The sequence below is a fragment of the Fringilla coelebs genome, assembly GCF_963513975.1.
Source record: "Fringilla coelebs genome assembly, chromosome: 1".
NCBI classification, from domain to species: Eukaryota; Metazoa; Chordata; class Aves; order Passeriformes; family Fringillidae; genus Fringilla; species Fringilla coelebs.
The window spans coordinates 28,287,739-28,408,772 of record NC_140028.1 but is presented as its reverse complement, the minus strand read 5'-3'; the positions used below and the strand labels follow the sequence as shown (position 1 = coordinate 28,408,772).

General features: G+C 39.3%; 6 protein-coding genes across 6 annotated transcripts; 3 read left to right on the top strand and 3 right to left on the bottom strand.

Moving 5' to 3' along the window:
• Positions 1–12,274: 12,274 nt before the first annotated feature.
• LOC311151843 (ATPase family AAA domain-containing protein 2-like) lies at positions 12,275–29,466 on the bottom strand (the record flags this gene model as incomplete). Its single annotated transcript, XM_084202541.1, has 16 exons — positions 12,275–12,313; positions 13,579–13,707; positions 15,688–15,806; positions 16,054–16,189; positions 18,971–19,154; positions 20,238–20,328; positions 22,050–22,355; positions 22,801–22,891; positions 24,060–24,219; positions 24,535–24,623; positions 25,217–25,391; positions 26,584–26,699; positions 26,915–27,083; positions 27,859–27,937; positions 29,018–29,116; positions 29,430–29,466. 16 exons carry the CDS (start codon positions 29,464–29,466, stop codon positions 12,275–12,277), a joined length of 2,019 nt encoding a protein of 672 aa, XP_084058667.1.
• Positions 29,467–37,361: 7,895 nt separating this feature from the next.
• On the bottom strand, positions 37,362–43,807 carry SLC7A13 (solute carrier family 7 member 13; the record flags this gene model as incomplete). The annotated part of the gene is made up of 4 exons (XM_084222010.1): positions 42,990–43,807; positions 40,356–40,487; positions 38,342–38,706; positions 37,362–37,607 (listed from the first exon to the last, which is right to left on the bottom strand). The coding sequence occupies exons 1-4, from the start codon at positions 43,720–43,722 to the stop codon at positions 37,362–37,364; spliced, it is 1,476 nt and encodes a 491-aa protein (XP_084078136.1). The 5' UTR covers positions 43,723–43,807.
• A 2,319-nt stretch (positions 43,808–46,126) lies between these two features.
• On the top strand, positions 46,127–64,819 carry LRRCC1 (leucine rich repeat and coiled-coil centrosomal protein 1). The gene is made up of 19 exons (XM_084208775.1): positions 46,127–46,284; positions 46,367–46,572; positions 46,934–46,999; positions 47,747–47,914; positions 49,780–49,949; positions 50,050–50,259; positions 51,064–51,263; positions 51,968–52,127; positions 52,445–52,593; positions 53,614–53,818; positions 56,137–56,276; positions 57,552–57,753; positions 58,816–59,001; positions 60,179–60,353; positions 61,076–61,239; positions 62,089–62,297; positions 62,473–62,610; positions 63,926–64,061; positions 64,653–64,819. Exons 1-19 carry the CDS (start codon positions 46,208–46,210, stop codon positions 64,782–64,784), a joined length of 3,093 nt encoding a protein of 1,030 aa, XP_084064901.1. The 5' UTR covers positions 46,127–46,207; the 3' UTR covers positions 64,785–64,819.
• A 3,739-nt stretch (positions 64,820–68,558) lies between these two features.
• Positions 68,559–82,580, top strand: E2F5 (E2F transcription factor 5). Its single transcript, XM_084212016.1, has 9 exons — positions 68,559–68,758; positions 74,759–74,868; positions 75,540–75,703; positions 76,876–76,917; positions 78,761–78,825; positions 79,724–79,991; positions 80,708–80,908; positions 81,332–81,376; positions 82,441–82,580. The coding sequence occupies exons 1-9, from the start codon at positions 68,633–68,635 to the stop codon at positions 82,548–82,550; spliced, it is 1,131 nt and encodes a 376-aa protein (XP_084068142.1). The 5' UTR covers positions 68,559–68,632; the 3' UTR covers positions 82,551–82,580.
• A 537-nt stretch (positions 82,581–83,117) lies between these two features.
• RBIS (ribosomal biogenesis factor) lies at positions 83,118–88,485 on the bottom strand. Its single transcript, XM_084212038.1, has 3 exons — positions 88,347–88,485; positions 84,750–84,866; positions 83,118–83,298 (listed from the first exon to the last, which is right to left on the bottom strand). Exons 1-3 carry the CDS (start codon positions 88,464–88,466, stop codon positions 83,230–83,232), a joined length of 306 nt encoding a protein of 101 aa, XP_084068164.1. The 5' UTR covers positions 88,467–88,485; the 3' UTR covers positions 83,118–83,229.
• Positions 88,486–89,402: 917 nt separating this feature from the next.
• LOC311151768 (carbonic anhydrase 13-like) lies at positions 89,403–110,013 on the top strand (the record flags this gene model as incomplete). Its single annotated transcript, XM_084202416.1, has 10 exons — positions 89,403–89,535; positions 89,708–89,818; positions 96,287–96,484; positions 96,839–96,887; positions 97,576–97,601; positions 100,211–100,329; positions 103,606–103,701; positions 104,857–104,919; positions 105,778–105,933; positions 108,075–110,013. 10 exons carry the CDS (start codon positions 89,403–89,405, stop codon positions 108,186–108,188), a joined length of 1,065 nt encoding a protein of 354 aa, XP_084058542.1. The 3' UTR covers positions 108,189–110,013.
• Between the last annotated feature and the right edge of the window lie 11,021 nt (positions 110,014–121,034).

Below are 121,034 nucleotides of genomic sequence, written 5' to 3'. Positions count from 1 at the left end.
ACGTATCCTAAAACAGTGCAGCATATTCATCCTGACGCCCATCCAGTTTGTGAAACCATACAGCACCAGCTGATGCACATGTTGTCTGTGTCCTTGGGACTGAGGCTTCTGTCTCTGGCACAGGACAGCACAAGGACAGGGCCTGATGCTCAGCCAGGGTCTGGCCTTGATTCTGAGCCAGGATTGGGACAGTATGTTCCCTTGCATATAGGCATCCAAATTACTTTACAGCAATATTGGGAGGTTTTCCATTCATTATTGTCAGAAGAGCCAGGGAGACTTCAGGGAATTGGTGCACTTGTGACAAAGCTCTTACTGGACACACTGATGGCTGCACAGCAATAGAATTCATGCCTGGTGCACTGTTTCTGACAGTTCTGACTGTAGATAGAAGCATCTTATCTAAATCAATAACAGGGAGTTCATTAAAGATAAACCATGGGAGGGGAAAATTTGCAATTTCTTCCAGACAGTCTGAAAAATCCCATTATTTTTCTTATGAAGAGTTCTGTTTCCTTTATAAAGCCAAATGTTGCTCTGACTTATTTGAGCACTCTTGAAATAAAAAGTCAGTTATTGGCAAAACGAGTCCTTAAATGGCAAAGATCAAATCAAGTTTCAGAAGAAGAGGAGACAAACAGAAGTACCACAAAGTGGATATGAAGTTTTTATTTTACCGAGGAATAATTGAAGTTAAAATTCTGAAGAGGTCATGGCCAGAAAGCTGAACCTGGCCTGCAAGAATACTGCAGGATTAGCAGCAAAGGCTGCATGAAGCTTTTGCAAACTGAGCTCATGAAAAATATACCAGCACTAAACACAAACCCTGTCAGTGATTGGGAGGTGTGCCATTTATTGCAAAAGCTGATTTCACTTCATTATCTTTTCTTTATCAATTGATGTGGCAAACTTCTCAGCCATTAATGCTTAGCTAAATAGGAGTGAAGCCTGATAACACAAAAACACCATTCTCCCATGCACCAAATTGACAAGATGTAGAGGACCTTTGAAAGCTGTAAAATAGCATTAGTCAGAGATAATAAATAGAAATTTTCATCAGTGTTCATTAATAACATGGGAAAGAGAATAGTGCTAGCCTTTCCAGAGATGGGAATATAAATGAGAGGAAGCAAATGATATTAAAATGCAACATCTCTTGCCAAATTCCAGATTATCTATGGAATCAGAAAAAGGCTCCTGGAAAAAATGTCATGGCATATTTTCATTGCATATTTGCAATCCCACTTCATGCACCTCAGTGAATGTTTCATTAATTAATGGCAAATATTCTAAACAGCTATTTAGATAAGGCAAAACAAGAAGTAATTAATTCACTGGTAAAATTTTTGGCAGACATTTTTTGTAGTTTATAGAGACAAATGAGAATAATGCATTTTCAATTTAAAAGAGCAAGAGGGTGTCATAAAACACAGGATCCTTAATGAAGTTTTCAGGAGACTGGATATGAGTGAAGAACTCTAGTATAAAATGCTAAAATTTAAAAAAAATCATTTAAAAAGTAACACTTTTTAAAAACTCACAAACCCAACTTATTAAGGTTGTTCCTGACACAATTTTCTGCCAACTGTTTCTTATTTGTTGCTCCACTGAGAAATCTGGAAATAATAAAACCAAAGAAACTATTATCTCAGAAGCAAATTTTAGAAAAGAAAATTAATTTCATCCTACCAAAGTAAATTCAACTGTCATGAAAATGCCTTTCAGCAGAAAGGCACAATTCTCCTTCTAAAATATGAAGGTAAAATGTATATCTGAAAAATGGCTCCAATGTCCAAAAGCTTAGTTGCCACTTTATCAGCTTGACAAAAGGAATTACTCCTCATTTCAAATCCTTCCTCATTTACATGCTCAGAATAGCATGGTAACAAAACCTTGATCATGAAGAATATATAACACATTTTGCAGACCACTTTTTCAGTGTAAAATTATAATTCACAGCTGTGACATCTAGTTGTAGAAGAAAACTATATCCTTGGTTACATGCCTGAATTTTCTTTTTAGTGTAGAGCATAGCTTACATGAATTTTTCTATTTGTAAATTATTTCTACTAGAGAAAATCCAATTATTATTTAGTCTCATTTGCCCATAGCCACTACTGTGTTACTACTCTGCTGATGCAAACCATTCCCAGGTCCTTTAAGTCCTGGTCTCAGAGCTAAAACTTCCTGTGGCAAGGTGTGAGTAGTGACATCAAGAGGAGACTTAAAAGATTGTGTGACACTGGTTATAGGAACAACTTAGGCGGAAACTTACGGTTTAAAGTCTTAAAACTGAGACCAAGCTTTGGCAAATTCTCAAGAGCCAAGCCCTAAATGGTTGTCACTATGTGCCTCCAACTCCACATCAAACACAGTCATCTTCAAGGCACATATTTAGTCTAAGCCAAATACCTGGTCTGTCTTTGAGAGGGACCTTGATTTATCCTTTGTGGCACATGGCATTAGTTAGTCTGCCTGAGTCACTCACTGCTCAGAAAATTAAAATACAAAATAACACAAAATAAGACAAACTAAAAAACAAAACTCCTCTCAGAATCCATTAGCAAGAGAAGTTTGATATACACACAGCAAAAACAAAAAAAGTTACAAAGAAAAGTGATGGAAAATGTTAGGTGATCATCTCAAATAGGTGATAAAATGTATTAAATTATTTAAATAATTCAGGCAAAATATTTCAGTCATCTCTACTACCATATAAATTCCATAAATAAGAATGCAAATAACCAGGGACTGTTACATGGCTGTTACATTAGCAGCACTGCTGGATGCAGCATCAAAGTCCTTATAAAGGAGAAGAATTGTTGTTATCCTATGATATGAGACTTAAATAAGAGTTTAAAAGTAGCATTAATTTTCTTGATTAAAGATTACCAAGGTGAAGTGTTTAATTGGTATTTTAACTGGGTAGCAAGGAAATAAATTCTGCATTTTGCAGTTTAATGAATTCTATGGCTCATGAAAACACAGCTCTTTGTCTAATTTAAAATTAAATAGTTATCTCAAAATGCATTTATTTAAGAACATATTGGTTTTGACTTAGGGAAATGAGGGAACCTGATAAAAGTTTATTTTGATTCCTAAGCTTTATTTCTGTATCAACTATTTTTCTGCTTCTTAGATAGTTAATCTGGTGTAACTAATCTATGAAGTTTAATGACTTTTCAAGTTTGGCTCAAAAACTTAATGATGTTGATATAACATGATTTCATCCGTGTACTGGTGTCCTCTTAAGAACCCTAAAAGATCTCTTTACCTGCCGACAAAACCTCTTCTCTCAGTGCAAGAAAATTTTTGTTCACAGGATTTCTAGAATTTCCTTCTCCTACCTGTGATAGAGGTTTATCCTTTTTCACAGTCTTCTGTTCCACCGGCATCTTTTTTTGAAATAAGGTTTTTTTCTCCTTTATCTATAATTTCCTTTTAATTTAGGTGTTTGATTTGGCCTTGTATAAGAAAACCAAGAACAAACCCTTATAAAACCTTGCCCACCTCTGAGCTGGATGCCTCACTTCTCCTGGCTTCACTGTTCGACTCTGCTAATTTTGTCCTGTTCCACAGCTCAGCTTCATTCAGAAAGTGTCTCAAAGGCTTGTTCATTGTCCTACGCTGTTTCTGTCAGAAAACTTGGCTCATTACATTCACATGACACATCAAAGAATTTCTGGCTACATGATTGGAAAATACAGTGCCAAACTGATTACTGAGGAACAGTTTTTATAACAGCAACGTAATAATTTCCCTAATGTCAACAATAATTCATACTTTGGATGGATTTGTAAATTGTATGAATTATTCCAGATATCTGTTCATACTGTAATTCATGTCATCCAAGTAAGCTTAGATGAACACTGCTGTATTTTGCTGACTTAAAAATTTGTGACTATTTGAACCTGTGAAATGTCCTAATACTTTGTGTCTGTCAAGAGGCTGTTTAAAGAAAGTTTTATTGGTTGGTAACGTTACTGTTTAGAGAAGTTGCTTGCCTTTCAAACTTTATTGTATAGTAAGATTGATTTGAAAGATGAAGATATGCAACACACGTCACAGTGTCTGGAAATGGATAAAATCAAGTGTTGGATTAAATACCAGCCAAATAAAACTTACAAACAAAAAAACCAGCATTCTGCTTTCAGCATCTGCAGTAGCAGATATTGATCAAACACCATGTCTTAATAACATGATCATGAAATGTTGTTAGATATGAATCAGATTCTCTTTCCCAAATTTGTTTAAGGCAGATTCTGCTTGGTGAGCTCAAAGCTCACTGTTGGTAATAAGTGGAGCAGAGGGCCACGCTCCTTGGAAGATGTGAATCCACGTTCTGTTCCCATGCTCTTTTTTTGTGTTCAGAAATACCCAGCCCAACTCAGACCTTTTCCAGAGAAGTAAGGTAAGGAGAATCAAGGTATTTTCCTTTTTGAATAATGTATCTCCTTCTGAAAGTTGTTCTGAAGTCCTTAGATTTGTAGAAGTAGTACCATCAGCTCCTCTTTGAAATTAAAAAAAAAAAAAACTGTGAGAGGGGAAATGGAGCAGAATTGTTGGGCTTAGTTTTTGATACTGCGGTCGTACTCAAATGAGTAAACCTCAGAAAAATCACCTATAACAACACAGAGTAATGGATGTACAGAGCAGTGGGAACTGTGCTGACATGCATCAGAGCTGAAACCTCCTTGGCCCATCTGTGTTTTGAAACCATGCACCAGAGGGTAGCAGATGTCCTTCTACAAAGGGAAATGTGCTACTCCACATGATGTGCATGAGGCATTGCTGTCACATGCAAAACTGTCATGCAGATTGCTATGCACAGGGTATAGACACACAATTTACCATAATTAAATCTTATTCAACTTCAATAAAATTGGATGGCAGCAGCTACAAGCACAAAGAGTAAAAGGACTGCTGGCTCCAAGTGAAAGAATTATTCAGCTACAAGAAACTGTAGGTACTACTATGCAAACTTCATAGGCAATGACTGGGATTAACATTATGTTATATATGAAATGCAGATATATATATATCTATATATATATATACACACACACATATAAATAACATATATATACGTTATTTTGTAATAATTTTCTTAGGACTTACCAAGAAACAACATCTGATGCAAGTAATAAACATACAAAAATAGTTGTAAATTAATACTCTTTGCAGAGACTCTAAAATCATCACAATCTAAGTTTAGTTTTGGTAAAATATGTTCACTATGGAGCTCTCCAACTAGTTCTGACACTAAACCAAAATAAAAATTTAAAAAAACAGAAAATAACAAGAGCACTGACCTGTACCTGTCTTGCTGCACTTCCTTCTCATTGACCTCTGGTAGCTCAGTTATTTTTTTTGTGTAAATTGTTTGTGGGATTGCCATGTAATGAAATAAAACTTTTCAGTCTCTTTTTCTAGTGGAATAGGACTGCTGCTGGAAAGATGAAATAAAAAAGAAAAATTAAACATTGAAGGAAAATACCCCAAAAGATAGCCATCCTCTCCATAATTTTTATAAACTTCACACAGAACCTCCTGATAGTATTTCAATTTCCTATTTTTAATATACAAAGAAATTTCTTGGCTTTTACATAAACTTAGTTAACTGTTTACACTTGCCATCTCAACTAGACAGAAAAAAAAATTCTTCCTGGATTAGACTGTTATTTCACAGATGTTGAATTCACATGAATTCATATCCAGCTACAAATGTTCAACCTTTTGAATTGAAAAATTCAGCACAGTCATAATTGTGATAAAGGTCACAATATTAAGGGTCCTAATATCATCTGTCACTTTGATACATCCAAAATCATCAGTTCATCTCAAAGTCAATTTTAAAATTCATTTTTCTATCTTACCCAACAGACACAAAATTGTCTGTTCTAAATTCACAAATATTTTCTATAAAAATAGTTTTCAGTGGATATCCTTTTTCTGCAAGACCCAGCTCTACAAACAGATTGATTCATTGCGCACAAGAATTTAATATAAAATAAACTTACAAAAAGCCAGCTACAAAATGTAGTAACATTGCTTCTCCCCAAGAATACACAAAACACAGAAAACAGGTATTTATTCTTTCAATTTGCTTGTTCACAGCTGCTGCTTTCATCAACCAGCATAAATATTGGCTGTTCAACCCATACCAATACTCTGCCTTCCTCCTTGATTTTTTCTCCTGATTTTGCAACATCTCTGAGGTTAGTTTTGGCATGTTTTGGTCCTTTGCACTGCACCTCATGTAATCCCAGTCCATTATCTTGTAGTCATTAAATTTGCCAATTTTCTGGTTTTTATTTCTAAAAATACATTTCCTTTGATGGTATCTCCATTCCAGAGTGTTAGTAAGTCCTTCTTTCCTAATTACAAGATTTCAAAGGGGATCAAATGGGCAAGCTTTGATCCATGTCCCTGCCATTCATGGATTCCCATAGCATATGAGGGCTTTCACTTTGGGGAAGATGTTTTTGGTTTTTTTTTTAAGTATCCATGCCAAGTCCCTGATATCTTCCCCTCAAAGTTGTGCCTTCCTCTGTGATTTTTTCCCCCTGCTTTTGCAGCATCTGTGAGGTAAATTTTGACATATTTTGGTCCTTTGCACTGCATCTCATTTCCTCCCAGACAATTTTCTTTCACTTCTTTTGGAAAGGGAAACGAAATCTTGCGAAACACAAAAGAAAGATTGACAAACACTCTGGAAAGGAGATACCATCAAATGAAATGCAATTGAAAAAAAAAACAAAACTAAAATCCAGAAAATCGGGAGATTTCGTGACTACAAGAAAATGGTCAGGGAGGAAATGACGTGCAGTGCAAAGGACCAAAACATGCCAAAACTAACCACACAGATGTTGCAAAAGCAGGGGGAAAAAAATCAAGGAGGAAGACACAACTTTGAGGGCAAGATACCAGGGACATGGCATGGATAATTAAAAAAAAAAAAAAAGAAAAAAAATTGGGAAATTTAGTGACTACAAGAAAATGTACAGAGATTACAGAAAAGAAAAAAGAAAAATTGGGAAATAACTAACCCAAGCAGAAGCCCTTGGTCAAGCCACAGGCAAACCAACACTTCTGAGACTAAGTAGTGGGCTAGACAGTTAGAAGGCATAAGAGTTCCCTGACATGCAGATTGGTGTCTTTGTTCAGCTGACAAAAATTTATCATGAACATCACGGCTTCTTCTGGGTTGTTAGAGGCCCTCAACATAATTTTCACTGGTTTAAGCTTTACTAGCTGTCCTATCTCAGACAGCAGTGAGATGATGTGAAAGCCCATGCCAGCACACACTGGTGGCCAGCGATACAATTAAGGAGGGGAAATTCATATTGCTAAACACATTGAAAGAGAAGAATTACTCCCTTCTTTGTCTCTTGTCAAGTGGAAAGGCCAAACCTGTGCAGCTATAGCAGACCAGCCATCTTACCCGGTGTCTTGGAGAGGTCATTTCCCCACTTCCACCACTCCCTAAAAAAAGTAATTCCTGTTGGAGGCATCAGTTACGAGCAATACAAAGTCAAGCCTGGCCCCTTTTACAGGACAACATCACATCTTCAAGGGTGACAGTGATGGAGATTAGAACAAAGGCTGGGAAGCAGCCTTTGCAAGTGTTTCTGGAGAAAAGCAGGTGCAGTCGGCAGGCTGAGCCACTGTAAAGGGAGATTGTGTGTCAGGCACCCAGGGAAGATGCTTTAGGATTGACCTACAAGCATGCATAGGGCCATCAGAGCCACACCAGAGCTTCTGTTTCACTCTGTTCTCCAAAATACTCTGTATGCAGACACAGGGAGTGGATGATGCAAAACTAGTGCATTCAGCTTTTTTACCAGAGGCTGTGCCCAGTGTGGCAGAAGTGTCAGCTCCCTTAGCAGCAGACCTCCATATGCTTTACAGCAATAAAGCAGTGTGATGCACCTGAAATGGACACTTAAGGGACTGAAAGGATACCAAATTCTGGGACAAAGGAAAACTCAGATAAGTCTGCTTCTCCAATCCCAACTCAGGCTGCTGACACAGTAAGAGAGGCCATGGGAGAAAAAAAGACTCACTCCCACTTCCTTGCTGTATTGATTGGTGTGTTTTATCACAGACTTTCAGTTCCTCCTGAGACTCCTGTGCTGTCACAGTTGCCTTGTTTTGGGAACACATGCAGGATGCTTGAAAACTCCCATTTTTTATCCAGAAGAGCAGATTACTGCAGCTACTGGTAGCATGAGGATGTGCAAGAGCAGTGGCAGAGTACTGAACACTGCAGCAGTTACTGAGGGTCTTCAGTGCACAAAGAAAGAGACTGGAAAGAAGAGATGCTATGTGCAAATACAATAAGAGGAAAAAAAAACTGCAAAGTCTCAAAAAATACATTAAGGAAAATTTTAAAGGGATCAGTTTTGGTGATTAAATAATGTCATTTGGATCAATACAGTGCAAAGGGACAAGTGTTTCTTTTAAACATGTGAAAATATTCTAAGAGATGCATTTTAATAAATTTAATAAGAATTTTTGGGAAACAAGAAAAACACACTCAAAGGATCTTTAAGGAGTTAAAATGTAGGTGGGGTGTTCTTAAATGCATTGAGGTTTATGTGAAATTAAAGTTCAAACAATCCCTTCAATCTAATATATATGATTCAAGCCAATAGAGAATAAAACCCTTCTATGTTAATGGGAGCCATTGCTTTCACTGGGATTGCTGCAAGCCTCATTACAGTCCTACTTTAATTTAAAGTTGTATCTGTAAACTCAAATTAGGACTTTTTATTTGAGGAAGATTTCTTAAGCTGTATTGAAATTCAGCAGACAAAGACGAATACTGCTTTCCTGCCCATCTTCCACCTTCTCACTTTTCATGTGTTTCAGATCATCTCACAGACAGCTATTCACTGATCAGCATCATTGTGCAGCTACCTGCAGCTGTATTTCTGCCTGTTCCTCTGCCAGATCACTGATCTGTTTTGTACTGCTAGTATGCAGTTCATAATACTGTATATAATTCACCCTACACAGTGTATAATTCACCTTACTCCAGCTTGGGTCTGGAGCATAAAAGCCTTCTGGCTCTGAAGGAATTAACCTTCCATTTGTCAGCCTGTTAGAGCACCTCAGCTGATGTTAGAGCACAAACAGGAAAATTACATTTCTTATAATAAATGCAAGGGGATGGGATCAGCCACAGTGATGGCAGTGATTTACCTGGAGCTGCTGGTTCCTGACCCTTCCACTGGTGTGAGGAAAACACCTCTCACAGGGCTCCACTATCATCTTGGTGCAGATGAACGCTGCCTGGCCTTCAAAGTCCCTGATATGGAAGATGCAAGTACCAGTACCCACCCAGGTTTCAGCTAAAGTGGTGGAAAGGTATGGGGGTGTTGGAGAAGTGGTAACTCTGTCTTTTACCTGTGTATTAAGCGTCTAGAGCACTTAGACTAAAGCACAACTAAATACTGCAAGACTAATACATAAATCAGTGGTCTTTCCTACTAGTGAAGAGAGATATCAGAGAGGAAAGGAGGCTTCTCTGCTCCCAGTGCAGCTTAAAAGTGACTTTCTACCCTCACCTAGTCGTTAAAGGACTTCTTAGATGACAGACTTCCAGCATTTAATCAAAGACCATTTTGTTAACCGTGGGTGAAGGGAGATGCTTCCACTGGACCAGACACTAAAGGAACTGTGATCTGAGACATACCCTGGCTTTTGGGGGCTGCTGCTCACACCCCCTACCCTCAAGTGCTGGTTTGTGTGGCTTTCAGTGGAAGATGGCTAAATGGCACCACTGACCATGCAGAAATCATGGTGACAGGTAATTTAAAACTTTATCAGGCATCTCCACATGATGTTGAGATACCTTTCCAGAAACTCCTGCTCATGTCTGCATTACATGATCAATATCTTTAGAAGAAATACTGTGACATGATCAATGGCTGGATGCAGTTCAGCAAGGTCCCAGTTAAGGTTATGAACATGATACCAGCTGCTACAAGGCACACTGAATAATCTGGACTCAAACAATGAAATAGGAATTTTTGTACCACCCATCCAGAACAAGAAATGCAAGTCATCTCCAGGACTTCCAAGTCTCCTGGGAATTACTGCTTTGGAATAGGTGCTAGCACCCTTGGCAAACAAGTGGCTGAAAATAATCCCTTGGAGTGACACTGTGGCCTAACTTGGAATATAATTTATGCAGTCTGAATGAAAATTCCCCATTTCCATACACAAAATTTGCATTACTTCTTTTGTGTGATTGCATTTCAGATACAAAGTCCAGTTTCAGTGACCTCAGAGAAGGCTGACAGAGGTCACTTAAGAGAAAATGAAGAAAGAATAACATTAAACACACTGTAAAACCCCTTAATTTTAGTGAAGATTTCTCTTGTGACCAGGGCAGGTTTTGAAATGTCTTGGCCAGTCTAATAATATATATATGATGAACAGAAATTCAATAACAGAAAATAAGGGAAAAGGCAAAATCAATCCAGAAAGTGAAAGGAGACGAATTCAGAGAGGAAATACTTTTAGAAATGCATTTTTAGACATCAGAACACATACTAAGACCTGTCTATTAGTGGAACAACAAACTTCATCAAGTAGCAAGTATAAGATAGCAAGCATGGCAAAAACCACCCGGAGGAGATGCCATTTCTGACAGCAAATTTGAAAGCTTCTTATTCTGGAGACAAAACTGAAGACCCTAATTCCATGTCCTGAATGTTTTCACATTTGGGTGACATTTTGATATTTTGCATGTATTTGATGCAGCAATTCTGCTGAACTAGTCCAACCACTGACTGCAGCAAGAATAAACTACAGATGAGGAAAGACTGAAATGATAAAACTCACATTTTGGCATATGTTGTAGTCATGTAAGTTATCTCTTTTTTATTAAGGTAGACCAAGATTATAACAAGTTTGAGTAACATTTTCACCAGCTTTACTGGAGTTTTAATTAAAAGATTATGAGTTTTAATTAAGCACAAATGAGTCCTGATTTCTAAACAAAGTTTTGTTTTTAAAGCATCCAAAGCAGAACATTTAAACACTTGACTAATGAGTATTTCACAGGTACTTCAGGCCAGCTGAAATGCACTCACAGAGGTTATAAATATTTGTGTCAAGTGCTGATCCTGATGTCTTTTTGTCATGAAAATTTAAGCACTCTCTGTGTGACCATTATTAAAATAAAACCAAAGCATGATACCAGCTAGCGCCTAAGTTAATCTTCGTAAGATAACTTTACAGGTAAGAAACTGAATCAAAATAAACAGGAAGAACAAAAAACCATCAAACCAGCACATCCAGATGCATCAGCTACTGAGGCAGGAGGATCCAAGGGGATGAACTTGGAGCTGGAGCCCCGGAGGCGGCCATACCATGGTCGCCTACGAGGCGCTGGTGCTGCCCCAGCCTGCCTGCTCCTGCACCCCTGGGCACTCAGGTGCCTCCTGACACATCCCTGGGAGGGGAAAGGACAGCCAGAGCCACAAGTGGGAATGTGTCCTACTCCTGGCCTCTCAGCTTCTCTTCACTAGAAATAAACTTGAAGCAAAAAAAAAAAAAAAAGCAGTTTCTTTGTCTTCCAGCAATAAAAAATGTTTGGAAGGTTTGAGACAACAGCAGGAATCAGAATCAATACACTTTAGAAGAGTTCCATGCTGTTCTCTTGAAAAGAAAACACTGTTGTCCCAAAACGGGTTCTTTCACCCACTGTGCAAAAGGCTGAGCCATACAAAGTAGAGGTATTGGATTTATTTTCAGTTCTGTGCAGAAAAGGGTGGTAGGCAGCAAATCCACATACTGATTATCAAAACTTTCCAGACACTAATGTTGATTGGCTCCCAATTACACAGTCTTCTTATTCATTGATATTCAATCTTCTATTGGTTGAATGATTCTCTTGCTTCATATGCTAATTTGCCCACATGCTCCATCTTCTTTCAGGCTGGTGCCCACTTTTCTTCAGCTGATGCCTTCCCTTCTTCAGACACATCCTTTCTCAATCCAGTGGGCATGATCTACTTCTGGAATTACCTAATTGAATAAGCTTGCCTTGTGGTTTTCCCTTATAATCTGGCATTATATTGGTCATTTCAGCAAGTGTTGCTGGTTCAGCACTCCATTATGTCTGGTTTCATTTATGTACTTAGCTTCTTTCTTCTGTTCTTTTTTCCTATAGCTGTTCCAATTAGTGAGATATGCTAAATATAACTTATCTATTTGGGAGCCATACATTACACTATATCAAGTACACTGAAGCCAAGTATCACAGCCAACTGAGGGCTGCAATTTCTTTCTTCATTTCCTAATAAGTGGGAAAAAAAAAAAAAAAGGCAAATTAGGAGTCAGTGTGAATACTAGCCTGAAAACCCTGGTAACTTCCTCATCAAAAGAATGAAGAATCTGTACATACATACAAGTGTTAGTAATATTTAGCCAATACATGTGCTACCACCATCACAATTTCTTTCTAGCCATACTAGCTTCAAACAAGTCCTTAGGCACCCAAACCAGAGAGTAGGCCAGAGAAACTGTGGGGATCTATCTCAAGGAACAATGACTCTCTATCAAGGTGCTTTTAACAACAAAAAAGAAGACAGTTCCTGAAGAGCCACTACTGAAAGCTGGAACTAAAGCTAAAAGTAGACATAGAAAACAAACAAAAAAGTCAAGTCCAGCCACAAGAGCCCACAAGCCCTGATGTAATGCAAACAAATCCCTCCTCATGCTAAAACTCATTATTTTGCTAGATGAGAGAAGGGCACATTTTTCAGGAATGGCCTCCTTGGCTAAAGAGAAGAGGCTTCCTCTTTATTTTTTTTTTTAAAGCAGATTTAGAAGCATAAAGAATTTTATTTAATTTCACACATAAACATCTGAAAGAAAAATGGATTCAAGGATCTTAAGGACTGAGTACTTAATCTATCTAAAACACCTTAATACTGAGAATGCCTGCCTGGGACCATGGATGCCTGTGGAAGATCTCTGCTGAGTTCCATAACTCAGAAATCCTCTCTCAGAGGAGGAGATTAGAGAGTTGGACTCATTAAAAGCTCCCCACATATCATATTAAAGATGCTTAAGCCATGCCAAGTTAAAAAGGAAGTCCATTGAGCCTACAGAAAATCCTGAAATTCTTTTAATGTTTCATATTTAATTTCTTTTCAGGAATGGAATGAGTGCTACCCAAGTGTTACCATGTGTGCCTGCCTGCAAAGGAAGAAATAGTAAGTGGCAGACTGAGAAAAGTGCTTTCCTTTCACAACCCCCAATCTTCTCTACAGAACTGGAAAAGTTCTTCAGAAAGACTAGTGGCAGATAGATTAACTGGTTTGAGAGGCCTGTGTAGGTGGACCCATTGCCTTTTTCTGCTGAAATTACCAACAATTATGCCAATTCAATAATGGATTTGCAATATGAGTAGACATCTTCTATCCTGAAATGAAAAGTCTTGTAACACAGGCAACTAAGCAGTAAAGAGTGATAAATAATTTTGAGCACATACATATGCATAACATACATACCCATAATACCATGTGACAGAAAGTGCTATAAGACAAAAAAAATTACCTCCACTAATTTGGTTTTGTCTGGATTTTCCCGCTGTTGGTAAATGCACATGCTAAGAACAGAATATAGTTTTGCCATGCTCGATATACTGACGTTCTCAGTTGCTGCAACAACAGCATCCAACACTTTCTGAAGAAAAAAAAAAAGTGGAAACTACAATTCAGAATAGGACAAGGTATGTCCTACTTTCATATCTTGTTAAATAAAAGCGGCACTTTTGAGAGTTGATTAAATATCTCACAAGATTTAACTGGAGAAAACAATTTCTCACACTTCAGACAAAAGGAAGGTGTAGAGTTCAGACAATATTTTCTTATTCATCAGTCTATGACATCAACAATCGTTACTGCCAATCAATTGCCTCCAGAACAGCAGGGAATGACACAATCCACTTTGTTATAGAGTGGCCATGAAAAGCCACAGTTGAATTTCATTAGAAATGCAGTACAGGGCCCTAGAAAGTATGTCTTTGGTAGACAGCTTACAAATCTCCCAGGTACAGCTGTGCCTGCTGCAAATAAAAGTTCCTTAGGTGCTCACCCCTACCCATTAGCAGGGTGTTACTGTGCCAAACACCAGCTAGCTCCTACCTTTCAACTCAGAAGGGGATGAACTAGCAGGATGACCACCTGTAGCAAATTGCCAATCTGTCACACGGTCCCTTCTGTCGTGGAGATGTGAATTCGATAATCTCTGGAAATGCAACACTAGCAAGCTAGTGGCACCACTACTGTCCAGTAACTCTGTGTTATGTGAGGTTGTGAAGATAAAGCTTAAGAAAGCAGCTGCACCAAATGAAAATATTACTGCCTCACAGCTGCTTGCCATTAACTCAGCCCCGCTCAGATCAGCTAGCACATTCAAGTGCTTCATTCAAATTACAACAATCGAGTGTTTCCCTGAACTTCTTCTATCCAACGCACAGTTAGGAGGCACAAAACCCACACAGCTTTCAGCTGCTGCAAGCACAACATAGGACATGACAGAGGTGCATGGCCAACATCTCCAGTGAAACAACTTCTAACTGCTGCCACACAGGTGAGTGCATGCTTTTCTATTTGTTCATCAAGTTGTGTACCTTTTACCAAGCAAATAAACAAACAGAAACTGCCACCAATAAAACAAACTTAACAAACCCAAAGAAATAATTTAAAAAAACACTTATCCCATACAAAACCAAGCAGAGATGTTTTGGAGGTTCATGCAACTTACTGACTTCATGAAAGTTCCAATGAGGTTCTCTGGTACAAGTGTCAAGTTCCAGTGACACTCATGTTAAGGAAACAAGTTTTCTAAACAGACATGTTTCATGGCTGTACCCTTCTCCTCACAGCTGAAAAATACATGTAAGCTGAAACATCTATAAGGACTCTACCATACCCTTTCTCCAGCTGAAAATAACTTAGGAGCACATGCTATTAGCACTCTGACTCTAGAAAAACCTATGTGGTTTCTCTCCATATGCAGGCAGATGCGAACGACAAAACCCCCTAAAGCTTAATTCCTTAGGACACCAGCCTTAGAAAGCTAGTTTCACTTCTACAAATTATGTCACAGCTTAAAAATGTGACAGAAAATGTGTGGACAAGCCCCTTCATCAGAGGGGATTACACACTGGTCATATTCTCCCCACACAGAGAAAACATCCAAATAACACTCCCTTTCTCAAACAGATAAACAGGATGTGCTTTAGGTCAACCTACTATTATCACGTTTAAAGCCATAACTGCTAAAAATCAAGGTCTTTTTCTGGTTCCTAATACATGAAAACATGCAAACAAAAAACAAAACAACTCTACCCCAATCCATCATAAAAACTGCATTAACAACTAGCAGTACTAGAAAGCAGTCATTGTGCTATTTTAAAATTTAACAAGCCCTTTTACATTAACAAATTACGATGAGAACCCCATCTTCTAAAATACAGCAAGAGCAGTTTACATCAGCTGCAGAAACAACTGTCATAGTCCCTTACAGGCTGAATTATTTCGCAAGCTATATACCCCTCTCATAAATTGTTTGAACTGGCATTGGTTAATAACTGATTTAATTCACAACCATAAAGAAAATGTCCTACTACAGTATTAAAAAAATTGAAGTTAGACTTACTCTGAGCTCAGAGTGATCCACAAACACTCCTCGTTTTAGAATTTTCATTGCTTTCTTGTCCAATACTTGTGGTTGCCCATCCACCTGAGAACATCTTGCAGATGAGAGTGCCTGTGAATCTGGAATGATGCAAATTTAAGTCAGGATTTCTCTTAATGTGGACTAAAGTATCCACTAAGTATCCTGTACCTGAATAGGGTATCTATCTGCAATAACAGAAGAAAATTTTAGTCAATTCATGGTGCTCAAATACATGAAAGATGCTCAAGTACATGAAAGATGATTGACAGAGAATTATCACCAAAGCAAATACTGTATAAGCTGTTAACTTCCAGTAACAAAGTTTTATATGTAGAAAATCCTTACCTGCATTGTTTTTTGATGCAGGGGGTTCAGCAGCTTGCTTCATAATCAAGTTCTCATAAAACCCTCTCCTTTCAGCACAGGTAGGCCGTGGGATATTAAAAACTTCTTCACGATTAGTATTAAACAATGTTTTTATCTAGACCATGAAAAGAAAAGAGATTTCATATATAAGGCCACAAAAAGTTTTTATTTTCTATTACAGACAGATGACTGCATTTCTAAATTACACTGAATACTCATCTAGATAAGCTTTAAAAGTTAACTTCTTGGCCTTAAAAGGCTGGATTTCCACAGCAGACTAAAATTCTTCCTCTAATCAACCTTCTCGAGTTTAAGATCCATGAAATAAAGTATGATAAACCAATCAGAAAGGGGTGACATTTACCTTCCCAAATACTGCTTATTGTACATTTATCCAGCTTGATGTCCTTCAGCTTGAATATTTATGACAGTTACAGAGGGAAGAGGCAGGGCTCAGCAGACAAGTGCCAACTTTTTGGTAATGTGGGATTTTTGTTTTTTTGGTTTTTTTTTTATTTTAGAAGGCACTTATTCATTTTATAAAAACTTTGCTACTTAGATAAAATAATCAGAGCATCATATTAATATTTTAAACACCTTCCTTTAATGAACACTCTCAGATTCTAGAAAGCACAGCATGTGATCCTTATTAATTTTGTTAAGAAATACAACTAAAAATTGATTTCCAAGTTGCTTAAACAGAAGTTAATCCTTAGCTTTTTAATTTGCCAAGTTTCCACCTAGATGAATAAATTGATTTTTTTGTAAAATAATTTAAATTAGAAATCCCATTCTATCACTAACAGTATGACCACAGCACTTTTTCAGTAAAAATGTTTTCAGAAAAACAATCTTTTTTCCAGCTATCTTTCATATTCTTCACTAAGTACACACCAAACCATCTCGAAGCTACTGAACTGGTTGTCTGAACTGTATCTATATGTCTGTCTAGTAAGCACAAGTGTGTGAGAAGGGCAAAAAAGTTGGGTCAAAGTCAATCTCTTCACTCAGAAAACACTTCAGACAAACGCTTTCAACATTTTTTATTCTAAGAGAATTTTCAGAGGTTCTTGTGCCTGAGTAATAACAGCATAAATTTGCTTAAAAGCAGCACAGTACTCCAATGTTGGAAGTTAATAAGAAACTGAGTAACAAAGAAAGAAAAGTATTGACAGAAATACCTCTTCAGGGAGATCTTCATGTGGCACATCAGATGTTGCAAGGAGCAAAACTGGAGCAAAGTATGGAATGTTATTCAGCAATCCTGTAAAACCAGCTTTCAGTGTAGGTCCAACAGCCTCCCACCACAAAGAGATTTGTGGGATATAAATGATACTTGGTGCTGTTCTTTGAGCTTCTCGTATCAACTGGTAAAATGAAAGCTTGGATAAGAAAATTGCATCATGTAGAACATAACTACATAGTCAGACTATCTTGTGACATAATAGTGCATAAAGCCAAGACATCAAGACAAACCAATAAATGAACAATTCCTCAACAATAAGGTAAATTTTCACTTTGACTCAAACCTAGACATTCCTATGCTGACAGAAACAGGATGGAATCACATTTCAAAACTACTTAGGGGTAAGGTAACTCCTAAAGAGCCTCAAAACTCAGATGATGTGATGATGTGCCTGAAAAATGAGGAGTAACCCTTCAGCAAGATGTGTTAACCTGGAAAAATCACTACACAACTGACTGCACCATTTCCAGTTCAGTGTGGGCCCATACCCAAGTTAGATTGGAGCACAGCCTGAACCAAGACCTCTGAAAAGATGAGGGCTAACACAGGAAAAGAAGCCTGGTCACAAATCATCATTTCAAGAACATTTCATAAGATGTGACTAGTCCTTAGCCTGCCTGAAGAGCTAAATCGCTCAGAGCCTTTCATTCCTCTCATTATCAAAGTATCCATCAGACCAGATGATGTGCTTTGAAAGACCACAATCCACTGCCTACAGATGGCACTTCAGTCATGGAAGAGGACACAAATCTCCTGCATGAGGGAAGTGGCAACAGTCCTTTCATGTGGCAAATTTCTCCATGCCCCATTTCAGAGTAACAATATGCAGGGAGTTCCTGTCCCAAACGTGTGATATATTCATGCAGGGTATTTATATAGCCATAGGTGCAACCATGACATAACAAAAAGAGAACTGCTCCTCCTGTGTGGCAAACGAGTATCCAGTCACATGATGAGTCTGGCCTGACTTGTACATCTCTAAAATGTTGCTAAGATAAAAATATTTTAATACAGCAATGCCAAATAATTAAATTGATTTCCTGCCTAAAAGTAAAAAATCAAAACTGCAGTAATCTGCTTATATTTTTTTTTTCTAGTTAAGGGACACACATCAGTTTGCACATTTAAGCATTCCATGAATTGGAATGCTTTCATTGCATTTTACTGCAGCAGTACAAACTGTATATGTATATTAAAAAAAAAAAATCACAAAAACTTTGGCTGCCTTACAAATACATTAAAAAAGAAGGTTACAAAAAGTGCATGACACCATCAGGCTGATGCAAAGCCAGCCACTGGGAGCAGAGAGACCTAAGAAGTAACAAAACCAACTTTCTGGATCCTATCAAAACCAGCAGGATTACTTGCCACAAAGAGGGGCATATTATTAGCAGCACCTCCCATCTTCCCAAGCTGCTAGCAACATCCTCCCTCTTTCATTTCAAGTAGAAATGAAACATGGCTATGTACAAATGTTCTTATTTAGTATCATTCCATCTACAAGAAAAGTTAATTTTCAGACAAAAGTAAACAGATAACAGCAAATTCAAATCAGGCCAACTCCATTCACAGTGATTTGTGCTTATTTTACTAGTTTATATACAGTTCAAGAATCCTATGAGAACAACAACAGCAACAAAAAAAAAATACCTGTGAACATGTTTCTTCCTGTGATGCAGTGCTAATAAACAAGGTGGGTAGATCTAGTGTATAAGCTGGAAACTTTTCCAGGGCATGTAATATAGCAGGTGCCAAATCAAAAGCCTGCCCACATCCTGGCTCTTCAACTAGTAAGAACCGTGGCCTGAAAGATGTTGGCTGGTAAGAAGGATTTCTACAACAGTAAGAAGAAAACAAGTTTAAAAAAAGAGTGATGAAGAGGCACATAGATGTTAAATATTTTTCCCCTTTTTTTTTTTTTGTAAATATGTTCCATGCTCTACTAAGTAATAAGCTGGTCTGTGATTCTGTGATTGAGAAGACCAGTCTATTCATCAAAGTCTATTTTCTCAAAAACTGGTATCACTCCTCTGCTGAAACATCCTGCCAGTTCTCAGAAATACATTATGTGTATCTGAAGAAGAACATGACTTGATTGCTTAAATTACAGTACTACACTAAATATGTGTAAGATTTATATTCATTTTATTCAGTCATTCTAGTTGTTTCATCTCAGACTTGAGCATTAATTTCCTAGTCATCATGCTTTACTTGCATGAAATACACTTGTGAAGAGGTTTGTGGATTTTCCCACCAAATTACTATTCTACCTTTACTTGCTGAAGTAAAAGATCCTAGAAATCTAACCAACCTCAGCAAGTCATATTTTTTGGGCAGCACAGCCATAGGAAGGGAGAAAAATATCTGACAATAATCTGTTTTTAAAACTGTTGGACTACGTGACTTCCACAATTAAAATGTCAAAAGATAACAAAAAATCAGTAGGGTAAAGGTAAAAAATGGAGGCATCATTTAAATTTTTCTCCCAGTGATTTAAAAAACCCCTTCTTGATTTTTTTTCTGATACATAATTTGCCACTGGTTCAACCATCTTGGAAGGTAGAAGGGTAAAAGATGGCTACATAAATCCACAGAGGTTTTTTAAGCTAAAAGGACAGAATTAGCATTTTTTGGGTCTTGAGTCTTTGAAGGAATACTATGGATTAAACCAGCTTGTTTTAATAGTCTGTGAACCAGTTTGACTTAGTAAAAGAAGGCTGGGCCGATCAGTTTGACGAGTCAGGGCATTGTAGTCAGAACAGTTAGATCTAGTACCCAGCTGGATCTTCACGGTTGAATTCTTGCAAATATTGATCATCCCCACACACACCCCTAACTCCTTCCTCAAATATTTACATAACATTTTACAGATGCAGCCATCTCAAAAAATGTCACCATAAAGAGGACAAACATGTACCCAGTCAAGGTGCGGAATTCTGCCTTTTTGCTGTCAGGCTTCTTCTCAGAGACTGATGGTGAGTCGTCATCGCTGTCAATCCCATCATTCCCTAAAATAGTATTTAAAGACGAGAGAAATTTTTTATCTTTACTGAATCATTCATATCTCACTCTTGCTTTAATACACCTTTGAAACCAGTGCTTGAAACCATTTCTCTTGCATTTTGTTATTTGAATGCTATTATCTGAAGAGTACAGCCTACCACAGATCTAAGGAGATTGCACAAGCCTGTAAAAAGCTGTCCTAGATCCTATGATTTGCATCAGGTATTATCTCTCTATTGACAAACATTTGGGAGGTTTTTTTCCTTAGAACGAAGATGATCAGGAACAATTTCTGTAGTTCTTAGATACAAGAAAAACCCTTCTCCCCTCACTTAAGCATTTATTTACTATATTCATAATAATTATTAATTACATCAGTGGACAAAGGAAGGGTTACAGACATCATTTATCTGGACTTTGGTAAATTCTTTGACATCGTCCCCCACAGTGTCGTTCTCTTTAAATTGGAGACAGATGGATGAGTGATGAGTGGACTATTAGATGGATAAGAAAGTGGTTGGATGGTCACATCCAGAGGGTAGTAATCAATTGCTCAGAGTTCCAGGGACACAAGTGGTGTCCCTCACGGGTGCCTACGGGGACTAGTGTTATTTAATATCTTCATTAATGACATAGATGAGGGAATTGAGTGTAACCTCAGTAAATTTGCAGATGACACTAGGCTGAGTGATGCAGTTGACAGACCTGAAGGATGGGATGCCATACAGAGGGACCTGGACAAGCTCAAGAGCTGCAACAATGGGAATCTCTTGAGGTTCAACATGTCCAAGTTCAAGGCGCTGCACTTGAGTCAGAGCAATTCCCACTATCAACACAAGCTGGAGATTAATAGATCAAGAGCAGCCCTACTAAGAATGACTTAGGGCTGCTGGTGGCTGAGAGGCTGGACATGACCCAGCAATGTGCTCTTGCAACCCAGAAAGCCAAGTGTGTGCTTGGCTCCATCCAAAGCAGCATGGGCAGCCGGCCAAGGGAGGGGATTCTGCCCCTCTGCTCTGCTCTGCTCTGCCCTGGTGAGACCTCACCTGCAGTGCTGCATCAGCTCTGGGGTCCCAGCACAGAAAGGACATTGACCTGTCCACAGGAGGGCCACCAAGTTGATGAGAGGGATGGAGCACCTTTCCTATGAGGAAAGGCTGGGAAAATTGGGTTTGTTTAGCCTGGAAAAGACAAGGCTTCAGGGTGACCTACTTTTGGGTTTCCAGTAGCTGAAGAGAAACCTACAGGAAAGATGCAGAAGGAATCCTTACAAGAGCATGTGGTGGGAGGACAAGGAGAAATGGGTTCAGACTGAAAGAGAGTAAGTTTAGATTGGATATTAGCAAAAAAAATCTTTACTCTCAGAGTGTTGAGGCATTAAAACATGTTACCCAGAGAAGTCATAGATGCCCAGTTCTTGGAAGTGTTCAAAGCCAGGCAGGATGGAGCTCTGAGCAACCTGGTCTAGTGGAAGGTGTCCCTGTCCAAGGCAAGGGGGGTGGAACTAGATCACCTTTAAGGTCCCTCCAGTGCAAATCATTCTATGATTCTACAACTTGGAAAGAAGTGCCTCATATGTGAAACCTTAGATCCATCTCTGAAATTAGAATGGCATGTGAGCTACTGCCAGTAATAGGGGGTCTAGTAGAGAACCCACAGTTCTCCACTGACACACAGCTCCCACTCTACACATGCAAAGTATAACCATTAGATGTTATTGTAATACCTTGACTCTTCAGTGCAAGCTTTGCATGGGGAAATGGCCTCTGCAAAGCTTGTAAAATTCTTTCCAGGGTGTTTTCTAACAGCGGCTTTGAAATTGATGGTAGTGCTCTCCCAGGTGAAGCCCCAGCTCTCTGTGATGCTGGAACAATCTTCTGCATGGCCATGGCAAAATCCTTTGCTGTTACTTTAATCGATCTGGCATCTATCTTCAGTCTTTTGTCACTTTCGTGTATCTGTGGATAGCGGCGGCGCAAAGCACAGAGCCCAGCTTCAACACATAAGGCTTTAATATCAGCACCACAGAATCCTGACAAACAAAACAAGAACCAAATGTTACATCAACATATATTTGTGTTATATAGGTTAAAAACTGCCTGGATGGCCCAGCCAGGAGTGTTGGTGAATGATGCTACATCCAGCTGGCAGAGGGTTCACTAGTGGTGTTCTCCAAGGCTCTCCAGTACTGAGTCCAGTCCTTTTTAATATCTTTATCAATTATGTGGATGAGGGGATTGAGTACACCCTCAGTAAGATTGTGAACAACACTACGTTGGGTGGGATTGCTGATCTGCTGGAGAGCAGGAAGGCTCTGCAGGGTTATCTGGACAGGCTGGATCAATGAGCATGAGGTTCAGCAAAGCCAGGTGCCAGCTCCTGCACTTCTGTCCCAGCCCCATGCAGTGATACAGGCTGGGGGCAGAGTGGTCAAACGCTGCCCAGGGGAAAAGGACCCACACTGCTTTCAAACTCACCGACACATTTCTCAGCCAGGTCTTCAAGTAAGTTGTCTGATGGCTTCAGGGTCCAGTCTCGTGTGTGAATTTTGAAAATTTCTAATCTTGCCTAGAAACAAAATAGTTGCATTTTAGTTTGCCTTAAGTTTTCTCTTAAGAAAACAACCACAACACAAAATCCCCAAACCTCTCACACTAGTACAAATACTTTTTTTGTCTGCTAAACTTCTAAGTATTTTAAATGACAGTTATTAATACATTCGCTGCTTCTTCAAGCAGGAAATTTAATCATTCTTAAATTCTTACGTTAAACTCTTGTAGGAGATAAAAGGCAGGTGCATCTTCCATAAAAAGTCAGTTTTATAAGCATGAGACCCAACGATTTTGAAGAACAAATTGTAGTGAAAGCCTCATCTGCAAATGGGCATTTTGCGTCAAAGAAAATTCTCTCAAATTTAGCAAAATTTCACAGTGAGGTTTCAGTAGTTCACCAAATTAGCTTTTTTGCCAGTTGACTCAAAGAAAACAGTCCTATTTAAAATTGCTACAGTTGCTACCAAGAACAAAAACTATGACTCAAACTACTGTCACTCATCCAGAAAATGTCAAACATGGCCCATTATTATCTCTGATCCTAGCAAGACTTTCAGTGAAGTATCTTCTGGTAAACAGATTAATAATGGGACACTTCTAGAATTCCTCCACAGCAGGGAATTGTGGATTAGATCTATTTCATGGCACCTTGTCTCTTGTTCCTGAGAGCACATAAATACTGTATACAGTATTTATGTGTAGGTTTGTGCTAAATGCACTGTTTCATGCACTTTTATTAGCCTTCAATCCAATTAGCCTTTTATCTTTGCTCCAAAAATTGCCAAGAAATATCAGTGTTAGTCAGAGAAAAAACACAAAAGCAGGGTTACAGTTTTGCACACCATCTCTCTCTCAAACATCCCCATCCCAATATTTTTATTGCTACAAAACAAATTTCTGCATTGTTTAGCTATTGCCATTGAACTCAAAGTGCTGCACCTGTGCAGCATACTTCATATCTTTATCCAAGAGAGAAGCAACTACTTGTTGAGATCATCTTATTCCTATTTATATTCAGTACCAGGTTTGCCATTCACAGTACAATGGAAAGTCTCCAGATATCCCTCTTGTGTCCAAGCTGTACACTACAGATGGAGACCTGCACTGCTCCATGAGGCTGCCTTGTTACAGGGGTTTGTTACAAAGATGGACTTTACCACATCAGATTGATCTGAAGATCTGACCTCTTTGTTTGGCAAGTTGAAGCGGAATTCTCGCTCAAAGCGCCCAGGTCTTCGTAAAGCAGGATCTATGGAATCCAGTCTGTTGGTGGCTCCTATTACCACAACCTCTCCTCTGCTGGCTAAGCCATCCATAAGTGTCAGAAGTGTCCCCACAACAGAGCTAACCGAAAAATATAATTTTCATTCACTGGTTTAGTAAATTTTCTTCAGTCCCACATAACCTTCTCCACTGATCATTCAAAAAAGACAGGTTTTTAATGACAAGATACTTATCAGTGAAAGAATTATTTTAACACAGCAAAATACAGATAAGACCTTGTACTGATATCAAGCTTAGTGAATTGGTTCCATTTATTGCTTAAAAGTCATCTGAAATTCACTAGCACTGAATTACAAGTTTTCAGGTTCAATGAAGGCGTCACATCGAGATAAATAGATTGTACTCTTCTTTTCAGAAAGATCAAACATGTCCTACCTGTGAACCTGATCTTGTTTGCTGGACCGTACAGGAGCAAGAGCATCGATCTCATCAAAGAAAATAATTGAAGGTCGCATCTGGTAGGCCTACAAAGAAAACACAGGAACACCGGCATCAGGAAAACAGCACTGCTTGAAAGAGAAGAAAGACCTTATGGTTGGAAAGGCACTGGAACTAGATTTTTTCATCAGGGATCTCTACTAATTAACCTAATGTGAAACAGCAGCTTGTCAACAGAAAACAATAGCCTGTCAGCCCACTGAGACTGGGTGGCAGGAAACAAATCATACCAGTATTTTTTACTGCTATTTGGCAACTATGAGAACAGACAGGGCTCAAAGCTTCTGGAAGTGACCTTCCATTACTAATTTAAATGAACATTTTTTCACCCTGCTTCTGTTTCCCTCTCATTTAGAGCTACCATCTCTTGCTTCTTGACACCATTTTTGTGACTGAGTTGTGTGCATGGTGAAGGGTTTTATGAGGGTAGTGGTGGTAATGGTGATTTTCTTGTTTGCTTTACTAATCTTTTCAATACATCTCAAGAGACTCCACTGAGAAAGGGAACACTGATAATCCCATTTCAGTGGAAGATTACAAAACATGAAAAAGAGTGAGTTCTTGACCACAAAAAGTTAGTTACAATTCCAACAGAACACATGGCATGTTTCAACCTTACCTGCTCAAACACTAAACGCAGCTGTCGTTCAGATTCCCCTACCCATTTACTCATGCAGTCGGCAGCACTTCTCATAAAAAAGTTTACTTTCCTGTCACCTCTGCTACATTCATTAGCAAGTGCACGAGCAACCAGGGTCTTTCCAGTTCCTGGTGGACCATAGAATAAACAGCCTCTACAATTTAAAAGAAAGAACTTTTTTTTAAAATTCACAGAAGAAAAAATGTAATGGAAAAGTATTTATTACAACCCCATCCCTAAAATACACAACTCTGCTCTCCTAAGCTGAACACTTCACGGATAAGATAGTAACAGCTGAAGCGTGAGAAAAGTCAAAAGTGTTCCTACACAATTCTGCAAGGCAGGAAACGAAATGAATAATGAGAATAATGCATATGTACAAAAAAAGATACTAGCATCCCAATTCTGACAAACCAACAGAGAAAGTTGCAGTAGAGTGGAGCAAAACAAGAGCAAATTTCCAATGCAGAATCTGAGACTGGGCTATCTTAGGAATCATCAGTTCATTTTTCAGTGATAAACTGCATATTTATTCTTGTTTTCACAAAAGTCAAGATTTGAGAGCAAAGCATTTCATTCTGCCTTAAAAAGATCTGAGTTATTGGATTTGGTCTCCCTTTGCTGGTGATTAAGGAAGAAGTAGTCTAAAAATGGGAAGGTATTCTGCATTTCAGTATTTCCATCAACTAGAAGAATCAATGCACTGCTGCTTCAAAAAGAATTTCAATGAATAAAGAAGCAAAACACAAATTTTCTTTTGTTTGTAGTACTTTTAAATTCACTGGAAGCAAATAATTAAAAGTTCTACTTCAATATACCATGACCAAGGATATATCAAGCTAATGAATCTCCAATAATTTCATTTCATAACACAGAACTCACTTAGCTGTGTAAGAAGGGGACAGATTCTTATTTTAGTCCAAACATAAAAAACACTGCAAAGTTCTAGTTGCAAGTCCCATCAATTGTAAAACTAATACCTGAAAATACCTGAGGAAAAAAAAGTAGTTGGTTTAAGACAAAACTGGGCTTCCACAAAACAAACTAGAGTCAACTAGCAGCAGGTAATGCTTTCCTACTCACAAACTGATCAAGTCCACTTGTATGCCAGACTCTAAAGAAAAAAATCTCCAACTCCACCTTTTAAAGGCTAGTTTTGACACAGTAAATCTCTGAACATACATATATGCTGTATTCTATCCTTTCTAGCACTTTTTATTAGTGCTAAAAAGAATCATAAACAGTACTGAAAATTTTGAAGCATGGAAACATGTTGATACCCCAGTTGGATATTCTCCTGAAAATAACTGAGCTAAGAACTTATAGTTTTAAATGGTGTCTCTTACCTTGGAGGTTTAAATTTCAGTATCTCAAAGACGTCAGGATAAAGCAATGGCAAAATGACCATCTCTTTTAAAGCTGAAATGTGGTCAGAGAGACCACCCACACCATGAAATTGTGCCTAAAGATGAAGTCAACAGAACATGTGAGTAAGAAAGCTGCAACATCTATAAGGTTCCATCAGAAATTAGATGTCAGCACTAAGAAAATGTCAGTGGCAATTTGAAATTGCTTGAGAGAGAACTGTAAGACAAGGGAGTTGCAGATAGCCCATTACTGGAAGCTTCCATAAATACTGCAAATGTCCCACTGACACCATGAAGCAAAAATACTTACTGAACCATCTATTTGCCTTTGTTCCACACCAGCCAGGCTTGCTCCAATTCTCAAGTGATCCTTCTGAATTTCACTTAAGTTGCCTTTCCGAGTTGCTTCAGATTTCATGTGATCATTCGGAGGTCCCTTTATTCTGAGCTCATCTTTCTGAGAGTTGGTCGAAGGAGACCTAATTTGAATGAAGGAGAAATAAAAAAGTGCTTTCTAATTTATGATGCAGTTAGATAATTTTTGATTTTCTAATGATAGCAAGTGAATCCAAAAGACCTTATAAATGAGCATAAACTTCCTAAATAGTTATTCATTCCAACAGTTTTATGTTTATTGGCCATGACTAAACAAAGAACTTTAAACTGAGTTAATTATTTTAACAACTCTTAGCACTTACAAATATGAGTATTGCAACTTATAATTTAGAATTTCATTAGGCATTTTTCTTGTCTAAGGATAGTTTTATAAAGAAATGTGGACTCTCTTGAGTGATTGAATAAAAAATCCATTTAAACTTCCATACAGGCTCTCCCTGTAAGTTGTCTTCAGTTTTAATAAATTGTACCCTTCAAGATTAAGTCTTAAATCTTAATTTGTACACTCTTCAAGTCTAAGATTTTCAGAGGGACATTATGGCTTCCATTCCAGAAAAATGAAATTTCAGTTACACAATCTCAGCCACAACCCTCATCACCACCTTATCAGTGACCAAAAATACAGCATTTTCAAATAAAATCTAAGGACTAGTAAAAAGGATGGCCTCCCCTACAGTGTATGTTTTCCTTATACCCTCAAATTACCACAGTAGTAATCTGCAATTATATTCATCTCTAATTGCCAACCAGTCCAAAAAGCCTTGAAAGCATTATTCAGTCATATGAACAGCACAACACATATCAGCACATATCAACAGCAGTCTTATAAAGGAGAACTATCATAAACCATACACCAACCTTTTAGGTTTTTTGCTTGAATCTCTCTCTTTGATAGGTGAAGTATAGTTGGACGAGCTTACGTTACGTTTTCTTAGATCTGTTGAAAGCAAAGAATTTAGAATTTGTTACAAACAAGTTTGAGAGAAACCAGGATAGTCAAAGGCAGAAAATGGGACACGTATTATCCATCTCTAAGTTCAGGGAAAGTTTCAAGGAGGCGATGTTGGGTGGTTTAATCAGTGCACAATAGAAGTAAAAAGACACACACCCGATTTTTAAGAAAAACTGAAAACCACAAGAGTAAGATTATTAAGTCTCTTGAATGGCTATTATTTTAAGGGTAGATAGGTAATTTTTTTAACTGAAAAGCAACACTAAGGATGCCAAATTGCAAGAAAAAAATAGAATGTACACAGGATACATGCATTCAATGAAATCTACTGGAACAAGGAAGTAAGAAATATAAAGAGAAGTTGTGTGCATGTATTTTTATTAAAAAAAACAAAAGGAAACTTAAACCAACAACACTTCACTTTCATACAAGAAATTAGCTCTCAAGAGAAACTGTATAATATAGAGTATTGTACAACATATTGTATTGGGTCTGGCTGGGATAGAGTTTATTTTCCCCCCAGCAGCCCTCACAGTGCTGTGCTGTGCCTTGGTAGCTGGAAAGGTGTTGATAACACACCGGTGCTTTGGCTCCTGCTGAGCAGTGCTGGCACAGCACCAGCGCTGTCTCTCCAACATTCCACTCCCAAGCAGTAGGCTGGCAAGATCCTGAGAGGGGGCACAGCTGGGATAGTTGACCCAAATTAACCAAAGGGATTTTCCATACCATATGACATCAGCTTAGCTATAAATTTAAGAAAAGTAGGAGGAAGGTGGGGCATTTGTTTTTTAAAATATTTGCATTCTGGAGCAATCGCTACACATGCTGAAGCCCTGCTTCCTGAGAAGTGGCCAGACATCGCTTGCTGATGGGAAGCAGAAAACAAAACCTCTTTTTTTTTCTTTGTTTGTTTGTGCACAACCTTATTCTTTTGCTTTGGTGAGCTGCCTTAACCTACAGACTGCCTTCCATCTTATTTTGTCTCCACAGTTCAGCTAGAAGCAGGGGGGATAGAGCAGGTTGGTGAGCACAGGGGTCCAGCCAGGGTCAGCCCAGCAGACCTACTTTCCAAGGGAGATTCGTAGCGCTCAACAGCTTTCCTCTGCCGGAAGGAGCGACGCAGGCCATCGCCTTCTCTTCCTTCACTTCCTTCTGGTGAAACCACTGCACATCGACACAATGTTAAGGGCTGTTGCAAATGTGATGTATTCAAAACACACTACATGACCTATTCCCACCCGTCCATAACTTTTTATCTTGTAAGCATTTTGGAAAAACATGGATTTTTTTTTTTTCCTCTGAATACCTGTTCTGAGCTCACTATAGTACAGCCCTAGAGCTTGTAATGGCAATAGCAACATAAATTCTTTAATAGATAAAAACCAACAAGGAGTTCAGCCCATCTCAATTGTAAAAGACAAGGCTTTTGGCTAGCGTAGTCAAGAAAATTTAAAGCAGAAATAGCCTGCAATGCTACCTGGATCATCAGGATTTTCGTTGTCAGTTCTTCCCATATTGAGGCTTTCCTAATTAAGAGAAACAAGAAAGATCAGTCAGAAATATGCAAAAAAACCTGTGGGTATATTTGGTATTTATATAGTAACATTTTCAAGGCACTCCATATACACAAAACATTGAATTAGGCACAGGAGGAGAGAATGGGAGCATCTCTCTGATACCCCGGATTAATAACAAGTATTTCTGCTCTAAAATAGGGTTTAGTACTTGTGATAGTTAAACACTTCACCAGTTGCAAAAAATTTTGCACCAATTAATCCCAGGTAAATAATCCAAGAGTGTAGCAGAACCTAGAACAAAGCAATTCCTAGCAGGCAAAAAAAAAATCATCCTGGTGTTTGGGAGATGAGAAACAGAGTACTATGGAAAAATCTGTTTTCATTAAAAAACAAACAAAGAAACAAAAAAACAAACCAAACAAAACATAAAGGAATTCACATCTAAACAAAAACTACCTACCAAAGCAGGCTATGAAGATGTTCAAAAAACAAAGCACCTCTCATTTGAAAGGACAGTGGACTAACTTAATAGAGGAAAACTAAGAGGGAATTGGGCTGCTGAATATAATTTTAACATGACTTCCTCTCACAGCAGAGGACTACTTGAGCTCACAGGCAAGGCTGGCAAAAAATCAAAAACAGATACAGCACTCCTCAGTTCTTAGTTAGATTTGAAGTGAAAACTCAAGCCCTGAAACAGCTATTCATAAGCAGAGTCCATTCAAAAGTCATAAGGCAATTCAGAAAGTATAGTTTATGGCATGTATTGCAGCATTTCAATGCTATTTTTGAGTTTCTTCTGAAGAAGATATTCCTCCACCCTTAGAGTGCAGACATGTTTCATGACTGTAAGGTATTAAACTATAATTGGGGAGCAGAAATAAATAGTTTTCTAGACTAAACTGTGCTTTGGAAGAAGTTTGTTGAGCTAAATTTAAAATACAACTAAATAATTCCTCTGCATGAAATACCCTATAAATCTTCTCCCTGCCATCCACTTTTTTGCAAGACTGCTTCTGAAGTACTTTGATACAGAGTTCATATGTAAGAACAAAGATAGCCAAGTACAAAAAACTTCATTGAAACCAGCACACATATAACATTTCAATACAGTGTGCACAAAGCAAGTCTTTGACCTCCAGGCAAGTTTTTCATCACTACATAAAATTAGGTGAAAAAGTTTACTTTTTTACAAAGAGATTTAAGAATAAGTGGTTAAGCATTTGCAAACATGCACCATTTTCAGGTTTATTTTCTCCTCTTGCTGAGCGCAATAAAAAAATGAATTCTGAAGATCATATTAAGATAGCAGAAAGAAATTATGGAAGTTTGTCATCACAGTTAGTCTGCATGATAGCATTAAGTCATTTTTAGTTCACAGCCTTGCTCAGACAACAGACTCACAGATTGTGTTGGAAGGAAATGACAAGGACCATCGACTTCAACTCTTAAGATTGCTTACAGAACTTTCTCATAACTGGAGTTAGGGTCTCACACTGATTTTCTATGATTGTATATGGTAGAAAAAACATCTCATTGCTGTTACACTTTGCAAACCTCTCTGAAAACAATGTCAGTGTGGGCTTCACAAAGAGAATTAAGATACAGACACACAGACAGAAACATTAGTACTGCTTCCTGCCATTGTATCCAACTTTCCACCATGTCTTAACTTGACCTGGCATTACAAAATTAGTTTTAAGCATGAAAGAAAAATTAATTAAACATCAAAGTGCTTCTGATGCAAGAAAACTGATTTAGAGGAAAAGTTAAATCTACTCAAAGTCACAACATAAAGTCACTGTTTTGGACCACAAGAACCAGCCACACATAACAGAGGCTCAGGTGTGATCTCTCTGCAACAGGCAATGGCAAAATGAGGACACCAGCAGCCAATTTAAACTTAGCTGTGCCCAAAGTTTTTACACATGAAACACCTGCCATATATTTTCCTTCTGAACATACTCTGAAGCCTTAAACAACCTCAAGAACCTGTTGCCAAAAAAAGCTCAGGTTCAAGAGCTTGGCTGCAAAGTACGAAGGCCAACACTTTATATAAACTAGCACTTTAACAATAATGACAGGACATACCCATGCAGGCAGAGTGAAAGAGAGGGACCCTATGTGCCAACTGCAGTGGAATGTTTACAGAAAGGCTGTGAGGTTGCTGAGCAACAGCCCCTCTCCAAAGTTCCAGCCTTGGCTACGCCCAGCCCTGGTGGGACATTACTATAGAAAGCCCTACTTGCAGCCTAGAACTTCACAATTGCAGAATTATGGAAAGGTTTGGGTTGGTGGGAACCTTTAAAGACCATTTGATTGAACCCCTCTGCCATGAGCAGGGACCCCTTTCACTAGACCTAGTGGCCCATCCAAGCTGGCCGACAGCAGGGCATCCACAACTTCTCTGGGCAGCCTGCTCCAGTGCCTCACCACCCTCACACTAAAGACACACTGTATATGTGGTGGTACCTAGGAAAGGCTCAGCCTAAACACATTTATCTCTTGCTGCCAGGAACAATACCTTTTTCTGTTCTCAAAAGAAGGAGAAAATCCCTAGCCAATATTATGCACAAAGCCTTGCTAACAGGGCTTATTTAAGTAGCTTTGCAAGATGATTAAAAACCCTGGTCACTTTTAAATTTGCCAAACAAAACATTGATTTGTAGTGGTGTAGCTACTTTGTCAAGTCTGCAGCTTTGGTGGACCTCAAAATCACCTTTTCTTCAGCTTTTATCCCAACCCACACTACAGAAAGTATAATGTGAAACTGGTTTAATAGGATTATTTTCCATAAATACAAATGAACTAGCATTAATTCTGCTACTCGCTTTTAATTCATTATTAATTCAGTTTCATGTTACCTGTTCCATTACTTTTTTTTATGTGACACTGACAAAGTCTGTAATTTCCTGGTTCATTTCTTTTATTCTGTTTAAATATTAGCATGTTACCTTTCCCTTGCACTCCTGAAATTTCCCCTGTGTAGCAAGAGTTACTGAAAAACGACAGTAACAGTACAACTTTTCAACAGTGCCTCTAAACCTGTAGGATACAACTGCTCATTTAAAAATGTTTCATTTCCTGTTCCAAAATAAAAATAGTTCCTGAAGCAGATATAGCTCTTATCCCTCCAAATCAAGCCAGTAAGAAATGGGAATGCCTAGGATCTCCCATCACTTGAAATAAGCCATAGAGGACAATGGCAGGAATAACTTCTGTGATACAGAGGAGAACACCACAAGTAAATGCTCTTTGACCTGTTAGTTGTTAAAAGACAGCTGTTTCTGGTTTGGCATATGTGGAAACTGAGATGTAGGGAACCTTAGCAATATCCACAGTGCATGAAGCAAACATAAGAGCAGAAGTTGGGAGGTCTGAACAACTCATGGCCTAACAGCTACAGGCAGCCCTCAGACATCCTCCCCTATTAACCCAGAGGTTCCAACCAAATATCACCACATCAAAGCACCAAAAACCATGTACACCTGTTCAGTGTTAGCTTATCATCTTTTTATTGGAATCACAGTTAACACTAACTATGAAAAGGAAAGTAAAACAAATAATTCCTGGATAATTCCTGGGGTTTTCCTTTCTTTGTACAATTTCTGGGGTTTGCCTCAGGGCTTTTTTTTTTTTTTTTTGTAAAGCAGTCAGCACACATGGAATAGCATGTATAATTGCAAGTAATTTTTTAAATAATACCGATAATAATTTTGTATTTTACATTGTCTATTTAAGGAGATAAAGGACCAAAAAAAAAAGGCAATGCAGACATAATTACAAATATTGTGTTCGAAACCTAGAAAAACAGATAGGGAGATTGCATATCAAAATGAACCAGTCAGTACAGTATTGATAAAAAATTATCCACATTCTATCTTTACTTGTTGTAAGGCTGAAGTTCTGAAACATGCAAGTATGCATAAGCATAAAAGAATTATGAAGTCAAAGACAAAAATAATTTAAAATGTAAATAAATGTCTGATACAGTCTAGTAATAAAAGTCACACTTCCATATAGCACTTTCTGGGATATATTCAAGTAGGAAAGCAGCTGAGACCAACTGAAACAAGCTATAATGTTAAAATATTGAATTCCTCTTGGCCAGAGTACCTAACATAAGTTATAAATTTGAATTCTATTCCTTTATGCTTACTGCTTGGAGATGTGGAATGAGCCAGCAACAATAAGAAATCTTTATACATTTAATAGTGTATTTGCTTCTTTGTGATTTAGCATTCTGAAACACTCAGGCAAAAGAAAATCTGCATTAAGAGAACATCAGTGACTCATATTCAGGGGATGGCCAATACCATATCTGGGATTGCTTTTATAATGCTAATTCAGCTCAGCTGTGTGAGTCCCTTTCCAACAGGGGTCATTTTATGAGAGCATCCTTTTTCAGAAAATCCTGTCTCTCTCAGATCTGGGAATAAGTCAACATTTGTATTGAAGAAGATGCTAAATGTGAGGCAGCCAATCTCTCATTTGCTGTAGAAGAGGAGGAATTTGATGTAATGAAGCAACTTCCAGAACAGTTGCTGGATTTAGGAATTTGAGTATTGCCCAGAATAATACATGTTGGTCTTTTTCTATAAAATTCCATGGCCATACTGGAATAATTTAAATCACAATTTTTGAAAATTGCAATTAATTCTGTTTTCCCCATTTTCTATACCAAACTTTGAATCCTCATGCTTGATTTGTGGAATTTTAAAATCTCATTGTGATAATTTAGTAGACTGTAAGTTACTAACATTTAGTAGACTGTAAGTCTTAAAGGAATTGCAGCTACCCACAGTTAAGTCAGAAATTGAGCTAAAGGATACCTTCTATTCATCTAAACCAAAGTGACTGTGATAATTTGTCCTATTTTCCTTTTTACAGTATTCTTGGAACTTAGTTCCAGGGGACTAAAGGCAGTCTGAACTTACTAATTACTATGAAAAATCAGGTCCAAGGTACCCTGTCTTAAGAATACAAACTTAGTGAGCAATTTTGGTCATACCTTCTTTGTTTTCATCTAAAAGCTGGAATGAAAGGAAATGGAAATCTGTATATAGTGTCTGAATAGTGAATGTTCAGCAGGTCCCTGGCTCTTTGCCCTGCTCCTAAGATAAACATCCATACTTGGACTTGAATCTCCAAAAATGGTTCTCCATCCAGGTATTTGATGTGAATTGAAGGATCTCAGGGAACATCACAAAACTGATTTCTTGTGCAACCTACACATCAGCTTAACTTACTTTCAGCAAGAAAAGATGATACCACTGCCACAGCTCCTAACAGTCAAGAGAAATTAGTGGTTGTTTGTGAAGTGCCTAGGTGCTGTCATGAGGAACGCCACAGAAAAGTCTGTAAGATATCAAAAATGTCTGTCAAGAGCAGCATTTGAGCATAGAGTGATAAACAAAATGCAAGATCACATGCTGAAATGGGGAGAAGAGGATAGTGAATTATCTGGCACCATCCATTCACTCCAATAAATGAGGTAAGGGTATATAGAAAGAACAGCTGATGATCTGATAATGCAAGGCCATTGAAAGGTGGCTTTGCAGAGGGGCTTATACTTGCATGGATATTTTTAATTTTGACCTATTCTAAAACTTCTCATCTTGTATATTTTTGTGCCATTTCCTAGATTTTTGTTAAAATGAAAACTGTCTACTTCATATTCCAGAAAGACACATAAAAGCAATTTATTTCATATTAAATTTCATTGGGACTTTTGAGTTCCCTGATTGGTTGGAACTGCTAAATCTCTATATTTGAAGTTTGTATCATTAACATGAAGTTTGTATCATTAAATACATGCTCCAATTACACAAACATACCCTGACATATGTTATCAGTGGGTACCCAACTCATTAGGGAATTAAATAGGTAGTTGACAAATTTACAAGAAATTACATGGAAACAACACACCCAAGTAAGCAATTTCCCCCCTAATGCTTGCTTTTCCTAATCATCTGGTGTACAACACAGTATCATTGTTACATAAACTTTTTTTCCTTACAACTTCCACTTGTCTTTACATATTAAAATAGAGGTTTAATTAAATTACTTGAAAGTTCAGTTGAAAATCTGTGGCACTGCCACACCTGTATTTACATATCACTGATGGATGCTTTAGTCATAGTAAAATAATTTCTTCCATTTACAATTCAGTTCTTAAAATATAACTCCTCTGCAATTTTGATGAGTCTTATGATGTTTTGTATTTAAACAGCAAGAGAAATGTTTTTCCAATAGCACTATTAAGTGAAATTAAACATTGATTCCTTCCTTGCATTCAGCAGGAACCAATCTCCAGCTCAGCTGTATACATTGCAGTCCTCACTTGTATGAACTTTTCTTCATACAGCTTGTTAAAAGGTATAATTTTTTCTTTAAATTTCCATTCTGTGTGCATTATCATTGAGAAAAGCCACTTGTTACATGTACTTGTTTTAATTTGGGGGCTCATTCCAGTGCAAAGTCAAATCCTCTTAAACCTTCAGTTGATTCCTGGTTTTATTGATGGCCACCCTAGACTTTGGGTAGTTATGAAGAATTCTTTATCTGTCACTCCAGTCTCTAAAATTGTTATGCATCAGTGAATCGAGTATTGCAGCAAGATTTTTTTCCATTCCACTGTGTTATAATACAGTGCCCTGTAAGACAGTTTCACCAATACAACATCCATCAAACCAGAGATCATGGTGTAATGTTCAGCTGGGGCCATCTGGTGGTTGTGTTGCTGATCTTTCATTGCCAGATCTGGAAAATCACTTTATATTTGTAATTCTATTGCAATTATAAAAATAGCAGCATATATTAATCACCTACATACATAATGGCTTGTATGTACTTTTAATTTATTTTTAAGATTAAATATTTATATGGCCCAATTATGAGAAGAAAAAAGAATTATTCTTGCTTTCATAAACAAAATAAAAATGGAGGGGAGGAGGCTTAAAAAAGCTCTTACTTCTCAATAACACCAAAAAGAAAGCAAGGAATAAAGTAATAATAATGCTTAAGATGTAAATGATTTAGTAAAGGAATCTACATATCTTTAGCTTTTATTTCTGTGATGAAAAGGATAAGTAATTTTTATTGTCTTAGTTGATGAATTGTAAGATTTCGCCTTGAATTTGTATGTGTTGCTCTAAAATAGCTAAGATGCACCATGTCCAATTTTCTTGCTATTTAAAAAGATCAGCCAACTTTATGATAGTCTTCAAAGGCATTTATTAAAAATAAATACGAAAAAAGTAGTAGATGAAAAAAAATTAAGTCTTTAAAACCAGAAGTTCTAATCCATGAGCTACTGCAAACTAAGAATAATCCAGAAAATTCGAGTTCAAAGTGTGAGTGTATTTTTATAATTATACTCTTATATATTTATTCATTTACTGTATGATAATACTGATAATTATTTGTGCTTGTGTCATTGACTCTTATTTCTATAATTGCAAGACTATGCAATTTTTAACTGTGTATTCAGGTGCAGGAGAGAGCATTTTACAGATTTTGCAAGTTTAAGAGAGATCGTTTGCACCTATTAAATTAGTATACATATATATTTATGTATTTATACAAACAAAAACAAACATGTACATATTAACTTATTATGCTAATGCCATGGTTTATTTGATGAGGAGGTGTTTGGTCATAGGCTGGACTTGATGGTGTCAAAGGTCTTTTCCAACCTAGTTCATTCTGTGATTCTGTGCCTATACATACATATATATGCATGTTTGCAATATATGTGAAACATCTATATATGTATATGCATGCATGCACACCTATGTATCCCACCAACATCTAAATTGTACTGTTTATTGTACTCAGTTAAACAAAATCCTCTGTTGGCCCTCAGTTGTACTGAGATTAAATATCTGCCATTATTCACATTTGCCCTCAGCAGGTCCATCAGCAGGACAGACTTCTAACAGGAGCTGTAAGTGGCAAGTAATTTTATCAAGAAATGCAAAATGCAATTTAAAATGTATAAAAGGCAGATAAATAATAAGACTTCCAAGCATAAACAGGAAAGCGTAAACATATTGCATGTTTGGAGACCAGACTATGGGAGCTAGAACTAGGAAGAAAGACATTGCCACCATCATAAATGGAACTGGCAGAAACACCTGTAAGAGAAAGAAAAAAACGTGGGTTAGGAAATAAACAAACGAACTGTGACTTTCCTGCCTCATTCATTAGAGTAACAATGTGTTCTTTGCCACAGCAGGGTACCATTTCTCATGCTGCTATAAATTCACCCAGGACAAGAATCATCTGACTCAAATTGCCTATAAGAGAGGAATCTTTTTTAAAACATTTGTTTAGGCTCCTTCTTTTGTCAAGGGGGAGAGACAGGCACCGCTGGAAATTCATTTGTTCACATATGATATTGAGGATTCCTATAAGACCCTCAGGGCTGGGTGCCTGGAAGGCTTCACAATGAGCATACACTTCTAACCCAGCCTTCTGACTGCTGGACTAAGAGGAAATTCAACCTATCCTTAAGGACTCTGATTGTGTCAGGGAAGATGGGAGCAGAACAAAGTTCAATGGACTGAATGGCAATGAGTCCTATACTGTTCAGTGCTCCACCCTGGTATGGTTCCACATTGTTTGCACATCTCCCCCATTCTGCAAAGAACTATCTCACGTGTACAAGTTCTCTGGGGCAGAGACCATCTGTTTGTTTATCTTCTTTTTATAGTGAAGCAAAATTTTCAAATAAGGCTCTAAGCATTGAGATTATTATTTGTATTTTTGTGACTCTCCACTTTGGACTTGCACTTCTTCTATAACTTTTGCAGGCAACCCAGGACTCAAAAAAAAATTTATAAAAATATTTTAACTTGGGTCCATTTACTTTGTACGGTCGATGTAGATGAGGTTCCCGGTATCGAAGTACAATCAGGCTTGCACAAGTCAATCCAGTCATAAGCCAGGCAGAAAATCCAAAGTAATTTGTTAACATAATAAGGTCAGAGGGGATGATAAAAATGGATGCAATGGTGGTTGAAAAAATCATGGCTGGTGCTGGCGTACAGGAGTGGACATTAAGCATGGATATTAAAAGAGGTAAATGTCCTGACTGACTTCCAGCATAGCTTAATCGACCGAGTGTGAACATGCTGCAGTTGAGGGCACCAAATATTGAGACAGCAACAGAGAGAGGAATGATCCAGGCAACAGAGGGGATCACTCGATCAGCCCAAGTGACTGCCACAGCAACTGCAAGAAAGCAAAGAATTAGTGTAGTACAAGTACCATGTTCTGAATAACTGACAGACTCAACAGGAACAAAAACTTAAAATACAAGAAGCACCTATTATTTACCAGCAGTACCTGCTTTTTTTTTTTTGCAGTAGTCAAACACTAATCCAATCCTAAGGGTATTTCATTCAAGAGCTAAACATTTCCTGGGAGGATGACAGCAAGAAGGAGCACTGCCTGTCAGAGCAAGACAGGGAAACCTGCTGGGGCCAATACCACAGTCATGGACTGCCCAGCAGGAGTGAGCCACATCTCATGTCATGCATCACAAACACACACACACCTGGGCAAGAAAAGAAAATTAACTCCTTGGTCCCTGGCATGACCACGGTGGTGACACAATCTGCTGTTACAGGAAACTGCCAACAGGAGCACGTCTACATTCAGAGATGAGTCAAGAAATGTGCTATTAATGAGATTTTGCTTTGGGTGGAACTGGGAAATGTGAAAGATTGTTTCTAAACAAGAGATACTCAATATTGTTGGAAATTAGCTATAACTGATATTGTAGTGAGGACAATATTTAGTGGATCTGTAACCAAATGCCATGAGGAACATAGGTCTTGCAGTATCCTGTGCAGCATCAGAAGTTATTAGAGATGGGGAAAACAGTGCGCCCCACCCCAAGAAAAAGAAAAAAAAATAGTGAAGGAACAAGAAATGTTTGAAAAAATGCTATAATTTTAAGGTTATCTTCTTAACTGGCATAGATAAACGTAATTCCCCTGGTATGCATGAAGCTGGTCATGCCAGCTGGCAGCTGCTACTCATGGATAGTCTGGTATTTGCTACCTTCTTCATTGTAGCATACAAATGATCCATCTCTCCCAGCAGACAGCCTGACACTGGCTAAGCGATAATATGAGATTACTGAGTGACAGGTACACTGTTCCCATTTCTATTAGTGAGCTTTATTCATAAGAAAAAAACAAGATTGATCCATCCAAATGAGGTATGGTTTTTGTCAGGCCTGTAGGCAAGGTCTGACAGCTCAGTGTCATTACAGTGGCATTTAAAATGTGCTGCTTGGACAATCAAGGAGAAATACAGTTCCCTTTGGAGCTTTACCTGGCCAGCTTACTGGCACAGGATCTGAGACAGGATTTATACGCACTGGATTTCGCATAGGCTCTTCTAAGAAGTCACAGTATATATCATGAATAATACACACCCAAAATGGCTACATTTTTGTGTCCATAGTCTCTTCTATACTCCTGAACATGTTAGACTTGTCCACCTCCTAAAGAGTAATGGCTTTAGTCTAAGACTCAATGAGATAGAGAAAAAAGGAGGAGATAGGATTAAAACTACAGGAAAACAAAGATCATCTCTATACTTGGGACCTGACTTTCACCTTATTTTCCAGGTTTTAATACACTTCTGGTTTCTTTTTAGACAGTGTAGGAAAAAGCCAACAATTTCAACAATCTGCCTGCATTCATCCAGTTTGCGTCATACAGTAAAAGAAGAATTCTCTGTTAAAAGAAAATAACCCCAAATTTCTGGACTGTGAAGTTAGATGAGCAGAAGTAACCCAGGGCATTGACATCAGATGGATATGTCAATGGGCCAGTTCTTTTTAATTAAAAAAAATATGAAATACATACCTGAGGAGACAATTTCTTTAGGTGTGAGGACAGTCAGATATGAGATGTTCACTAGTAAATAAAAAACAATCACTGCAGGAACAGCAGTCATCACAGTTAAGGGGATATTTCTGCTGGGGCGTTTCATCTCCTCTGAAAAATACAATTTAAAACAACAAATGAAGCACACAGTGCAGCTTCTGCAAGTGTTTTTCAGTGGTGAAGCTGTGCAGAGTTTGACAAGACTGATGCCAAAGTCCTGCCCCAATCACTAATCATGGCTGCTAAATTCTCTGCTTGTGAAATCCTACAGAGGTTCTCAAACAGGGCAATATCAAAGATTCTTAAACAATATTTTTTTATTTAGCTATTTTAAACTATTTTGGAAGGAGGGCTGGATGAAGAGCTGATTGATTCACAAAATAAAAAAAGGAGTGATAATTTCCCTTTGATTTGATTAATCACATATTTGACTTACATTAGAAAAGTGATTTGGTAGAAAATTTTCAAGTAGCCTTACTTGAAAATCATTAGCTTAAACATGCAACTCTTAAATCACATTATTTATTCTTATGTCACCTCATGAATCCTGATCTGAAATTTATTGAGCATATTTGCCTATTCCTACTCAAAACCTTTCTCTTTGCTCTTTATATCAGAATTTATTTATATCAGAATTAACAGAATTTATTTATATCAGAATGACAGAAAAGACCAAAGGTATAGACATAAGAGGAATAATGCAGTGGCTTTAAAGGGCGGGCCATTCCCAGATGGATACTGATGATTATTGTCTTTTCCAGGGCAAAGATAGTGTAGGAAAACTGTTTAGTGCTAAGCCTTATAGCTTAGAACTACTCTTACCAAACAAGAAAAAAATCTAATTTTGCAGGTGTATAACTCAGGCACTGGCACACATTCCTGGGCATGTCATAGTCCCAGCAAAAGATGGAGCTGGTTTCCAGAAGTTTAATCTCAATCACCATTATCTCAATCAAAAAGATTCTTTTTCATTTCTTTCACTCCTTCTTCTTGTTCCCTCACCACTTCCCACTTCCCTCATCATTTACAGAGAATTTCCTGAGTATTACCAGCAAACAACAGATAAGAGGGAAGAAATGAATAGTCAGATGTGCAGCTTATCTAAACTCCTTTTAGGAGACAGAAATCCGTTTCCTCTTTCACATTTGATTTCTATCTATCTTCTGCTCAGGACATCAGCCTTGAGCCATGATCCCTGTGCTGACTGTAGTGCACAGAGACAAGACTGAAGGACCTCAACAGTGGAATTCAGATACCATCAGAGAATTTGGGGTTTCTGATACAACAAATACACTTAGTAATTTTGAGCTCAGAAGAGGATAATTACCAAAACTGCCAATTTAAATTTATCTTTCTATTTGTTTTGTTACTTATTGCAGTTGTGCCAGCCAGCTGGCACCTGATCCATCAGGTGAAGCTCACAGAAATGAAGTTATTGTTGAAGCATAGGAAACTCAGATCAGTTCAGAAGTATTGCATAGGTTACATCTGTCTAAACAGCTGTGCTGCCCAGTGTATGGCATTGATTAGTGCTGCTAACTGATCAGAATAAATCAGTATTTTACCAGAAGTCTTGTATTTTCTCAGGCTTACAAAGACAAGCACTTGTCATAAAGGAATACCTAAGGTTTCAAAACCATACTTTCCTGATTTATATTTTTTTTTTTAATTGCAGCCTATTTTTAAAGCTGGAGTACCTGAATTATAAAGACAACAGTCAGGTTTTTAAACATTAACCAAATTTTCACACTATCCTCACCACTGAACTTTGTGGTATGCATTTAACACATTCCGTTTATTTAATATTTTACATGACAGAGGTCAATGGATACAAATGGTTAAAGATATAACAGCAATATCCACTTGCTTACAATGTAATTCCATGAATCTGATTATACTATAAAACTCTATTGATTTAACTTGTGATGTGAATACCTAACATTATGAACATCTGTACCTTTCAGGAAAAAATGCTCATTTATTACTGCAACATGTCAGCAGATACAGAATAGGGAAGTAAACAGATACTCAAAAACCTTCTGAATGTTAAAATTGAGTAGAAATTCGGTGAAGAAATCTATGCCACCTTCCACAGACCTCTCTTTACTTTCTATTGGACTTCAAAAGTCTATCTTCCCAGGAAAATATATCCCACAAAATTACTGCATTCTAACAAAACTCAAAATTATTTTGACCATGTTCAAACCAGCTGCATAACCTCAGATAAGGCCCAGTTATTTAAACAGAAATTACCTATGCACACAGAGTTTGGCATGGAAAACTTGATACTTTCCTTAAAATACACTGACATGGACACTGGGAAAGACAAAATGCAAATGCTTAAGGTATAAAAAATTCTGTTTATGCATGAGATTTAAAATTAACTGTTATGATTTCTCTTGTACTTTTCTAAAAATGTCAACTTGATTCTGCACAAAAAGCAGGAATTTTCCCTAGAGAGGAACAACACCTCTTCTACCACCCCCAAAAAACACTCATGTAAAACGAGAAGGACCCTGTGGTCTTGAAGCAGAGACAAGTTCTCCCAACACAGGCTGAGGAACACAAGAATAAGAACTGCAGAACTAAATCTAAAGAAGAGGAGCAGAATACCTGCCATGTAGTTGAGGGACCACCAGCCGCCGTACGCGTACAGCCCCTGGAAGAAGGCTTCAGCAACCTGAGAGGCGTTGGGGGTCTCTGAGCCGAACATGTCCTCAAACCTGGCCAGACTCTCATTTGGCCTGGTAACGAGGAGAACTATGCCACCGACAGCAATCACAGACAAGGCCAGCATCTTCAGCAGAGTGAAAACTGTCTGCACCCATGCAGACATTTTGACGCTAAGGCCATTCAAAATCCCCAGGGACCAGAGAACAGCCAAGGCCAAGCACTTCTTCAGCACATCTGGCACAGGACAAATGCCGTAGAAAGGCTGTGTGGCATATTCAGCAAACAGCAAGGCTCGAGCAGCATTTGATGCTGGCTTGGTGAACATTGATGTCCAGATAAACACGAAGGCGGGTAGGGATCCAAGGCCTCTTTTAATGTGGCTGTATTCTCCTCCAGAGAAGGGCAGAGCAGTTCCCAGCTCCGCATAGCAGAGGGCACCCATCAGAGAAATCAGCCCAGATGCAGTCCAGATTGTTAGTGCAACGCCAACATTGAGTAAGGAATGTTTTAACACCCCTGTGGGAGACACGAAGATCCCTGCTCCAACAATTGATCCTATAATAAAACTTACCCCATCAAAATAACCTATATTTCTTTTGAGTTGCATCTTGGTTTTTCCTGTTCTTTGCACATCTTTGAGGTCATTGTTTTCTTCTTTTCTCATTTTTTTCATGGTTTTTTTTTCCACAGCAGATTTCACTTTGTTGTTAGCAGTCTGTCATAGCCCTACTTGCTGGTGAATTTTATGGGAAGCTTGGCTTAATCATTCATACTTTGGGTTTTGATGTCTCCTGTGTGAAGATAATTAACCAAATACTTCAAGGAACACTGGCAAATCATGTACATGTTGGTTTAATATGTACTTCAAAAATTATTAAGGTCTGCAGGTATTTTTAAAGAAAACAGTAAAATTAATGCATGGCAAATGATGCTCATTTCTCAGATAATTTTTATCAACAGATTTCATTTTGTTTTATGCACATCTTCAGAGACAACCACAGAGGTGAGTAAATGTGACTTCTTCATCAACCCTAGGGAAGGAGGAAGGATATGACAACATGAGGAAAGAAATCAACCTTCCATATATTATTGACAGTGACATGGACATTAGATGAACAGCCTGCCACTATTTTTCCACCACCTACACAGAAAATGGACAGTGATAACCAATGATCACCAGTATGCTTTGCCAAAATCTCATCAGTCACTGGGTATATTGGAGCTTGTTTATACTTCACTCATTAAACACTGCCCTAGAAAGAAAATTACCGGTTTTATTCACAGTTTTTTTCTGAGCATTCATTGTTAGACTAGTACTCAAGCATGTCCTAAGATGGCATTAACCTTCAGACACTGCTGTGAGGGAGGGAAAGGAGCTGTATCATAACTTTCTTTTGTGCACGGGAGCTGTGGAACAGAAAGAGGAAGGCTGGAAGTTCCCACCAGTGTGGCACGTGTCTTATAAGGTGTGGCTGCTGATTTTTCTACATACTTATCAATCTGTTGTATATTTTGTGTTAGGAGCTTGTCTTCAATCTGATGTGGAGATACCATAAACAAATTACTTTAGGACCAAAACTGCAATTTTTTTTTTTAAGATGTTGAGATAAATGGGCACAAAGAAGAAAACTAACTGAAAAGAAGCTCAGCATGGACCCTGAGGGTTGGGTAAGTGAAGTTCTTACTTTTTGTCAGTAAAGTTGCAGAACCAGTTTTGTCCTGCAGGTCAAAGCTCAGGAATGCAGCGAGCAAAACTCATACTTTTACAGAGACCAACTTGAAAGACACAGTGGTTCACACCAGTCTTGAACAGCAGGATTTCCACTCAAATACAAAATAAATTAATCTGAAGATTAATTTATATAATATGCCACTGTGTAAGAAGCCTTTGGCTAAAATAGGCATGTGCACAGACTGTTCTTTTTCAATGACCTCAAGTGGGTTTCCTTCACCACACAGAAGCTTTGCAGCATGGTCAGTGACAGAATCCACAGCCCCAGAGCAGCCTCTAATCATAAGAAAATTCTTCCATTTTCTCCAAATTCCTGCAGTACTCTCTAACTACTTTCACCTTACAGACTACAAAAATTGTAGTTCTACAAGAAGCACACATCTACTAAAACTTGCATACATTTTAAATTGCATTTATTAACTTCATAAATTGTAGTATGTATTTAAGTATGCATTTACCACGCATTATTAAAATTCATAATAATTAAAATATTAATTATCTAGTATTCATGATTGGGAAATTCAGCATGGCATATGTTTTACATGGTTAAAATAAGTCATTTCTTGTTTTATTTTCTGAGTCTCCTTCTCTGTGAATGCACACATATTATTTGATATCCAGCAATCTTCCAACTCCCTGTATTCTGCCATGTACAGCTGGATTTGGATCACTATCTTAGAACAAATCAATGTTACACTCAATGGAATCCTAAAGTGCAACTTTTTTCACTGATCATCCTAGCGTATGATTTCTAGTACAAGAAAGGCATTCACAGAATCTCCCAAACAGCATACCAGTAAGGATTTTTTACTTCTGACAAAGCTGCCTAATCTCAGAAAACCTCACTGACATTATCCCTTGGCTGGCTGGGCACTGGATCAGGCTCCCCGGGCAGGCGGTCACGGTTCCAGGCCTGACAGAGTTGCACAGTGCTCCCAGGCACACGGTGCGACTCCTGGGGATGGCCGTCCGTGATCCCTGTGTGTTCCTTCCACCTCAGGATGTTCTGTGATTCTGTGACACTCTTAACACCGGGTGAGCTCTAAAAAACACCACAGCGTCCCGCGCGTTCCCTCCAGAGGAATGCGAAGCAGTCCGGTCTCTAAACCCGGCCCTTTCCTGGCCCATGGCAGGAAACGGCAGGGAGTGGCAGGAGAGCGGCGAGAAGCGGCGGGAAGCGGCGGGAAGCGGCGAGGAGCGGCAGGAGGGCGGCAGGGAGCACAGCGGAGGCACGGAGCTCGTCCCCCGCCGCCCCGCGGGCTCCGGCAGCGCCGCCTCCCCGTGGCCGCGCCTGCCCCGGCGGGAGCGGGCCGCGGGCGGAGCGGACCGCGGCGGCGGCGGGGCCGTGAGGCGGCGCCGTGAGGCGTTTTGTCCCGGGTTAAGGTGTGCATTGCTGCCGTGGGAGACGAAGGAGCATTGAAGCGAGATGCGGTCAGCGCGGGGGCCCGGCGGGGCGGCGGGGATCCCCGGCGAGCTCAGCCTCATGGATAAGGGCGTTAAGAGGTGAGTGCGGAGGGGCCGGGGAGAGGGGAGGCCGCGGCGCCGGGCCGAGCTGCGGGCTGACGGTGGGCTCCTCTCTCCGCAGCCTTAGAGATGTGTCCCTGAGTTCGGACCTGCACACGCTCAACGCCCACTGTAACCTCATCGCCAGGATCCAAGGGCTCGACCACCTCCGGAATCTGCAGCACTTGGATCTGTCATCAAACCAGATCCGCCGCATCGAGGGGCTCGGTTCCCTAGCTAAGCTGCGCACCCTGAGCTTGTCCTGCAACCTACTAACCAAAGTGGAGGGTCTGCAATGTTTATTTCTGTCCATTTAGCAAGTTATGAAGGTGTTCTAAGAGTCGTTTTAATGTTTACTTCTGGAATGTTTGCATATAATTAAGGTTATACCGAGTTAGGATGCGTTAGTATGCTAACCATTTTATAAAGTAAATTTTAAGATGAGTATGTATAGTCTTTGTAAGCCTTATCATAGTGAAACACCTTAATTTAGAAGGAAAACCTGATTTTTATAATATGATTCTAGATCAATGTCATAATTCGTAGTTAGGATCTTTAAAGGTTCAGTTTGCAACTTTGAATTTAATGAAAGCAGAGCATTCTTCTGAAAATCCTACTGTTTATATTTTTTTCCCCTCATTTTGTTTAGGACTGGAAAAACTCTTTAATTTAACTGCGTTGAACTTGTCATATAATCGCATACATGATCTCTCTGGTAAGTGATGTTGCCATGTGCTGTGCACTACAAAGCATTTTCCTCACTTTTAAATTTAAAAAACTTGACCAAGTGTATTTTGAGAAGCTTCTAGCACTTCAAGTGCCAATTCACTGAATAATTCTAACACAGGTGGCTATTGCTGCTCTTCTCAGCTTTAAAGTTTTTAACACTAAAGATTGTTCTGAACTGGAATTTATTCTTTTGTGTTTGGTGAGGCCAGGCTTGTTCAGAAAGTAGTACAGTAAACATTTCAGACTTACTTCCAAAATATTCATATTTTTCATTTTTATAGAACAAAAGTGCAACTTTACATATGATATGGAAGTTCTCTTGTATATCTCGGTTGAAATGGTCAGTTCTTACGATTTCATGATACAAAATCAAGAGAACTTGTAATGGAAAATTAAAAGAACATTGGTAGTAATTTTGTTAGTGAGCTTGTGTTACAAAATAAAACTTGAAGGAAAAATTTTATTTTTACATGCTTTTTAACAGCCAGAGATTCATCTGTTTCTTTAAAGTTAGCTCGCATAAGTAGCTTAAGTGTTGTACTTTGGGTAGAGTGGCATAGGTAATTAACATGTAGACAAGCATATGGAGCAAGTGTTGTTCTCTCATTTCTAGTTCTATTATTTACTGAATATTTTTCAACAAGATGCTGTTTGTTCTAAACCTGACAGTCTAGGCCTGTAGCAGAAAACATTACTTTGTGGTTGTTTGGGGTTTTTTTCCTGAAATTTCCAGGATTTCGATCCCTTCATGGAACCAGACATAAGATTAGCCACATTGACCTTCACAGCAACTGTGTAAGCAATATTAATCACTTACTTCAGTGCACGAAGGGGCTGTGCTGTTTGACAAACCTCACGCTGGAAAGAAACGGGAAAGCCAATCCAGTTTGTCACATAGCAGGTATGGATCTGATCTTATGTAGATAATTTGTGCTCAGTAGCTCAGTGATTTCCTTTAAGCTGTGAGCCATTTTCTGAAGCTTGAAAATTCATTCATGAACTGGCCAGCTTGCAGAAATCCAAATTCTGTCAAAATGAATTAATTTTCCATTTTAAAAAAATCCTTTTTTTCCCAACCACAAAATTATTATCAAAACTGTAAATTGTATGCTTTGATAAGGTTCAACATTTTCACTTGTGAGCCCGGAGGAGGGCCTCCAACATGATTAGAGGGATGGAGCACCTCTCCTATGAGGAAAGGCTGAGAGAATTGGGATTGTTCAGCCTGGAGAAGAGAAGGCTTCAGGGTGACATCATTGTGTCTTTTTAGTACCTGAGAGGAGTCTAAAAGAAGGAAAGAGAGAGACTCTTTCCAAGGGCATGTAGTGACAGGATAAGAAGGAATGGCTTCAAACTGGAGTAGGTTTAAATTATATAGTAGGGAAAAATTATTTAGTGTGATTGGTGGTGCGGCACTGGAACAGGTTCCCCAGAGTCATTGTGGATACCCCATTCCTGGAAGTGTTCAAGGACAGGTTGGATGGGCTCTGAGCCATATGGTCTAGTGAAAGGACAGAAGTATTAATATTATAAACTGGGAAGGTGGAGAACTCAAAGAACGTATGTAGAGATACTGAACTTTTAGGCAGAGGGCAGGCACAGGAAATCGGAAGTCTGCTACTGCTAGAGACCATAAGAGAAAGATAAGAAACAGTTCACTTTTCCTTCTTTTCCCCTTGCTTTGGTTTGCAGTGACAGACTCTAGGATACTCTGCAGTAATTAGCATTGTCATCCAAATAGGTGTCAGGTGTTTCACTAGGCGGCTTGGAGACAAGTTGGAGAATGCATGTGGATGCATAACTTTCAGTTGCATTTGAGCTTCTGGTTTGGGGATAGGTTTTTCAGGCCACTAAAATGTCTAAGTTCAAACAAGTTAAATTGTAGCATTTTATGTTGGTGTCATTTTTTTTTTTATTATTTTCTGTGTAAGAGATGAAAATCTCTACGGGAAGGTGGAAGTGGAGGATTGATGCTTTTGCAGGAGTTCAAAGGTAATTTCAAAGAGTAGGACAGTAGGAATTACAACCATACAAAATAGCAATCATATCATGAGCATACAATTGATACAGGTGTAATGTATGTACAGTTAGAAAGAAACATCAGGTGTTACTGAGGAAAGCCAAATAAGGTTTTAAGTAATGTTTTTAAATGCACTCATCATGTTTTGCAAATACATTCAGGCACTACAAAAACAGTAACAGGACTATTAAATTATCTGATTAACTTAGAAAATGCTACTAGTTTTCTTCTGCAAGTACTTACATACGTCTTCATATCTGTGTCTTTGGTGGCACTTTCAAAACTGCAGTGTTCAGCAGCCCAAATTCTCATAAATTAAATGTGCTAACTTCTGTGCTTTACAGTTTTATAACTCCTTACTTCATTCACTGACAAAGGATGAAGTTGTCTAAGCCCTTTCAGAACTTGCTTTTCCATTACATACATCTGCCCTTCCACTTGCTACAACTGTTTGGGTGCAGTAGGCTGATGTTGAAAGGTTGTCTGTGCAATTGCAGTGTGCTGATGGTGGCTGGGAAATCCCTGTGTAGATCAGGACTAGGCAAGCAGCTTCCCAGTTGATTTAATTTGTGATGTTGTCTGTTGAAAGCCTTGAGAGGGGAAAGATGAGAAAATTGTAAATAACTCACTATTTTTTTTATTACATTAAAAATGCAGTGAATCATTTAAGATTATGAGGTACCTAAAATACACCAGGCGTCTTTTTGCAAGGTTGATTTCAATTTAAATGTGGTCTTTTTCTCAAGGTTATAGAGAAACTGTTCTTCAGTCATTGCCCCAGCTAACAGCTCTAGATGGAAGAAATATTTCTGGTGAACCAGTGGACCTGGCAGAAGAAAACTGTTCAGATTTGCAGTGTTTAGAAGACATTTTGGGCTCTTTGGCTTCATCTGGGTGCCCTTCCACCCGAGATCAGGTGCCGTAGTTTGCGTGTCCTAGTTTTAAAATTGACACATTCTGTTTTTATATTGCATGCAGCATATTAATGCTACAAGAGTTGTTGTTTTTTCTGATAGAACAATGTTCCCTTACCGCTGGCAACACCACACATCGACCAGGCACTGGCTCAGTTTCGGCAGCGTTCAAGGATACCAGTGCAAGGTTCCACCAGCTCCTCCACAGAGCTTGTCTCATCTTCTGAACCCGAGAAGGCCCAGCTTGATAAAATACACAGTGAGATGAGGATTAAAAAAATAGAAGATCAGATTTTACAGATACTGCAAAAGGTGATTTTTTTTTTATTTCTGTGATTGCACAGCAAGTTTTGTTTGTAAGATAAGGTGTGGTTTTCTGATAATCAAAAATTTGCTGAACCAGACTAGAGCATTTCTACTGGTATTATGGGCTGACTGTGCTAGTGGGTTCTTAATTATTTTGAGAAGCTGGGAATAAAATAAAAACAAGTCTTTAAAACTGAAGATTGCACTTTGTATCATGAATCATTCCATACAGAATAAAAATCATAGCATATGGGAATAGTAGAGCTATTCCTATACTACATATCATGTGGTATTAGAAAATTCTTTTTAATATTGGGTTTTGGTTTTTTTTAATCCTGAAACCATCCATGTACTAGCTGAACCAGAGTAAAACATTAAATGCACCAAAGTACCTGGATTATTCAGTTGGTGAAAATTAATTTCACCAATAGGTCAACTTGGTCTGATATGCTTGTCATGTATTATGCTTTGTGTTCTTAACATAGATAACATAAGTTTGTCAGGTTTGCTTGGTACTGCTGTTTGCAAGGCTTGTTTGGTTTTAAATGCTCTGTTTATTTTACATTTTTCCCCAACTGCCTAAGGATTTTACCAAGCTTCAGCTATTTCAAAAGGAAACAACTATATGTTCTCAAGCATTCTGGGTTTACTTTAGCTTTAAAACAATAAAATGTTTCAGCAAGGAGTGAAGCAATTGTTTAGTTTTTGTCAAAATTATTTTGTGTGAACTTTTTTAAAAATTGTACCTGAATAAGTGTTAGCCAACCAGAAACTGTAAAATTTGTATCTAAAACTTTGATCTCTTCTTAGGTGTCTGATAGTTCAAGACAGGAAGCTGCTCCAAGTGCTCTCAAAGCTAAGAGAGACACAGATCCAACTTCTGAGAGTGAAAATGAGAGTGGAAAAGAGAACAGAAAGGTCATGAAAGGAAGCAAGATCCCCACTTACCGTAAAACTGCCTTATCTACAAAAGGTCATGCACGTCATCTAAAGAAGACAATTACTGACAGGTATCTCAGTGTTTACTATATAAAGCCAAAATTAATTAAACTGAATATTGTCAGCATGAACATAGTTTTAACTTGAAACATTTCACTGAAAGTGGTAGGTTGAGTAAATCAAGTCAGTTAATAGTACCCTGAAAATGAGTAGCTGCTGAGGCTTTCTTCAGTTGTTTTTCCACATGAGCTGTTTCTTTCTTCAGATGAGAAGGAAATTGAACTGAAGATTTCAAAACAAACACTTTCAAAATTCTAATAGCTTATGTTTCCGTCTTTTTTTTAAATTGTGGCGGCAAAAGAATTCTGCACAGATAGAACTGATAGTTAAAAGATTCATGGTGTCAGAACAATGGTCAAGAATATATATCTTTGATGAAGCTGAGGATGCCACAGTGACTTGTTTGATTTGTGATGAGTAGAAGACAATACAAGTTGGAATATATTTGTTCAGCCACTGCAGCTCTACAGTTGCTCTACTCTTCTAAAATTATTTTGTGTCTATGTGATCATGAGATGATTTTAGGTAGCATTTGCTAATTGTAAGTATCTTTTTAGAGCTGAATATTTGAATTTAGCTGTTTCTGTGGTCTGATTGCAAATTATTTTCTAAATGGTTTTGAACTCTCTAGTATTTAGCTGCTGCACTAAACTCTTTTTTTTTTTTCATATAAAAGTGTCTGAATCCACTGTTACTCTTTAAACTTTGCATATAGGGAAGAGAAGAAGAGTTCCTCGAAGTGTCCATGCTCCTGTGAGAATGACTCTGATTTTAAAGTAGTGGGAAGAAAAGCTGAAATACTAACTGGAAAACAGAGCAATATGGAAAAAGTAGAAGAATGTAATTCAAATCACATAGAGGACTCAACATACCGAGTAGGTTTTGCATCATTTCAAGTTAAATGTATCGTCATCTGAAGCCAAACATATGTTTCCTGATTAAACTTAAACTGGAGGTGACAAGATAGTTGCATGTAGATATTATCAAAAGTAGTGGAGTTCTTGTAGTGCCAGCTGGGAGAGGATGTATTTTATTTCACTTTTATGAGAGTTTTTGGCCTGGTCACTTGCACTTTCTTCTGTCATCCTTGAATTCCGGAAAGACAAAAAAAGTCTTGTTCTACAGTTGTAAATATTGTTTATTCTTTTTGGCTATGTTTGAGTAAGTTAATGCTTATCACATTCTTGTTAAGGCACTGATTCAAGAACTGGATCAGGAAAAAGAAAGGAGGTGGAGAGCAGAGCAAGCCGAGAAGAAATTATTAGAGCATGTCAGTGAACTACAGAAGCATGCAAAAGAAGAAAAGAGTATTCAGAGTATGGCTTTATTCACTAGAGACAGGTAGGAAAATAATGCTGTAGTCTAAGAGTTTGTTTTGTTTGGTTTTTTTTAGCTTCCAATAATTCATTCTGTAGGCTTAAGAAACAAGAACAGCTTTAAACAATATACTTGGAAAATAAGACATCAAGAAGTAGTACTAGAATTTCTCTCAGTATTACCTAGTGAAATTCCCTTCTACAGGTTCTTCCTGTTCTTGTCATAGAACAGTATCAGTATGCCACTTTCTCCATTTCTACCCATTACTTTCCAAACAACCTGTATCATAACTATACCTTCAGTTCAAGCTCTAGTAGCTGTTCCATATCATACTTCTGCCTTCTGTGTCCCCATCTCCCTTTCCACATACACCTAGAGAGTTCTTTGCTTTTTTCTGTGCAGCACATTAGGCTGGAGTTGGCCCACAGGCCGTGTATTGTGCAGGGCAGACCTAGCACATCTTCAGAGAGGTGGTTGTCACCATCCGTGTGTGTTCTGAGCAGCCGCCTTTTTTTTTAAAAGATCTCCTTATTTTTGGAGATGTCTGCTCCATTTGGCTTTTTCTTAACTGTATTGTATTTATCAAGGAGCATTTTCTTTCTTTTAGGAAAAACCAAGCCATGTGCTTCCTGAGTTACCATCCATGACTGACTGTGACTATTTCCCTTTTTTCCCTTTTTGTTTTAGGTTCACTTCCAACCTTTATCTTATACCCATCGACATTTATACCATCTTCTATAAGAGGCTTACTATGTTCCTGTAAAGCAAAGTAATACTGCAGTGTTACTTCCTAAAAGATCTATCAATGAGGTGGTCTCCATCCCAGTTTTTTTAAAATGAATCTCCATATAGTTATGCTACATGACTTAATTAATAGTTTATGTCTCTTTAAACAGCTTTATATGACAGTGCTGTTAATAGTAAAACATAGTAAAAAACAAGCTGTATAGCTACAACAGCTACTAATGCCTTCTTCTCAATGTATTTGGCATGAAACGTACAAGTAAAACATTTCTAATACAACTTCACTGACTTTATTCTCAGGTTAAAGGAATTGATATTGAAAGAGAGAGATGCCAAAGCAAGACTGCAAGCAGATGTCCAACAGTTGAAAGGTGAAACTGAAAGACTTACTAATGAGCTAAATCAGGCAAGAAATAAAGAAGCAGAATATCAGAAGGCCATGCAAGCTTTAGAAGAAACACTGTCCAAGATGGAGACACAGAGGTTGCAGCAGCGAGCCGCAGAGGTAAATATTTTTCATGAGTAAATAGCACAGTGGTAACAGGGTGGCTACCATAGTCCTGAATACTAAGAAATACTAGATTTTACCAACACTGAGTCTGAGTTTTCCACAATAAAACCTGGGGCTTTTTTTCTGCATAGTAGTAGTTAATACCAGGTATCCATTTTAATTGTCAATTAATGTATTTTATAAATATAAATTTTAAATATAAATTTCATGGAGGCCTTAAGATAAAGGAGAACAGTCCTATGAACTTAACACTGAGAGCTGATATTTTCTGAAGATATAGAGTGATAAAGACAAGTTTTTAAAGTTGCTAAAATCAACAGACATCTTACTACTGGGATGGAAATCTGGTGGCTCTGTTTGTTTTGCTGGTCTAAAGAATTAGATGCTTTTAATTGCAACCAGAACAAAACAGTAATTGCTGAGAACATGAAAGATTCTGGTTAGTTTGTGTGATGTTTTGTGTTTGTTTGTTTGGGATTTTTTGGTTTTATTTTTACAGCTGGAGAAGATGATGATACTTTTGTAGTCAGAGGCTCTTTGTTGAGTATACAAATATATAAGATCAAGATGCTGGACCAGATAATGCCACTATTTCTTTCTGAGAAGTTAATTGCTGAATTTTCAGTGTCCTCCAATATCTACTCCTTTTGTTTGTGTATATTCCTATGTTAGTTCATTCCTGTGTTACTGAATTTAGAGAAAAATTAATCTTAAAACATCCATCCTGAAAAGTCTTTGAACTGATAGTGTGGTGCTCTAGGAAGTGTTGTTATTTAGGTTCTCTGAAAGGAGTGAAAATCAGGAAGTGTCCTGACAAACCCATCCAAGCCTCTACTTTAGGCTCCTGGTTGGGGACTTGAGTGGCTCTTCCATTTCTTCCTTAGCTGTAGATACCCTGGAGATATTAAGGAATCTAGAAGTGACCTTCAGTTTAGATCAGGTATCTGCCTGTCAGTTTGAAAAGTACTAAATTTAGTGATTTGGAGCACAGGAGAGCGGGATTTGCATGTGTGTGTGTGTTTTTTCTATCCTATAAGAATGAAAACACCTCATTGATGTATGAGGCTTTTATTTTTTCTTTGTTGAGTTTGTAGAAATAAGTCATTCCTTTTGGTGATGGTAACATTGTTTTTATTAAGGGAAGGTCTTTTTTCCTGTCCTTAGGATCCTGTAGCAAATACTCCTTAATAATTATGTTTCAAAGAATAATCATGATGCTCTCAAAACTAAATCCTCTTTTTGAATGTTCAGATTTAATACACCTTTGGCCTATTTTATCAATTCCAAGATTAAGAAATACTAGAATATTTCATAGAGCTTTCTCATTGTCCCAGCAATTACTTCCAGTCGTAAATTATGGTTACTCCATGTAGCCACCACTATTTAAGGCCTTCAGTCAGCATTACTAGATGACTTCTTGAAGGGATTCAAGATGAGTAAGTTTACTGTGCATCTAAATATGTACCCTATTCCCTTGTTCTTCCTTGACATTTTAAAGTGCTTCAGTTTAGGAGAGAATTGCTTCACTTCTTCCACAAAACAAAGGAATACAGTGTGATGTGTGTAAAAGCTACTCATTAAATTATTCATGAAAAGGCTTAATATGTAGAACATAAAAACTTAGCCTTCTGAATTGTCCTGATTTTGAATTACCATTTAATGAGTAATCAACCCTTTTTATATAACTTCTCTTCTTATCTTTTTTCTTCACATTGAATCAGAAAAGAGTTTTGTATTTAAAAGACTTAAGTCTATAAAATGGAATTACTCATAAAAGCTTGCATCAAATGGAAAAAGTGGAGTATGCCATCTGGTGTTTATACTGATTCTACATTTTTTGTAGAATCATTAGAAAACAGCTCTGTTCAGCAGCTCTAAACTGTACAAATCAGAAAGATGGAGATTTTGACAAAAGTGGAGTGTTTAAAAAATGAATATTGAATACATCTAAAAATGTTTTGTTTGAAACTAATACAAGTACTACAATAAAAGAGTTTCTAATTGCAGAAATTGTTCTGCCAATGCGCTTCTTCCACTTCTGCAGGATACCTTGAAGTCCTTTACAAATTAAGTAAATGCCCTTGGTTCTTTATCAAGGCTGTTTTTTTAGTTGTAGGAAGTTAAGAATTTATTTTAAACATCTTAAATTTCTTCAAGTGTTACAATATATTAAGAAAAAACCAAAACAAAATCAAACAAAAAACCCCAAACAAAGAACTCTTAGAAGGCACCTGTTCCTTTGTGTTCTAGTATAAAGCAGGACAATCAGATTACAGTTTTAAGAAAATGTTGCTCTTGTCTTTATGACACAGATGAAACAGGTGCAAGAAGCAGAGCTTAAAGCATCAGCAAATGAAAGAGAGGTACAGTTACTTCGAATATCTGTCCGACAACAGAAGGAGAAGGTAAAACAACTCCATGAGCTTCTTGTATTAAGAGAGCAAGAGCAAAGGTATGGTCATTTTCTTTTCACAAGTTAATAGAGATGCTTGTGTTGCCAACATGGTTTTTTAAATGTGTTCTAAAGTACAGGTGTGTTTTTGTCTGGGTTTGGTTTGTTTTGGGTTTTTTGATTAGTGGGAGAGATGGTCATTGTGAAAACGTAGATATCTTCCTACACATTTTCTTGCTCATTTAGGGATATCTTGTAGATTCCTGACTCCTAAGTTTGTGTAGGCAACTTCCAGCCTTTCATGTGAAAGGTTTTTCTCTTATAATATGGCCAAATTCTTTATTTTAAATACTTGATCTGTAATCCAGGAATAATCAGATAAAAATAAAATTGTATTTGAATTACTGATTGAAGAGCTGCATATGCTGCAACAACACAAAGTGTTCTGCAGCCTCTGCAGAACCTTGCTAGTTGGGTGGAGTGTGAGTTACTTGCCTGACTGTTTTCCTCTTCAAAAATTTCCCTTTTTTGGAGAATACTTGAGGCTAAGTTCTGTGGTGTTCAGCTAATACAATCAAATATGTGTAAAAACTATATCAGGAATACCATGAGGTATAGTATTACATAAGGAAGGTTATTAATAAAATAAGCTGGTTAAATTTGCTAAATTGTACAAGGGAAAATGTATTCAGTTACCAAGAAAATGGCAGGTTTAGATGGGAAGAATCTTACAGCTTTATTTTGAGAACTTTGAATAATTACCTCATAAAGCTCCAAAAGATATCATGTGAAGGACAGTGGATATTTTATTTTATATTTTTTTGCTTTAAAGTAGATGAACAGAGTAGTGATGAAGTAGACAATACATTTGCTTCAACATTGTCCTTTTAGGTCCCTGTTGCTGCTGCTTTTCAGGTTTAGGGTCTGAGTGAATAGCAGCAGTTGTTGGGTGAGGATGAAAGGAATGACTGACTGCAGAAGAGGGTGTCTGGCTGTACAGGGCTCTTCTCTGATTCCAGTGTCACTTCCAGATGTTTGTTAACAGCAAAGCATACAAGTGCTAAATCACAGCAAAAGCACAATTTAATAATTTCTACAGATGTTTGAATTAAAAAGTAAGGATATTCCTTTGGGTGTTTTTAACAGTAGTCAACAGAATTTTCCTCATGCTAGGGCCGTTGTCAGAGAAGACTGAAGGCTGTCTGTGAGATGAAGGAATTTATCCCATTTATTATATAATTCATTATCCTTGTTCAGTAAGACCAAGGAAATGAATTAAAATATCATTGTGAGATTCTGCAGTTCATGTCTCAAGTGTATGCTTGATAATTTCAGGAAAGAACTTGGAACCCGAGTTGCTTTAAATGGACCTGAATTTCAAGATGCTTTGTTAAAAGAAGTGGCTAAAGAGGAGCAGAGGCATGAACAGTGTGTTAAAGAATTGCAGGAGAAAATTAACATGTCAAACCAGAAGTACAGAGAGTTAGAAGATGAATTTCGTTTAGCTTTAACTATCGAAGCAAAAAGGTTTAAAGAGGTAAGACTAAGAACATTGCATCTCACACTAGGTGGGGTTGTAGTTCTCCTCAATGTCTTGGGTTCAGGTGGATATTCTGGGTGTGGTTTTTTGGTGTTTTGTTGGGTTGGTTTTTTATCCCTATGATCTTTGCTCCAAGGATTTATGCAAGAATACTAGTAGAAAGGTATGAAATACCAGTGATTAGAACAATGACAGCAAATGCCAAGTCAGCATTCAAAAACTCCAACATATGTAGAACTTAATAAAAAGAAATTTTAAAAACCCCTTCTGTCTGATGTTATTAATTTCTTTTAGATATGTTGGCCTTTAATTAGAATATATTCAGTTACAGTAAAACCTCTTTACTGGTTTGTGGTTTGATAACCTTAATGTTAAATATATATATACAAGTGTATTTAGTAATATAGTTCCTTATTGTGTAAATTTTCAAAACTGAATTTTGGATGTATATTTTGAAATTCAAATTTAAAACTTGCTCACTAAATTCCTCAAGGAATTTCTGTCTGTGACTAGTATTTATGTTTATTGTATGCTAAATAAAATATTCAATTCTTCACCTTAAACTTGGTTTTCTTTGTTTTAAATAAATGGGAGAATAGGGGAAAGAAAAGACAGGGGTTTTGCCCTTCAAGTCTTTCTGTTGCAAGAAAAAAAGGCTTGAATTAACTTTGTCCTTTTGCGATTTTAATGTCAGTTTTAACAATGAGATTAAATCAAGGCATTCTTTTTAGCCCCCAAGTATGGTTTTTCTGCTCTGCTTCCCATCCACTCATGATTTTTTTTTTCTGTGTGTTGGGGCTGGTTTTTGTTTGGGAGTTTTTGTTATGTTTTGTTGGGTTTGGGATTTTTTACAAGTACGCAGCTGGGTAGAACCAATTTTTCAAGTTGTAGTTTCACAAACAAACCAGGAGAAAACCAGTTTCAGATATTCACTAATTTCCTGTAGAGCAGATCAATTTCTATATCTTCACTAGAAATTCAAATATCAATTATGTTTATATATGCACATTTTTTTTCCAAATGTTAGCATTTTTCAAGTCTTGTCTTATAAAATTTTAGGTAAAACAGGGATTTGAAAAAGCTTCTGCTGATCTAGTTGAACACAAACAAGCCCTGTTTGAGTTGGAACAAAGGGAAAAAGACATGGCAAGTCTGATCCAAGACCTGACAAATTTAGTGGAAGAACAGAAAGCAAAAATTGCAGAATTAACAAAATCAAACGAAGAAGCTACAGCAAACCTAAAGGTATTTGTTTCAAAACATTTCAACTACATAGATTATTTTTTGTGATGTTTCATCTATAAGTTAATGATTCCATACAAGCTTGATTAACTAAAACACACAGGTTTCCTATTGCACTAAGATGGAGTAGTGCACGTCAGCCTTTTTTCTTGCATCTTGCACTTCTGTTTCTCACAAACACTGCTCCCCATATAGAAAAATGTTGGCTCACTCATGCTTTGGAAAGTACACTCCTTGCCCTGTGACCAGTAGCAGTTTTTATATATCAGTTGGTCAATCAAACTACATTAATATCCCTGATCCCTTATAAATTCAAAGAAATGGAACGTGCTCCTGCACTGGTCACTTGTACAAAGTAAAACTGTAATTGAGCAAATAATGCAGTGTAGTTATTAGCAGCTTAGTATCTCCTAGTTGTATAATATTAGAAGTATTGTTCATTACATACTGAGTGTCAGATTTTAATCCTAAATACTCTGGGCACAGTTGCTTTGTAGTAACATATTCTAGTACTATTCTGTTATTTGTAAATAATTTTTTTAAATTTAAGGGACATAACTTTTGACTGGTTGTGTGATCCAGTCCAGCTTTGTGCTAAAACTTGGGTGGAGTACAACCCCTGCACAGCTGTTTCTAATCTCCCCTCTACATGTTGTTGTTGTTGTTAGGGTGCCCAAACATGTTGCTGTTGTACAGAATACGATTCTGCCAGTCAGTGATGCTTTTAAGAACAAAATTGAAAAATTCCTATATTAAATAGCTGTAATCTGTCAAACAAAATGTAGCTTGGATAATTGAATACATATTTATCATTGGAAGTGAAAGTATGTCCCAGCTTCTGGTCTTCTTCTGATTCAGTTTTTAATATCTTTTTCTTTTGCTTTTCTTGACTTGACTTTATAATTCTAAACAGGTTTTTATGATAACATTAATACTTTAGAGTGGGTATTTAGAAGTCAGCTTTACAGTTTTCTGGGATTGAAGTAAGTCTATTTGAAGAAAATATTTGTGTTTCACAACTGGAGTGAGATACAGATAAAGCCCTGAATGCAGAATATTTCTCAGTTAACTTAATTTGGTGTATATAAGGATTACTTTCCTAACCCCTTAGTATTGATTTGAAATTTTACATATTGTTTTAAATTATCTTACTGTCTTTTCCCAATGTTTGTTCATACAGTGTCGAACTGGAGAACTTGAAACTGTGATTGAGGAGGACAAACAAAAGGCTGTACAAGTTGAACTTTTAAAAAAGGAAAATGTAAAACTTATTTCCCAGCTGACAGCCCAGGAATCTGTGATTGATGGATTAAAAATGGAAAGAAAAATATGGGGGCAGGAGTTGGCAGAACAGGGTAAAATAGTGGGGTTTTTTCTTTTGCAGAAAAAAAAATGGTGTTTAATATCTTATGTTTCAAATAAACACTCCAGTAGAGTTTTAATCATGACAAGGTCCTTGGATGCCTTCCTGATCTTATCCAGTTGTAAAGATGATGTGCAAAAAAAATGTTCTGTGGCACATGGGCTGATACAGGATCTGTAACAGCAGTTGAGGGAGTCAGCTGTGAATACAGTTTATCTGTTTCCTGAAAATGTGAAAATGCCCCGAAGTTGTACAAAGAACTTTTAAACGTGAAACTAGAAGAACAAGAATCTGTAAATAATGTTATGTAATGCTTCTTGTCTGGTAGGGAAATCTAATACGGATATTTCAGTATATATCTTAAAAGAATGTTAAATGCTGGGAGAAAAAAAGTTTGGGCATTTTTCATTTTTCTTTATTCCTGTGATTCAGCACCACCTTGTGGTCTTTAGGGGTCTGTAAAAATTATTGTCAACTATTTTTCAGAGTAGTTTTCAAAAAGGATAAAACACAGACCTTCTGTTCTGCATTTCCTCTTAAGTGTTACCTACCCCCAGATTAAATCCGTACAGTGTTTCCAGTGGGCAAAACAGTCAAACCTTTGGTTTGTAATGTTCTTACCTTCACCTCCCTCAGCCCAGTCTCCCAACATTCCACATCTTGAAATCATCTATAAAATGAGTTGCTGTAATGTGAATATCCTGTTTTGTCCAGGAGCTCATCTTGCACAAGATCGGGGGAAACTGGAGGCAAAAATTGAAGTATTAACAAATGAGATTGACACATTAAAAAAGCAAAAGGAACAGGACAGTGATACCATAAAAATTAAAAACAAAATAGTGGATGATCAGACAGAAACAATTAGGAGACTAAAAGAAGTAAGTGCCACATCTGACAATTTGTGTGCTTAACTTTCACTGCAAGTCTTAATTTTAGCTATCACAAACCCTTTGATAAAAGCTGGGTCTGCACTTAACAGTTTTTTGACTCACAAATCACAGTCAGGCTGTCAGTGACAGTTCATTTCACTGAGAGCAGAAGTGAAATTAATAATTTTTTATTAAATAGATGCACAGTGATATGACTCTGAATCTCTCATTGAACCATATTTATGTACAGAATTTCTTCTCTTTGCCTTGCTTCAGTTTATTCTTGATAATGATTTTGAGAGAGGTGAAACAAGGATAGCATAATTCTTCTTGAGTGTTTAAAAGGAAAAATAATTTTTAAAAGTTTATGTCACATTTATTTTACAACATAAATATTTTTTATTTATTTTGTTCTTGTAAAACAGTATTTTGGCAGCAGAATACCAGTAATTCCATGTCTCATTTAGAGACTTAAAACTTTATCTTAACAATCAAAGTTTTATGGCGTGCTATGTCAAAGTTGGATGCATAAGTCATTGTTACACAGATTGTGAGCTCAGTGACTTACATATAAGTTGTTTGTTCAACTCTTATGTAGCATAAGAGTTCAAAATAACTTTTTTCTTATCTTGCTTTCAACTTCAGGTTTATGTTTTGATGACTTTTTTAAAATTCAGACTTCTTTCAGATGAAGATAAGCAACTGACTATCACTTTACTAAGTGTTCTTCATACATTCAGAAGAGTAAACTTTTATGTTGTTCTCTGCTTTATTCCATCATAGACTAAATACATACTCTTAAAGGATAACAATAAAGCTAAGGGAGTTTGTGTGTTCTAAAATATTTATCTTCTAAAGGGCTTACAAGAAAAAGATAAACAAATCAAAAAACATCATGAAGAAAATCGGGAAGCTCAGAAATTCCTTCAAATTCAGTTGGATGAAAAAGCTGCTGAATGTGAAAAGCTAATTAAAAAATTAGAAAGGCAAAATGAAAGAAAAGAGGAATTAAAGCACCTGCTAGAAGAAAAAGAAGTAGAACTTGATGACATTAAGAATGCTCACAGGTGATACATACAAATCACTAATTCTTTGGGATCATTGTATGCAACACTGCTCTGGTTATTCTTGCTTGCTATTAAAACCCACAGAAATTTGGAAAAATGGAAGCATGAGAAACTTTTCTTTCTTCCTAAGAAGTGGTATTTACATTCATTGTAAGTATGTGCATTTTATTTTCAGTGCACTGAAAAAAAGGTGGCAAGGTAAAGGAGAGCTATTAAGCCAGCTGGAGGTGCAGGTTAAACAAATGAAGGAGAACTTTGATTTCAAAGAAAAGAAGTTGATTGAAGAGAGAAATAAAAGTCTTCAAACTCAAAGGTGAACACTTTAATAGTTTATTTTGTGACTATTCAGTTACTGTAGAGTTGCACTATTAATAACTGCAGAAATGCTTGATTATGTGGTGGAAGAATGTGCAATGCCTTTTTAACTACTTGGTGATTCCAGTTACAAACTGGGCCTAGAAGGAATTCTTGCTGTAGAGGTGACTTACTTCAGGGAATTGGCATTCAGTTACAGCATTCTGAATGTCTTTATTTGCATTTCTTTGAAAATAACCTCATACAATTGGCCTCGTCCCATCAATCCAACCTGCCCTGATCCCTTCTGGAGAGCCTTCCTGCCCTCCAGTAGATCAACACTCCTGCTGAACTTGGTGTCGGTTAATCACTGTTTCAGTCTGTGACAGACTGTTTCTAAATTACCTGTCATTCTTTTCCCATACAAATAGCAAGATTTAAAATTTATTTTCTTGTTCCTCTTACTGTCAATTTCTTCAGTCAGTTAATAGTTAAATATCAGATGATACAGAAACTAGTACTCATAATCTGAAAAATTATTTCATATGCTTCTGGAATGATGGAGAAATCTGCTAAACTGATGATTTTTACTTTATTCTTTGGCCCCCTTCTCATGTTTTTCTTCCTTCCTCCCAACTATTCTTGAGAAAATAACAGCTAGTTAATAAGACTGCATAAAAAGAAAAAAAACTGGATCACAACAAATCAACAATAAACAACAATAACAAAAAAGCCAAACAAAACAAACCACCTCAAACAGTCAACAGTATTGGGGCTTGAAACTGTCAGAAGATCAATAGTGAACTGAAATTTTTGTTCTAAATAATTCTGGTTTGTTTCAGAATTTTGTTGTAGATTAATTGTATAAAATTGCCTTGCTTTTTGTTCCTACATATTTAAGAATCATCCCTTATAAGCAGAATTTGCTTGCAGTTGAAGAAATGCTTCTTTACAGTGAAGGAGACACTTTTCTGTGAGACACAGGCTCACAGGCTGTTCACAGGATCACACAGTTCATTCACTTCTTGGGAACCAAAAGCATAAGGAGATGTTTGAAAATAGGTGGAGTTCTTGTCCATGTTGACAGTAGCAAGCCCTAATCTTCATATCCTTTGCTAGTGATTAAATGCGTCTCATTAGAAAATGCCAGAGGTCCTAAACACAGTGCACAAAGCTAGAAATTGTACTTGAGTAAACAGGACACTTCTGATGCCAATAATATATAATTGTGTTCATGCTTAAGTTATTAAAACCTTATCAAAGGCAGAACTGGACAAAGTGAAATACTTCAATTGTTTGCAGGACTGTGATTTTTTTTTCAATAATTTTTTTAGGATTGCTGTGGAAAAGCTTCATAAAATGGATAATGCCTTCAGAAAACAACTTGAGTCAGTTTTGGCAGCACATCAGGAAGAACTCTTGCACCTGGAAAATGAAAAGGAAAAACAAATTGAAGCAGCAAATGAAAAAGTAATTTTAATATTCAGTTATACATTTCTTGTATTTGCATTTTTATTCTACAGCTGCTACAAGAGTGGTGCTTGGAAGTCTCCTATTTCAATCTCAGACTGACTGGATGGAAACAGTCCTGGTTTAGTACTCAGTCTTTGCACAGCAAGAAAATCTCTAGACTTGTTCAATTGGAATGTTTTATATTCAAACAAAGTAAAGCTCCATGCTATGCAGCTATTATGAATCAATAGCTAAACATTTCCTTATCCATACAGGCAAGAGTAATGATGACTGTGCCACATAATCCATTTAACTCACCTATGCCAGCCTTCCTTCTAAGTGCATGATATGACATGACAACTGGTGCCTTTTTTCCTTAATAAGTTTTCTGTATTGATACAGTACTTTCTACCTCCTAGCAGATGAATACATTTTTTAAAAGAAAAAATTCTGCTTCTGAATCCAGTATCAAGAGTAATGCGTTGCATATTCAAACATAAGCATGTAACTCTTGCATTGCTTATCAGTGTTAAAAATTGCCAAGATTATATGGGTTTAGGTGTATTAAGAAAAGCAAGAATTCTACTTCATCTCTCTGTGCTCTTTCAGGTCTACTCTGTTGAAGAAGAAATGCGGGAGCTTCTGCAAGAAATGGCAAACAATAAAAAAGCCATGGAAAATAAAATACGACGACTTACACATGCACTGAATGATATTCAACAAGACTTTGAAGATTATTAATATTTATACTAAAAATGTATATTACACAAGCAGTTTCATCCACTACAATGGACTTTTCCTTGTTTTCTAAAAAATTAAGTCTTTGTTGTATATTTTGATAGTTCAGGGAGCATACAAATGTTTTTACATTATTTTCATAATAAATAGTTATTTCTAACCTTTGTTTATTTTTAACTGCTTTCAAAATGGGTCAAAACATGTATAGATGAAAAGCACCATATGAAATCAGGAATTAGCATGTTTAGTAAGAGAAAAAGAGGTTGGAAAGTTCTAAGCCAAAAACTTGAAGCTTTGCTTCAGTGAGATAAAGATTCTTGTAATGAGAAAACCAAGAATGTTGAATCACAGAAGGGCTTGTTTTGAAAGGGACCTTAAAGATCATCCAGTTCCAACATCCCTGTCATGGGCAGGGACACCTTCCACTAGACCAGGCTGCTCAGAGCCCCATCCTGCCTGGCCTTGAACACTTCCAGAGATGGGGCATTCACAACCTTTTTGGACAACCAGTGCCTCACTACCCTCACAGTAAAGGAATTTTTTCCTATCAGCTAATCTAAACCTACTGTCTTTCAGTTTAAAACCATTCTCCCTTGTCCTTTCACAACATGCCCTAATAAATAGATTCTCTCCATCTTTCTTGTACCTGAAAACAGGTTTAATCTGCCACTGCTGGAGAACGTGCAACTCCTGCAACTTAGAGCGGCTTTTTTGGCAGCATAGTTTGGTTTTCTCCACAGCAATAGGCTCCTACCAGGCTTTTGAAATAGAGGAGATAATAACCTAAGAGCTTCTTAGAGAAGCAAAAGATAACCCTTATGTTAATATATTGTTACATTTATTTCATGGTGGAGGCTTTACCATCTCCACAGTACTCAGGTGTTCACTTCGTTTGCTTGTTCTCAGAAGATCCTAAACTGCTACTGAACTACCCCATTCTCTGAAGCATTTTCATGCTGCTGAAGTAAAGGGAACCTTGAGCAGTAAAGTCAGAGGAACACGCTGGTACACCAGGTGGGGCTGTTTCCTCTCCCCTTGCACCTCGCAGTAGCTGCAGCAGAGTCCTGTTGCTCCAGTGACCATAGCAGCCCCTAAGCCGACTTTACTATCAGTTGTTCAGAACCCAGGTTTTAGCACGCTGGCACAGTGCAACTGATGGTGCATTTTGGTGCACAGCAGCCCTTTAAAAGTACTTTATTTAGTGCTAGTAAAAAGCCCTGGCCTTTGGGTAACTGTGTGAGGCCTGCTAGGTTTGTTATTAATTTGTTAATGAAAGCTTGCTCTGTGAACCAGAGCTTGATGCCAGCTGCTTCTTCTTATGAGGCACAGCTTAAGGGATGACAAAGGCCTTGAAAACATGGGCACAAGTTAAAAGCAGAGATCATGGCAGTGAAAACAGCATCCTGATGATCAATGACTAGTCTTTAACAAAGCACAACATTGAAATCTGGGAACAAACTCTCTGTTTTTAAAATGGAAGTAGCAGTAGCAAAGCAAAATTTAAAAAGATGCAGCCCGATAACTCAATGAGGCAACTGCAAGAGCCTGGGAAAACACCCCCTCCTCTGCTTCGCACCAGGGAAGGTGTGTAGGGGTGGGACTTGTCTAGAGATTATACCATCTTAGAAAAGGGTAAAATTCCAAATTTGTGGAGGGGACAGAAAGCAGACACCTGCATCTGCTCTCACTCCCTGCATGGAGTTCCCACATCTGACGGATGAAAACACCAGGAGTGAGCCATCAACAATAATGAGGTGTCTGCACTGTGGTACAGTCAGGTAAGGAGAGAGGTGTTAAGGACTGTTTGCTTGGAATCTGTGCCATTGGCTCATAATATGTAAGAGAAATGTTGGTTAGCAGGGTGTGAGAACACACTCTATAAGTTTTCTAAAAGCAGAAGAATTATTTCTTACTGTAGTGCTGTATATACTCTGTCCACAGTATGTGAGGGAAATGCTCACCTGGAAAGCTGTTCAATAGTACTTTCATGGATATCACTGGTGCAGAAAATGTGCACCACTTCAGAGTGCTTTTCTGGCATGTTGATCAAGTGTTTCCTGAGCTTTTTTTTTTTTTTTTTGCTTATTATTTGACCAAGCTACACTCTGGGTGAAGTAATTGAATACCTGGAATGCACCAGGAAGTTAAAAGAACTTATTCTTGCCCTGATTCAAATTCTTCATACGTCCTCTGAGTTTTAACTCCAAAACTGTTGTTCTGAAACGTTCTGATTTTATCATAGGGAGTTGTTAACAGTTTTAACATTAATTTTTTTCTATTCCTTGCTCTTGGCTCAGGAATTACATATTACTTGACACATAGTAGTTGGGAACATGCATGTGTTGTAGCGCTTGGAACGTTTGTTGTTCTGGCAGATGACTCCATCTTTGGCATTGTTTCCCTCTTTATGCTTACATGGCTTCCTTAGAGCTTTTTAATAAGTATTTAAATGATTTTTACCTTTAAAATGGTAAATAATAAAGACATGGTACAGTTGAAAGCTGCACCGAATTTACCTAATCACAAAGATAAATTTCAACCCAGCATAACTGAAAGACAGAACTTAATAAAATAAATAAATTTATTTAAGTAAAAAATATAAACAAAATGTGAACACTGGCCTTGTCAGATGCAAAGCATGCTCTTATGCATTAATCGTGACAATTTAAAATCAACTCCATTACTAGACTTTATTTTTATTTCCCGACTAGATAATGATCTATTTCTATCAATGTGAGTACGGAATCAAGAAATTCTTGTGTTGCTTGGGACCAGGAGGCCTGTGGTTCCCGCAGCAGAGAGTGTTACCGTGAACATGCCACTGCCGTTCAGGTGCAGCTCCTGTTGCTTGGGTCCAGGATGCCTGTGGTTCCCGAAGCAGTGTGTTACCGTGAACATGCGATTGCTGTACAGGTGCAGCTCCTGTTGCTTGGGACCGGGAGGCCTGTGGTTCCCGCAGCAGAGAGTGTTACCGTGAACATGCCACTGCCGTTCAGGTGCAGCTCCTGTTGCTTGGGTCCAGGATGCCTGTGGTTCCCGAAGCAGAGTGTGTTACCGTGAACATGCCATTGCTGTACAGGGGCAGCTCCTGTTGCTTGGGACCAGGAGGCCTGTGGCTCCCGCAGCAGAGTGTGTTACCGTGAACATGCCATTGCCGTGCAGGTGCAGCTCCCGGTGCCGCGGCACAGCCAGTGCCCCGCTGCCGTGTGCGACGGGCGGCTGACGGTCTGCCCTTCTTTAAGGGCATCCCCGCACTTCTCACACAGTATGGACTTTAAATCTTCTCTGCTTTTATTCTATAGTAACTGAGGGAAAGAGGTGTACCTGAATTAAGGCCAAGTAGATATGGACACCTGTGGAAGGGGCTGGGTAAGCATCCAAAATTCCCTGTGCCCCTAGCCAGATCATCAGCTTGTCCTGTGCCTGGTCTGGGAGGTGTGAGAACACCGTCTGCAATTAATCTAAGTGTTTTTATATGAAATTCAAACGGTGAAATGAGCGACAAGGAGCTATCGAGGCGGGGACAGGCAGGCTCGTGGGACATGTCCAGCCGACTCCAGGCCTGCGTTACCATCATGGGGACGCTGAGCGAGAGCCGGGAGCGGCCGGAGCCAGCCAAACGCAACCCCTCTCTCGCAGGCCGCGGGGCCGCCCGCCTTGCTACGGCCCGAGAGGGCCGGGCCCGTCCCCAGCCCCAGCCCCAGCCCCGCGGCCGGGCCGCGCCGGTGTCCAGGCAACGGCGGCGGCGTCACTTCCTGCGGCCGCCCCTCCCGCCGCCGCCGCGCTGGGCCGGGGGCCGCGCTCCCGCTCGGGCCGTTGCGGCGGTCGCGACACGTGGCCCCGCCGGCGGCATGGCCGCGGCGGCCGAGGCGGCGGGCGGCGGCAGCAGCCGCCACGAGAAGAGCCTGGGGCTGCTGACCACCAAGTTCGTGTCGCTGCTGCAGGAGGCCAAGGACGGCGTGCTGGACCTCAAAGCGGTGCGAGGGCGGGGGGGCGGCCGGCGGCACCGGGCACGGGGCCCGCCGCGCTGCAGCCGGGGCGACGGAGCGCGGGGGCCGGGCAGGGCCGCCCGCTCCCTCCTTCCTCCCTTCCTTCTTCCCCTACTGCCCGCCCGGCGTGGTGCGGCCTCCCCCGGCCGCTGACGGGCTGTGGGTGCCCGGTGATGGCTGACAGCCGCCGCGGTCGGCTAAAACACGCGTTTCGGCTCTTTATAAAGGGGTGTAAGGGGCACCGTGTGTTAAGCTTAAGTTACTGAGAGTGGTCTTATTTACTGTGCCCTGTTCTGGCTCCTCAGTAGAAGAAAGACAGGGAGTGAGCTACTGGAGAGGGTCCAGCGGAGGGCTACAGAGGTGGTGGGGGGTCTGGAGCATCTCTTATGAGAAGAGACTGGGGGAGCTGGGGCTGTTTAGTCTGAATAGAAAACATTGAGAGCAGGTCTCATCAGAGCAGTGCGTGCCAAGAGTATGGCGCCAGACTCTTTGGTAGTGCCCAGTGACAGGATGAGGAGCAATGGCCATAAAGTAAAGCATAGAAGTTTCACCTCAACATGAGGAAGAACTTCTCTACGTTAAGGGTGGCAGAGCACTAGAACAAGCTGCCCAGGGAGGTCGTGGAGTCTCCCTCTCTGAAGACATTCAGAACCCACCTGGATGACTTCCTGTGCACCTGCTCCGGGAGACCCTGCCTTGGTGGGCGTTGGACTAAATCATTTCCAGAGGTCCCTTCCTGCCCTAGTAATTCTGTAATTTTTTTTTTTTTTACTTCCCTATGTTGCTCCCTGCACTGACTCAGTGTATGTGCTGCTGTTTAAAGCTGTTTCTTGCCCACCCCCCTCCTTTAAGCAAGAGAAAACATGTTGAAAAACAGACCATTGCCATCTTATGCTTTCAGTTATGTGTGAATGAAAGAATCTGAATGAATTGGCATAGGAGTGACAAATCATTGTCACCCAGCTCTGCAGCCAGCCTGCTGCCTCCAAGGCATGTGTTGGGCTGCAGCAGCTAGAGCCTCTCTAGTGATGCCCTGGGACCTTGGCGGGCTCCTGGTGCCAGGAGGTCACTGTGTTGCAGGATCCTTGCCATTGTGTCCTGCCAGCTCTCTGGAGGGTGCTGCAGCTCTGGCCCAGGAGCTCTGGCCCTCTGGGCTGTCGAGTGTACAGTGCATTGAGGCAAAGGTATGTTAAGCTAAGTGGTAAAGGTGGTCAGTGAACAGCTGAGGTGTTCGGCAAAGTGCATCAAGAGGCTGGCTTGGTGCTCTGCTTGAAGTCCTTTCTGGAAAACTGACCTATTTTTTGATTACTCTTAATAGGCCCCAGGAGGTGAGTGGTGTTCTCTGAGCATTCCTGTTCAGAATGGATGCACTTTGATGATGTTACTCTGGCTAATGAAACCTGAGGGTGAACAGGGAAGGACACTGATAGGTTTTATATTCCTCATTTAGTTATGCTGTGGTCTGGACAAGTTGATGAGCTGCTTACTATTAGTTGTCTCTCTATCTAGCAAAACAGAATGAAGATGTCTAGATTTTTGGGATTGTTGTGCAGCTTCCTTTAGTGTCTGTCACATCCTGAGAGATGTTTCAGGTCAATCTGAGAGGCAAAACATACTCAGTTTGAAAGACATCAGACCCAAAAGCTTGGCTTTAAGTGCTAAAGAGGATTGACTTGAACAATAAAGTTGGGCTGTGTAGTGGGATGGAGCAATGTTTCTTGTTCTCTTTAGTGAGAAATGTACCTTCTCAGAGGGAATAAAAGGGTTGATAGCCACAGAAGAGTTTAGTGGGCATTGCAGCCAATCACAGGCATTTCTGCTCAAGACCTATTGGAGACTGGTTTCTGAATTACAGGTTACAATTTGTTGAAAGTAAATACTAATTGCAGTGCATAAACTGTTGGTACTTTCATAAGCAGTGAGTCAGAACTTACATTTCTGAAACTGGTTTTCTCCTAAATAAGCCATATATCTAAGGAAAAATGAAGACCAGTTTGTGTGTCTGTGTTAAACCAGTGTGCTCAGCAAACTGAAGAATAGGACAGCCTTGAAATGGAACAGCATTCCAAGAAATGATTCGTGCAGTGTACACCTTTAAGTGTCTCCCTGCTGACTAGTATTGACTGTCTGATGTTGTGCTTCTGATTGATATTTCTGTAGCAAAACCAGAACTAGAAAGAAAATAAAATTTGAAAACAGGTGGATTTCCAGCTTTGTGATTTAGCAATTGAGAAGGAAAATCTGTTCTATGGGACATTTTCTGGTGATCTTTAATACCTCTATAATTATAGTTTAGCAGGGTGTAAGAGGAAGCTGTGAAAATGTTTTAGTGCTGGACGCTGGTAACATCTGAGAAACTGTGGGAATTGAAGTGAGAATTTTCTTCACTTGAAATTTGAATTTTGTATTTACTTTAAAATCCAACAGCGATTCTAAAATAATGATATACTTTTCATGGAATAGCCCTACATAAAGAAATCTAGTTATGAAATTAAGTTTAAAACACTAAGGGATGATGTAGAAGGGAAAGAAGACTAAATTTCTATCTGCAGCAGATAGAAATTGAGTCCCATGAATTGCAGGGAAGAGAGAAAAAGAGAGCAAAGATGAGTGAATAAGGGATAAGCCTGAATGGATGCTGTTCATAGTGTACAATACTTGTGCCCTGATTTCTCAAGTGGGCTTCTTTCCTAGCAGAATAGCATCCCTGCTCTAATGATGGTTAAATGGTGTTTCTGATCATCAGTGCAAAACATGAGATATTCTGAAATCTACTTGTCTAAGAAGTGTACTGGTCAGGAGCAAACAACTGCTTTACACTTGCTGTACTGCACAGAAGAAGGAAGAGCCTGTCTATTTGATTTCAAGTTCCCTTAGTGTTTATGTTGCAATGACATTCAGTACTTCTACATGCAATTTGGCAAGAGCGCCATTCAATTTAAAACTCTCACCAAACTGTTGACAGCCCTCTTGGGGAGAAAATGTTGTCATGTGGTACAGGCAGGGTTCAGAAGGTGCAGGACCTCTTTCCTTTGACAGACACATGGAGAGAGCAAGCAGGCAGTGCTGGCCTTTGTGCTTTAAGGTTCTCAGTAATGGCACTGCCGTGGTGGTCTATCGAGCTCCTCCTCTCTCTAGGGCTAATGAAGCTGATGATTTCTGCTGCCTTTTGTCAGCTCCCAGGGAGCAAATAAGTTGACGGGGGGCTACAAGCTCTCAGTTTTCCTTTTCCTGGCCTTTCTTCCTTATTTCTAGTCATGTGTGCCTGCCTGCAGCTGAACCTGTGCTGTACAGTTTGTTTTCTGTATTCCAGGAGCTGCACAATTGGAATGTATGCAGAACCATAGCTGTGTGCTTAGATACTCTATTCCAGCTCTGAACCTGTCTATGCACTCATGAGTACTTGGCTTGAATACATACTTAATCAAAGCATGAGGAGATACTAGGAGCTATAATGATACAGTTCAGCAGCTTTACATTAGAAGGATTTTATAAAAGAGCTCTGAATGTGGAAGCTATGTCCACCCATGTTAGCAGGGCCATTGTTACAGATGTCCCTTTCTTAACACAGGCTAAGAGCTGAGTTTTAAGTGGTTTTGACAACAGATTTGTGTCAGGAAGCTCTGAATTACTTAAATTATTAGTGAATTGTTTATGTGGAGGACTGAAGTTAATTTCTGATCCATGTACCTGGCAGAAGGTATCACACTGATAACTGCTGGAATGTCAGGGAGGAACTTCTCAATTGCTTTTTAAAATACCTGTGAAATTTTTAATAGATAATCAGATTACAAGGTCTGTACCAGAAAGCTAGTGAAAGTCTGGATTAAACTTCTCAGTTTGGGAACTGGCCCCAGCTTGTGTTGGAACTCTTGTAAGTAGCTGAATTTCATAGAAGTGATTGAATTGTATACAGGGATAGTCAAGTCAAATACCTTTGTAACTGTGCTGTTCATTTTCCTATGAAATGAGCCCATGTCCTGGGGATCTGGAGCTGGTAGTGGTGAATGCTGCTGGTGTTCATGGGAGCTGTGCTTTGGGCATACAAAATGCAATGGCATTTAGAGTGGAACAATTACTTCAACTTTGAAACATTTTGAAACATTTGAAATTGGACACTCAGAAATGACTTTTTTTTTTCTTTAAATTTCTTAAGCTTTGGTTTCATAGCTCCAGATTTGTACATTGGTATCTTTTGCTACCAGTACAGTTCAAAAATACATTAAGATTAGTAAAGCATTTATATTTTGTAGACAGGCCTTTGGGAAGATTTCAAGAGGTAATGAAATCTGTCTCCAGAGTAGTTTCTTCATTGTTCAAGCCATGAGTATTTTACTAAGTCCTAGGTAAATATGTGGAGCAGTGGGGAAAAAAGAAGGAAGTTGAATAGCATCTAAGTGTGTGCTGTCCATTCCTTGCACTGAATAATGTAAGCAGTCTCTAGAATAACTGAAGGCTGTGAGATGTATGGGGTGCTGTTTCAGCATTGTGCAAATGGCATCAATTCTGTCACTTGCTAGATTTTTAGGGTTCTCTTGCAGTTCTTGGAAGCAGTGTGTACGTATGCAGCAGAAATAGCAGATTAGGATAGCAGGTGCATACCTACTGAAACAAGTAATCAAAGAGCTTGCTTCCTTGGCGAGAACTAAACTGCACTTTATATGTATTTGCATGCATCTTGTTTTGTTAGTTAAGAAAATGTTTTAAAAGACTCATACAGAAGACCATACAAAATATAAATGCTGCTAATGGTGTCAGTGGAAACAGTGTTTAGTGGGTACATCACTGTCAAAGAAAAAGAGCGGTGTTTATACTTCATGGCTATAAGAGTATTTTTTATAATCTCTGTTCTTTCTTTTTATCCTTTCAACTTTATTTCAGTAGCAAAAGGTAGTTGTACTATTAAGCAAAAAAATTTGGTTTTCCTTCCAGGTTATGGTTGTCTCAAGCTGTACCTTTCATTGCTTATAAAAAGCATACATTTAATAGATTGTTGAACAAACTGAAATAAATCATTATGTTCCTGTAGTAGAAATTATTTGTGGTTTTGCATTGGTTCAAATTCAGAAGTCTTTGCCTATGCTTCTCTTTATTTTTCTTCTATTTGTTTAATAAATACAATCCTATGTAATCATTGTATTTAAGTGTCCTGACTAACTACAGAGTCAGACTCCTCTGTGCTTTCCCTTCTTTTAGTGAATATTCTTTGAACTTGAGCTGCTTTTCAGGTGTGGAAGGCATGAGTAGCTCATTTGCTTATTTTATCTTAACTCTTTGCATCAGTTACACAAAAGTCACCATGGAGAGAAAGAAGTAAGGCACAAAGTGGTTGCCTCTGCCTGATGCTGCTTTGCTCAGAGGGGCGAGGTGTGGCAGCCCCCAGCAGTGTCAGCAGCAACATCCCTGGCAGCTGTTCCAGGGTGTTCAGTGTGACAGATCGAGTGAGCCCTTGTGCCCTGCAAGGGGCATTTGTGCAGGGACAACGCTGGCCTGAGATACTGCAGCTCTCCTGCAGCCACCTTGTGAAATTACAGCCCTGTTCTGTATCCTAGCACCACTGAATCCAAACAAAGGCTGTAATACCTCGAGTGTCAGTGGAAGGAATGATAAACTTACTATGTCCTTCAAGCTTCAGAGGCTTGCCCCGCTGCAAGGTCTCACTGCCTGCCTTCCATACCTTTTCCTGCCCTCCAGAAAGAGCATGACAAGCTCCTCCATGCAGTTGAACATGCTCCAGATACCAACCATGGTCTTTGCAACCCCTATGAGCTCCTTCTTCTGTTAGGGGATAGCCTGTTGGCCTTCAGCCAGGGGACTGCCTCCTGTGCTTTGCAGCACTGCCTGCAGGTGCTGAACTTCAGAATTCATGGTGGTATTGGGCTCTTGTAGACTGGAACCTTCTCCTTTCGAAGTTAGGTTAGGTGGCATTTTTCCAAGGGAGTGGCTTTCCCTCAGCATGCAAGTTGCTGATAGGTGTTCTCTCAACAGGCTGCTGATACGCTGGCTGTGAGGCAGAAGAGAAGGATCTATGATATCACCAATGTTCTGGAGGGGATTGATCTCATTGAGAAGAAGTCAAAAAACAGCATTCAGTGGAAGTAAGTTATGTCAGTTCTGCAAAATTTCACATGCTTAAGAGCAACAAAAATTGCCTCTTTCTACTTCTGACTAGATATGACACCATAAAATTAACATTGTGCTAATCAATGAGCAATGGGATATTGTTGAAGTACAATAAAGTTGCAAATGAACTGTATTTGTTTTCCCTTTAACTTTTGTCTGTGATATATAAAATCAAATTTAAAGCACACAGAAGAGAATTTTTCAGAAAACTTCGAGAGCTATTTTATAACTAGCACCTGTAGTTGAAAAATTCACCCTGAATGAATCTGGGAGGGCTTTTAGGACACACTGTCTCTACCTACCTGCCTTACCACATTCTGTGCCTATTTTCTCTTAGGTCTTTGAAGGTAAAAGCTCAAGATAAGAATTCTAGGGGAAGGAGCTAGGGCCTGCAAAACAGTTCCGACATAGCAAAAAAAAGCGTTGCAAAAGAAGATAGATTTTTGTAAAGGGAATTCTAAATTTGATCTGAATTTAAGAATTTTCATTTTCCTGTCAAAACACTTCTGAGAGGCTAAATGCTCATTTCCTTGATATTGAATATTAGTAGATTTTCCAAATGTTGAAAATAGTGTTAAGAAATTATTGTTGGATGTTTGCTTTAGATTTTTACTTGTGGTTTCATGAACCCTTATACCTTTTTAAGAGGAGTAGGTGCTGGCTGCAATACAAAAGAAGTCATAGACAGGCTGAGGTATCTGGAAGCTGAAATTGAAGATTTAGAGCTAAAAGAAAAAGAATTGGATCAGCAGAAATTGTGGCTTCAGCAAAGTATCAAGAACGTCATGGATGATTCTACAAACCACCAATATCCTTTTAAATTAATTGTGTGCATTTTGGAATTAGAATTAAAGCAACAGTTAAAGTGTGGGTAATGGATAAAGCATGATGTAACTCATTTAGCAAAGTAAGGCAAATATTTTTTCAGGTTTTGCTTCAACAAAAGAAGATATAAATCTTATTTACATGACTTTTTAACTTCCACAACTGTGATTGGTAACATGAAAATAATTTAGCGCATATATATATGTGTGTACAGCAGTAACTATTAAGTCAATAGCATAACCCTAGTGTCTTACTTGAAATTAGTGATAATGCTTTTCAGAACTTATAAATTTATATTTTGTTACCAGTGCTTTACATTAATCTTTTTTGTTGCTTCATTCTTTTGAAAAGATTAAGCCATCACTGGAGTTAACAAAGTTCTGAAGCTTGTTGGGTTTCAAACTGGGAAAAAACATCCTGTATATAAATACCAAAGAGTTGCAGCTGCATTGCTTGTAAGCATGTGTCTAGCTGTCTTGCAAAACAGACACCTGAGAATGGGAGCAGTAAAGTGCCCTTCCTATCTATAATACTACTTATGACTACTTAAAAATTACTGGAGTTTCTGCTCAGAAACTGTGTCTGTAAAATGGATTTTGTAGCAAAGGAGACTGATGTTAGGAAAAACTTTTGGTAGAGCTAGCACTGGAATTGATCTCCCAGGGAAGTGGTAGAATATCTGTCACTGGAGGTTTTGCAGAAAAGACAAACATCTGTCTGGAATGTCTGAATAGTGGATTGATCCTACCTTGAGGCAGAGGAATGGGATGGAAGATGAATTCTGAAGCAGTATTTTTGTGTGATTCTCGGAAATGCTGATTCATACCTGAATTCTGTATTGTCAAATTAGCAAGGTAAATGGTATTCTTCAAAACAAGATTTTATCTGTTCTTCTTTTTTAGAAGAATCTCTTCTCGTTCAAGCTACACAACTATTTTTCTTTCTGTATTTTATTTGCTTATACAGGCATTTTCTTTAAAACACAGAACTCTTGTTATTTGTAATGAGCCATTCTGAAAGTCAAAAATAATGCCTTGATTACACCTCTTAACAATAATAACATTATAGTTTAGGCTCAGTTTGGACAAACTTCTGAAGGGCAGGAAATACTAGTTTTATATTGTTTTAAGAAAAATGTTCCTTGACATAAATTACATTTTCATATGTCACCCATGAAGATATTTGCAACTGCTTCAATGGTAAGTTGCTGCTCGGCTGTATGTCTAAAGTGAATGATTTCTTGAAATCACTTGATTTCTTGAAACTTGCTAACTAACCTGTTTTTTTCCTGCAAGTATTTTGAATTAAGAAGTACTCAGTAGTGATCATTACTAAGTAGAGGTCTCATAATGTTCATGGCTACCAAGTTCTGGCATTTTCGAATTGTAGTCATAGATTGTATAGAATGGAAGCTCAGCTGGAGTCCTGGTTTTTGGTTTCTTTTTTGGTATTCATACTTTTCAGCAGCTTGCCATGGGCCATTAATGGAACCAGAGACAAGACTTATTGGTCCAACCCTCCAGAAGAACCAGGAAGATCTAAATTTTGCATCATTTTCTGGTGGCAACTGTGGCTAGACAGAGCTTGTGATGCTGTATAAATGGAGCCAGCAGAAGGTCAATGATGGGGCATTGCTACTAAATCTAAAGGATTCCTCCTGTACAGGTGGTTGGAAGAAATTGCTGGGAAGTGCTGGCAGAGGTTACTTTACTTGACATCATCTCCTGATCCTGGGGCACCCAAGGGAAGATTGTTGTTCAGCACTCAGCTAGGCTCAAAACTATCTTTTCTTTGCCACAAGGAAGACTTTTTTTTAATAAAAACGCAAGATTAGAAAACAACTGCAATAAAAACACAAGATTAGAAAACTACTGCAGGATTTAACAAAAATGGGCCCTTACTGAAAAGAGGTTTGTCATTACAAAACATGGAGACAGCTGGCACTGTGCTCACATAGTACTTCACCTAAGTGTTTCTAAGGAGGCAGAGAAAAAAACGTTACTCCAGATTAGTTATGAACAAAGAGGAAATCATGTGCAGGTAAGCAGGTAACCTGCAGTATTGTGCCTGTGCTGTGCATGTAAACGTGGTCCCCTGATTTTAACCAACACATTTTCATGTGCATAGTAAGCCACAGATGAATGTGACAGACAGCTGTTCCATCCCAGTTGTATGTGCTGTGGATACTTGCCATGAGCTTAGATACTTAGAAATGCTGGCACCGAAGATGAACATTAACACCTCTTCTTCCTTCTGTTAAATCTCTGTAGTATCACCGGTCACCAAAATCATAAAGTGAGCTAGACCAGAGAGCTGGTTTAACTGAAGTCATATGAGGAGTGGCTGAGGGAGCTGGGGTTGTTTAGCCTGGAGAAAAGGAGGTTCAAGGCAGACCTTATCACTGTCTACAAGTACCTGAAAGGAGGCTGTAGGCAGGTGGGAGTCAATCTCTTCTCCTAGGCAACCAGTGACAGGACAAAAGGACATGGCCTCAAGCTGCACCAGGGAGGTTCAGGTTGGACATGAGGAAACATTTTTTCAAGAAAGGCTGATTAAGCATTGGATCAGGCTACCTAGGAAGGTGGGGGAGGCACTATCCATGGAGGTATTCAAGGAGCAACTGGACATGACAGTGCTGTGGTCTAGTTGACAAGGTGGTGATCAGACAAAGGTTGGACTCAATGATCTTGGAGGTCTTTTCCAACCTAAATGATTCTTTGATTCTGTGAAAAAAGGAACTAGTTAAATATTTTCACCTTATATATATAACTAGCAGACAAATGGGTAAAGAACATGGTAAACCTTGTACTGTTGTGAGAAAAGGTTTTTGCAACTATGATCTTAGTATAGGAATTCTGTGATTTATACCATGCAGTATACTTGGATCTTAGAGGGACTGCACATGTCCTACCACAAGTTTATATATGCTAAATTACACAGCACTTCCAAGTGACCTTAGAGAATTTCCAGATCTCAGTGGATACTATACAAGTCTTAAGAAAAATACACTTAACATTTTCTTAAAAATTGCTGTTTAACCAGGAGATACACTTCTAGCAATTCAAGCACCTTGTGGTACACAATTAGAAGTACCTAGACCTGAAATGGTATGTACTGGTTTCTTGTTTACCTAAGTGTTCTAGAACAATAGTGGCAAAGAAGAGCTGTTTCAGAACAGAGGATTTATCTCTATCCATGTACAAGAGGAGGAGAGAAAGGATTAAGACTGTTTCAGTTGAGAAGAGGGAGGCCAGACCAAAAAAAAGTAGGTTTTGTACACTTTGACTAATGAAACCCTGCCTTCTATTAAAACAAAAATAAAAAGTGGGTTTCTTATTCTCTCTTGCTTTTATAATGTTGCAGCTTTCAAAATAATGCATAGCTGTTATGAATTCTCTTGAGAACTCAGTGACTTATGTGTCAAGTTTCTCTGAATATTGGTAAGATGGATCTCTTATGGAAAAGCCTTTTAGATAGTTTTAATGTAATTTAGATTTAGTCTCATAGTACTAGACTGGATAGAGAAACAGACTGCAATCTCACTTCAGTCAAAAGGATTAAATTGGCAAGATTAAAGTAGGAGACCAAATTATTTACTTCTGTCCATCTTTAACTTTTTGTTGTTGTTGTTGTTGCAGCGCTTGATTTTCAAATAGTTTTGCATAGTTGGGAGGGAGCATGGTATGAAGCATGATAGCCACTGTGCTTATAGAACGCTGAAATTCACCTGAGAAGTTTCACAAGCTATTTTTAGTGAGGCTAAACACAGTCTAATATCAGTAAAAGCATCCAAGGCTAGAGCCATGAAGCTGATCAGTGGTACTGTCTCTGTCCATCTCTGCTGAATTGGTTCAGGCAATGGTAAGGCTCTCTGCAAGACAGCTGTGATGTTGGATTTTGGTTTTTTTTTCTTTTTGTTGAGGACTAAAGATCTTAGTCTTCATCACTTTGTAGAGTTCCAAGTTTTCAAGGAACAGTAACTTTCACAATACACCATCTTTACAGGGACAGAATGGACAGAAGAAATACCAGATCAATCTTAAAAGTAGTTCAGGACCTATCCACGTACTGCTTATAAACAAAGAATCCAGCTCCTCCAAGCCCACGGTGTTTCCAGTTCCTCCACCTGATGACCTTGCACAGCCCCCATCTCAGCCTGCAGCTCCAGCAACTCCACTTAAACCAGCTGCAGCTCCTCCAAATCCCCCAGAACAATGTGACCCGAACCAAGGACAGGAGCTACCGCCAACAGCAGCTGTGGACACACCTTCAGGTGGATCCTGGGGTTTTCCTACCTCTGGTGGGTGGGGGAGGAAGGCAGCTGGAGGGAAAGAAGAAACTGTTAAGAAAGGCGGTAGACAAAGGAAAGATCAAGAATTTGCATAGGGTAGCAGCTGTCCATTAAAAAAATACTCCAGGGCCTTAGTAACAGCTCTCAGGAGGTTACAGACCTCTTCCTCTTCTGTCTGGTGAAACAGATGCTTCCCTCACATTTTACCATCTTACACTGAACAGGTTTTGGATGTAATCCTGTTAATTATTCTGAGGTGCTTCTCCAGAATGCATTATGGAGCAAAATTGCAAACCTCTTGACGGAGGAGGATATGATTTGAACGCGTACCTTTTAATGAGATTGATAATGCAGGCACCAGTTCCAGCTATTGTACCACAAGGTCGCTTACCTTCTTCCACATAGCCACAGTAAGAGGCTGCCTGAATATCAGGTACTTTTTTCATAGTAATAGTAAATTAATAGGTAATAGGAAAAGATTTAAGAAAATGATGTATTACAACTGCATTCCTGAGGGGTCCCGATTACCTTCACTGACCTTTAATTAACTGACAATTAAATTGTGACTGTGGAAGGGGAAGACTCCTCTCACCTGATCCCAGACATTGGCCGTGTTGTCCCTCAAAAGACCAAGGGGCAGGTGCTGTGTGTTCTGTTTCACTGTAGCAGACTTGTAATGCGTCTTTCTGTCCCTGTAGATGGCAGCGCCCAGCAGGACAGCGCAGCCCCCGCAGCCCCTTACTCCAGCCTTCCAGAGCCAGAGCTCTATCCCAGCCTGTCTGGAGACAGTGCCCAAGCCTCAGCCAGCTCCAGTGACTACCAGAGCTTGCTGCCTCTAGATGTCAACTGCATTCTCAAGCCAAACTCATTTGATATTGCAAAGATGGAGGAGCCTGCAGGTAGGAAGCAGTAGTTCCTATTTAAATATTTCACTGGTTCCCTGAGCCCTTCTTTGTGACCAAATTACCAGTGAGTTACAAGAGAAAAAAACAGGTCTCTGTTTATCTTCTAATGGAGCCACTGAGGAGCATACTAATTTTGAGCAAATGAGTTTTTCCTTGCCACCAAATAAGCCTCCTGGTGTGTATAGCTCTTGGGTTTTAAAGAGATAAGTGGGAAAAATGTATTGGGGGGAAAAACTGAGGGATACAAAGATAAGTATATATTACATGTACATGGAATACTATCTCTGCAGCTCCTACACTGCACAAGCCATAGTGTACTTGTTAATTCAGTGTTTTAATGCAAAGAATGTGTTGACTGCTATAAACACGTATTAAAAAACCCCACATACATAAAGCATGTGATCTTTTCTTTCACAGGAAATATCAGTGGAGATATTATTGATGAACTCATGTCTTCTGATGGTAAGTATTTAGCATCTTTTCTAATAATCACAAGTAGCAGCATGGTTTTTGTGTGAACAGCACTGAGAAGGCATCTGTTAAATCTGATGCCAAGAGTCAGTATGAAACTACTTCTTTCCCGTGTTGCCTCCTCTGTCACTCTTGTCTTTGCTCCCTTTTCTATTCCCTGCAACAGTTTTATTTAACAGACAAAATAGGAAAACCTTAATCCAACGAGCACTTACCTGCATGAATAACCCACCAGTACTTAATTTAGGGAAAAAGAAAGAACAAGCTGATGACTAGTGTGCTGCCTTAAAATATAAACCTGGTTTAATTCTATTCTGCCTAAGGCTTTGTGCAGGTGCTTCGAATAAGTATTTCAGAGTATAGTTCTGGATGCAGACTGATAGATGTCCATCTGTGGTACAGAACAAGTGTAACCCATTTCTTTTCCTGCATGTCTTTGGCCATATGAGTGCAGCACTGAACCACAGCTACTAGAGAATTCATGTGCTCCCTACCTCTCTGCCCATCTCACTGAGGTGGCAGGCAAGGAGGTGAACTCAGCTTACTTTGTTCCTTTTGCCCTCTATTCTGTAAGGCCTGTAATAATATCTGCCCCTCAAGCAGACCACTTCAGGGCTCATCCAGAAAGAGATGTGGTTGTAAGATCCAAGGGGCAAGATGGGATTCTGTGAACGTGCCAGTATGTGATTAACATGGATACAGCCTCTGCTTCTACAGCAGGGATATAGATAAAGGAATATAAATATAAATTATGGCTTTCTGGTTAAAGTTTTCAAAAGCTGCTCAGTAACTCCATTGCTGCAGAAGAAATTAAATCCATATTCCACAGCTATCACTCCACTTCAGCGAACTGACTTAAAATATCAAGCAATACATCCCTTACTGCCTTAGTTTGAATGCAGTAGAGGTTTTCATGGTATGTATCTCAGGGAGCTTGTCAGATTATCAAGACTATTTTAATTATTAAGACTAACCCTTATGACAAACATACTGAAATATGATAGGGCTGATTTTCCAAGTGTTTTAATTAAAACTAAACTGTTCCTGCTTTACAGTTTTTCCTCTCTTACGACTCTCTCCTACTCCCGGAGATGACTACAACTTTAACCTGGATGATAATGAAGGAGTCTGTGATCTCTTTGATGTGCAGATACTAAATTATTAGATATTATGTCAACCAGACTACTTATCTACCTCTAACTGTAACAATCTAGACTTCTTCATAACCTAAGTATTTGAATAATGAATGTATAACTTCTTAGTTCACTGACTCTGGGAGTATATTTCCTTTTGCTTCCTTTAACTACTTCACAAAACAAATTCAAGAACAAGAAAAAAAGGGCTCTTATCAAAAATTCTGGCACTTTTTCACCTGAGTGTTTTTCTGTCTAAGCCAATTGTTTGGAGCTTTCTTTAGTAAGAAAAGTTAAAATACTTTATAGCCTTTTGATCATTAAAAAAAAAAATGATTAGTCTTCTTGCTCACAGTTAACAGCATTTTCTTTGAAGCTTTACTGCCAAGAAGCTTTGTATTTTTTAACTTTTCAAACAATTTTGAAGCTTTCACTGCCAAGTTAAAAAGTGAAGGATATCAACATGAGTTATGCTAAACTGTTTCAGTGAACCAATTTTGTGAAGTGCCTTCTGTTTTAGCACTTTAAGTTTCTCACACTGACTTCTGACATTCCACTTTCCTAGATGATAGGAAAGGCCTGTTTGTAGTTTGTATTGAAGTGTGCCAATACTTGTATATTAACAAGATTTTTTTAATAAAATTGTGCAAACAAAGCCATTCGTATTTGTTGTCTTTCATTTCTTGCAACCCCTTCATTGTCCATTTTGCATTACAACTGAGATAACAGGCTCGTGGCAGCATCCACGTTTGCTGGTTCCTCTTCCAGATTTGTGGAAACCTGGAAAAAAAAAGAGTTTCAGTTTAAAGCAGAAAACAATTTCTTTTTATTCTGCTTGGAAAACAAAAACCCAAGCTAAATAAATATCCATTGGCCAGAAGACTAATTTGACTTTTATATATTTAATTTCAGCTAATTTTGCAGTTATACTTCAATAATTTGGGGGGATTGCAGGATACACTGAAGTTGAGACATAAGGAGAAAATGCTTTGTACTTTGGGAGCATTGTACCAGTAACACACATGGCCCAAATGAGACAGGTTCAACTTTTAGTTCACAACTGTTCTCAACAACACTTCTGCAACTTTGGAGAAAATACTATTACAGCCTGAGTGGTGTAGAGCCCTACTAGCTCAGGAGCAGTAGTATAGTCTGAATTCTTGGAGGAATAAATAATAAGCCAGCAGGTACAGGACCACCGTCTCCAACTGCCTTGAAATCCTGGCTTGGCTTTATCCTGTGCTGGCAGCACTGTCACTTATGTTTCATTTTTCCCTCAGCCTCTCATTAAGGTATTTGACACTTGTTTAGTTGCTACCAGCTGTACAGAAACTTGATCACCTCAGGCATACTGACAACTCATGTCCACTTCTCCAAACTCCACCTCCCCCCAGCAGCAGGATGGATTCACTGGCATCTCATCCTCAATGACTGCTTTCTCTCCCTGAAACTGTGCCCGGAGCATCAGTCAGCAGAAAGAGTTTATATGGAGGAATTTTTCAGGAATTAAACTTTTATGAATTAATTCTTGTGCAAGACTGCACGTTGGCCTGCATTAAAAAAAACCAAAGTAGACAAAGGCAAGAGAAATACTGTCTTGTACCCCAAGTGCTGCTGGCAAATCCTCTACTACAGAAATTGCTGCTTCAGGTGTTGGTCCTTCTGATGAGGTAATACAAAGGCTTAGGAATCCGTTAGAAAGAGAGGCAGAACTGTTTGTTTCAAAACACTGTCAGGAGCTTCAGATAGGAACAGCCAGGTTCATCCTCTCTCTCTAATCATGCAGAGATACAAGTTTCAAATCAAGGGACAACTTAAAAAAACAATTAGAAATCAGCTAGAATGTAATTTAAAAATATGCTTTTGAAACATGTTTCAGCATGGCTACCACCCTCTTCTCTCTCTACTTCAGTAGTTATATAGAATTTGAACATGCCAACTAGGTTTCGGCATTACCACAAAAATGAAATTCATAAAACTAGGATTCTAGCTTTAAATCAACTGTATGAATCCACAGATTCACAGAATATTCTTAAGTGGAAGGGACCCACAAGGATCATCAAGTCCAACTCTTAAGTAAATGGCCATTAAAAGGGTTGAACTCAGCACCTTGGTATTACCAGCACCACTCTGACCAGCTGAGCTAATTGCCTGCAGCCTAAGACACATAATAATGCTTTAAACACACACATTCTTTTCATTCTCCTCAGATTTTTACAAAGGGAAATTACCTGCTGAGTGTTCTGAGGTTCTGCTGTGGTACCTTTTGATAGCTGCCGGATTTCTTTCTGAACTTCAGCAAATGCTTTATTTATTGTGCTAACTTTTTCAGCATTTTTAATGTTTATCTGGGAGAAAAAAAAATGCACATATTGGTATTTTTAACAAAAATTCCACTGATGTGAAACTGCCCCATTTTTGTGCAATTATTATGCAGCCAGTGTTACTTGCTTTTCAGTATGTTTTACCTGTAACTTCATTAGGTCATCTAGCTGTTTACAAATAAATTCAAAATTAAGAGTTAAACTTGCTCTACTGGAATGGGAGCTCATAGTGATCCAGGAAGAGAACACAGAGAAAACAAAAGTCAGGCTTCATAGGCCCTGCTACACCACCCTCAGCTCCTCTTATCTGGAATGAAGTCCCAGGAAGGGTTCCTTCCTTCCTTTCTCTGGTGAACTGACCCTAGCTGGATGTCAGATGCCCACCAAAGCCACTCCATCGCTGCCTTCTCCAGCTGGACAAGGGACAGGAAATATAATGAAAAGCTCATGGGATAAGGGCAGAAAGAGATCACTCCCCAGCTGCCATCATGGGCAGAACAGACTCAACTGAACTTGGGGAAAATTAATTTAATTTGTTGTCAAACAAATGCTGCAGAGGAATCTCAGCTCAGACACCTGGAGCACCTCTTCCCCCTCCTTCTGCACTACCTTGTTGTTTGCAGGGCTGTTTATTTAAAAAATTCTCACTCTTCTGTTCTGACTGCTGTTGGTGGTATGCTTCTTAACTACATCTTCCCAGAGGCACTGCCAGTACCTGATGGGCTCTGCCTTGACCAGCAACATATCCAGGCTGAAGCCAGCTGGCACTGGCCATTTCAGACATAAGGGAAGCTTCTGGCAGCTTTTTAGAGAAGCCACGCCGGTACTCCCTCAAACCAAATACAATTTCTAAATGATTTTACTATGTTGAATTTCTTCCAGTAGCTTACCTTTCATCATCACACCTTGCATCCTAATTGGTCATACCATAGGTCTGGCCAACAACATCTACCAGGTTTTGCCACAGTATTTAAAGAAACTCTGCAGCTGTAGCAGAGTGGAATGTGTGTTTCTGTGCACCTCAGCCACTCTTTTAGCCCAAGTGTGCCTTTGTAAGTTATTTCATCAAAGATTTTCCTTTCAAAGAGGAAGTGCTAGAATATGGACATGTGCTGCACGCTGGGGACAACTGTCAGCGGTAGAGGAGCAGGGTTGGATGCAAGAGGGCATAAACACTCATCACTGCAGCAAAGTAAGATTCAGCTGATCTGACCCCTAGCACCTGCTGCTTCCAAAGTTTCTGGAACAGGATCACAGCCAGGTAATAACCTATTACATTGCAAACATTCCAGAAGCATGCTCATAGGTCTTCAGGGAACCCCAAATTTCAGCATACCTACTGCTGTTTCAAAGGCTACCCCCATAGTTCATCTCTGAGCAATTTAAACAGGTAGAAGCAAACTGTGAATGGTTACACGTATTCATTTTACTTTCAAAGCCTCCATAATTTCAGAGCACCAATACAGCAACAACAATTCCATTCTGACTGACCACAAAAAACAGTATTAAGAAAGCAGTGGCAATGAGGCTGATAGAACAGGCCTGCTCAGATGAACTCTTCAACTGGAACAGTGACTGGATAAATACAGCCCCAGCTCCCAGCTCTGATCAGAGTGGACAGACTGTTGGTAACATGATGTACAAAGACCATGTGTTCAGTTCACAGGGGTTTCAGAAGGTTCCAGTAAGTTTTAATAGTGATATCCTGAAGTACCCAGGCAGGACTCGTCCACAGAAAGAGGCTCTAGAGCTAGCACGGGTACCTACATCAAAAGTTGTCTGAACAGTTACAATGGCCTTTTAGCTATTAATGAGTAAATTTATTTTAGCGACTTTTTCTTCTGAGCATCTTCTTATACTGCTTAATGATAAGTAAATCACATTAAGCCCAAAGGCTTAATGCATTAAAGAACACAGCTTCAAACACAGAGAATAAAATTTTACTCCTAATAAGCTTTTCAAGACTATGAAACTCAGTCATTTCATGAATATGATTTTAAACCTGTTTCTCCCTTTATTATACAGAACAGTCTAGACTAAGAGGAGATGCGACGCCAGCAACATGAAATTGTTTTTTCTAACATTTGTTACATTCCTGTCTGTCCACCAGAATAATTTGTCAAGTGGAGCTTGCAGGAGAAAATCTGAAACAGCCTTTTTTTAAAAGCCATTTACTTGTGTTTCTCCAGCAGACTGCAACTGCATCAAATGGGGAAAATAAGCCACTATTTGCTTTTATAATTTTTATTATCAAATGCTTTGCTAGAGGGACAGGTGAACTCTTGCAGAACACACACCTCAGGTGGAGACAGAGTTTGAGAAGATACTATATAATGACTCACTGCTCACAACAGGAAAACTCTTGCTTGGATCATTCCCATCCCTCTTCCCCTGCACCGCTCCCTGCTCCGTGACCCACTCTCTCCCTCCTTTGGGCTGTGCTCTTCTACAGACACGAAAATAACAAAATTATTTTTGCTTTGTTTTTCTATTGCTTTAATATGTTAAACTGACTCACAGAAGCATCTACAGAGCATCAAAGCCATATAAAGGGCAAAAAAGGGGCAGAGAGGAATTAAGAGCAAAACATCCAGCAATGCACACTCCTTGTGTGCGCTGTCAGTGGGAATACAGTTCACTGTATTTCACTGACAGTTTTACTTGACAGCTGAGGCAAATAAACAGCTACTGGATCAGAAAAGGTTCCATCCTTTCTGGTTCTTCCCCACCAAAACAGTTCTCTCTACATTCATTCATTCATTCATAATTAAGTTTGTTCAACTCACCAACCCAGCACATAAAAATGCAAAATGTATTTTTAATGGCTTTTTCTGCTGATTTAGCAAGTTGAGTCACCTAGTGGGCGTAGAGTTCCTAAGCCAGAATCAAGGAGAGCTGTGGGAATGCAGCCCAGAGCCTGCCAAAGGGATCCTTTCCTGGGACGAGGAACATGATGGAAAGGAGCAGCACTTCCCCTTGCTAGTTGTGCTAACTATGCCCAGGGGTTTGGATCAAGGCATTTTGTTAACCTCTACCCTGAATTACACCCTCAGCGACGCCGTGAATGCAGTCCAGTGAACGCGAACTCGCTGAACTGTTGATGCGCCCTTTAGCATCTCATTCCCGAGGACAAGGCGCGATGCAATCAGACACTTCCCAAACGACACCCCTCAAGCGCAGCCGGATGCCCTCTGTGCCACATGCCTGCGGATCAGTCATATGAACTTCCTGTGCTTCTCTTTTTCCAGATGACACATCCACATACAAACCTAATTTTCGGGTGAAAATCGTGCACTTTGCCGTTTTGTGCCCGGACGCACACTGCCCCTAAAACAGCTCGATTTAATCACTTCCGAGCGCTTGCTGCGCCGCGCAGCGCGGTCCGAAGAGAGGGAACCCCGCCGAGCCGAGGCCTCCCGCGGGCGCCGCAGCAGGGCAGGGGCCCTCCCCGTGGCGGGGCGCTGCCGCAGCCCGGCCAGCGCCTCCTCCCGCCGCGGCACTCACCTGCTTCAGCCCGGAGGTGACGGGCCGCGCCTTGCCCTTGGCCTTGGCCTTGAGGACGCCGCTGCGGGCGATGCGGAACACGCTGCCGGCCTTGCCGGCCCCGCCGCGGCTCTTGCCCATGGCGGAGGCGCGCGGGCCAGTGACGTCACACAGCGCTGTGACTGACGCAGGGAGCCGCCAATGGCCCACAGCGCCGCGCGGGGCCGCCAGGGGGCGTGCGCCGCCTCGAGTGGGCGCTGTGGAGCCGCACCGGGGAACGGGACTGGCGGAGCGGCGCTGTCCCTGTCCCTGTCCCTGTCCCTGTCCCTGTCCCTGTCCCTGTCCCTGTCCCTTCTCGGTGCGGTCCCCGCGTCAGCCTCGGCCCCGGCCTTGCTTGCCTCTCCCGCGCCTTCGCAGCCAGCTTTTGCAGCGCGGGAAGGCTGAGAGTTCTTTAGCGCGCTCCCGCAGCGCAAGCGCTGAGTTCAAAGCCCCGCGTTGCCACCAGCGCTGTCCACGGGCAGCCCCCGGCACGCGCGGCGCTTGGATAAATTCCCATTGGGTTGTGGGAAACCCTTCTGCCTCACGGCCCCGCTTGGACTCTTCCTACGGCCTGTTCCAAAGGGAATTTGGTTTACACCTCTGGGAGAAAACCGGGAGGGAATGCAGCGGTGCGGACTTGGCTTTACTTTCGGGAGTGGCGGGGGTGACCCCAGCAATGGGCACTGCCGTCTTTCCCTGCCGCACAACTCGTGCTCTGGCGGGACGGGGGCTGGTGGAGCCACCTTCCCTCTGTTGGAGCGGGCTCTTGAGAGAGGGCATTGCGTCCCCCGGACCTCCCCGACGGTGCTGGGGGGAGGCTGGGGAGAGCTTCGGTGACGAAGGCCTTGGGGCGACAACAGGCACGGACGGGCCAGGAGGCCGGAGCGCTGCAGGTCTCCTTATCAGCGCCCGAGGATCGGGGCGTCGCCGCCCGTCGCCTTCAAATCGGGCGCAGCCGCCTCTCCCGCCCCAGCCCGTCCCATCCCATCCCATCTTGTCCTGTCCCGTCCCGTCCCGTGCCGGCAGGAGAGCAGAGCCATGCTGCACTGGGGATACGACGAGCACAACGGTAGGGAACAGCGGCCGGGGCCGTCGGGGCGGCCAGCGGGGTCCTGCGGGCAGCACTTCCCGCCGCTGGGCTCGGCAGCTCCCGCGCCCTCGGGAGAGCTGGGTGAGCTGAAATGCTTCGCAGCATGAGACCGAGCCGATTTTTGTCTCGGCATTCTGCAAGGCAGGTGGCTGAGAGGTGTCCGTGCGTGCGGCATCGCCCGCAGAGCCGGGCCGGGCTTGGCTCCGGGTCGGGTCTGCCGCGTTCCCGCTTGGGATTTCGTTCGCTCCTTTAGCCGAGCACTTGCGTGCGCAGATCGCGTACGTGGTCGACAGCTGCACTGATCGGAACCGCTGTACCCAGCAGTGCTTTAATGATTCCAGCTCTGTTCTGCTTCTTCTACACGGTGGGAAATCCTAGTTACTCGACTGGGTTATTTAAATATATAACTATGCACCTAAGAGGAGATGCTTTTGGATTTTAGTTGTTCAGTGGTTTCCTTCATCTTGTCAGTCTTTGAAGTCCCAAGATGGGCTCATCAGCAGGCTTAAAGACTTGGCTCTGTTTTGCATCTTCAGTCATGCAAACGCTGCCCCAGTGTGCAGACGGTCGCACAAGTCATGCAAGTAGAAATAAAAGTGTTTTTGTGAATTGTATGCTCAACTCTGATAAAACACATGGAATATCTTATATTGTCTGTACACAAAGAAATTAAATGCTGTGACAGCTAAGGGAGACAGCTATATATTTGCACATACTTATGCCTATAAGAATATGCTTTGTGTATATTATTACTTAGACTTTGGAATACTGTTTGTGCATAGAAAGTATTACCTTTCCTTCCTGGCCCTCTTGTTCCATTTTTTCTGGATGGATGTACTTTTCCTGAAAAACTGGGTGGTGGTGGTGGATCACAGGGATGTTGCAATGATTGGGTGTGTTATCTGCTGTTGTGCAGTCTACCCTACCCCTCCCCTGAAGACGTAAATGGGTCTTGTTTTTCATTTTTTTTTCTCCATACGTTCCTATGCTTTGAGCTTCACCAGCACTGCCCAGATAAGAAGTTCTCTTTGCCTCCCTTATCCTGTCTCTTCTTGTTTGCTATTCTCAACTTTTAGAGAGGGGAGGCCACCAGAATGTCTACTGGGGTGGCCCTGGACCTTGTTTGAGGCTCCCTCTCTCCTATAAAACTCTATTTACTGCCTGCCTGGTGACATATTTGAGGTGGAGTTTGCCTTCCACTCCTGTCTTGGAGCCCCAAAGCAGCTATGGGGTGGATAATTCCTCACCAGTCCATGTCCTTCCCCACACCTTTCACAGGAGGTGAGAGGAGGGAGGCATGGATATCGAACACTTCAGTGCTCTTCCCTAGCATCAGTTTTATTGCTTAGCGTTTATTTTACTGATTTTGCTTTTTATTATTGTTTGATTGAGTAGCAGGTGAAGGAAATTGCTCTGATTCTTGAAAAATTTTGTTTGCCTTCGTGGCCCTGAAAATTGTTTCTCTGAAACTAAGATTACCTTTTGCAATTCAGACAGAAATAAAGTGAAAAAAATTAAATGTGGTGCAGTTATATAATATGGTTGACTGCCTGAAGAATTGAAAAGACATCTATGTTCACTCTGAGTTCTGCAATTGCTACTTTCAACAGTCACAACATAAATCATTATGTGCATAAAGTAAACTGGCAAATATTAAAACATGCATGTCTGCATATATGGAATATCTATGTTTGAGGACATGAGCTTACTGTTAGGTAAAGAATTAAAAGATTTGGGGATTGACACTGACTGGACACCAGGTGCCCACCAAAGCCACTGTATCACTCCTCAGCTGGACAGGGCAGAGAAAATAGACTGAAAAGCTCAGGGGTTAAGTAACTTTCCAGTTACTTTCATAAGCAAAACCGACTTGACTTGGGGAAATTAGTTTTATTTGTTGCTTATCAAATCAGAGTAAGGTAATGAGAAAATAAAACACCTTCCCTCCAACCCTCCCTTTATCCCAGGCCCAACTTCACTCCTTCACTCCATAGGATTTCTCTATGTCCTCTCCTGCACCAGCTGTGGTCAGTTCATCACATGTTGTCTCTGCCTCTCCCTTCTCTTCAGCAGCAGGACTACTCACACTCTGCCCCTGCTCCAGCATGGGGTCCCTTCCATGGAAGCAGCCTTCCATGAATTTCTCCGATGTGAGGGCTTCCCACAGGCTGTAGTTTTTCACCGTCTGCTCCAGCAAGGATTCCCCAGGGGGTCCTGCCAGCAAACCTGCTCCAGCTTAGGCTTCCCTTGGGCTCCTGCCAGGAGCCTGTTCCAGGCTGTCCATGAAGTCATTACTTCCTTCAAGACACATCCACCTTCTCCAGTTGTGACCCTCCAGGGGCTGCAGGTGGATCTCTGCTTCACCATGGATCTCCATACAGGGCAAAGCTTTCCCACCATGGTCTTCACTATGGTGCAGGGAATCTCTGCTCAGGCTCTGGGACCATGTCCTCCCCTTCCTCATGGTGTCTGTTTCTCTCCCATATTCTCACTCCTCTCTTTTGGCTGCTGTTGCATAGTAACTTTTCCCCCTTCTTAAATCTGTTGCCCAGAGGTGCTAGCACTGTCCCTGATGGGCCCAGCCTTGTGCAGCAGTGGGTCCATCCTGGAACAGCTGGCACTGGCCCTCTTGGACACGGGGAAAGCTTCAGCAGCTTCTCACAGAAGCCACACCTGCAGCCTCCCTGCTACCAGTACCAGTCACACACACCTAATGCAGAAGTTTTCAGCTCCTTTGGTGCACCTATTTCTGAAATCCATGAAGGCATTATTTTATTTCTGTGAAAACCTTGGCCTTTGCTTTCTTGCCACTTTTCTTACCTCACATTTTGATGTTGCTTATCTGTAGAGGCATAATACTGAAATCTTGAACACTGGCTTCAGTGTGGCATCGTGCATGCTTTTCACTGTTGCTCAAGGTTCCTGTCAGGATGTGAATATTCTTGCCCCTTGAGCCGTTTTTCATTCACAGGGGAATTGCTTTAGTTAAAAGGCTAATCAAAGAATGAGTAAGGTTGGAAGGGACCACAGTGGGAAGTCAGTTGACTTCACTTTACTATTTGTTTAATGAAATATATGGGAATTATTTACATTTATTGTCTGTTACAGCAAAAATTTCTCTTGATCTAGTTACTACAGTCATGCTGAGGCATTTTGTAAATAGAAGGGATATTAATTAATAGAATCATAGAATCCTTTAGATTGCAAAAGACCTATAAGATATTTCAGTAAAGCCATAACTCCTTATACATTTTTTCTTTCTGAGAATAATTACACCATTTCAATATCTGCTTTTAAAAAGGTGCTTAATTCTACCCATAATAAATTTTTAATTGCTTTTGTTTGAGCTCATCTTACTGTAACCTAATATGCAATCAAATTACATTCAAACCTAAGTTTATAAATTTAAGCACTCTGTGACTGATAAACTGGCAATGGATTCTCTTTAGAAATAAATGAGGATGTGATCCTGTCAAGGTCAGACCATTCTAAAATAATGAATTTTCTATATATAATAACAAACTGTGGAAAAAAACAAACCCAACCCCCTTTTTATCTATACATGCTCAATTTATGCACATATGGAGGCTCACTGGAATTCAACTGCATCCTCTAGTGTCTTCACTGGGCTTGTCTCAAGTTGTCTCCTATTGATGAAATTTGTAATCTTTAGCTTCAGCTGGTCAAAATGCAGCACTGTGTGGTGCTATAGTGAGTTCTGTTTCCTGCCAAATTCCTAACTGCCTTCACTGTGAGACCTTCATTGTTTCATGAATTCTCTGTGTGCAGTGCTGGTGAGTGGTACGTGAAACGATAGTCTGACCTAAAAGTGTCAGACAATTCATTGCCTGTGGTAATACTGTGTCCAAAATAAAGGTATGAAATCTTCAGAGCAGATGGTTCAGTTTTAGTCATAAATCTCAGTCACAATAGCTTTGATTGTTAAGAGCTACTAGAAAATTGCCTCTAGCAAGAGAACATCTTCCCAACAGCAGGAGAGGATTTCATAAGTTCTAAAACTGGTATATTAATCACTTTCATTCAAAAAAGGAAAAAATGAAAAGAGGTGAATTAATGAGTTATACTCCCTGAAAGTGCATATTTAGAAAACTGAAGTGTACATTATTTTAATATGGAGGCATCTAATTCAGAAAAAAAATTCACCCTGGGGACCCTGCTGGCTTAAATCTCACTGTACAACATGCATTTGAGTATCTCTTTCAACAGTAATGACTTTTTTTTACAACAGTCATACACAAAGTTTGCCTTGGGCTGGGGTCTGTAGAAATGAATTGAGTCACAGTTTTCCTAGAGGGACAAAAGCATGATCATTGTACTAGATTGCTGGTAGATTACCTAGAAAGAAATACCTGTTGATATAACCTAGTGGTATAAAATGAGCTGAAGTTTCTTAATACCTTCCTGTATATTTTGAAAGGTCAGATGTCTGGTAGTTTGGTTACTGGTAGATGTTTACTCACCATAGCAAAGCAGTATTTTGGTCATCTGAGACAAGAACAAGTGCCAAACCAGGAATAATGTCATTTTAGAACTGAATATTACTGCTAAATAATTAGGCAGTGGCAGAATCACAGCCTTGGGTCCTCTTTTTGGCAACTTTGTATTATTTCTCATGCAAGTCATCCATATTATTTAATTCAAATAACTATAGTTATTTCTGAGACAGAGTAATAGGAGACCAAGTAGTTAAGCATGTAAATATATCTTTGTCTTTTCTCAGTTAAGGAGTATTAGAATTATTAAAATTAAGTAGCAAGAAACTTTTTCTAGGCATTCCAAATCATGATAGTGAGGTATAAATTATGGAGTAGTGCTTCTCACAAATAAAATTTTGTGTTGCATCCCTAACTACACGGTATTAGGATCTAAACACAATTAAAATTTTATTCTAAACTGTATGTAGTTAGATTATTGAATAGCTTTGATGACCATTTGTGAACTGAGAGGAATTAAGTTTGAACAGTTTTATGTTTCAAACCAGTAGGATTTTTATCTTCTGCCTTAGAATCTATTTCTTTATTGAGTTTAGTTAATGAAGTAATTAACAAAAATACTTTCTTAAAAATCAAGATGGAAGGCCTTTGTTCTGAGGCTTAAGTCTTAGGCTATTCTTTACAAGGTTTTCCCCCTTCTGTTTTTCAGTGCTGCTCAGGGGAGAATCATTCTCTGCCCAGGTGCTGTGCAAGCTGCAGCCCCCGGCGCTGTGGGCGCTTCCTCCCTGATTTACTGCCGGGGTGCATGGGTGCTTTTAGCACCTGTGAGTTTCACTTCTGTTGAAATTGAGGAAAGAAGAATGCCTAACAGCTTTTGATGTTAGGCTATTAACCACTGCATCATACGTTTTCATCCTTTTTTGTCATCATTTTTATTTAAGTGCTAAGCCATCCAGAAAGACCCAAACCCAATTTTTGCAGTGAGGTCAGTTATCTTCAGTGTAGGGAATTAGTTTTGAGGATTTCCAGTGATGTAGATTTTATTTGACCAAGTTCTGATGCTCATATTAAGTATTTCTTATATCCAGTCTCTCAATTGATTTATTATGCTTTTTACCCATTATAAGCCTGGAGGAAAAACAAGTTCTGTGCTCTTCTTAATACTGAAAGATCATTTGCCCTGCAGACTTTCACCTTTCTCTTTTTCCTTTCTTCTTTCCCCTTGCTCTCCCCTCCTTTTCATCCTAAGGAATGTTTTCTGTCTTTATAGAATATACTCCCCAGGCAACTTAATATTTTTCTTTACCCTCTTATCCAAATATGGTTAAACAATGGCACTTACACTCTTATTGTGAATTACTGGGAACTCTCTGATGCTTAGTAGGTAAAAACAGATAACTCACCCATCGTATCAGTGAAGCTTTTTCTTTCTGTTTTAGGATATTTACTATTTTCTCATATCCATATTATTAATTTATTAGCTTTTCAGGTGACATTTGGCTGCTTGGAGAGAGTAAGGCTGAGATGGTTAGTATTGATTAACAGCTTCTTTAGTCCTATAATTTCTACCTAAGTTGGGCCAATGGCACTGCATCTGCACCTGGAAGATCTGCTCTCATCAGCTGAAGGCAGTAGAAATACAAACCTCACGCAGGCACCACTGTCCTCAGTGTTCCTGTTCTTTGATCTTGTCAGTGGTACACTGGTGTGTGTATGTGTGCCTGTGTGCATGGAAACTTCATGATTAGAGGGTGACAGTCTCTCTTCCTTGTGTCAGCTGGTGTGCACAGTTGGTGGGCTGGGAGGAGGTGATCAGAGGGGCAGCAGTGTTTAGGTTCCAGGCACTGCCATCAGGCTCCAGGAGCCACTCAGCATTTTCTGATATCACCAATCACCTTTTTTGACATCTCCCTGTCTCTTTCAGAGTGATCAGTGGAAGATGTGTTCTCAGGTCTTTTGCAGCAAATGAATAAGGCATAAAAAAAAATCTGCATAGAAAAGAAGCAATCCTTAAAGACACAACAAGACATGATATTAGTCAAAAATGGCGTGTCAAAAATTTGTTGGGACATAGTGCCCATTGGATACAGGATGCCTGATTTGAATGAGCATTTGTTATATGTGTCTTGTACATAGCTGAGTCTTACCTGGGAATAATTATCTACATACTGTGGCCTTGTTTAAGGGTGCATGCAAGGTACATGACGGGGTCTGGAGAGCTGCTATTGCAAAGTAGCTGAGTGTTTTGATCTGTGTTTTCCTGATGCATCCTTTTTGAATTTAAAAGATGCAGATGAGATGCAGATTCAAGTAGAGTTTTCTTTCATAAGAATGAGGATGTTGTCAGCAATTTAGACTTCTCCTCCAATGCATTGCAGGGCCTGCCCACTGGAAGGAGGTTTTTCCTGTCGCTAATGGAGACCGTCAGTCACCCATCGACATCAAAACTGAGGAAACCAAGTATGATCCCTCCCTCCGTCCTCTAAATCCCAGTTATGATCCAGCTTCTGCTAAAATCATCCTCAACAACGGGCACTCTACCAGTGTGGAGTTTGATGACACCGTCAACAAATCAGGTTTGTTTACTCTTGCGCTGTAACTTCCTCCACCAATTCCTAAATAGAATGCCTGCAGCCTGGACACATCTCACTGCTGGGTATGAACTCTTAATAAACAGTAAGGCTTTGCTCCTCTGTATGAGATTCCTTTTTCCCTGCCTTTCAGCATGTTCAGTGTGGGACCATATTTGGACAAAAGTTCAAGGTTGTGTTTCTCAGAAAGTGTTGGGATTCCCTACTTATAGGAGTGGTTTGATCACTCCCACCAGCTGGATAGTGCCAGCCCCCTGTTTGAACAGTGTTGTGTACAATTTTTCAAATGCTGCTCTCTCTCTCTCTCACTGCAGATGAATCCTTTGTGTCTCATTACAGGTTCATTCCAACCGAATCGCTCAAATCTCTTATCTGAATTTAGCTGCAGGTTTGGTTATCTGTTTTTCCCCTTTTTACAACCTATACTTGGACTTCTTATGACAAGTAAGAGCCAATACAGAACAAATGAAATAGATCCCAAGTAATCCCTTTTCTTCTCTGAAAAGTATTATTGCCCAAGTGTTTTCCAGGAGTATGTAGCTTCCCTTTTTGCAAACAATAATTCTTATTTAGAAGTTCTCTGGTGTATTATAGTCTTTGTAATGTTACTGCTTTCATCTTTGAAACCTTCTCTTGGATTTTGGGCAAGGCAGCATGCACCTCTTCAAGCTGTAGGAGTGCAGAATCTTCAAGCAATAAAATCATTTTGTGGCTGTGTGAGGCTTACCTGAGGATTCAAGACCATATGGTGCTTTCACAAGCATCAAAGCCAGAGAGAGACTAATTTTTTGATGAGCCCTTAGTCCTGAGGACTTATTAGCTCATAGTGGCAAGAGGGAGAGACATAGATGGAGGCACCTTCATGTTTTTGTTTCCTGAACAGTCTTAGTTTTAAACTTTCTGTCAACATTGGATGTTGCCTGAAAGCCACCAGCTGACCATCAGTGATCAGTCTGGCCTTGTGTCAGATGCTGTGGAACTTCCCAGAATTAATCTCTGCTTCGAGCCTAGTAGATGCTGGTGAACTAAAGCACATCTCTTAGAAAAATATACAATCTTGATTTCAAATTTTCCAGCGATGCTGAACCTACCACAGCCTTTGGTAAGTTGTTCTAATTGTTAATTACCCTTACAGTTTAAAAGAAAAAAAGTTAATGAATTTGAATACACCAAGAACTTCTTCCACTCTCTTAACTCCTTTCGTGAAGTGACAGGGCCTGAGCAATGTTCCCCTGGTACCAAAGCAATGGTAATGTGATCCTCCTCTCACTGCTTTCCCCGGGCCATATCTCCAACGATATAGTTCATATCATGGCAACGCACTGACAGATGTTGATCACATAATTAACAGATGGAGTACCCACTCTCCTTCAGTAGACTCCATGTCTTCTATACATGGACCAGATTCTTCAGTCCACAAACATAAATTGGGTAATTCACTATTTTTCCTAATATTTGTCACTGACAAACTTTATCAGTATTGTTTTTGTTTTCTTTCAGGTCATTGCTCAAAAAATACTGAATTTTCTAGTGCCCAAATTTGGCTTCTGGGGCACCTCTGTGAAGTAAGAACTCCTGCCATGTGTTGGTTTCATGAAAAAAATCAAATTAATTGGTACCAAATACATTAGCATCTGCTAATGCATTATTATCTGACTCCCATATGAACTATTTCTCACTTTGGTCAACATTGGAACTGTGCTGTCAAGTCTGTAACTGTTTGTGTAAGTCTGTTTATGCTCTTTGGTACCACATTAGCTCCATTCTTCAAAATTGCTCTTTTGATCTCCTTCCAATATTTTTCAAAATTCAAGATACTGATATTTGCCTTAAAATCTTATGACTACCCTCTTCCTTAATTACTGTTGGAACTAAATGGTTTTACCATCACTGTGTGATGCGGCACAAATACCTCTACAGGCCATTTTCCACATTTTTCAGCATAAGTATTTCAGGCTGGTACACTTCTACAAAATAGTTTTTCCTCAGCCAGTTAGAACACTGATCTTTACACTTTTCTAGGATCATTTGCATTGAAGTTAACAGTCCTTTAAAGAAACAATTTAAAAGTGATGCTGTCCCATCTCCTCTGTTAGCTAAGTTTATAGGCTGTGTAAATGCATGTTTTTTGAGTTGAAGATTTAAGGAAGTTAAATATTTTTCCCCAGAATAAACAGTCCTGGTTCTTTTTCATTATCTAAGCTACTTGTGTTAGCAAATAGGCAACTTAGAAATTTTTCTTTCATCTTTATCTGGTGTATTTTGTTCCAAAGAAAGTGTAGGTTTTACACTAAACCTAGAAGAGAGAAAAAAATGCTATTGTCCTCCCTACTGCTCTTAATTAAAAAAAGTCTGGTTAAATCTTCTCTCATTTCCCCTTAAAATTTCTGTAATGAGCCAGTAAACTATTCCAGACTGATTCCCAAGCACTCAGGACATACAGAACTGGGAGAATGGAGTGGTTTTTTTTGCTGTGAATGAGGAATTTCTCTGAGCGTAATTCACATTCCAAGCTCTGTGAAGAGATATTTTGACTCTAAGTCTGACAAGAAAATTACAGGTGATTGCAAAAGCACAACAATGGAAAGCCCACCCATATGCATGTTAGTTTGAATTAGAACATATAGAATAGAATAGAATAGAATAGAATAGAATAGAATAGAATAGAATAGAATAGAATAGAATAGAATAGAATAGAATAGAATAGACTCTTTCAGTTGGAAGGGACCTGCAACGATCATCTTTTCCAACTGCCTGAGCAGTTCAGGGCTAACCAAAAGTTAAAGGATGTTGTTAAGGGCATTGTCCAAATGCCTCTTAAACTCTGATAAGCCTGGGGCTTTGACAGCCTTTCTAAGAAGCTTGTTCCAGTGTTTGACCATCATTGTTGTGAAGAAATGCTTCCTCGCATCCAGTTTAAATCTTCCCTGGAACAGCTTTGAGCCTTACCCAGGAGTCCTGTCACTCAATACTTGAGACAAGAGACCGGCAGCTCCCTCTCTGCTTCCCCTCCACAGAAGCAGAGAGCAGTAAGGACCCCCCTCAGCCTCCTTTTCTCATAACTAGAAAAACCCCAAGTACCTAGCTGCTCCTCATAGGACATGCTTTCCAGCGCTGGCTAATTGTCAGTAATACTGAAGTTGTGCAATGCACATGTAGCATTGGCTTAATTTTATTTATGTTAATATAAGCTCCTTTTCCTCAGACTTCAATCTGATATAACTGGATCTAGGTGCAAATGGAGGAACAAGCCCTGAAAATTTAAGCTCCTCCTATTTTTCATCAAATTTCAAAGATGAAAATAAATTCTGCTGACATTAATTTTTTATGATCCTGCTCCTTATTCATAAAACCTATATTTTGAGCTTAATTTCTTAGTGATTCTTTTAAATATAATCAAGAGAGGAAACTCTTGAGTGTTGAAAATAGAACTATTTTCCCATTCTCTGAGAAATATCCTGTCTTGACAATAACACCATACCCTTTAGTGGGCCATAACCCACTAATCTGCCCATAAATGCAATTTTCATAGTCATATCCTCAACAGGTGAGGGTTTCTGTAGCACTACCAAGAAATGGAAAGCTGTCTGAGACAACTTATGAGCAAGAGCAGAGGAGTGTCCGAAGACTGAAGTCTGGTGTGAGGTTAGAGGATGTGGATAGAGACTCCTGTTCTCTCAGTGAAGCCTTTTCCTCTGCTTGGGTTTCTAGTGCTGACTGGGGGGCCGCTCAGCGGGACCTACAGGCTGCGCCAGATTCACTTCCACTGGGGATCCAATGATGAAGCTGGCTCTGAGCACACGGTGGATGGGATGAAGTATGCGGCAGAGGTAAAGCTTTACATGGAGTCATCTCTACCTCTAAGCTTGTAACGAGTTTTCCATTGCAAGAATAATGTTGCCCTTCCTCTTCCTGCTTTTCATCTTCCTCTCATTTTATTGAAAAGTGGTCTTCCTGAAGTGTTGCATGTGTGGTCCTTTCTCAAAGGAGAACCTCTTTGAAAGCTTTGCAGAGGATTAAAAAAGGAGTACAGAAGACAAGAGCTCGATAAGGGCAAGACTTAATGTTCGAGAGTTATTTTAAACTTTGTCTTTCATTGTTTCCTCCTTGGAGAATATTTTCAAAGTCATCTTCAATGACAAACCACAGAATTATTGGATTTGGGGCCTATGTAGTGTAAAGTTTATGCAAGACTTAGGAACGTTGCATTTTGTGGTGCACTTAGCAATGTGGTTATGACTTTGAGAACCATGGTTTAATATCTGTGGGATGCCTTCTGTCTGTGAGATGGCTGCTGTCTGTACAGTGGAGGTGGTGTGCCAAAGGGAGAAGTGCACCATCTCCTCTGGCATAGAGCATTCACTCCTGCTCTGTCTCCTTTGGTGTATTTGAGTAATTTGCAGGAGGAAGTTCTCAGTATGAGATTCCTCTTTGCAAATGGAAGTAACATGGAATATTTTCAGGAGATTGAGATCTTTAAAAACATACGATTCAGACAGTGTCAGAGTTTTCTGGGGTTAAAAAGAAGGAAAAAGTGTAAAAATAAATGGACAAATAAAAGGCATAATACTACAGAAGAAGAATATATAATGTATGCACTGTGGTGTGATCAGATTTTACTGGAAATGCTATAAGAGATACTGGTCAGGAAAAAAGATCGGTTTTCTAACACTAATGGGGAAAAGTGACATTTGCAGTGTTTAAAGGCTTATGTTTTCCACAGGAACCAGGTGAGATGGAATATAAAGAATTAATAGAGGTGCTTTAAAACCATTAAGTACCAAACCCAAATTTCTAGCTGAGAAAATATATGTTTCCCATCTAAGAAACCAAATGGAAGGAGAAAATATCCCTGAATTTCTAGCCAGTCTAAAAGCCTTTCTGTTACCTGTTCGTTGGGTAACCTTCCACAAGAAGCTCTCTAGATGTCACTTTGGCTTTGGGATAAGAAAATCTGAATTAAAACCGAGGCTTCTGAACATTGTTCACACAAAAGAAAATACCTCAGAAGGAGACATGAAGATGTTTTCAGTGCTCACCTTTGTAAGGAAGATGTGCAAGGTTTGAAGAAAAACCATCGACTGAATTGAAGAAAGAATTAATGTACAGGTCAAGAAGACTGCAAGGTTTGGCCCTTAAGCCCACCAGGAAGCAGAAGGGATCCATGGCTCCATTCTCTGTGACAACGTACGGTCTGATCAAGGTGTCTTCACAAGCTGCAGTGACACCGCGGTGGTAAGACAGGATATATTCCTTAGAGAAGTCACAAGCCATTGAGAACGGGTCTGTACCCAAAAGTGTTTCACACTCTGCTTGGGGCCTCTGGTTTTCAGAGGGTTACCTTCTGGGGGTTTTTGGCAAAGCTATGAGGGAGTGGGAGTGGGCTTTAAGTAGCTGTGGGAATTTTCCTTTTTGTTCTTTACTGGGCTGTTTTTGATGGTGTTTTTTCCCCCCCCCAAATCTACAATAAAGGTAATTTCTGACTGAGAGTATCTGTTTCCTTTTTGTGTATGTAAAAATATAATTGTTTAAAAGTTGTTCAGCATAGGTTCTGTGAATTTGTAGTAGGGAGCAGTGCAGACACTATGAACCCCAGGATTAACACACTTGAGAATGGTTTAGTGGACTGTGTTGTCCTCCTAGTGTAGTTTATAACATTCTTAGCATCTTTCCTTCAAGGATTTCTAAAGCTGTGAGACAGCATGCATGTCATCGAGGCTGTACATGTATTATTATTGATGACAGTGGGATTCCTTACTTGCTGCAAGTAATGTTTCAGCACTTTAGAGCCCAAATGCTTAAAATATTGATGTCAAGTAAGACCAAGTATGAGTTCCATTTTATAGATATGGAAAATTGAAAATTATAGAGGTTAAGCAAGAATTGATATTTAGAATAAAACTCTTCATACTTCTAGATCCCTATTTCAACCATGCAGCTATGTTGGTTTACGTGGCAATCCTTTAAAGCAGGTTTCAGCTTTCCTAAATTGTTCTTACTTTATTTGTCCTGTAGGTGCTGTATTCCAAAAGAAACCCTTTTTTTCCATGGGTTCATCCCAGTTTAAGTCATTCAATGAGTTGTTTTTCAGCCTTCTTGAAGTTCAAAATCTGAAAAGATGGTCATCACCAATTTTAGAAAAGCCAATCTCACGCCCCTCTTCTGAGCAACTTAAACAAAAAATTATGTGTAATAAGATTTACTAATCCATTGAGGATTTGTGAAAGTAATTAATATTTGTGAAGTAGTTAAGTGCTGTGTGAGTGTGCTCTCTCCAGTTTGGCAGTCAGACCATTGCTCAAGGCTGGAACAACCTGGAACTTCTTGGAAACCAGGAGCTCCCGTCATCAAGGGTGGTCAGGAATTAGGAAACCTAATTTAACAGGAGGTACTTAAGTGGCATGGGAATAGACATCACAGGCTTTTCCTCTTCCCTCCTGGCTGGGTAGTGTCTTTAAGCTTTTTCACGCTTCCAGAATAATGCATGTTGGAAATGCAAATGCTCAAACCTGAGATAATCAAGCTGCTTTTAAGGGCGTCACTACCGGTAGTCATAGAAAATAACATTTGAAAAGTGTCCAAAATGAAATGCTGGTGTTACCTTAAGCTAAACAAGGGAAAAGGGGTCAGTGCAAGTTTAATGTGTATATGCCTGTTTTCTAGCTATTTATGTGGATGATTAATGTTGCTGAAAGCTTGATTAAAGAAAAAGAGGAGTAAAATACTAATGACATCCTCATGAATTCCAATCACTTTTAAAATCGGCTATACTAAAAATGGATTTTAAACCTCTAGTTATATAACCACTGGCTTTTTTTGTCTTAACTTCTCAGTTCAAAATCTGAGGGCCCAACAGCAATTTGACAGGCACTGTGGTGTGCCAATTGCTGCCAAATTTTTTATAATCTTAGCCACTGGGAATGCTTTTGCCATTTGTGTGAACTACATATTTACTGATTTAATGAATTATCTGCATTTAGAACACTGAAGGATTCTGCATACAAAAGAGTGAAATAAAAGTGTCAAACCCAGTAAAGTTGTAATATTTATTTGCCACTACTTGAGTTCAGTGAGAGTTGATGCTGTCTGTGTCTCTTGCTTTTCAGCTTCATGTGGTCCATTGGAATGCAGAGAAGTATTCCAGTTTTGTTGAGGCAGCTTGTCAGTCAGATGGACTAGCAGTCATGGCTGTATTTCTGAAGGTAAGAAGATAATGCTTCAACCCTCATAATAAATCTGCATTATAAGCCCAAAGAGGTAACAGTGATGTTTTGTGTAAGTATTGCTAAAGAAATACTTGTTATCTTACACTTATTTCCTTCATAGTGTTTAGCTTCCAATATAGAAAGCTGTCCTTCCTTTAAGAATAAAAATATCAGCTTTTCCGTTAAGAATAAAAATATCAGCTTAATAGATTTTTCAAGACAAACTCTTCAGTTTGCCTAGCCTGCAAGCCCAAACAACATTAGATGTGGAACTTAATTCAGCTGCCCCTATTTGGATCCCAATAAGTTGTTCTTAACTAGCATGTTCCTTTAGGGGAACAGCTTGATTTAAATTGTTTTTTAATGGCTTGTTTTTGAGTTAGTCATTTCTTCTAGAAAGTAATAATAATTAAATAATACAAAACCAGAAACTGGAGAATTTACTAATAATTATTTTATACCTTTTTTGCCTTCTGTGCCTGTTCTAAGATTAAATTCATGCAACAGCTTCACTGAATTCTGTATGAAGAAGCAGATGGGGAATTCTCACAATCTATGGCAAAAAGATAAGGCTTTGGTAAATTCAGTGGTTTCTGGTGGCTGACACAGCTTCCTGAGAACAGCTAGTACTGGTGCTGGCACAGTGAGAGAGCCATTACATGCAGCAGTTGCAAAGAACTGCTTCAGCAATTCAGTAATTCTGTCTTTCCAGTTTGCATTACAGTGACTCAGGGGAAGCGTCACTGAATTTCTTAGCACACAAATTCAGTTTGGAATATTCTTATGTAAGAACAGTGTTTTCAATGTTATAAGCAGTTTAAATTTCTGATTAGTCTGTAACTTTTAATATCCCACATATTAAAACATGAAAGATAAATTGTTTCTATACCCCTGTAGTGAAAAGTTTGTCATTCTCTTGTAGCTGAAGTAATTACTATGAGTAGCTAGATAACTATCAGCAAGGGAGGGAATCTTCTTTATGACCAGTATTATTTCTAAGGACCAGCTAGTCACAGGCTTGTACTCACAAAACGCATCAGATCTTTCAGTCACTTCAGTTATCTAAAAGCAGTTTCATTTTGCATTTGCTTTCTATTAAGTTTTGTTGCTTTTCTCGAGCTCCAGTGTTTCTTTGTTCTTTGGTGTTAATAGATTGGTGAATGCAACCCTCAACTGAACAAGATTACTGACCGCTTGGACACCATCAGAATTAAGGTGAACAAGTGCTTCTAAATGTATGCTAGCTAATACTGGTGCTTGCTTTTGTTGGGTTTTTTTATTTTTTTGGTAGGGTTTTTTATTTTTTGAAACCCGGCTGCTCCTCCCTGTACCTCCATGTTTCCTTATCGCTAGTGATAGATGCCTGATCTGAGACAGTTTATGTGCATTCTGTTTAAGTTGAAAACTAAATAGACAAAAAATAATTTTTACACAGTAAAAGATCAGATGAAACAGCTAATTCCTCACAGAACCTAGTCTCTGATAAATCTGTTGCTCTGAGGATAGTAACAGAGAAAAAGCATACTTTATGGAAAGTTGTAAAAATGATGAGGGAAAGACTTCCTTCCCTGTTTTGCTGAGGTACAGGGTGAGAAATAGCCTGTTGTTTGTGTGAGAGAAATCAGCCAGACTCTCAACATGATGTTCAGACAGACATCTGTGTCCTGGTATCCAGTACAGGGGGAGGCAGAAGTAATTCCTGGGAGGAGTGGGGAAAGAAGAAGTGGCTGTAACCTGTGGGATTACTCTGCCAGCCCCACAGAGACCACATTGAAAGTCAAACATCCTTGCCTTCTCCCCTCGACTTCCATCTCATGTTCATCTGTAACTTAGGAGAGCCTGTTCCAACATGACACCTTTCATGGTGTCCTGCTGGCATCAAGGAAAGTCACAGCAAAGCTGAGGTAAGACCTCATCAGAAGGGCAGTGATGAGGACCTCCTGTCATCACCCAAGATGCTGCCAGCCCACTTGATGGTGGAACAAGCTCTACTTCCTTTGGCATGATTTACTTTGGCCTCTTGCTTTTAAATAACATTGCCCTGGTATTTCTTTTTCTTTTATTTCTTTCCAGGGGAAAAAAGCACTATTCACAAACTTTGATCCCAGCTGTCTGCTTCCCAAGTCCCTGGACTACTGGACTTACTTTGGCTCTCTCACTGTTCCACCTCTTCTTGAGAGTGTCATCTGGATTGTTCTGAGAGAGCCCATAAGTGTTTGTTCTGAACAGGTATCTTTGGATTTTTCACTGCCATAGAAATATTGCTTTTGTAAGAATGGAAATTGTAAACGCCACCCAAAATTATGGGTTTTTGCAGACCTTGGCACTGAAGACCTTACAAGATTTTCAGAAGTCAAAATTTGTCTATCAAATTTATTCTAGTTGCCTTTCTTGTTGTAACAGATATTTATTATTCATTTTTAAAAAGAATCTGCATACTCTAACAACTAATAAACAAAAATAATCAATAGGGAACTTAAAAAAAGAGTTCTGGTGATGCTTAGAAATTCTGGAATTCCAGTTGATTTAATTATTTGCATATCCTACTCAAACCTGATCTTTGGCATTTTTATCTGGCAGACAAGTAGTAAATGTCTTCTTGCATTCTAAATACATAGAACTTGATGAATTTACTAGAATTATGAAAAGGAATACTACTGTAATAAGTTGGGGTTATACTAGGCTGTTTTAGGAAAGCTGTGATTCGACATAAAAGTCTATTTATATTTCTTGTAAAAGCTTCATGTTGTATGTTATCTGGGCAACAGTGACACCCAGCGGGCTGATCGTCTTAGGTGTAAGGTATTTCTGAGTAGAGAACACATAGTCAGCAGAAATGGTGACTTCAGTCTTTGCTAAAAATGTTAAGACAGTTCCATGAATGGGTTGCTTGTTGGGAAACCTCAAATTTCTGCTTGCAACTGATTTGAAGTAATTTGTTTGCTCAGTGTGTGTATTTTTCTCATCTGTATCTCTTCCTCACTCCCCTCAATCTGGCTTTGTAAGTCTCGCTGGAATGTGTTTGGTTCTAGAATTGGAAACTTGTCTTAAGGTATCAACTTTCCAAAGACAAGCCATTTCTCAGGTTAAAAGCTTTTTATTTGGGCAAATCTGTAATAAATGCATTCTAAAATGTGAAATGCTGTATATAAACAGGTAAATCTATAATAAATGCATTCTAAAATGTGAAATGCTGTATATAAACAGCCACGTGTAACAGGCTCAGGGAACATGGTGTGGGAAAGTGTCAAGTGTAGTGATCCTTTATTAGCAATTTTTCATAAACTTTAGCTATATCTTATGTATTAAAGTAGAAATTGCTATATTCTTATCAGTATAAACATGCATGCAGCTAAAGTGTTTGTTTCCAGTAATGTCCACCATTGTGATTGATCAGTGAGCACTATGACTGATATTGTTCTACTATTTAATTTTATTCCTCAAGCTTGTATTTCTTTAGGGCTTTAGAGTTTACTAAAGACTTTTTGTTGCACTTTTCAAGTTGAAAGAAATTAAAAATAGCTTTTAAGTTTTTAGAAACCTAGAGGACCCTGAATTACAAACATCAACTTCAGAATGGGGTGAAGCAAGGTAGCGTTGACCTTTTTTGCTCTTAATGTCATTACGGTGCAATGTGCCATTACAACTAAATGCTCTGTTATAATGGAAAGGTTTTTGTGCTGTCCTACCTTTGGTAACCTAGGAGGGAAGCAAAACAATATATAGAAATAGTAACTATTGGAAAGATTGGAAATTAAAAAAAATTTCTATACTTAGGTCAGAAATCAGCCTCAGATTTCCCAAGGTTTAGACATGAAGCTCTGATGGGATTTTATATGCTGAGTTATGAATAAGTGCTTGTCCTGTGTCTTCACAAGGGAAGAATGTGGAATCTCTCCTGGTTTGAGTTACAGAAGCTTCTGTAGCACCACACCTGCAATTCCAGGTTAATTGTGAATATACTCCTTGAAGAAGGAAACAGAATGTTTGTATGATAAGAAACACAATCTTATCTTTTGGCAAAAAAAGCATTTCAGAATCTCCAAACTATGAAATACAACTAAAAAGATATAAACCGCCCCCTGGTTTAGATCAGGTTGTGGAAGACAAAGTGTGAATAAAGGAAACAAGTAATCCTTATGCACAGTGTCATGTTGACATGTATTTTGGGATATTTTCTCAATAGTCATCCCCCTTTTCATTTCCAAGGATAGGAATGGTGAAATTGTCATTCCCATCATGACTTAATAAAATACAGTTCTTTTCTTTCAGGTGGAAAAAAGTGACAAGTGTCTTTAATATTTGCATGCTTTTTCATCAGTATTGAGATGAGGCTTTCGTGCTGAACCTTGTGTCTCTCTTGGTTACAGCTGGCCAAATTCCGCAGCCTCCTGAGCACTGCTGAGGATGAGGTCGCCTGCTGCTTGCTGAGAAACTTCCGGCCTCCCCAGCCTCTAAGGGGACGAGAAGTCAGAAGGAATTGAATGAGTAAATCCAGAGTAGGCTCCCTCTGAAACCAAAGGCTGAATTCATTTTAATAGTTCATATACTTTGTGATGTTTATTTTTTTTTTTTTGTGAGTTGTTTTAACCAATAGGTGTTGTTTTATTAGTGGTTTCCATGCAGTCATTTCTCACACACAAATATGTCTGGAATTATCACAGGTTCATTGATGTTAACAGATGTGACTGGGTTTGAGTGCATTGGCTTGGAAGCACTGAGCCATCAGCATTGCATACACAGAGGTCACTGCTAATCACAAAAGACAAATATGGTGAAGAAGTTGCCCAAATTTTGCCACCAAATTATTGAACAGGATCCTTGGTATTATTGACAGTATAGGATGTTCTGGGATTACTCTTTTGGTCTCTAACATAACATTTAGCTTCTGTATGAACCTCACATTGCAGTTTTCAAGGAAAAAACTTCAAGGATGATGTAATTTCATTGCTGACTTCTGCAATACCATATTTACTTTCCTACAAAAAGTAGTAATGACTAGCAGCATTTAAGTAAGACACATATTTATATGATCCTGTTATTCTGGCTCCTTCATAGCAGTAATAATGTACTGATTGATAGTTTTTTAAAAGCAAATAGTAAGGATTTTGTGTATTGTCAGGTAGATTAGGTATTCCTGAATTTCACAATGTCACCAGATGAAATTCTCCTGAAACCTGAAAACTGCAAGGTGGAAGGGCATAGAGGGAGCTGTTTGTGCCTAAATCCATTTTGTTGCACTTGGTGAAAAATAAGAGATTATTACACTATATCCATGTAGCATCAGACTTTTGCCACTTAAAATTAAGAGGCAGGGGTAGCTGTTGTTCCAGACCATTGCACACTGCAGTGTGACCCACATGCTGCTTGCCTCTCATCTCACTGTGGAGCACAGTACTGCCCAGGTATAGAATGTGTCAAGGTGCTGGCTGATGTTCTGCTGTCATAGTTGAACTTCAGTGGTTGCACTTATATTCCAAGACCAAAGAGAATAGTCAAAGAGAGCCAAAGAAATCAAAATCAAGTCAACATCTAAAAAAAAGCTCAGCCCACAATAGCAATATGTTGAAACATTTATCTTTATGAGTTGACTTGAGCCAGTGTTTCTCTCAGGAGCTTTTTTTTATCTCAATATAATTGGGGTTTTTTACACCAAATATTTTTATTAATGAACATGCCATAGGATATAGCTTAGGATAGAATTAGATTTACTCTCAAACTGTGAGAACAACATAGTGAAATCCAGTGAGTGATATCTGAAAGAAACAGCTAGAGGTTTTACTGGCAGCAACTAACACCACTTCTGACAAATATAACTGCTCTCCTTTAATTCATTTTTAAACAGGTTTTATATGTTCTGCCTTTTACCTCAATGGGTCATTTGATCTTAGATGAACAAACATAAGGGGAATCACAATCAGGATTGACTTTATAGACTTTATATTGTTTTAGAACAATAAATTAGACATATAGGTATAGGTATTTTATCTTAGTTTAAGGTATGTGGAATTTTTTGTTTTCTCCTCCCCAGAATATAGCTATAATATCCTGCAAGGCCTCCCAATGCCTTTTGAATATTTTCTGAAGAAAAGAACACAAACGGACCATTGGAGAAATAAAAGGCATTTAGCAGAACTAAAAGGAAAAGCAGGAATGTGTTGTATGTTTTCACTCCGTTTTTTAGACTTAGGAGTGGATCTCATATTTTTCCCTGTTATGTGAGTAGCTACAGAATGTGGAAAAAAGTTTACAAATTGCAGGACAGATAGAAAGGATTTGTTGGTCTCAGAAGAGAAAGGAATAAGGCTACTGATTCATATTGTAAACAGAAGTTTTGCATATTTCTTACATATTGTAATGGTTTCTTACATATTGTAGTGGAGTTGATTCAATTATTTTATATTTATAAGGGTTTTATCAAAATAAAACATGGATTTTATGAATGCGTATTGTATTTTCTGTTGAAGAGCCTAAAGAGCCTAAAGTTTTACAGAGAAAGCTATACTTTTATAAATAACACCTGCAGCTTTAGGTTTGGAAAAACTTGTCACCCATCATTTGAAGTCTGTCTTTGGGTAGTGTAGTATTAGGTCTGTCTTTATGTTCAAAATAAAATATTTTTGGCAGTGGTAAGACATGCAATCAATTCTGCAAGTTTCTGAAAGTGCATTTTTGAACTTTTGACTATTTTTATAGTATGCTAATAAGTTTTAGAAGAAGTCATCATTCAAGTAATTCCCCTTTTGTGGACATGTTCATGTTAGATTGGCCTTTTCATGTTAGAAAGTTAGTGGTTACATCTGAAAAAGACTAGAAATGCTCAGTTACCTGAAATCTTTTGGGAACAGCTTCTCAGGTTATCCATCCCCTACAACTGTACAGGGAAAATTTGGGCACAGTCTCAGCTCTGAGCACTTGGTTGTGCCCTCAGTCACTAATTTCCTGTGTGCCCAAGCTACACTGAACCTCAAACAGACTACTCAATGTGCTCCCAGAGAATCTTATCTCAAGTATGAACTCCCTATTGTCCTCTACAGCAATTGAGGCTAAAATATGTCATCACCCCCCCAGCCCCCTGCAGCCACATGTACCTTTGATCAGCTCCTAGCTCTCTGACACACTTGGAGCCTTTATATTAAGAAGAACTAAATGCTCAGTGACCAAAAAAACATAGAGTGTATTTGCTGAAAATAGTAGCTGTCAACAATTGTGCACTGCTGGAAGGTTGATCACCCATAAACTTATTCTCAGTATTAAATAAACCACAGTGAAGCCCTGGGGTCAGCTCTGCTGCTTTTGGCACAGGAGGGAAGCAGTCTGCTCTGCTATGGTAATAGCATTTGCCATCATTCTCATGATGTTTTTAATGTTGCACATGTTTAACATCAGCTGGGAATTTTCTTTATGTCAAACAAAAAAACCTCAGAAGTAGTGCTCTTCCCTTCTGGAGTACAGTGGGCTGAAGATACATACACCAGACATCTGTTTGATGCCATATACCCATTTGCTATGTACCTATGTTTTCTCTGATGGTTTAGAGATTTGTCTCTCAGTTGCTTCCAGACATGAACTGTGACCTAAAGGAATTCTAAGAAGGAATTTGAAGAAAAACCCCAAGTCATCAATTAATAAATCTCAGGACAAAAAAGTGGAATGTGGCATATGAATAAAACAACATAAATCAAATATATGTTATACAGTTTCTATAAACTTAATGGAAAGGAAATTCTGGATTTAGGTTCTTGTAGCTTTAAATAGGCAAGGGGCAGATTATGAGATAAATCTTCAAATGTTAAAAGCTACAAATAATTGAGAAACTTAGAGTACCTTCAGGTTGTAAGCTCAGCCTGAATATGAATACCAGAGGAATCTTGCTCAAGAGATGTGGCTTCTTTCTTTAACTGTCTATTAATTAGTCTAAAAAAAGCATGGTGACAATTTCCCCTATCACTCTGCTACTAGATGGGCTGCAACTAACTTCTGACCTAGCTGTTTACGTTTTTTTGTTCTCCCACCCAATCTGATCTTGCTTTATAGTTATAGATGTGAAATACAGAGACTTGGTCTGTGATTGAATCTCTTAGATACTGTTATTTCTGTATCTCTTGTTTGTGAAGTACTTGACTCAGTGACAGGGGACCTTCTCAGTGTGTCTGCTGTTTTAGTGAGACAGGAGATAATATTGAAATGCTGAAACAAAAATGTTTCTAAATTCATGGGGTTTTTTCCTGTTTCTGTCAACCTCTCAATCATTTATGCAAAGTACAAGTTTTTACTGTGGAGAAACATTTGCATGTGTGATCTCTGTCTCTTCTCCTGTGCAGCAGAATTTGAGGACAGGGAATGTCCAGAGAATACTGGATTGCCATGTGAAAACAAAGATTCTTGGCTTCTGATTAATAGAGATTATATGCTGCACTGTCAATTCTTGTGCCTGTTTCTATTTTATCAAATTTCACCCACATACTTGGGTAGATAAATTTTAATAATTTGTAGATATTACTGACAGTTTCATTTATTGGATGAAAATCATATAGGTTACACGCAACAGGTAGAAAAAAAATGTTTTTGTGAAGATCTGATTTAATTATTTTTCTGTCTCTGGTTTGTTAATATTTTGAATGAAATATCAGCTGTTTAAGTGCCAACACTGCTTGTTGTTCTTTTCCTTTCTACAGTTGCATGAACAACAGACAGAAATGTGGCCTCAAAATTTCTTCTTTTTTAGCAGTACTTTGGTGATTTTGAGGAAAAAAGTGAACCCAGTCATTCTTGGTGTTTTTTGAGAATTTTGTCTTGATTTATGTTTTCCCGTTGTCCTGTTGAAGCTTCAACTTTTTTATGGTCTATGTTTTCATTAATAAACTGGCAAATGGTGCTGATGGTATAAAATCTTCCCCTGTCAGAAACAGATGAATGATTCATGGAGAAAAGGGATGTTGGGTTAGAAAAAATGATAACAGACTAAGCTGTAGTAAGTAATCTAAAATTCTGAACTGACTGAGAGAAACTGAGTGGTGAGATTTGGAGAAGACAAAGAAAAATGCTAAAGATAAAAGAGGTACTCTAAAAGCCTTCTAAGGGGAAAAAGGGCCCTTTGCACATTGCTTTTGCCAATAGATGTCACTGTGAATAAGGCAATGGTCACCTGCCCACTGATAGGACATCCTGAATGAGACCCACGCTGTCCTGAAGGCTCAGCCTGTGAAAGAAGAGTATGCAATATAACTCATGTATTAAGGATGTGCTGTCGATAGTGATTTGCTTCCTTTCTTAAAAGTGAAACAAGATTGTGGAAAAAAAAAATTGCATATCAAAAGATACTCAGATTTTAAAAAAACACCATATTTAGGTGAACCTGTGCATTTAAATGCTCCCGTTTTCCATAAGCAATTGCTGTTACATAGTTTCACACATGCCTAAAGCCATATGCCAGAAACAACCACCATAGGAGCAAGGTAAGATTTTCTGTGTTTTCTTATATCTGAAAGGTTCCCCAAGCATTAAAATTTAAAAACAAAATCAAAGTCATTTGTGTGCGGGGAGCCTGAATGGTGCACGGCCACATCAGCATTACCAAGCAGGCTCTGTCGGTCTGGAACATTCTGGCTTAGCTGGACATCCCTGAGGCCATGGAAAGCCACTGGGCAGACAATGCCAGCGCCTTAAATTCTGGCTGCAATCTTTGGGCAAGGACAAATTCACACATACAGTAAATACAGCTGAGCATAGATAATCATCATTAACCGTTGTGGGTTTTTTAAAAGGGTTCAGGGAAGGTTCATATGGAACATCTGATCAGTTATTTAAACCAGTTTCTGCTTCAGTTTTCTGAATCAGATGAATGGTGGGGCTCATTTCAGCCATGGAACCACTGTTGCCTCAGTCTCTGTGTGAGGTTCCAGAAAGGGCTTCCCTACCTGTCTCTTTCAGTTCTGAGATATTTAAATATCCCTGTAAGGACTCAGGGCAGGCTCCTTGGTTCACACAAGCACACTGTAAATGTGAACGTAAATGTGTGTTAAAAGAGCTTTTAGGTATTAAAAAAGTCACATCAGTCAGGTGAAGTCCCTGGAGTCTGGAAAAAAGGAAAGATTGCACCCATTTTTTAAAAGGGTAGAAAGGAGCGCCCCAGGAACTACTGACCTGTCAGCCTCACCTCTGTTCTGGGAAGATCATGGAAGAGATCCTCTTAGAAGCTTTGCTAAGGCACAGGGAGGACCAGGAGGCAATTTGAGATGCCCAGCATGGCTTCACCAAGGGCAAATCCTGCCTCATTAAACTAGTGGTCTTCTAGATTGAAGTGAGTGCATCAGTGAACTAGGGAAGAGCCATGGACACAGTCGCACACAACACCCTTCACTCTAAATTGGAGAGGGATTGATGGGATAGGTGGACTGTTCAGTGGATGAAAAATAAGTCACATATCATGCAGATGGTGTTGGTCAATGGCTGAATGTCCTGATGGACATTGGTGACAAGTGGTGTCCCTCAGGTGTCTATATTGGGACCAGTACTGTTTGGTGTCTTCAGTAATGACACAGTGCATCAGGTGCACCCTCAGTAAGTTTGCAAATGACAGCAAGCTGAGTGGTGCAGCTGACACAGCTGTAGGATGGAATGCCACCCAGAGGGACCTGAAGAAGCTGGAGAAGTGGGTCTGTAGGAATCTCACCAGGCTCAGTAAGATCAAGTGCGAGGTGCTGCACCTGTGTCAGGGCAACCCTTGGTATCAATACAGGCTGGGGATGAACAGACAAGGGCAGCCTGGCCGAGAATGATTATGGTGTCCTGATGGATGAGAGGCTGGACATGAGCCAGCAATGTGCACCCACAGCCCAGAAAGACAAATATGTCCTTGGCTGCATCTCTATGTTTAATTTATTTGCATATCTGTCATTTTTACTGTTCTGGATTTCCTCCTTTGTGTACACACAGCCTGCATGGCCCCACCTCTGGGTTATGGCACTCAGGATGCAATCTACCCCTGCAGTGCAGCCATAGCCAAGTGGGAACACCCAGATATCAGGGCTGAACAGCACTTGGGTAAACATGCTGCTTAGGTGTGATATTGCATAAATAATACAGAAGTCTCATGTGCATCAGTTTTCCCTAATGACTGGTGCACTGCATCCCAACACTGTGTTCAGAGGTGCTTTTTGTTCAGAGGTGCTTGTAGAGGCATTCACAGTAAGTTCCAGCTAAACTGGGTTGAGATTAAAAAAAAAACTCAACTAAGGACTTTCCACTGCATCTTGCATCCAGTAATTCATGCAGGAGGAAAGCATGACAGACTGAGCAGCTTTTATTGAAATAGAGAGAGCTCCATTTGGTTTTCTGGAAAGTGTGTATTTCTGTTCAGTTGTGCATTTCACACTGTTATTTATATGTCTGTAGTGAACTCGTTTTCTGTTATGGCTTAAGGCTCTTTAGAATCAGTAGCCATCCCAGCCTGGGCAGTGGGACAACTTCAGCCTGCACATCTTTGAGTACTAAGATGTGCTTCACTTCTAGTACCAGCACTTTTCCCTAGCACTGTTGTAGGCATTGAACACATGTGAGCTAATGCTTCTCACTGGCACAAAGTGTTATTTTTCTCATTTTCTCATTCCATGGCTGTGGAAAAGCTGTCTAAGCCAATAGTAAAAGCAGTATCCTAAAGAGATGCTGGATGGCTAAAAATAACAATATTTAGTTGGATATTCTTGTTTGCTGACACTGTTTTTTGAGTTTACAGCAAGGCATTATGTAAAATACAGCATCTTTTAGGTTGAGGATGTTTAATGACCACTTTAGTAAGCTTAGCAAAAGAGTGCTTTGGGCTTTTTTCTAAAGTGAGACTTTGGAAGAAAACATAAAGTTTTTATATATCCTATAAAACTGGCACACCTTACATAATTGATTATATATGCACATTTAGCTTTTTTTATCTAGTTGTATATTTTAGCTGGATAAAATTTCTCTGAAACACTTTATGGTGTATCCTGGTGCTTAAAACATTATTGCATCCCTGAATATCTCTTGTTCCTGGTATAGAATTTTGCCATAACAGATGCATTTGGGTATTATTTTTTTGTGTACTTTTGCAATCTAGACTTTTGCAAAAAAGACTCAGAATAGGCACCTCTACTTTTTAAAAATTATGTGGGTTTATCATTATCATGTGGGTTTTTCATTTTCTTTCTTTCTTTCTTTCTTTCTTTCTTTCTTTCTTTCTTTCTTTCTCTCTTTCTCTCTTTCTCTCTTTCTCTCTTTCTTTTTTCTTTCTTTCTTTCTTTTCTCTTTAAGTACTACCAAGATAAATCAATGACAAAAAAAACAGTTTGTTAACAGTTCCTGTTAACAAACAGTGTAGCTGGTTCAAAGGCTGCCCATCAAGGTTCTTGCAGAGGCAACAGGGATGCCTCAGGCTGAGCAGGGAAGAGCCACCTACTTATTGAATTAATGTGCTACCTACCAACACCCCTGCTTTTCCAGAGGGGAATCGAGCGTGTCTGCTGTGCCTTGCAGGGTACTTATTATCTGTGCCTCACAGGGTAAATAAAACAAGTCAGAACTCACTTTCTGAAATAAGGGCCATAACATGTCCTGAGTTTATGCAGCTGAACTTTCTGCATATTTTATTCCGTTTAATCTACTGGAAACCATCACCTCACTTGGTTTAGTGAATTTAGGCTCTCTTGCAGAGAGCTCTAGCTGACATTTGCCAAAACCACACTGGGGAGCTTCCACTTGGCCAGGGCCAAAACCTTCCTTCTCCAGCTGTTAGTAGAGGCACAAGTAACACTTCTGATGGATGCTTAGGATGCCACCTACAGCAGTGTGACCCAGGACTTCACCACCACCTCTCTTCTTCCTAAATCCCCCTGGAGTGGCTGTGTGACACCTTCCCCCCAGTCTGTCTGGACACTTGGACCTCTACAAGCTGGCTGCTGTGCTCACACCACTGCACATGGCATTCCTGCCCAACAGCGGTATTTAGATGTCTCATAAATGAGAGAGGCAGCCTGGTGTCTGCTTTCTGGAGGTCTCTACTGAATTTAGCCACTGGCATTCATCCTAAGTTTCATTACAGGTGCCAAAATGCATCTTCTGGAACCTGTTGTATGTTTTCTTGTGCCTTTCCTTATTTGCAAAATGGTGCATTAATGCTTGTTCCATTCACTGTTGTCTTGAATGGGGTCATTCACGCTGTCTTTCAGCAGAAATTCCAGGTTTTTGTGACTTTGTGTCAGGGAAGCCAGCACTTGCATGAATGCTGTTTACCCACTGTCTTTGTTAGGTATGCAGTCAAGCTTGAACCAGCTGTGCTCTGAGCCAGGAGCATGAGGGTGAGACCAAGGATTAGAAATTGAGTCCCCTCTTCTTTCTCTTTGGGCAAAGGTTTGCAGTGTGGAAAACTGGATCTGTAGAGGGAATTGACTATATGCCAGGACAGGTCACACACCTGTTTTAGAGAGAGCACTGAAAGGTATTTTTAGAATGCTGTGTTTTAACAGTAGGTCTGCTCTCGGGGACTGAGCCATGTCTAGGATGGGAGCCTTGTGCAGAAATTCATTTCTGTTCCTAACTTTGCACCACTTTTCTTTGTGGCTTTGCAGAAGTCACGTTATGTCAGTATTTTCAAATGGGTACTTAACTCCTTGTTTAGTCATTTAAAAAGAAGATTTTAATTTCCTTGAAGTACTGACTACCTAGAAGATCTCCAAATTAACAGAAGCTCCAGCCCTGTGGGTCACTTCTGTTGTGGTGTGTAGAGATTTTAAGGCATAACCTTTAAAAACAAGAGCTCAGGAGTAGCTGCTGAGTCTTATTATTAGTCTAACCATCACACTTGTAATAACTTGAAATAACTATATTCTTGTATGTTTGCAGATATACAGAAGAACATGAGTAAGAGCACAATATATGTCACAGCCTTTAATACAATTGTCTCAATATATAGTCCTTTATGATTATAATACTGTTCTGTTGAATAATTTATTTGAATTCCAGCTATGTTCCTTTCCCAACTGACACAACTTGCTGTAGTATCGCAGAAATGAAATTTCAGCAGTATATCTAGGGCTTGATCTCCTGTACATAAGGGTCTTGCAACTGCTTGAGCCAAGTATCTGTTCTCCACCTCTCTCTCATCAGTCAGATATTCTCAAATGAGTTAAAATGTCAGTTGAAGAAAGAAATATGTCTGCAGCAAGTGCTTGGAAGCAGAACTAAAAGATCACAGGATAGGACAGCGACCTTCATGCCAGGGGAACCTAGGAGGCGAAGCAGGGTACAGTGAGTGAAATAGGAAACAATTCTGTAGGTCTTGGCAGAGCTTTCCTTTGCAGTAGTTATCTAAAGCTGTCTGGAGGCTTTCCCTGGAGCCTTTCTCCCTCTTGACCCAATAACAAAAGAATTCATGCTACAAACTTCATTGTGGGGTACGTAAAAGAAATGCAAACAACCAAATTGTTGGCTCACAGCCTTGAGAAATCCTGCCTTAACGCTAACCCTGCAGGACTTGTTCAAGGCTAAAAGCACTCAGGACAGCTGGATGGTGGCTGTTTCAGGCATTTCTCTTAAATACGTGCATTTTTACAGACAGAAGACACAGTGGAGCCATGGGACCATAACTGCAAAACACGTAGCAGAAACAACCTGTATGATTCCATGAAGATAATTAAGAATAAAGGGTCTTGAGAGGCGGCTGGAACACACTTCACAGTGGTGCAGGTCAGTGCAAGAGCACACAGTTTGGTGAGGGACAGAGGGGACCTGCAGATCTGGCCCCCCTGAGGGGTGCAGGGAAGCCTGATCACAGAAAGGCTGTGGATGTCCCCTCCTTGCTCCTCCTCGTGGGGAACCTCCTGATAAGGCAGGGGTGGCTCTATCACATCAGGTGCTGACAGCTTTTTGCGCCACTACTACCAAATCTGTCCTAACACATTTTTCAAGAGTAAATCTAAACATTTCCTGATGTCACGTTGCAAGGGTGCCAAGGGTTGGTATCTCCTTATCGTGAGGAAGCAGTTTGGTTTCAAGGGACAGCCCAGATGAACAGATTGCCCCAGGCCTCAGCTGTCTCCTGGTTAACACCCTCCAGCTGGAGGATTGAGTTTGCAGCAGGGCAGGGGAAGGTATCCTCTGGGTTACCACTTCTAAAAGTATTGGCAGTGCATGTCTTGGTCTTTCACATTAGAATCACTGAATCATTTAGGTTGGAAAAGTCCTCTAAGATCAGCAAGTCCAACCATTAGCAATTCACATTATTGCATTTCTCTGGATGCTGAATGTCCCAAATTCACCTGAGATTTAATTGCATTAGTCATGCCAGACTTTGGCAGTCTTTTGGCCCCATTCACTTCTTTATCCTGTTCAGCTGAGGTTAACAAGCTAAAGACTCCAGGGGCAATAAGAGCAGGCCACATCACCACCACACATCAAATCTGTGCTCTCAGAAAAGCATGTCCTTGTGCCACCGGGTTTCTGTGAACAGCCGATGCTTTTGGGACCAAAGGGTCAAAAGTGGTGCTCAGGAAACCGTCTCACCTAGTGCTGACAAAGCCAGCACTGATCCCCACAGGGTGGGGGGCCCAGCTGGGCTGAATTCAGTGGTGTGGGGCACCATGGCTGTGTGGCAGAGTTTTGGCAGATATGTGCTGCTCCCCTGCCCTGCTGTGTCTGATCTGGGGCTTTTCCCAGCTCAGTCTTAGATTTCCACCCTGGGGTCGGTGTGTGTATGAAAGATTAAGCAGAAGTTACACATTGCCCAAGACAATGAATATCAGAGACATCACAATGGATATCCTGGGAAGTGTTCAAGGCCACGTTGCATGGGGCTCTGAGCAACCCGCTCTAGTGGAAAGTGTCCCTGGCCGTGGCACGGGGTTTGGAAATAGATGATCTTGAAGATCCCTTCCAACCCAGTCCATTCTATGATTCTAAGATATTCCAGCTTCTAGATTTCACAGATTTGTCAAATGTGAACAGTAGCTCTCCGAAGAAATAATGGGAGGTGAAGGTGATGGATATCTGAAAGAGGATCATCAGGCGGCAAAAGACTGGTGGTAGGGGAAGTGTTCATTTCAGGCTACAGTTTTTACAGTGTGATTTCTTGGTTACCTCAGAGCATTGCAAAAGATTTAATGACTTAAATATTAAAAAAAAAAAGGCATTTTATTTGAGCTCTTTGCTAATACAGAATAACTTCAATAAGTCCTGCTAGGAAGCTAGAATGCATTACCATAACATAGGCAGCAGTATACCAGGAATCCTGGTGGTATTCCAGATCCTCTCCTCTCCTCTCCTCTCCTCTCCTCTCCTCTCCTCTCCTCTCCTCTCCTCTCCTCTCCTCTCCTCATTGGGTAATTTTCCTTTCCATCTGTTTTATATTGCCAGTAAGTCCTATTAAATGTCAATACAGTAATAGCTTTATGTCCCAAGCTGCAATCCTGTTTGTATTTTGCTGTCTTTCTTTGCTATAAAGATAAGAGAACTTTTCTACACTGCCAGTTGAAGTCTGGACATTTTCTGAAATTAGTTTGCCTTTCCTTGATTAAGTTAAGGACATTTCCTTTTCCTTACTATTTCCTAGACTCTCAATCACTTATTCATTTTCTTTGTCATCATAATCAGGTCTATTTGATTTTCAAAATTGTTTCTACTTAATGTTTGCACTTGCATTTTATCAAAAGTCATTTCTGAAGGAGTTCCACTAAAGGATGAAGGGTGAAGTCTTTATGTTGGAAATGAATTTGTGACAAACCAGGTGCAGCTGCCCGCTTCCTGTCACCTTTGTGCACACATGCAAAAGTTTTCAACTGATTGACACCACAGCTCTGCAGCTCGGGTCCACTCTAAATCTGAGAAATTATAGGACATAGCCATTTAAATACATTTTTGAAGGGGTTCTAAATGAAACAGTTCTGTATAGAAAGCTGTTGTTCTGCCCTACAGATTTGTTCCCATTTCTCAGTGGTATTCCACTTGTGATCTCTTTGCCAAGTTTAATTTTTTTGCCATCATAAGGAAGGTAATTGCTTTGAAACCAACCAAAGTGATGTACCCGTGTCCCTGTTCTCATTTTTCCCACAAGCACCATCAGCTTTTTTTCTGAAGAACTGAGAGGAGTGAAAATGATTATTCTTTGGTTCATGGCAGTTAAAGGGATGATGCTGCTGCACTGAGGCAGAATAAAGCACTGTGGTTTCAGGATTGCTCATAAAGAAGATATCAATTACCAGAGAGAATTATGGGCCTCTTTGTAACTTTTCTTATGAACAGGAAGAGGTATTCTACTAGCTTTGCTTAATAAGGTAATAGGATGAGGATTGCAGGAATATCTG

Excerpts from the sequence above, each read along its gene's own strand:
- LRRCC1 (XM_084208775.1), top strand. The coding sequence starts at position 46,208 with ATGCGGTCAGCGCGGGGGCCCGGCGGGGCGGCGGGGATCCCCGGCGAG. Across the intron at positions 47,000-47,746 it reads TCGCATACATGATCTCTCTG|GATTTCGATCCCTTCATGGA; the intron begins GTAAGTGATGTT and ends TGAAATTTCCAG. Across the intron at positions 52,128-52,444 it reads TAGAGGACTCAACATACCGA|GCACTGATTCAAGAACTGGA; the intron begins GTAGGTTTTGCA and ends ATTCTTGTTAAG.
- E2F5 (XM_084212016.1), top strand. The coding sequence starts at position 68,633 with ATGGCCGCGGCGGCCGAGGCGGCGGGCGGCGGCAGCAGCCGCCACGAG. Across the intron at positions 74,869-75,539 it reads AAAAACAGCATTCAGTGGAA|AGGAGTAGGTGCTGGCTGCA; the intron begins GTAAGTTATGTC and ends TACCTTTTTAAG. Across the intron at positions 76,918-78,760 it reads TATTTGCAACTGCTTCAATG|GAGATACACTTCTAGCAATT; the intron begins GTAAGTTGCTGC and ends CTGTTTAACCAG.
- RBIS (XM_084212038.1), bottom strand. The coding sequence starts at position 88,466 with ATGGGCAAGAGCCGCGGCGGGGCCGGCAAGGCCGGCAGCGTGTTCCGC. Across the intron at positions 84,867-88,346 it reads TCACCTCCGGGCTGAAGCAG|ATAAACATTAAAAATGCTGA; the intron begins GTGAGTGCCGCG and ends TTTTTCTCCCAG. Across the intron at positions 83,299-84,749 it reads AACCTCAGAACACTCAGCAG|GTTTCCACAAATCTGGAAGA; the intron begins GTAATTTCCCTT and ends TTTTTTTTCCAG.